Below are 144,179 nucleotides of genomic sequence, written 5' to 3' on the forward strand. Positions count from 1 at the left end.
CCTTTCATATTGAAGATATGGATTTTTTTCCCCAAAAGACCTAATTTTTTTTGGTGTTTTGGGAAAAAAATCCATATCTTCAATACGAAAGGTCACAATTTTCAATTGATCGTCGGCTTTTCATCCCACCTACATACACTTTAAGTATAAATCATCAGATTTATAAAGTTTACTTCAAGTACTGTTAAATATCAAAAATATCAATTTTAATGATTTGCCATAAAATGTGTATTAAATTGCGAATTTCAAAAATCTAAATTATTTGATATCAGAATGACATTCTTCGTATTCAGAATGCAATTCGATATGTCTGATGTGCTCTAATGTCCCAAAATAAATACTGTCCAAACCATGAAACGTTCATACCCCTTCCCTTAATTGAATGGATGGGCAAAATAATTTTTTTTGGAATAGTCAAATGACCGAATCTATAGGCTTAAATGGGAACTGATTTCCCTTGCAATCAGTCTCTCAAGCCCCACTTCTTGGGAAATTTTTAGATCCCAACTTCAGATTGGCTCAGGATATATCCCTGGTTTCAAGTGTATGTACTCATAGAAATGACTTGTTCGCCTTGTTGGCGCAATTCAAAAGGAGTAAGTTTGGACAACTCAAAAATAGTGTAAAAGTTGCCAAAACAAAATTCATTTTAGTTATCCGAACTATGCTGAAAAAGCTCAAAAAGTTCCGTCAACTAATCAACTTTGTTGGCATTACTTAAAAAGTTGATGTAAGTCGTTGCGTCAACTTTTTAAGTAATGCCAACTTCTGAATTCAAGTTCAGGGAACGTAGAAAAATAAACAAGGTTCAAAGAACCAATTAGTTGAGTTATTGTAACTCAACATGTAAGTTGATGTAACTCGTTCATTTTAAGTTACTGGTACTTATTGTTTTGAGTTATTCCAATTGGTACTTTGTTACTTAATTCACGTAATTGTATCATTTTCTGCACAATTAGCAGTATTCAAATATTTATTTTTGTAATCAGTGCAAAATTTGGTATACTATAGCACACCTCTAGATAATTATGCTAACCTAGTTTCATTTTCTGAGTTGTAACAACTCAATAAAGTAAGTGCAAATGAGTGCGACCAACATAATGATATCGAGTCAACGTTACTCAAAATTGTACGCGTTGGCATTACTCGGAAAGTTGACTCAACGACTTACATCAACTTACTGAGTAATGCCAACGAACAATTTCTATGAGTGTGGTTATCATGTCGTTTAGGTTTTGTGATTAAGGCTTGGAACCGAGTTATAAAGTGCTGAATACCTTTAATAACCAGTAAAAGTTAAGTGACAAAAACACACTTTGCTCCAAAAAGAGTTATAGCCCTCTCATCATAACAGAGTCAAATTTCAAAATGATCAAATTTTCTTCAAAATGACATCAAAGTATTGTGGAGTCCAAAATGCGACCTTTGACCTTTTTGCTTATAACTCGAAAACCATACATCTCAGATAGGTCAAACCATACATTTTCTGAATCATTATGATCAGAGCAATACTTTAGCGTGGTCATAAACAAGATCTGATGAAATTTGACCCCTGTATGACCTTAACTCTTTTCTGAGCAATTAAGGTGCATATTTGCCACCCAAGTTTTTCCTATTCTTCTAGGCTAGGTCAGATTATGATAGGAAACTGATTCTGGACCTTAATCACAACAATTGCACGGGATTTCCCTTGCTCTTACCATTTTCGTCCCGACAACAATAGCCGAGTTCCCCAAGTACACTAGGCCTACCAATACATCCTATTATGGTAATAGCTCAATAGGGGCGTGTCGTTTAATTTATGCTTCTTATCCCGTGCTTTCGTTAATCCATGATTGCGCGTGCGCTTCCTTCATAATATCAGAACGCCTACAACATTAAAGAATATAAAAAGGGTCAGGCCTAGATGATAGATATATGCTTTTCGACTTGCTGCATAGTTACATGCTGTTTGCTCTTTGAGTTACTGGTAATTCTGGACTCAGATTGTGCGTGCTGACCACACATTTATCCGATCAAGAATTCTTCACTTTTCAACTGCGAGGTAAGAAAGTTAGTATTCATTTAAAATAAGAGGAGTTTTGCAATTTTTTAAAAATATAATTCTTGTGAATCTGAATTGAAAGATATTATTTGTGGTGTTCCTCAAGAATATTAGGCCCATCACTTTGTATACTCTATGCATAATGTAAGTGATATATTGAATGTATTCGAATTATGTAAAAAAAGGTGCAGTGATTTATAGTTCGCTACGCACAGGCACAACGCCTAGACGTTGATCCACAAGCCTCAGCACACAATACAGGTAATTGACTTAATTTCATTTGCTGATGACACTACTACATGCCTGCTTAACACTGCTAAAACAGTGTTTAGCATTTATAATATTCTTGCCTTCGCTTTGTAAAAGTGTTTGATGTTTAGAATATTGATGTATAATATTTAGCAATTGACATTGTTGTTTAGAAATTTGGAAACAAGGTCTTTCCTTTTTTTCAAGAGCCTAAAATACATCTGACATAATTACATGTATGCCTATCTTTTGTTTTGAAATAATACTCCTGCATTGCTCTTTTTATTTTAATTTAATTAGGCAAAATTAGAAATCTATTTGAACGTTTCAATGGTGATATATTTTAATGAAATTTGGTTAGTATTTATCCTCATGAGTAATGTGTACTTCAGTGCAATATCAACGTCATTGTTATAACAAAGTTGTAATATTTCATTGCAAAGTAACACAATGTCTTTTTGAAAGACAGTTCTTGTAAGGTGTTCAAAGGATCCACATGTAATAGACCAGCTGGAGAGCGGCACAGCAGGGCCGATATTTGATTTTGAATGAAAAAAAAATCCTATGAACCATGGGGGAAGTCAAAGGCACTATTATAACTATTGTATAAAACGTCAATTTTGTCTATTCAATGCCCCGATAAAGTTTTAGGGCCCATGATAAGTGCATATAAATTTATATATACATGCATAGTATTGAACGATGTACCCTATTATTAGACCTGGTAATATGATCTTCATATATGGCGTTGTAATTTTTAAAGACAGTTCTTGTTTAAACTTAGCCTGAGTCACTCGGCCTCAGCGGAACAAACTAGCCATGCGTAGCTGTTGAAGAAGTAGTGGATTCGATTATATCATGGCAATTTCTGACACGAAGCACACAGTAGACGCCGTCCACAAAGTGGTTTTAGAATCCCTATAGAAAAATATTAATTTTAATGCCAATTTATTGCACATGCTAAGGAAACCTGGTTCCCTTTTGAAATAGCCGAGTGGCAGGGGTTTCAATGAAATATCTTTTGTGTAAAAACTGAATTAAGCATCCTATGCATAAAAGAATATATGAATATCAGTGTACATCATATATAACGATTCGTGATACCTAAGCGTGCTACAGGAGTGCTGTGATTTAGGAGGCAGATAATTTTATTTTAATTTATATACGACAAAATATTTTTTTTTGGAATTTAGTGAAACGAAGACTAAAAAGATGGTGAAAATTCTATGTAAAATGTAGTGTAGGCCTATTGTATACATTTTATTCAGCTGCTATTCAACTGTAGAAATAACGGGTGTACTTCGAGATGGAATAAACATTTGTTAAAAATTTATACCTCCATTATTTATATAGAAATTATTATTTTTAGATGAGTTGTTGGCTTATTATTTCACTCACACTTTATCAATGCAAATTCATGAAACATGACCTTCAACTGTCGTGTTGTATTTTTTTTTAATTTTAAAGAAGCTTGAAGACAGCTAGGCCTATTGTTTCCAATAATATCTTAAAAAATACACCGTCCCAGCAAACACAAAAACGTTTTAAAAACGTTTTAAATAAGTTATATTTTGGCTTTTGGTTTAGCTAAAACGTTTTAATAACATTAAAATGTCGGGTTATATAAAGGTCATGATAACGTTTTAAAACGTTTTGTATGAAAACACAATACAACAATATTTTGAAATGTTTTAAAAAAATGTTATTGTAAACTATTTTGGCAAACATTTTGCCAAATATTGTGTCAATACTTAAATAACATTATGTTAAAATATTTGAACCCAGCAAACACAGAAATGTTCTTAAAATGTTTTTTCAAATCCTTTTAATAACATTTAAATGTAGGGTTATATAAAGGTCATGAAAACGTTTTTAAAACGTTATTGAAAATATTTTGGGCAAACATTTTTCGCAAAATATTTTTTCAACCCTAAAATAACATTCTGTTTAGAATGTTTTATATCAAGTTTTCAAGAATGTTTTTGGAATGTTATTAAAACATTTTTATACCCTTTATATAACCAGACATTTAAACGTTTTCTGTAAAACATTTTTGTTTGTTGAGCAGTAGATTATCAAAAATGTTTTTTAAGGTTATGAAAACGTTTTATACTCTTAATATACCCTTTATATAACCCGACATTTAAACGTTTTCTGACAACCTTTTATAACCTTTTGCGAATGATGTCGAAAACGTTTTGTGTTTGCTGGGGTGTTAGTTAGTTAATTGAATACATAAATAGTGTGAAATGAATAGACTCTGGATCGTGACGGTTTGAGTTCGAGCCGCACTGTCATAATTATGATTCTTGTGGAAAAAATGACCTATAGTTTGGTCATCTTGTAATCGGCGCACACCGACATCGCCTGGTTAATAATTTCATTGTACAGCAGAGACACTAAAATCAATACCCGAGATCGATACACGTGAATATACTATGCACGATTTGATATTCAGACGATAAATCTTTGGGTACCGGGGTAGAAAATGATGAATATCTCCCGTAATTTTTTTTATTCTAAAGAAGCCATATTTTTTTGCTTGCACTTGAATATATGTGTTGAAAGGATATGATAGTCGTTAGCTTGCGTATTGAGAAAGAACCGTCGTTCTACTTTTTGGCGTAGTGATAAAAGCCTAAAATTCCCACCGCTTACGAGCTGGTCAAAGTATAGCTTGAAATTTCCTGGACAAGGAACTTACTGCTATTTTTGTAACTCGGGAGCTGCAGCTGATCCTGACTGCGATGATTGTTCTATATGAAGATCTGAGCGCAAGAAGACCGTAAGTCCACCAGGCCCCTCAACATGTATACACTTCAAGTTGCGTATAGTTTCGTATAGTTTGGTAATGTTTTATACATGTTCAGGGGCCAAAACAAATCTTTCCCAACCTTTCATAATGTTTTCACCCTGGAACATGTATTAAACATTATAAAACCCTAAGAAACTATACGTAACTTTAGTGTATACATGTTGAGGGGCCAAGTGGACTTACGGTCTTCTTGCGCTCAGGTCTTCATGGAAGCTGATTATAGGGCCTTGCGCCTATATTACGCATCATCCCTGAATGACAATTTATATAGGTTGCTGGCCAAGGCGGTCAGCTACTCGGGAAAGCACAATGATCTTATGTAATTGTTGCTTTTTATTTTAATTTTTTAGATCATCATGGCCAAGACAATCTTTGTAGCACTTTTGATTTGTTTAGTGATGATTCCCGAACCTGGATGGTCGTGCCTAACAAATACAGGTCGGATTGGAGTGGACACTGGCCCAAATAGCGAATTACGCCCTACTTTTGACCCGAGTGGCCCGAGTGTTGGAGTGGAATGGGAGTAAGTACTTACTTGTCTTCACAAAGGCGCTGCAGCTAACATTATTGCCATCATTATCGTTGAATAGCAAATGAAATGGCAATTTACTATTGTATATTTTCCATTACAATTTTCATGCAACTTAGAGCTTTCTCAATTCAAATTTGCATGCGGGTATTAATGCCGCTATTATTCTACAGAATAGCACCCCGTTGTGCAATAAAGTCAGAATAAGAAATAATAATAATAACAAAACAACAACAGCAACAACAATTCACAAAAAAACCAAAAACACACACAAAAAAACCACCCCACACAAAACAAAAACAAAAAACAAAAGAAAAAACACCAAACAAACAAACCAAACAAAATACACCTCTATGTAGTTGGCATCTGACATAGGCCTATGAATATTTACCTCCAATCGAAATGTTCATTACTTCCGGATTTATAAGGGATTGTGCTATTATGATTGGCTAAAATAACAACACATGATAAGTTACCTCCAATCGAAATGTACGTTACTTCCGCATTTATAAGCGGTGATTGACTGGTGGAAGAGCAGATTGGTTAGTTTCGCCTAACTAGACATGCTAGAGCGATACTGGGCGGTGCCTTTGTTAGCTACGCCTACGCGACTAACCAATCACGGGCCGCGTGGAATTTGATTGATAGGATCGCCAGACGCGAATTAGTTTTTTCAGACTTTCATCGTGTTTATGCAATTTTATTTCAGATGGTACATGTTGTATAATAGCTTTCCTTCCTCATGATCGGCACAATCCAATCCAATGAACGGTCGTAAAGAGTTAAATAAAATCTCTAAAATCACAAAACATTTCTTTGAATAACATAATTTTGTTGATTTGAAAAATTAAAAAGTCATAGGGTTTAGGGTGAGAGTTTGGGTTAGGGTAAAAGTTAGGGATAGGTACTAGCAAACTTTTTGGACTATTCGCCTATTGCACGGTTCCGCCATATGCGAGGAGAGCCTCGAACTAGCAATAGACATGAAAGAAAGTATTACGTAACTTTACGCAATGTTATAATTTATGACTGGTTCAATTCCCATTCATACATCCTGCCAGATCGAGGCTCTTCTCGCATATGGCGGAACCGTGCAATGGGTGAATAGCACACATTGGGACTCGGAGTAGCGCACCTTAGTACTGCTGCTAGCTGACCATAAAAATTAGAAACATACACGTACCTTATGACATACTGACATAGCATTTCACACATGTTAGGCTATAGCCTGGTTAAATAGTTGCATCCTAGGTAATATTTACACCTAAAACATTATTGAAATACCCGGGTTGAAGAGCCCCTTAAAAGTTACTCGTCGAAGGTAAATAAACCATTGATAGTAAGTTACCATCTGAACATTATAGCTTTAAGGTAAATAGCGCCATCATTGTTCAACTTTTCTTTAAAATGACACAGTTTTACATGCCATCAAACAACCGGGCTAAACAAAATAGCTTTTAACATATCTTTATCTAATCTGACTTAATGATGAAACCGTGGTAACACTTCTTTACAGATACAGATGGAGACGTGAGGCTGCACAGGCTCCAACGCGGGCTCCAACGTCTCTTACACAGAAGAAAGCGTTTACTCTTCTGGATTTAGATAAGAATAAGCAGATACAATTGGAGGAATGGGTAGCTACTGGCGGTGAAATTGACAACTTTGATGAGTTGCTCAAGGCTAAAGATACCAATGGTAAGATACAGTGGTCAAGTAAGTAATAGCAGGGATTAGCCGGTCTTCAGACTATAGTGTCAGAGGGGATATGGCATGGTTTTTCATTTTTTCTTCCTATTGGATGGAAAATAGGTCGGCTTTGGAGCAAAGCTAAGAAGAAGTTCATTTTTTTTCATTAACTTTAGTTTCAAAGCAAATAATATTAAAAATGTTATCATTTACAAATGCATCAAGCTACTTTGTCAAAAGTTGGGTTTTTTTTTAAAAAAGATTTTCGTGGTCTGCCATAGACACTCCTGTGTTATTTTGCCTGGCTTGAAACAGCAGAGGGCGTTCTAAATGTAAACATGTGACACCACAGATCAATTCATCGTATTTAGCCTATGGTATATACCGAAAGTTCATCATTATAGTCGAACTGTTGGTTTGTTCCCTTACGGAACAATCAGTGTTAATATACAAACGCATACATAAACGTACATCCTCTATAGTCATGATAGTCAGTACAATACAAAGCGACAGTACTCTCCAAATGTAAAAGAGTGAAAAAAATCACTCCCCAAAAGAGTGATTCACTTATAAAACCACTCAAAAAAAGAGTGTAATGTGTTTTTAACTTTAAAACTACTCAAAAAGGAGTTTTTAGAGTTTTTAGAGTTGTCCTTCATTTAACTCCTTGAAAGAGTTCAAATTCACTCTTTTAGAGCGGTTTTTACTCTTTTTAGAGTGGTTTTAAAATTAAAAAACACATTTCTTTTTTTCAACGGTCTTATAAGTCAGTGAATCACTCTTTTGGGGAGTGAGTTTTTCACTCTTTTACATTTAGAGAGTAGGCTTACTCCATAGGCGTAGATCCTGGGGGGGGGGGGGATTTATCCCCCAATATTTTGCCAGGGGGATGATCCATACAATCATCTCCCCCCCCCAATGTTGACGCCTGTATATGGGTTTCCAATCAAATTAACCCCATATTTGGCCATTTCAACCTAAAAAGTGCTAAATTTTGTACAATATTTCACCAGTTTAGCTTTAATATTGCAAAATTTTTCGCGCGCTACGCGCGCATGTGTTCCATAACCTTCTTTTTTCGCCAAAAGGTGCTGACTTCAAGAAATTTTTTCTAACCCCATCCCCCCCAATGGCGAAAAGAAATCTACGCCACTGGCTTACTCATAAATGTGTATTATGAATACGCTACAATAATAGAGTTTGTTATTAACAGACAGAAGAGTGCTCATAACAGACAGTGTTCAATACTTCTAACAACTAGAGCTAAATGATACAATATTTGGTTTAGTGCACTACTTTATGTTGTGCTACTCTGAGTCATCTTCAGGCCTGATGATCGCCAGCGTGAGCTAATGGGTGAAACTCAGAGTAGCACAACAGAAACGAAGTAGTGCACTAAAGAAAATATTGTATAATGAATACGTAATATACATTAATACAAAATGTGGGTTTTTTTTGTTCTTTTATTTCAGGGGATGCGATGATTTCTTGGGAAGAGTTTCCACCAGTACATGTAAAAGCTGAATAATACACACAGCATGCACACCTTTTCCCAAATTATGGAGAACAGGGTTAGATTTTTTTCGCACAGTGCGGATCAGTTTGCTACTTGGAAAAGCTTGCAAAGGGATTTTTACGAGATTTGATTTCAGGATATGCTGTGAATTCTAACCATGGAGAAAATTTGGGAAAAGTGTGGAGAGGACATGTGGAGTGTGTCATGCAGTAAAACTACAGCTAATTTAGTGTGATTTATATAATTGCTTTTTATTGTTTTAAGTATACATGCACTTTAAACACAAGTGTTAATATACGGATAACACGTTTTTAACGCTTCAACACGTTTATATGGGTTTACATCTCTACACGTAAAATATAGAAGTTGCTTTATATACGATTAACACCACAATACGTTTACAGGGCATATACCGCTAACAATTAACACTACAACATGTTAATATTACTGATGTAAGCATGTTTTGGTGTTAATATTTTTTGTAGAAAATACCCCTGTAAACATGCTATGTTAAAAGGGCATTTCGTGATCCACAGCCTCATCCCCCCACTTTTCTCAAAAAAAAGTTTAGATTTTTATATCACTGGAAAAATCTGGCTACATAATGTTTATGTAGAAAATAATTCTTGCAGATTAATTCGTTTAGCAAAGATATCGTGAAATTTGAATTCCGTTCTGGTGCACCAGAACGAAATTACAACGTATTGTCTATGGAGCAGTGTAATACACATAATCATGCATAACTCGCAAACGCAATATCGGAATCAACTGAAATTTTGGGAATATGCTTTATTCGTGGATATGTACTGAAAAATGTCATAAAAAGAGGATGCTAGGATCACGAAATACTCCTTTAATCACTAGCGACGCCACCTATTCTCGTACGGGTAAGCGCAAATCTAAACGTGTTGAAGTGTTAAAAAAGTGTTATCCGTATTGACACCTGTGTTTAGAGTGTATCCGAAAGCTACATTGTTTATATTTTGTTTTGTTTTACTCCATGTACTCAGCAGGGGTAACGGCTGCGTTCTGTTATCCCGTCGCTCCGTCAACACTTGCATTAGCACTCGAATGCTTTCCGCCAAATTTGGTATTAAACAAGCATGCTTGCCTGTAATGTCACCACACATGACAAGGCAATTGTGGGGTCAAAGGTCACATAAGTGTCATAGTTTACGCGGGACAGTGAGGTCACGTGCACATAATGCATATTTAGCCCGTATCTACGGGGTGTTCACAGATTTGGAGTCAAAGGTCATTAAGAGGTCGTTTTCGAAGTGAGACTGAATACAAAATGCCTCTTCTCAAAAAAATAGCTTAGCACGGTGATGCCACTTGCACGCATGCATATTTGACAGTAACCAACTGTTTCTATTCATGTTTACATGGATCAAAGATCGCATGATTGACCGGCTGTGTTCGTGTTCTGTGATCAAAGTATGTCTGTAATCAAATTAAGTATTCCTTGGTCAAACTGGAACACTGTGAACGCTAGTGGCTTCGCGATAAACACGCGCGTACATAGCGTGGTACAGAAGAAAGTATACACGCGTCTTACACTGCGTACACGCTTAGTACACTACATGGACGCAACGCGCATGTTCCAGTTTGGCCAAGAAATACTTAATTTGATTATAGTTGTTGTTTGCTTATAATTTTTCCATCCATTTTAATAAGATCATGAAAAGATATGAAGTGATATAATGCATCGTATAAGAACTTGTCCTAAGGCTGCGTTCACATAGAAGTATACTATTCGGGTATACGGTGCACGTTTTACAGGTGCATGCGTATATAGTTAAATCGAGCAAGGCAATTTCATAGTACCGGGTCACATAAGGCTACGATCGCATAGAAGTATACTATTCGGGTATACGATGCACGTTTTGAAGGTGCACGCGTATAGATTAAATCGAGCAAGGTAATTTCATAGTACCGGGTCACATAAGAGCTATTCGAAAAGGCCGTATACCTGCGTATAGTATAGTATAGTGGGAATCGCGCATGTTCGATTTTTAGTGCAGCGTATACCGTCCAAATTTTAAAAACCTAAACCATATGTGGGCAAATTCATTTCCTAATTGATGCACTATCTAATTCTGCACATTATGACACCTCATTGAATGCAATGTGACCTCAAGAAGTAAAGTTACAAGCATTTGATAAGACGAAGAAAATGGGTAAACTGACATACTCGATATTCGCTATACGAAATACGCTCATTCGATCAGGCTGAGTTCACATAGTATACTCCTATATGAACTCAGCCTGAACGAATGAGCGTATTTCGTATAGCGAATACCGAATACCGTATACTTCTATGTGAACGCAGCCTAAAGCTATTGGTCAAACTATAGAGAACATAACATTTTTTGACATTTTCTTCAAGAACCTGACCTACCGAATTGTTAATGACTTGAAGACAACAGGAATTCGGAAAAATATCCTGTAACCATTTGTGCATTCGAGATCATAATCATCAAAATTGTTTAAGGGCCGCTACGGACTTTTTAGCGGATGTATAGATTATTCGATGCATGCAACAAATGTTTGATGGCGTAAAATATATTTCTAGTTCCACAAGACATTCAACGTAACATATTATTGATTTTACGTCATCAAACATGCGTTAGAAGTTAAACATTACTGGAAGTCGAATGGCAATATATTAAATAACGAAGACATGTTGCACTGAATATTCTGGGTTCTTTGTGTACAAAGATGCGGCTTTTACATATGGGTCACTTTATAAACACCAAAAGAGCACCTGAACACTTAAAGAACATGTTTATGTGTCAAAACATCCATGTTTCTAAATTATATAGCATTAATAGTGAATTAAGTATGTAATATTTCCTATATTTCCTGCTCACAATATTCTAGAATGTTAAGGTTTGCATATTGGGCTCCCAAAGGGGACAAGCGGGGTTAACAGAATGAGGGGGTCTGCGAATCTTTAGCAAGCTGAGAGGGAGGGAGGAAGCAATATGACCCTATGGAAAGTTTACCCTCCCGGGGATCATAATTTTTGCACCCCTCCCCTTATACTGGGCCCTATTTACCCCTCATGTCACTCTGGTCCCGATATTATGCATACACGCATACACCCTCATGTCTGCTATTAAATTTAAAAAATCATTATTGAACCATAACAGACAATCATTTTTGGGACGCAACCCCGGGACGCACCATTAGAAAGGTCAGGATGTGACATGCACACAAGACTTTTTAAATATGCCTTTTAATATTGATATCATCATGTAGCATTAGCAATAATTGTTTAATATACACGTTCAATAATGAGTGTTAATAAAATAAGTCAAACAAACTATATTGTCCTTCCTTGGCTCATTTTCGACTCCTTGCAATACAGGGTTTAGGCATTGTGGGACCCACAATGTGGGTTTATTCATTCCTTCATTCATTAACCCTATTACCCCCTACGATTTTTTATCTGTCATAAAAACACGCACACGTTTACGCCCAAACGACCTGAGCTAATCGTAGATATCCATCCTTTGCGCTCATTTTAGGACCGGCCATCGGATCACCATATAGGCCTAGGCATGCTAGGGGGAGGCCCATTTCGCTCTTGTGACATTATTCCAAGAGCTACTGACTTTTTACTTGTTAGGTGAAAATAGTCATTTCCTTTTATATTTAAGAGAAAATCCGGTGAAAATCGCATTTTTGTAGAATTTGTAGCCGAAAATCAATTTTGCTTATACTTATGTACATAGCAAGAATTTCCCAAATGTGCATGGGCGCCCTCACATTATGACGTCATAGCGACATTATGTGGGCAATGTTTGTACTTATTTTGGTATCACTGGATAAAAGAGACCCATATAGCTATACATTAATAAACGGTATATGACGTTTATAATTGAAAAATAGGGTGGGGTAGTCCATGTTAGTCCCCAACGTAGTCCGTGTTACAAAATATGGCTCAGTAGTTCTAGGGTTAAAGGTTTATTAAACAATTGTCATAGCTGTAACTGATATGCAACAATTCTACAATAACAAGCATATTATATAAAAATTTCAAAAACCCGCTAAAAATGAAAATATCATTCAAAAGAGCAGACTCTGAACATTTAAATATAAAAAGGAATTTTAATTCCTTAATTTTAAAGCTTAATTACTTAAAAGTAATTAAGCTTCCGTACACATCCGCCATCTGATATCAAATAATTTTGATTTTTGGGTGGGTGCGGCGTGCCGCACCCACCCTGTATTCTCTGACTATTGACCTACTTTTTCACATGCCGCAGTGTTGAGAAAATATTCGTGCCGGTTATATCCCAAACACCCACAGAGGTGATAGTTTACGGCGAGTTTTGTAATTATTACTTGATTTTGATATGTAAGTAATACGATAAAGTCGTCATAGGCAGTAATGTGTTTGTATTAAAAGAAATAACAAAAATAATTATTTAAGTAATAGAAATACTATTTGGAAATTGCAGCAAGATTTGCAGATGTTTTTATTTGAACAGTACCAGTTCACCAGTTTTGCTAGTTTTCCTAATCTTTGGGCTAAATTAATAGCATCGTGAAGGTCATATATATCATTTTATACTGACAGCTTCGGCATGTACTTAAATACAGCTTGTATGTGCATTGTGTTCAGTGTGTACATAGGCTATTTACTTTTCAAATCTTGTGACAAATAGTGCTTGTTGATGCTTGTATAAGGTATTATAGACAAATTATTAGAATGCATGTCCACCAGTAGAAATGGCCCAGGTTGAATAAAATAAATAAACATATGAATGAATATTTTATTCCCTGGATTATTTTTGTTGGGACAAAATAATGATATAGTTTGACGCTTTGAAATACAGTTATGTTAATCATAATAAAGTTACAAAGTTAAAAAATAATATCGAAATATTGTAAAATCAAACAATTCCCCTCATAAGTTGCAATACAACATATTGAGGAAATTGATATGACAGATTTTTAAACGTTGATATGGAAAGATACCCCAGCCCTGTTGTCTCACCAGAGAAGATGAGCAGAAGTCTTTCTATCTGATGATAAAAAAAAACCTCTAGGTATGATTACGAAAATGTTTTAAATAACTATTATCTACAAAAGTTTTATAACCATGTTTTATATAAAAATAATGTTAACATAAAACGTCTTGTGTTATGATGTGAAGGGTTAATATAAAAACAGGGAAAATCTGTTCCAACTGACCAGCAGAGAACAAAGGATAAGCAATAGATCAGATTAAAATCAGGGAAAATATGACACAACCTCCAATGGGGGAATAACAAACGTATAAACGTATAAAGTTGAAAACTCTTTTAACTTTGTTTATACGTTTTGTGTTATTCCCCTATTGGAAATCGATGTTGTGTCATATTTTCCCTGTTTTTAATTGTGAACTTGACTTACTCATTCTTTCATTTCTCTTGACAATTTTTCATTTGCCCACCCTATTCCTTTTAAAGGAATTTTTATTTGAAATTTGCGATATAATACAAATTTTATAACAAATAATCAAAAAAATTAACAGTCCTCAAAGTAAATTGTATGTACTTAAAGTGTGTGTAGCTGGGAGGAAAAGCCGTCCATCATATGAAAATGTTGACCTTTTTTAATTGACGATTTAGATTTTTGGGGAAAAATATCTTCAATATGAAAACTCAAAATTGTCAATTGATTGTCGGCTTTTCATCTCAGCTACATACACTTTAAGTACATATCATTAGATTAGAAAGTTAATCTAAAGTTTACTTTGAGGACTGTTAAATGTCCAAAATTTCATTTTTTAATCATTTGCCCTAAAAGTTTTATTGTATCGCGAATTTCAATAAATTAGAATTATTTGATATTAGACATAATATCCTAGGCTACAATCAACGAAAAATGTCTTGGAACGCTTGCGTGTAAATAACGGAAAACTGTCACCCCCTCTCCCCCGTGCAATGTTGAGAAATACCAAAGTCTTCAGGGGTTTCCCAAAGTGTTCCAACATTGATTGATGGGGAGAGGGGAAGGGTAAATCATTGTTGTAGATGTCATGCTTGTTCCCAGGCAAAATATACGTCATTTCAATGATCATATAAAATTCTGCACGACATTTCGACAGAGTGTACCAAGCGTTCCAAGGACTTTTTTCGTAGATTGTCTCTGCCGAATGCAAAATATTTCATCTAAATTTCGTTTTTGTCTCATAACTCAAAAACGGAATGTCGTATGAGCTTCTCATTGCACACGATTTGAGAGTGGATTATATGCTTTGGAATCATAACAAAATTGTTGATAAAGAAATGGGTTTCTTTAGGAAGTGGTCACTGCAATCACCCCCTATGCTAAAATACACACATTCGCAATTATAGCTCTAAACTGCTCTAAAATGTCGTTTTTGTCCCATAACTCAAAAACAGAATGTTGTATGATCTTCATATTTCACAGGATTTGGAAGTAGACCATGTACTTAGGAATCATAATACAATTGTTGATAAAGAAATTGATTGGTTCAGGGAGTGGACACTGAAACACTCCATACCCTAATATACACGCATTTAATGAAATTTTTATGCTATATCTTAAAACCGAGAAATCGTATCACGGCTCTAAGCTGCATGATTCCGAGTTGTTTAATTTATTTTTGAAATTAATATTTAAAGTTAATAAACAAATATTTTCACCGGGTTCACCGTCGCAAATAATAAATGAAACATAAAAAGTAATACCGCCTGGGAATCGAACCCAGGACCTCATGTTTACAAGACCTATGCCTTAACCACTCGGCCACGTGAGCTTCATGATTAAGCTGCTTGCAATTTGAACCTATAAACGGTCACTTCGAACTTTTTCCACGTTCATGTTTTTATTTATTTCAAATGTCTTTCGTTCATTCATTCATTCATTCATTCATTCATTCATTCATTCATTCATTCATTTATTCATTTATTTTCCTTTCCTTCTTTCTTTCTTTTTTCTTTCTTTCCTTTTTTCTTTCTTTCTTTCTTTCTTTCTTTCTTTCTTTCTTTCTTTCTTTCTTTCTTTCTTTCTTTCTTTCTTTCTTTCTTTCTTTCTTTATTTTTAATACAAAGAAAGAAAAAAGAAGCATTGAAAATAATGAATGCATAATTTAGCAATGATTCACGCAATTAAAACACGAATAGTCAAAGGGTGTAAAGTGTAAACCCATAATGGTAATCTGTAATGGTAAACTGCTGCATTGAATAGCGTGCATACAGAGCAGTTTGCCCTGCATTGATATTAATATATACGTATAGATATTTATTTCAATTCCAAATGGCAAACTGTTAACAAATGTCATAAATGCGATCAATTTGTCATTCCTTTTGTATTCAAACATTCTCAATTGGTATAGCCAAGGTAAACGAACGTCACGCTCCATGAGATGCGGCCTAAAAACCATAAAATGTCGATTTTGGACCATTTTGTCATTATGGTAAACTGATCCACTTTGCCATTTGCACTATGCAGCTTTACACTTTCCCCGATACCTGACTACTATAAAAGACCAAAACTGATTACTTCGATTGCGAAATGGCAGCGTGGCGCAACGGCTTAGTCCTTCGACTGGTAATCTTTTGACTATTGATTGATGCGAATGGTTCGAGTCCCCGTGGGGTCGATTTTTTTTCTTTAAGTGTATTCAATTGTTGTTTTTTTTTTCTTTTTTTCTCACCGCAAAAGCGTATTTTATTATAAATAATATTCAGAAATGAGTTGTTTCAAATTGTTACATCACAATCTTTCTGATTCGTTCGGATAAGCCTATACTCAGCAAACGCAAGTTTTACAGAAAACATTTACATGTTGGGTTATATTATAAGGGTACAGAACGTTTTAATAAAATTCAAAAACATTTTGGAAAACATGCTGCAAAACATTGTAATATTTTTTTAAAAACTATATTTGTAGTGTTTTTGAATTATGAGAGAAAAACGAGATTTTAGTCATAATTACGAAATGTGTGTAATTTAGCATAGGAGGTGTTTTCAGTGACCATTCCTAAATAATCCAACATCTTTATCAACAATTTTATTGTGATTCAAAGGATATTATATACTTCCAAATCGTGTGCAATATGAAGCTCATACAACATTTTGTTTTTTTTAAGTTATGGGACAAAAATGACATTTTAGAGCAGTTTAGAGCCATAATTACGAAACGTGTGTTGTTTAGCATAGGGATAGTTTCAGTGACCACTCCTAAATAAACCAATTTCTTTATTAACAATTTTGTTATGATTTCAAAGAATATAATCCACTCCCTAATAGTGTGCAATATGAAGCTCATACGACATTCCGTTTTTTAGTTATGACACAAAAACGAAATTTAGATGAAATATTTTGCATTCGGTAGAGACATGTCTCTGCCGAATGCAAAATATTTCATCTTTCAAAAAGAATGTCATATGATTTGAGAGTGGATTATATGCTTTGGAATCATAACAAAATTGTTGATAAAGAAATTGGTTTCTTTAGGAAGTGGTCACTGCAATCACCCCTATGCTAAAAAACATTCGCAATTATAGCTCTAAACTGCTCTAAAATGTCGTTTTTGTCCCATAACTCAAAAACAGAATGTTGTATGATCTTCATATTTCACAGGATTTGGAAGTAGACCATGTACTTAGGAATCATAATACAATTGTTGATAAAGAAATTGATTGGTTCAGGGAGTGGACACTGAAACACTCCATACCCTAATATACACGCATTTAATGAAATTTTTATGCTATATCTTAAAACCGAGAAATCGTATCACGGCTCTAAGCTGCATGATTCCGAGTTGTTTAATTTATTTTTGAAATTAATATTTAAAGTTCACCTTCATAGCACTTGTCAGATAGGTGAACGAGCGTTACAAAACAGAAAAATGAGTTTTAATTAAATACTAAAACCGCATGTACGTTAAGATTGTAAGGAAGTCAATAATAAACTACGACTATCTTCAGTAGATAGCATTAACTTGTTTTTGACATGATGTAACAACTATCTTCAGCAGATTTGTGCTTCACATTTTTTTTTTTTGTTTGTGTGTATAATGTGGGGGTGTGTGCGTGCGAGGTGTTGGGCGTGGGATGTATGTGGGGTAGGGGGGAGGAGGGTTGTAGGACTATTATAAGATAACATTTAAATGGGAAAGTATTTCAGTTGGGGAGTTTTGGGAAAGAAAGAAAGAAATAATTAAATTAATTAATCAAACATAGAGAAAGAAAGGAAGAAATAAAGACAGAAAAATAAATCAAAATGTATACTTCATGTATTTATAATAAACAAATATTTTCACCGGGTTCACCGTCGCAAATAATAAATGAAACATAAAAAGTAATAGAGGGTATTCATTACTACGTCATTGGTGTGATTGCTCATGCATACAATTCCTCCACATAGGCTGTTTAGCTTATTCATGAAAGTGGCCTCTTGACATGATATAACAGTAACCTTTATGTCATTAGTGAGGCCCACTTACAATGTTCAACACAAAGTGAACAATGCTATAACTTGGAGGACAAACAAACGAACACCGCCAAATTCGACTGACGTGTGTACAACGTGGGAAGCTATGGGGAAATTGAAGACTCGCTCTCTGATCATGCATGTGTTTATGGTTCGGTTAGCGGTTACTTAGCAACTCTCGTTCCGCTTGGGTTTATTGCATACACTCTATACCGCCTGGGAATCGAACCCAGGACCTCATGTTTACAAGACCTATGCCTTAACCACTCGGCCACGTGAGCTTCATGATTAAGCTGCTTGCAATTTGAACCTATAAACGGTCACTTCGAACTTTTTCCACGTTCATGTTTTTATTTATTTCAAATGTCTTTCGTTCATTCATTCATTCATTCATTCATTCATTCATTCATTCATTCATTTATTCATTTATTTTCCTTTCCTTCTTTCTTTCTTTTTTCTTTCTTTCCTTTTTTCTTTCTTTCTTTCTTTCTTTCTTTCTTTCTTTCTTTCTTTCTTTCTTTCTTTCTTTCTTTATTTTTAATACAAAGAAAGAAAAAAATGAAGCATTGAAAATAATGAATGCATAATTTAGCAATGATTCACGCAATTAAAACACGAATAGTCAAAGGGTGTAAAGTGTAAACCCATAATGGTAATCTGTAATGGTAAACTGCTGCATTGAATAGCGTGCATACAGAGCAGTTTGCCCTGCATTGATATTAATATATACGTATAGATATTTATTTCAATTCCAAATGGCAAACTGTTAACAAATGTCATAAATGCGATCAATTTGTCATTCCTTTTGTATTCAAACATTCTCAATTGGTATAGCCAAGGTAAACGAACGTCACGCTCCATGAGATGCGGCCTAAAAACCATAAAATGTCGATTTTGGACCATTTTGTCATTATGGTAAACTGATCCACTTTGCCATTTGCACTATGCAGCTTTACACTTTCCCCGATACCTGACTACTATAAAAGACCAAAACTGATTACTTCGATTGCGAAATGGCAGCGTGGCGCAACGGCTTAGTCCTTCGACTGGTAATCTTTTGACTATTGATTGATGCGAATGGTTCGAGTCCCCGTGGGGTCGATTTTTTTCTTTAAGTGTATTCAATTGTTGTTTTTTTTTCTTTTTTTTTTTTCTCACCGCAAAAGCGTATTTTATTATAAATAATATTCAGAAATGAGTTGTTTCAAATTGTTACATCACAATCTTTCTGATTCGTTCGGATAAGCCTATACTCAGCAAACGCAAGTTTTACAGAAAACATTTACATGTTGGGTTATATTATAAGGGTACAGAACGTTTTAATAAAATTCAAAAACATTTTGGAAAACATGCTGCAAAACATTGTAATATTTTTTTAAAAACTATATTTGTAGTGTTTTTGAATTATGAGAGAAAAACGAGATTTTAGTCATAATTACGAAATGTGTGTAATTTAGCATAGGAGGTGTTTTCAGTGACCATTCCCTCAATAATCCAACATCTTTATCAACAATTTTATTGTGATTCAAAGGGATATTATATACTTCCAAATCGTGTGTAATATGAAGCTCATACAACATTTTGTTTTTTAAGTTATGGGACAAAATGACATTTTAGAGCATGAATATTTTTAGAGACATAATTACGAAACAAAATGTTGTTTAGCATAAATTTAGTTTTTGTCTCATAACTAAATAAACGGAATGTCGTATGAACTTTCATTATGATTTGAGAGTGATTATATGCTCTGGAATCATAACAAAATCGCTGACAAAGAAATTGGTTTCCTTAGGAAGTGGTCACTGCAATCACCCCCTATGCTAAAATACACACATTCGCAATTATAGCTCTAAACTGTCTCGAATAAAATGTCGTTTTTGTCCCATAACTCAAAAACAGAATGTTGTATGATCTTATTTCACAGGATTTGGAAGTAGACCATGTACTTAGGAATCATAATACAATTGTTGATAAAGAAATTGATTGGTTCAGGTAGTGGACACTGCAACACTCCATACCCTAATATACACGCATTTAATGAAATTTTTATGCTATATCTTAAAACCGAGAAATCGTATCACGGCTCTAAGCTGCATGATTCCGAGTTGTTTAATTTATTTTTGAAATTAATATTTAAAGTTAATAAACAAATATTTTCACCGGGTTCACCGTCGCAAATAATAAATGAAACATAAAAAGTAATACCGCCTGGGAATCGAACCCAGGACCTCATGTTTACAAGACCTATGCCTTAACCACTCGGCCACGTGAGCTTCATGATTAAGCTGCTTGCAATTTGAACCTATAAACGGTCACTTGAACTTTTTCCACGTTCATGTTTTTATTTATTTCAAATGTCTTTCGTTCATTCATTCATTCATTCATTCATTCATTCATTCATTCATTCATTCATTCATTTATTCATTCTATCATATTTGTTTCTTTTCTTTCTTTCCTTTTTTTCTTTCTTTCTTTCTTTCTTTCTTTCTTTCTTTCTTTCTTTCTTTCTTTCTTTCTTTCTTTCTTTATTTTTAATACAAAGAAAGAAAAAAGAAGCATTGAAAATAATGAATGCATAATTTAGCAATGATTCACGCAATTAAAACACGAATAGTCAAAGGGTGTAAAGTGTAAACCCATAATGGTAATCTGTAATGGTAAACTGCTGCATTGAATAGCGTGCATACAGAGCAGTTTGCCCTGCATTGATATTAATATATACGTATAGATATTTATTTCAATTCCAAATGGCAAACTGTTAACAAATGTCATAAATGCGATCAATTTGTCATTCCTTTTGTATTCAAACATTCTCAATTGGTATAGCCAAGGTAAACGAACGTCACGCTCCATGAGATGCGGCCTAAAAACCATAAAATGTCGATTTTGGACCATTTTGTCATTATGGTAAACTGATCCACTTTGCCATTTGCACTATGCAGCTTTACACTTTCCCCGATACCTGACTACTATAAAAGACCAAAACTGATTACTTCGATTGCGAAATGGCAGCGTGGCGCAACGGCTTAGTCCTTCGACTGGTAATCTTTTGACTATTGATTGATGCGAATGGTTCGAGTCCCCGTGGGGTCGATTTTTTTTCTTTAAGTGTATTCAATTGTTGTTTTTTTTTCTTTTTTTTCTCACCGCAAAAGCGTATTTTATTATAAATAATATTCAGAAATGAGTTGTTTCAAATTGTTACATCACAATCTTTCTGATTCGTTCGGATAAGCCTATACTCAGCAAACGCAAGTTTTACAGAAAACATTTACATGTTGGGTTATATTATAAGGGTACAGAACGTTTTAATAAAATTCAAAAACATTTTGGAAAACATGCTGCAAAACATTGTAATATTTTTTAAAACTATATTTGTAGTGTTTTTGAATTATGAGAGAAAAACGAGATTTTAGTCATAATTACGAAATGTGTGTAATTTAGCATAGGAGGTGTTTTCAGTGACCATTCCCTAAATAATCCAACATCTTTATCAACAATTTTATTGTGATTCAAAGGATATTATATACTTCAAATCGTGTGCAATATGAAGCTCATACAACATTTTGTTTTTAAGTTATGGGACAAAATGACATTTTAGAGCAGTTTAGAGCCATAATTACGAAACGTGTGTTGTTTAGCATAGGGATAGTTTCAGTGACCATCCTAAATAAACCAATTTAAAATTTTTATTAACAATGTTTGCCGAATGCAAAATATTTCATCTAAATTTCGTTTTTGTCTCATAACTCAAAAACGGAATGTCGTATGAGCTTCTCTTTGCACTCGTTTTGAGAGTGGATTATATGCTTTGGAATCATAACAAAATTGTTGATAAAGAAATTGGTTTCTTTAGGAAGTGGTCACTGCAATCACCCCCTATGCTAAAATACACACATTCGCAATTATAGCTCTAAACTGTTTCTAAAATGTCGTTTTTGTCCCATAACTCAAAAACAGAATGTTGTATGATCTTCATATTTCACAGGATTTGGAAGTAGACCATGTACTTAGGAATCATAATACAATTGTTGATAAAGAAATTGATTGGTTCAGGGAGTGGACACTGAAACACTCCATACCCTAATATACACGCATTTAATGAAATTTTTATGCTATATCTTAAAACCGAGAAATCGTATCACGGCTCTAAGCTGCATGATTCCGAGTTGTTTAATTTATTTTTGAAATTAATATTTAAAGTTCACCTTCATAGCACTTGTCAGATAGGTGAACGAGCGTTACAAAACAGAAAAATGAGTTTTAATTAAATACTAAAACCGCATGTACGTTAAGATTGTAAGGAAGTCAATAATAAACTACGACTATCTTCAGTAGATAGCATTAACTTGTTTTTGACATGATGTAACAACTATCTTCAGCAGATTTGTGCTTCACATTTTAGTGTATAAATGTGTGTATAATGTGGGGGTGTGTGCGTGCGAGGTGTTGGGCGTGGGATGTATGTGGGGTAGGGCGGAGGGGTTTGTAGGACTATTATAAGATCACATTTAAATCGGAAAGTATTTCATTTGGGGGCTTTTGGGAAAGAAAGAAAGAAATAATTAAATTAATTAATCAAACATAGAGAAAGAAAGGAAGAAATAAAGACAGAAAAAAAAAATCAAAAATGTATACTTCATGTATTTATAATAAACAAATATTTTCACCGGGTTCACCGTCGCAAATAATAAATGAAACATAAAAAGTAATAGAGGGTATTCATTACTACGTCATTGGTGTGATTGCTCATGCATACAATTCCTCCACATAGGCTGTTTAGCTTATTCATGAAAGTGGCCTCTTGACATGATATAACAGTAACCTTTATGTCATTAGTGAGGCCCACTTACAATGTTCAACACAAAGTGAACAATGCTATAACTTGGAGGACAAACAAACGAACACCGCCAAATTCGACTGACGTGTACAACGTGGGAAGCTATGGGGAAATTGAAGACTCGCTCTCTGATCATGCATGTGTTTATGGTTCGGTTAGCGGTTACTTAGCAACTCTCGTTCCGCTTGGGTTTATTGCATACACTCTATACCGCCTGGGAATCGAACCCAGGACCTCATGTTTACAAGACCTATGCCTTAACCACTCGGCCACGTGAGCTTCATGATTAAGCTGCTTGCAATTTGAACCTATAAACGGTCACTTCAAACTTTTTCCACGTTCATGTTTTTATTTATTTCAAATGTCTTTCGTTCATTCATTCATTCATTCATTCATTCATTCATTCATTCATTCATTTATTCATTTATTTTCCTTTCCTTCTTTCTTTCTTTTTCTTTCTTTCCTTTTTTTTTCTTTCTTTCTTTCTTTCTTTCTTTCTTTCTTTTCTTTCTTTCTTTCTTTCTTTCTTTATTTTTAATACAAAGAAAGAAAAAAGAAGCATTGAAAATAATGAATGCATAATTTAGCAATGATTCACGCAATTAAAACACGAATAGTCAAAGGGTGTAAAGTGTAAACCCATAATGGTAATCTGTAATGGTAAACTGCTGCATTGAATAGCGTGCATACAGAGCAGTTTGCCCTGCATTGATATTAATATATACGTATAGATATTTATTTCAATTCCAAATGGCAAACTGTTAACAAATGTCATAAATGCGATCAATTTGTCATTCCTTTTGTATTCAAACATTCTCAATTGGTATAGCCAAGGTAAACGAACGTCACGCTCCATGAGATGCGGCCTAAAAACCATAAAATGTCGATTTTGGACCATTTTGTCATTATGGTAAACTGATCCACTTTGCCATTTGCACTATGCAGCTTTACACTTTCCCCGATACCTGACTACTATAAAAGACCAAAACTGATTACTTCGATTGCGAAATGGCAGCGTGGCGCAACGGCTTAGTCCTTCGACTGGTAATCTTTTGACTATTGATTGATGCGAATGGTTCGAGTCCCCGTGGGGTCGATTTTTTTTCTTTAAGTGTATTCAATTGTTGTTTTCTTTTTTCTTTTTTTTTCTCACCGCAAAAGCGTATTTTATTATAAATAATATTCAGAAATGAGTTGTTTCAAATTGTTACATCACAATCTTTCTGATTCGTTCGGATAAGCCTATACTCAGCAAACGCAAGTTTTACAGAAAACATTTACATGTTGGGTTATATTATAAGGGTACAGAACGTTTTAATAAAATTCAAAAACATTTTGGAAAACATGCTGCAAAACATTGTAATATTTTTTTAAAACTATATTTGTAGTGTTTTTGAATTATGAGAGAAAAACGAGATTTTAGTCATAATTACGAAATGTGTGTAATTTAGCATAGGAGGTGTTTTCAGTGACCATTCCTAAATAATCCAACATCTTTATCAACAATTTTATTGTGATTCAAAGGATATATATACTTCCAAATCGTGTGCAATATGAAGCTCATACAACATTTTGTTTTTAAGTTATGGGACAAAAATGACATTTTAGAGCAGTTTAGAGCCATAATTACGAAACGTGTGTTGTTTAGCATAGGGGATGGTTTCAGTGACCACTCCCTAAATAAACCAATTTCTTTATTAACAATTTTGTTATGATTTCAAAGCATATAATCCACTCTCTAATCGTGTGCAATATGAAGCTCATACGACATTCCGTTTTTTAGTTATGACACAAAAACGAAATTTAGATGAAATATTTTGCATTCGGTAGAGACAATCAACGAAAAATGTCTTGGAACGCTTGCGTGTAAATAACGGAAAACTGTCACCCCCTCTCCCCCGTGCAATGTTGAGAAATACCAAAGTCTTCAGGGTTTCCCAAAGTGTTCCAACATTGATTGATGGGGAGAGGGAAGGTAAATCATTGTTGTAGATGTCATGCTTGTTCCCAGGCAAAATATACGTCATTTCAATGATCATATAAAATTCTGCACGACATTTCGACAGAGTGTACCAAGCGTTCCAAGGACTTTTTTCATAGATTGTCTCTGCCGAATGCAAAATATTTCATCTAAATTTCGTTTTTGTCTCATAACTCAAAAACGGAATGTCGTATGAGCTTCTCATTGCACACGATTTGAGAGTGGATTATATGCTTTGGAATCATAACAAAATTGTTGATAAAGAAATTGGTTTCTTTAGGAAGTGGTCACTGCAATCACCCCTATGCTAAAATACACACATTCGCAATTATAGCTCTAAACTTTCTAAAATGTCGTTTTTGTCCCATAACTCAAAAACAGAATGTTGTATGATCTTCATATTTCACAGGATTTGGAAGTAGACCATGTACTTAGGAATCATAATACAATTGTTGATAAAGAAATTGATTGGTTCAGGGAGTGGACACTGAAACACTCCATACCCTAATATACACGCATTTAATGAAATTTTTATGCTATATCTTAAAACCGAGAAATCGTATCACGGCTCTAAGCTGCATGATTCCGAGTTGTTTAATTTATTTTTGAAATTAATATTTAAAGTTCACCTTCATAGCACTTGTCAGATAGGTGAACGAGCGTTACAAAACAGAAAAATGAGTTTTAATTAAATACTAAAACCGCATGTACGTTAAGATTGTAAGGAAGTCAATAATAAACTACGACTATCTTCAGTAGATAGCATTAACTTGTTTTTGACATGATGTAACAACTATCTTCAGCAGATTTGTGCTTCACATTTTAGTGTATGGGGTGTGTGTATAATGTGGGGGTGTGTGCGTGCGAGGTGTTGGGCGTGGGATGTATGTGGGGTAGGGCGGAGGGGGTTTGTAGGACTATTATAAGATCACATTTAAATCGGAAAGTATTTCATTTGGGGGCTTTTGGGAAAGAAAGAAAGAAATAATTAAATTAATTAATCAAACATAGAGAAAGAAAGGAAGAAATAAAGACAGAAAAAATAAATCAAAAATGTATACTTCATGTATTTATAATAAACAAATATTTTCACCGGGTTCACCGTCGCAAATAATAAATGAAACATAAAAAGTAATAGAGGGTATTCATTACTACGTCATTGGTGTGATTGCTCATGCATACAATTCCTCCACATAGGCTGTTTAGCTTATTCATGAAAGTGGCCTCTTGACATGATATAACAGTAACCTTTATGTCATTAGTGAGGCCCACTTACAATGTTCAACACAAAGTGAACAATGCTATAACTTGGAGGACAAACAAACGAACACCGCCAAATTCGACTGACGTGTGTACAACGTGGGAAGCTATGGGGAAATTGAAGACTCGCTCTCTGATCATGCATGTGTTTATGGTTCGGTTAGCGGTTACTTAGCAACTCTCGTTCCGCTTGGGTTTATTGCATACACTCTATACCGCCTGGGAATCGAACCCAGGACCTCATGTTTACAAGACCTATGCCTTAACCACTCGGCCACGTGAGCTTCATGATTAAGCTGCTTGCAATTTGAACCTATAAACGGTCACTTCGAACTTTTTCCACGTTCATGTTTTTATTTATTTCAAATGTCTTTCGTTCATTCATTCATTCATTCATTCATTCATTCATTCATTCATTCATTCATTCATTCATTCATTTATTCATTTATTTTCCTTTCCTTCTTTCTTTCTTTTTTTTCTTTCTTTCCTTTTTCTTTCTTTCTTTCTTTCTTTCTTTCTTTCTTTCTTTCTTTCTTTCTTTCTTTCTTTCTTTCTTTATTTTTAATACAAAGAAAGAAAAAAGAAGCATTGAAAATAATGAATGCATAATTTAGCAATGATTCACGCAATTAAAACACGAATAGTCAAAGGGTGTAAAGTGTAAACCCATAATGGTAATCTGTAATGGTAAACTGCTGCATTGAATAGCGTGCATACAGAGCAGTTTGCCCTGCATTGATATTAATATATACGTATAGATATTTATTTCAATTCCAAATGGCAAACTGTTAACAAATGTCATAAATGCGATCAATTTGTCATTCCTTTTGTATTCAAACATTCTCAATTGGTATAGCCAAGGTAAACGAACGTCACGCTCCATGAGATGCGGCCTAAAAACCATAAAATGTCGATTTTGGACCATTTTGTCATTATGGTAAACTGATCCACTTTGCCATTTGCACTATGCAGCTTTACACTTTCCCCGATACCTGACTACTATAAAAGACCAAAACTGATTACTTCGATTGCGAAATGGCAGCGTGGCGCAACGGCTTAGTCCTTCGACTGGTAATCTTTTGACTATTGATTGATGCGAATGGTTCGAGTCCCCGTGGGGTCGATTTTTTTTCTTTAAGTGTATTCAATTGTTGTTTTTTTTTCTTTTTTTTTCTCACCGCAAAAGCGTATTTTATTATAAATAATATTCAGAAATGAGTTGTTTCAAATTGTTACATCACAATCTTTCTGATTCGTTCGGATAAGCCTATACTCAGCAAACGCAAGTTTTACAGAAAACATTTACATGTTGGGTTATATTATAAAGGGTACAGAACGTTTTAATAAAATTCAAAACATTTTGGAAAACATGCTGCAAAACATTGTAATATTTTTTAAAACTATATTTGTAGTGTTTTTGAATTATGAGAGAAAAACGAGATTTTAGTCATAATTACGAAATGTGTGTAATTTAGCATAGGAGGTGTTTTCAGTGACCATTCCCTAAATAATCCAACATCTTTATCAACAATTTTATTGTGATTCAAAGGGATATTATATACTTCCAAATCGTGTGCAATATGAAGCTCATACAACATTTTGTTTTTAAGTTATGGGACAAAAATGACATTTTAGAGCAGTTTAGAGCCATAATTACGAAACGTGTGTTGTTTAGCATAGGGGATGGTTTCAGTGACCTCTCCCTATATAAACCAATTTCTTTATTAACAATTTTGTTATGATTTCAAAGCATATAATCCACTCTCTAATCGTGTGCAATATGAAGCTCATACGACATTCCGTTTTTTAGTTATGACACAAAAACGAAATTTAGATGAAATATTTTGCATTCGGTAGAGACAATCAACGAAAAATGTCTTGGAACGCTTGCGTGTAAATAACGGAAAACTGTCACCCCTCTCCCCGTGCAATGTTGAGAAATACCAAAGTCTTCAGGGGTTTCCCAAAGTGTTCCAACATTGATTGATGGGGAGAGGGAAGGTAAATCATTGTTGTAGATGTCATGCTTGTTCCCAGGCAAAATATACGTCATTTCAATGATCATATAAAATTCTGCACGACATTTCGACAGAGTGTACCAAGCGTTCCAAGGACTTTTTTCGTAGATTGTCTCTGCCGAATGCAAAATATTTCATCTAAATTTCGTTTTTGTCTCATAACTCAAAAACGGAATGTCGTATGAGCTTCTCATTGCACACGATTTGAGAGTGGATTATATGCTTTGGAATCATAACAAAATTGTTGATAAAGAAATTGGTTTCTTTAGGAAGTGGTCACTGCAATCACCCCCTATGCTAAAATACACACATTCGCAATTATAGCTATAAACTGCTCTAAAATGTCGTTTTTGTCCCATAACTCAAAAACAGAATGTTGTATGATCTTCATATTTCACAGGATTTGGAAGTAGACCATGTACTTAGGAATCATAATACAATTGTTGATAAAGAAATTGATTGGTTCAGGAGTGGACACTGAAACACTCCATACCCTAATATACACGCATTTAATGAAATTTTTATGCTATATCTTAAAACCGAGAAATCGTATCACGGCTCTAAGCTGCATGATTCCGAGTTGTTTAATTTATTTTTGAAATTAATATTTAAAGTTCACCTTCATAGCACTTGTCAGATAGGTGAACGAGCGTTACAAAACAGAAAAATGAGTTTTAATTAAATACTAAAACCGCATGTACGTTAAGATTGTAAGGAAGTCAATAATAAACTACGACTATCTTCAGTAGATAGCATTAACTTGTTTTTGACATGATGTAACAACTATCTTCAGCAGATTTGTGCTTCACATTTTAGTGTATGGGGTGTGTGTATAATGTGGGGTGTGTGCGTGCGAGGTGTTGGGCGTGGGATGTATGTGGGGTAGGGAGGAGTGGGTTTGTAGGACTATTATAAGATCACATTTAAATCGGAAAGTATTTCATTTGGGGGCTTTTGGGAAAGAAAGAAAGAAATAATTAAATTAATTAATCAAACATAGAGAAAGAAAGGAAGAAATAAAGACAGAAAAAATAAATCAAAAATGTATACTTCATGTATTTATAATAAACAAATATTTTCACCGGGTTCACCGTCGCAAATAATAAATGAAACATAAAAAGTAATAGAGGGTATTCATTACTACGTCATTGGTGTGATTGCTCATGCATACAATTCCTCCACATAGGCTGTTTAGCTTATTCATGAAAGTGGCCTCTTGACATGATATAACAGTAACCTTTATGTCATTAGTGAGGCCCACTTACAATGTTCAACACAAAGTGAACAATGCTATAACTTGGAGGACAAACAAACGAACACCGCCAAATTCGACTGACGTGTGTACAACGTGGGAAGCTATGGGGAAATTGAAGACTCGCTCTCTGATCATGCATGTGTTTATGGTTCGGTTAGCGGTTACTTAGCAACTCTCGTTCCGCTTGGGTTTATTGCATACACTCTATACCGCCTGGGAATCGAACCCAGGACCTCATGTTTACAAGACCTATGCCTTAACCACTCGGCCACGTGAGCTTCATGATTAAGCTGCTTGCAATTTGAACCTATAAACGGTCACTTCGAACTTTTTCCACGTTCATGTTTTTATTTATTTCAAATGTCTTTCGTTCATTCATTCATTCATTCATTCATTCATTCATTCATTCATTCATTTATTCATTTATTTTCCTTTCCTTCTTTCTTTCTTTTTTCTTTCTTTCCTTTCTTTTTTCTTTCTTTCTTTCTTTCTTTCTTTCTTTCTTTCTTTCTTTCTTTCTTTCTTTCTTTATTTTTAATACAAAGAAAAAAAAAGAAGCATTGAAAATAATGAATGCATAATTTAGCAATGATACACGCAATTAAAACACGAATAGTCAAAGGGTGTAAAGTGTAAACCCATAATGGTAATCTGTAATGGTAAACTGCTGCATTGAATAGCGTGCATACAGAGCAGTTTGCCCTGCATTGATATTAATATATACGTATAGATATTTATTTCAATTCCAAATGGCAAACTGTTAACAAATGTCATAAATGCGATCAATTTGTCATTCCTTTTGTATTCAAACATTCTCAATTGGTATAGCCAAGGTAAACGAACGTCACGCTCCATGAGATGCGGCCTAAAAACCATAAAATGTCGATTTTGGACCATTTTGTCATTATGGTAAACTGATCCACTTTGCCATTTGCACTATGCAGCTTTACACTTTCCCCGATACCTGACTACTATAAAAGACCAAAACTGATTACTTCGATTGCGAAATGGCAGCGTGGCGCAACGGCTTAGTCCTTCGACTGGTAATCTTTTGACTATTGATTGATGCGAATGGTTCGAGTCCCCGTGGGGTCGATTTTTTTTTCTTTAAGTGTATTCAATTGTTGTTTTCTTTTTTTCTTTTTTTCTCACCGCAAAAGCGTATTTTATTATAAATAATATTCAGAAATGAGTTGTTTCAAATTGTTACATCACAATCTTTCTGATTCGTTCGGATAAGCCTATACTCAGCAAACGCAAGTTTTACAGAAAACATTTACATGTTGGGTTATATTATAAGGGTACAGAACGTTTTAATAAAATTCAAAAACATTTTGGAAAACATGCTGCAAAACATTGTAATATTTTTTAAAAACTATATTTGTAGTGTTTTTGAATTATGAGAGAAAAACGAGATTTTAGTCATAATTACGAAATGTGTGTAATTTAGCATAGGAGGTGTTTTCAGTGACCATTCCCTAAATAATCCAACATCTTTATCAACAATTTTATTGTGATTCAAAGGATATTATATACTTCCAAATCGTGTGCAATATGAAGCTCATACAACATTTTGTTTTTAAGTTATGGGACAAAATGACATTTTAGAGCAGTTTAGAGCCATAATTACGAAACGTGTGTTGTTTAGCATAGGGATGGTTTCAGTGACCACTCCCTAAATAAACCAATTTCTTTATTAACAATTTTGTTATGATTTCAAAGCATATAATCCACTCTCTAATCGTGTGCAATATGAAGCTCATACGACATTCCATTTTTTAGTTATGACACAAAAACGAAATTTAGATGAAATATTTTGCATTCGGTAGAGACAATCAACGAAAAATGTCTTGGAACGCTTGCGTGTAAATAACGGAAAACTGTCACCCCCTCTCCCCCGTGCAATGTTGAGAAATACCAAAGTCTTCAGGGGTTTCCCAAAGTGTTCCAACATTGATTGATGGGGAGAGGGGAAGGGTAAATCATTGTTGTAGATGTCATGCTTGTTCCCAGGCAAAATATACGTCATTTCAATGATCATATAAAATTCTGCACGACATTTCGACAGAGTGTACCAAGCGTTCCAAGGACTTTTTTCGTAGATTGTCTCTGCCGAATGCAAAATATTTCATCTAAATTTCGTTTTTGTCTCATAACTCAAAAACGGAATGTCGTATGAGCTTCTCATTGCACACGATTTGAGAGTGGATTATATGCTTTGGAATCATAACAAAATTGTTGATAAAGAAATTGGTTTCTTTAGGAAGTGGTCACTGCAATCACCCCTATGCTAAAATACACACATTCGCAATTATAGCTCTAAACTGCTCTAAAATGTCGTTTTTGTCCCATAACTCAAAAACAGAATGTTGTATGATCTTCATATTTCACAGGATTTGGAAGTAGACCATGTACTTAGGAATCATAATACAATTGTTGATAAAGAAATTGATTGGTTCAGGGAGTGGACACTGAAACACTCCATACCCTAATATACACGCATTTAATGAAATTTTATGCTATATCTTAAAACCGAGAAATCGTATCACGGCTCTAAGCTGCATGATTCCGAGTTGTTTAATTTATTTTGAAATTAATATTTAAAGTTCACCTTCATAGCACTTGTCAGATAGGTGAACGAGCGTTACAAAACAGAAAAATGAGTTTTAATTAAATACTAAAACCGCATGTACGTTAAGATTGTAAGGAAGTCAATAATAAACTACGACTATCTTCAGTAGATAGCATTAACTTGTTTTTGACATGATGTAACAACTATCTTCAGCAGATTTGTGCTTCACATTTTAGTGTATGGGGTGTGTGTATAATGTGGGGGTGTGTGCGTGCGAGGTGTTGGGCGTGGGATGTATGTGGGGTAGGGCGGAGGGGGTTTGTAGGACTATTATAAGATCACATTTAAATCGGAAAGTATTTCATTTGGGGCTTTTGGGAAAGAAAGAAAGAAATAATTAAATTAATTAATCAAACATAGAGAAAGAAAGGAAGAAATAAAGACAGAAAAAATAAATCAAAATGTATACTTCATGTATTTATAATAAACAAATATTTTCACCGGGTTCACCGTCGCAAATAATAAATGAAACATAAAAAGTAATAGAGGGTATTCATTACTACGTCATTGGTGTGATTGCTCATGCATACAATTCCTCCACATAGGCTGTTTAGCTTATTCATGAAAGTGGCCTCTTGACATGATATAACAGTAACCTTTATGTCATTAGTGAGGCCCACTTACAATGTTCAACACAAAGTGAACAATGCTATAACTTGGAGGACAAACAAACGAACACCGCCAAATTCGACTGACGTGTGTACAACGTGGGAAGCTATGGGGAAATTGAAGACTCGCTCTCTGATCATGCATGTGTTTATGGTTCGGTTAGCGGTTACTTAGCAACTCTCGTTCCGCTTGGGTTTATTGCATACACTCTATACCGCCTGGGAATCGAACCCAGGACCTCATGTTTACAAGACCTATGCCTTAACCACTCGGCCACGTGAGCTTCATGATTAAGCTGCTTGCAATTTGAACCTATAAACGGTCACTTCGAACTTTTTCCACGTTCATGTTTTTATTTATTTCAAATGTCTTTCGTTCATTCATTCATTCATTCATTCATTCATTCATTCATTCATTCATTCATTCATTCATTCATTTATTCATTTATTTTCCTTTCCTTCTTTCTTTCTTTTTTTTCTTTCTTTCCTTTTTCTTTCTTTCTTTCTTTCTTTCTTTCTTTCTTTCTTTCTTTCTTTCTTTCTTTCTTTCTTTCTTTATTTTTAATACAAAGAAAGAAAAAAGAAGCATTGAAAATAATGAATGCATAATTTAGCAATGATTCACGCAATTAAAACACGAATAGTCAAAGGGTGTAAAGTGTAAACCCATAATGGTAATCTGTAATGGTAAACTGCTGCATTGAATAGCGTGCATACAGAGCAGTTTGCCCTGCATTGATATTAATATATACGTATAGATATTTATTTCAATTCCAAATGGCAAACTGTTAACAAATGTCATAAATGCGATCAATTTGTCATTCCTTTTGTATTCAAACATTCTCAATTGGTATAGCCAAGGTAAACGAACGTCACGCTCCATGAGATGCGGCCTAAAAACCATAAAATGTCGATTTTGGACCATTTTGTCATTATGGTAAACTGATCCACTTTGCCATTTGCACTATGCAGCTTTACACTTTCCCCGATACCTGACTACTATAAAAGACCAAAACTGATTACTTCGATTGCGAAATGGCAGCGTGGCGCAACGGCTTAGTCCTTCGACTGGTAATCTTTTGACTATTGATTGATGCGAATGGTTCGAGTCCCCGTGGGGTCGATTTTTTTTCTTTAAGTGTATTCAATTGTTGTTTTTTTTTCTTTTTTTTTCTCACCGCAAAAGCGTATTTTATTATAAATAATATTCAGAAATGAGTTGTTTCAAATTGTTACATCACAATCTTTCTGATTCGTTCGGATAAGCCTATACTCAGCAAACGCAAGTTTTACAGAAAACATTTACATGTTGGGTTATATTATAAGGGTACAGAACGTTTTAATAAAATTCAAAAACATTTTGGAAAACATGCTGCAAAACATTGTAATATTTTTTAAAAACTATATTTGTAGTGTTTTTGAATTATGAGAGAAAAACGAGATTTTAGTCATAATTACGAAATGTGTGTAATTTAGCATAGGAGGTGTTTTCAGTGACCATTCCCTAATAATCCAACATCTTTATCCACTATTTTATTGTGATTCAAAGGGATATTATATACTTCCAAATCGTGTGCAATATGAAGCTCATACAACATTTTGTTTTTAAGTTATGGGACAAAAATGACATTTTAGAGCAGTTTAGAGCCATAATTACGAAACGTGCGTTGTTTAGCATAGAGGATGGTTTCAGTGACCACTCCCTAAATAAACCAATTTCTTTATTAACAATTTTGTTATGATTTCAAAGCATATAATCCACTCTCTAATCGTGTGCAATATGAAGCTCATACGACATTCCGTTTTTTAGTTATGACACAAAAACGAAATTTAGATGAAATATTTTGCATTCGGTAGAGACAATCAACGAAAAATGTCTTGGAACGCTTGCGTGTAAATAACGGAAAACTGTCACCCCTCTCCCCGTGCAATGTTGAGAAATACCAAAGTCTTCAGGGGTTTCCCAAAGTGTTCCAACATTGATTGATGGGGAGAGGGGAAGGGTAAATCATTGTTGTAGATGTCATGCTTGTTCCCAGGCAAAATATACGTCATTTCAATGATCATATAAAATTCTGCACGACATTTCGACAGAGTGTACCAAGCGTTCCAAGGACTTTTTTCGTAGATTGTCTCTGCCGAATGCAAAATATTTCATCTAAATTTCGTTTTTGTCTCATAACTCAAAAACGGAATGTCGTATGAGCTTCTCATTGCACACGATTTGAGAGTGGATTATATGCTTTGGAATCATAACAAAATTGTTGATAAAGAAATTGGTTTCTTTAGGAAGTGGTCACTGCAATCACCCCCTATGCTAAAATACACACATTCGCAATTATAGCTCTAAACTGCTCTAAAATGTCGTTTTTGTCCCATAACTCAAAAACAGAATGTTGTATGATCTTCATATTTCACAGGATTTGGAAGTAGACCATGTACTTAGGAATCATAATACAATTGTTGATAAAGAAATTGATTGGTTCAGGGAGTGGACACTGAAACACTCCATACCCTAATATACACGCATTTAATGAAATTTTTATGCTATATCTTAAAACCGAGAAATCGTATCACGGCTCTAAGCTGCATGATTCCGAGTTGTTTAATTTATTTTTGAAATTAATATTTAAAGTTCACCTTCATAGCACTTGTCAGATAGGTGAACGAGCGTTACAAAACAGAAAAATGAGTTTTAATTAAATACTAAAACCGCATGTACGTTAAGATTGTAAGGAAGTCAATAATAAACTACGACTATCTTCAGTAGATAGCATTAACTTGTTTTTGACATGATGTAACAACTATCTTCAGCAGATTTGTGCTTCACATTTTAGTGTATGGGGTGTGTGTATAATGTGGGGTGTGTGCGTGCGAGGTGTTGGGCGTGGGATGTATGTGGGGTAGGGCGGAGGGGTTTGTAGGACTATTATAAGATCACATTTAAATCGGAAAGTATTTCATTTGGGGGCTTTTGGGAAAGAAAGAAAGAAATAATTAAATTAATTAATCAAACAAAGAGAAAGAAAGGAAGAAATAAAGACAGAAAAAAAAATCAAAAATGTATACTTCATGTATTTATAATAAACAAATATTTTCACCGGGTTCACCGTCGCAAATAATAAATGAAACATAAAAAGTAATAGAGGGTATTCATTACTACGTCATTGGTGTGATTGCTCATGCATACAATTCCTCCACATAGGCTGTTTAGCTTATTCATGAAAGTGGCCTCTTGACATGATATAACAGTAACCTTTATGTCATTAGTGAGGCCCACTTACAATGTTCAACACAAAGTGAACAATGCTATAACTTGGAGGACAAACAAACGAACACCGCCAAATTCGACTGACGTGTGTACAACGTGGGAAGCTATGGGGAAATTGAAGACTCGCTCTCTGATCATGCATGTGTTTATGGTTCGGTTAGCGGTTACTTAGCAACTCTCGTTCCGCTTGGGTTTATTGCATACACTCTATACCGCCTGGGAATCGAACCCAGGACCTCATGTTTACAAGACCTATGCCTTAACCACTCGGCCACGTGAGCTTCATGATTAAGCTGCTTGCAATTTGAACCTATAAACGGTCACTTCGAACTTTTTCCACGTTCATGTTTTTATTTATTTCAAATGTCTTTCGTTCATTCATTCATTCATTCATTCATTCATTCATTCATTCATTCATTCATTCATTCATTCATTTATTCATTTATTTTCCTTTCCTTCTTTCTTTCTTTTTCTTTCTTTCCTTTTTCTTTCTTTCTTTCTTTCTTTCTTTCTTTCTTTCTTTCTTTCTTTCTTTCTTTCTTTCTTTATTTTTAATACAAAGAAAGAAAAAGAAGCATTGAAAATAATGAATGCATAATTTAGCAATGATTCACGCAATTAAAACACGAATAGTCAAAGGGTGTAAAGTGTAAACCCATAATGGTAATCTGTAATGGTAAACTGCTGCATTGAATAGCGTGCATACAGAGCAGTTTGCCCTGCATTGATATTAATATATACGTATAGATATTTATTTCAATTCCAAATGGCAAACTGTTAACAAATGTCATAAATGCGATCAATTTGTCATTCCTTTTGTATTCAAACATTCTCAATTGGTATAGCCAAGGTAAACGAACGTCACGCTCCATGAGATGCGGCCTAAAAACCATAAAATGTCGATTTTGGACCATTTTGTCATTATGGTAAACTGATCCACTTTGCCATTTGCACTATGCAGCTTTACACTTTCCCCGATACCTGACTACTATAAAAGACCAAAACTGATTACTTCGATTGCGAAATGGCAGCGTGGCGCAACGGCTTAGTCCTTCGACTGGTAATCTTTTGACTATTGATTGATGCGAATGGTTCGAGTCCCCGTGGGGTCGATTTTTTTTCTTTAAGTGTATTCAATTGTTGTTTTCTTTTTTCTTTTTTTCTCACCGCAAAAGCGTATTTTATTATAAATAATATTCAGAAATGAGTTGTTTCAAATTGTTACATCACAATCTTTCTGATTCGTTCGGATAAGCCTATACTCAGCAAACGCAAGTTTTACAGAAAACATTTACATGTTGGGTTATATTATAAGGGTACAGAACGTTTTAATAAAATTCAAAAACATTTTGGAAAACATGCTGCAAAACATTGTAATATTTTTTTAAAACTATATTTGTAGTGTTTTTGAATTATGAGAGAAAAACGAGATTTTAGTCATAATTACGAAATGTGTGTAATTTAGCATAGGAGGTGTTTTCAGTGACCATTCCCTAAATAATCCAACATCTTTATCAACAATTTTATTGTGATTCAAAGGGATATTATATACTTCCAAATCGTGTGCAATATGAAGCTCATACAACATTTTGTTTTTAAGTTATGGGACAAAATGACATTTTAGAGCAGTTTAGAGCCATAATTACGAAACGTGTGTTGTTTAGCATAGGGGATGGTTTCAGTGACCACTCCCTAAATAAACCAATTTCTTTATTAACAATTTTGTTATGATTTCAAAGCATATAATCCACTCTCTAATCGTGTGCAATATGAAGCTCATACGACATTCCGTTTTAGTTATGACACAAAAACGAAATTTAGATGAAATATTTTGCATTCGGTAGAGAAAAAAAAAAAAAAATGTCTTGGAACGCTTGCGTGTAAATAACGGAAAACTGTCACCCCTCTCCCCGTGCAATGTTGAGAAATACCAAAGTCTTCAGGGGTTTCCCAAAGTGTTCCAACATTGATTGATGGGGAGAGGGGAAGGGTAAATCATTGTTGTAGATGTCATGCTTGTTCCCAGGCAAAATATACGTCATTTCAATGATCATATAAAATTCTGCACGACATTTCGACAGAGTGTACCAAGCGTTCCAAGGACTTTTTTCGTAGATTGTAGGTGTAATTTCAGACTAGAAAAATGTATAGCAAAGGTAAAAATTATGATAATCTACAGTTTAATAATATTAATAGTATGTTACAAAAGCCAATTTCCTTTTTAATTTTCCATTGCCATTGTTTTTGGCTCGTTTTTCAAAAATTAGTAAAATAGTGAACTTTTTTTAAATCTCAAAATAGCGAATTTCCTTTTTCCTTTTCGATTCGGTTCAAAAATTAGTAAGAGTGAACTCTATAAATCCAGGGTATCTAAACACAATGAATGCCGAAAATGCATGTTTTTGGCTCGTTTTTCAAAAATTAGTAAAATAGTAAACTTTTTTTTATGTCAAAAAAGCGAATTTCCTTTTTCATTTTCGATACGGTTTCATATTAGCTAGGCCTTTTGTCAGAAAACCGGGATCAGAACGCGCCATAATCTTGATAGTAGTTTATTGTTGAAATCCATACACAAACGGATATGGTTTTGTTCATAGATCTGGGTATAAATGACAAACTCATGTTTCAAAATAGAAATATTTTTTGAATTGGCATGAGATATATTTCATTTTACATTAATAAAAGAAAACTTTTATTTTTGTAAATCGATTGTCAGAAAACATGCCGAAAATGCATGTTATTGGCTCTTTTTCAAAAATTAGTATTAGTAAGAGTGAACTCTATAAATCCAGGGTATATCTAAGCACAATGCATGCCGAAAATGCATGTTTTTGGCTCGTTTTTCAAAAATTAGTAACATAGCGAACTTTTTTTTTCATCTCCAGTTTAGTATGGTACTAAATGAATGATTAGGATTGAGCTATGTTTTATTTGGCAGAACTTGATAATATTTCTTTAATCCCCCAAAATGAGTGCTGTATTTTTCTGGAATGGGAAGCAGGTCCGCTAGACCTAAGGTTCACTATTCCGTTTGCTAGTGCACCACCCTAACCCCCCAAATCCAGCCCTAGCCCTGAACATAACCCTAATTTCCGTGACCCAATACATTTTTTACATAAGACGGAAACCTAAATCTGACAAACTGTATTAGATTGTATTTCCTGATTTGTGTTTAGATACCGGTACCCTGGATTTCGAGCGTTCACTAAAACTATAACTATAAGTGTGCACGTATCGGTGCCAAGTTTGACATTTTTCATATGAGATGGAAAACTAAATTTTACATAATGTTTACTTGATGTGATTGTTTTTAGAACCCCGGGATTTCTAGAGCTCACTACATAAACGGAAATTCTTCAATAATTGAAACTTGAATAATCTTTTAGACAATAAGAGGCCTAGTTCCTTGTTCAATCAAATGAAGGTTTCATATTCGTTATGATCACGACGTGCAACACTTTTTATTCTTAAAGAACCATTTTAGACATAAAAAAGGTTGTATGAAGGCCAGAGTACGAGAACCATTTTGGGGTTTATGCAATTATAATATAGATAGCAATATTTAAATAATAATTTAATACAGTAGATTGCTACTGTAGAAACCATATTTAAATATTGCTATCTACTGTAGATAGCATAATTAAATCTTGCTTTCTACCGTAGATGTAATATTTTTAAAAATTTTGGTATTTACTGAAGATCGCAAGGCAAATACGCATGAAAACAAAAGGTCTTAGTTTAAAATATATTTTTATTAGCACCAGATTCATTGTTGCCCGCTTGTCTGGTACACTTTATATAGACGAATCCATTTTCACGCATTCCTACACCTCAATGGTAGCCATTACTGGGTACCCCCTTTGGTTTATTCCACCTAAACTGTGAAATGACGTGGCCTTGGCGGGGATATTAAACTGCATTCCATTACCCGTGTTACACGTAGACAAAAGAATGATGAAAGTTTACAACACAATACAATTCAACATCGATTTTTAAGCGGATTTAACCCTTCCAATTGGGCAGTAACAACATCAGTTTGGTGCAGACGGGACCCAGTAATGGCCGACTGAATTATGACCATCACTTGGCTCGTTGGATTCGTCTATATGCTCTGCATCTAAAAAGATGAAGCAATATTTATGCTAAAATTTTCTTTGTAAAGGTTCTCTGAAACGCATAGAGCCTATAAGTTAACGAACTAAAACAGTACCTACAAAATATCTTCAGCAAGTGCAATATTCTTCTACCCCAACCCTGTACTATACAATGTACCACCAACAACAAAGAAGTATTTCTGATACTCCCTAACTGACCATTTCACTCATGTCATGACCAGTTTGCGAAACTAGAGACATTTTTATATTATACGCGTACATCCGTATATACCATAAATGTTATATGTTTTAGTGCAGTAATCATGTAATTCTCAACGGAATTGCACTTCTATCAATCCAAGAGTGACAAAGTAGTCGTAATTGGATAGTTGATACCGTGACTTTGATAGGACAGGATAACATCATGAGGATAAAACTGAAGAGGATTTTGCTAACTATAGTATTTTTCTACGTTGTTTTTCTTGTGACACTCCTCATCCATGTTGATGGATATTTTTCCAAGTACCTGGATTTTTTTAATGGTTTAGAGGGTACCACTAGTATAAAAGAGAAACCTGCAGTTCGTTTAATAGTAAGTACCAGGATCGGGACTACACCAAAATTAACCGGTCATGTTATTGTTTTACCGCTTCAAATACCAAGAAGGACTAACTCTGTATCAGTTGAGAAAAATGAAATAACACCAAAGGAACAATTCATGGTGCAAAAAGACAGCCAAAACTATAACAGAGATAACATTAATCAATCTAAATATCTATTAAAGAAATGTCTCAATTCACACACAGAAATTGTAATTTTTGTGCAATCTAAGTATAGCCGTGTTCGCCAACGTGAAACCATACGACAAACTTGGGCGAAGGAAATAAATGCCAACGGTTCTTTGAATGCCCATATCACTATTTTATTTCTTATCGGAAAAGGAACTTCAGATTTTCTTAGTCGTGACGTTGAAGCAGAACTCCAGGACCACCAGGACATACTTATAGGCGAGTTTGAAGATGATGATAACCACACGGGTCCATCTAAAAATGATATCTTAAAAACTCTTCTCGGAGTTGCCTGGCTTGTTGAACATCATTGCTATCATTCAAATCTCGTTGTACTTACAGCTTTTGACGATTTCTACGTCAATCTCACATTACTGCATCAAAAACTCCAACCCATAGTACTAAATACTACAATTCTAGACAAATTTTGGATTGGAAACGTCAGAAAGGGATTAAAACCAGTAAGAGTAGGCGACAGTCCATGGTTTATGTCTGTCAAAGATTATCCTGCACTCGAGCTTCCTACATTTTGTACCATGGAATCTGGGTTTGTGTTCTCATTTGGAGCAGCCAAAGATTTACTTGAGCGATTTAGGGCTAAGAATTACCGAGTTCTTCCACTTTTGGATATTTTTGTAGGGGTTATTGCAAGGGATGGCAACTGGGACATATTTCAGGATCAGTCGGTCATTCCAGAATGGTCACAATCTGGCGATATCTGCGCGGCAAGACATCAGACAATCACAAGGGGTTTGAGTTCGCCTCAACTTCTTACTGATATTTTTTCCAATCATTCAACTTCAAGAAAGCGCATTCAACCACTCTGTCGAGATCCGGAATTAGATGCGGTTTTACAAGCAAATGTTTCAAACACAAGACTGTTTAATGCTGTTTTGAAATTGTCTACAAACCCCAAGGACGCGTGGAGAATTAATGTACACGAGGAGCCCAAACAGAGTGTTTTCTTGGTTATGTTGATCAGTTCAAAACCGGAGCATTTCGTTCGCCGATCTGCAATACGTGAAACTTATGGGAAAGAGAAAATAATACAAAATAAGCATGTTCAGCTGCTTTTTGTGCTTGGTTTATCACAAAGTAAATCAGTCAATAACGCGGCACTATATGAAGCTAACACTTACAAAGATATGATAATATTTGGATTTTACGAATCACATTTCAATTTGACTTTGAAAGTTATTGGTGGATTGAAATGGGTGACAGAAAATTGTCAAGAAGCAAAGTTCATGTACAAAGGAGATGACGATGTGTTCGTTAATATTGACCTCATCGTTGCTCATTTAGGCTTCGCAGATAACAACTCCAAATTAGGATTTGTTGAAAAGCGCGTCGAGAGGCAAGGGCCGTATGGCAATATCTCTATAGACACAAAAGTTAATGCAAATGGAACTATACAAGCGTTTCGCAGTGATGCCTTAATGACAGAAAAGAACAATAACACGACTTCCATGATACGAAGAACTTATGTCAATGGCACTATCATTCAAAAAGTTTACATAAACCAAACATTTAGCATACCAAAAGAAAGACTATATCTAGGATCTATAAATCTTGGGCCAGTAATTAGAGATAAACATTCCAAATTTTATGTATCAGAAAAAGACTATAAAGGAAAATTTTTTCCACCATTTTTATCTGGTGGAAGCTACGTCATTTCTGGTGACGTCATTCCCGCTCTGTACAATGCTAGTTTTTCTGTGCCGTTAATCAATAATGATGACGTATATCAAGGTATTTTGGCCAAAAAGATTGGGATGAGACCAATACATCATGATGGGTTTAGAAATTACCATACCGAGACATCAGGATGGCGTACTCGTGTCGACGTATGTCAGCTGCGCGAATATACTTGGACATTGCACGGTTTCTCAGATGAAAATTTGAAAATATTATGGTACATGTTCTTAACTTCACCTGACAGACCTTGTACCTCGTCAACGTCATGGTGGTCGGTCCAATTCCAGATTCTTTTTATCTTCGTTGTAAGCTTTGTAGGAGTTTTGTGTTATTTCTTCTTTTGCCTGGGTTAATCATTCAGTGGATGTTTTAACATGTTTAATTAAGGCCCCGGCAGTGGCGTAGCCAGCACTTTTAAGAGGGTGGAGAAGGGGGGGTTAAGCCAACTTTTAAGGGGTGGGGAGTACAAAAAAGGGCTAAAAATCTTATATACATATCAGGGCGACCACTAGCATCCCATTGGGTGGGAGCAGGGGGCAAGACTTCTCAAAGGGGGCAGCTGCCCCCTTTGCCCCTGGTTATACCGCTGGGCTCGGGTTTTAAGGTATCTGTTCTTTTATTAATTTAACAAAATATTTAAATATATACATAGAATACATAATCAATGGGCAAATTAACATATCAAAATATTTCCGAAAATACAAACGAAATACGGTATAGTGCATTAAAGTCATATACTGTGATTAAATATCAAACTAAGAATTAAAATAATTATTTGCAAGCAAAACCAAACAAAACTTGCGGGATAAAAATTTTTCAATTTTTTTAAAATTCTGTAAACAAAATGATACGAGCCAAAATACAAACATAAGGCTGTGTTTCCAAACAATAATTATTAAACAGTTAAATATGAAATATAAACGGTTGTATAAAAGAACAATGTCTCGTCTGACAGCTTATGCACTGCCAACATAACATTTTTATCTCATGACATATTGTCTCCCTTTTTGGTATCCTTCTTCTTTGTCCTCTCTGAATTTGATTATTTTTTCATTTTATTTCAAATTTCGCCCACCCCCATTTTTTCGGGCCCATCTGTCTGTAGGATAAATTTAAAACTGCATCAGACAGTGTCCGCTGGCGTCCCTGCGGTGCATGAACCACCGTGACGCCGTACAAACCTGTCAATTTCAACGTCCACCGTGCCACACCGACATCGCCTGGCTAATAATTATTTGGTGCAGCAGAGACATTAAAATGAATACACGGGATCGATACACGTGAATATTGCTATGCACGATTTTGATATCAGACGAAAATCTTCGGATACTGAGTTAGAAAATGATGAATATCTCCCGTAAATGAATGTTTCTCAAGATACCAGATGTTGTCTCATACACTTGAAAATACGTGTTGAACAGATATTATAGTCGTTAGCGTGCGCTTTGAAAATTGGCCGTGCGCTTTGAACTCAAAATTTGACGAAAACTCTCAATTTTATATTGCGTTGGTCCTGTAAGCCTATGGACTACAGCGCGCAGCAGGCTATAGCGGTACTCACTCAAGTGGAGACAGTATATTAACCATTGACCGCAATGTCGTATACAATCTTGCTGACACAGCGAGAAATCAATTACCCCGTCTATTGTCATAGCCTTAGTCAGGTCACTTCGCTAATAATATGCATCTCATAAGGTCCGAAAAAAATAGCCATGTGTGGCTGTGGATTCAACCTACCATGGCGATTTCTACTATGAAGATATCGGGGCGATGTCACTGTGCGCGTGCGTGACTTCGTGCGTTTATATCAAAGATGCAAATCGCAATCTCTTTTTTATACAGCCAATCTCACACGCATTTCAATGAGTAATCTGGAAGTATGAAGTCTAATTTTCACACCTCACCATATTGTAAAATTGACTAATTTTGTGCATTTTCTACGTTGTCCGCACGTTAATTTCATACGTGCAAAATCTTCAAAATAAGCGACCTCGCTCCGTCACAGGAGAGTGAGTTTGAGTATAGACACGCCCCGATTTTTTTCCAAGTGATAAGTCCCCCCTTAAAAATCATAACAGAAGAATGTGTTTTGGGCCCCAAAAGGGTACAAATACAAATTGCGCGCTTCTCCCGCACTGACGGTATAAAATAGCAGACAGAACACACCTCTCTCTCTGTGTCAGGTGGCGCTGTGTAGCGCTGCTGTGGTCTTCACAAGAGTACGCCATCTCACTCGATCCGATGCCAAGTGTGTTGCACCTTGCATTCCCTGGTTAGAAACCAGCTTCACGTCATTAGTCCAAGATGTTGGTGGACGTCCTCTTCCTCGTTTGCCTTCCATGGCCCCTTGCAAAATCTGTTTTCTACACCTCCATGTTTCCTGACAATATGGCCAAAGTACTTCAGCTTTCTCTCCATTATGCCGCTTCTGATGGTTAGACTTGTACCAATCTTGTCAAGGATCCAGGAATTTGTTCTCCTGTCTTTCCATGTCACTCGTAGAAGCCTCCTGTAACACCACATCTCAAAAGCATCTACTCTTTTCCTATCATTCTTGGTCATAGCCCAAGACTCGCATCCATAAGTGGCAATGGAAAACACAGTTGCACGAAGTAGGCGTACCTTGAGGTCAATGGATAGGCCTCTGCTTTTCCATATGCTTGACATGCCCTGCACAGTTGTCCTTGCAATAGCCAGTCTTCTCTTAATAGCTTAAGAACACACCTCATAGCTCCTCATTTGGGGCTAAAATGTTCTAAAATTCAATTTCTAGTGAGCTTATGCTACCGCCGCTAGACCCTGGAATTCTGGTTATGGTTAATCCATTGCGTATGCGTTTGGAAGAAAATGTTGATAAAAAAACCCATTTCTAGTTTTCTGAAAAGTTACGACCAAATGTATACCGAATAACCTGAATGGGCACCCCAGATCTGCCGCACATTTCCACTAAGAACACCCCCGGGATCTAGGACTATCCTTTCATTGAACCGATTTTTCTTGCAAGCAAACAATGTTAGTTCCTAGTTTCAGTTCACAAGTTCCATCTTCCCTATAACGACGACACCAAAATTCGAGCTCCCCTAGAAGGGGCGTGTCTTTCTTATTTCTTGCTTAAAGGGGCATTTCGTGATCCACAGCCTCATCACCCACCTTTCTAAAAAAACCTGCCATTTTTATACCATAGAAAACCTCTGGCTACATAATGTTTATTATGTCAAAGTTTTTCTTGCAGATTCATTCGCTTGGCAAAAATATCATCAAATTTGTATTCCGTTCTGGTTAACAGAACGAAATTACAACACAGTGAGTACTATGAAGCAGTCGAATCATGCATAACTTACATACGCAAAATCGCAATCAACTGAACATTTTGGAATAATTTTTTTCGTGGATATCTACTGAAAAATGTCATGAAAAGAGGAAGCTAAAAGAATAACAAAATACTCCTTTAATTCATGTAGCTTTCTGTTTTCGTCAATCCATAGACCCAGGAATTCCGGGTTCAATCCATTGCGCATGCGTGCGCTTTGGTGTGTTTAGGCAAAAATATGTTGTGTTGCCCTCAAGTGAAAAAAAAAATGGGAAGGTTGGGTCGGTCGGTCGTTTTTTAAAATATCAAATAATGTTTCTTCCATGAGGGACATTAGGCAATTTTGACTACTGACTAATATTGTTATAATCAATTTAAGACTAGTATTAAAAATTCATTTTAAGTGGAAAACATTGAGATTTTGAACATATTTGTGAAAATCGTCATTTAATTTTTTTTCAGGAATTAAGTTCGGTTGTTGAGAGCAACACAACAATTTTTTGGCCTTATCCCGGGGGCCTTATTAACATGATTAATGCATCATATACTAGACAGCTTACAACATTAAAAAAATTTTGCTGACCACACCTATATGCGTACAAGAATTCTGCTCCTGTGTCGACACTTTGCAATTTTTACGGATAACTGCAAGGTAAGAAATTATACTTTTTTTTCCCTGTAAATGATCATTTCTCGACTTTGCATTGGGCAGTGATGTACGGCTGGGACACCGAAAACTTTCCCCGAAAATGTACTAAATTTACCGAAAAAGAAACCGAAAATTATACAACCGTGATATTTGTTAAAATCTTCGCAAATTTTGGTATAAATAATGAAAAAGTAACTATGCAATTATTATAATCTGATCTACTGGACGTTTTTGTGAATGATAATCTTCATAATCGTAATGAAAAAGTAACACTTTTTCAGGTTTGTAGAATTTTTTTTTTGAATAAGCACTTTTTGCTAATCCGTGCATTTTTTTTAAAATTTCCACCGTGAATCTAAACCTAAGAGTCAGAAAATGCATCCCGAATCTGGCTGCACGTCCAATACCCACACAGAGGCGTACGCGGCCCGTAAAAACAAAGCGGGGGGGCAAATAAACATTTCGCGGGCAAAGACGCCAACAAAAAAATCACGGTTGCAGCATCTTTTCTGCGTTTTTTACTTCCCGTAAAAAATATGAGATTGTGCCCACACCCCAACCCTCTTGTATATAAAAGCATCGTGAAATGGAGGAGGGGAATGTGCAGTTTTTGCCCCATGCAAAGAGTGGGTCTTTGGAGTGATTACTTTCGTTCTGACTAGGGCGAAACTATTATAGAGGGGCCAAAGCCCACGTTGGCGGATGCCCCAAAGACCTCTCGTTGTGGTCACTGTTCAGAGTCAACCAGTCAATTGGTCATTAGCAGTAGTTACCTATAGTGCCATTCACTCATTCGTCAAGGTAAATAGTTACTTTGTTTAAAGAAATAGAGCTGAAATAATTTAATTTCTCGGTGGCACTTGTCGTATTGCGTAAGATAGTATTATAATAAAACGTATCGATGCATGAGGAAGTAGAAGTTTATAATAACTTAAATAGTTTTTTTTAAATAAGACCCCGGGAATGAGAACGAACTGGATATGAAAGTGAAACCCGGTAAAATCATGTTGGCTTGTTGAATTCATATCAGATTGTCTTATCGTTTGCAGATAGAGCTTTAACAAATAGTAATTTAATTATCATGATCAATGAAAACCTCGAATTTATAACGATTGCGCTATAATTGGATGACATTCGTTTTAACAAATAAATTTAACAGATACAATAAAGGATGGTGTCTTACAAAAACAATATACAGTTTAAACATCTCTTTTCTCGGTCTAACTTACACTGAATGGTCAGAATTTTAACATAACATGTGTTGTCTGTGAAAGTTCTTGCTGCAAATATATTGGAGTTAGCATTTTGCATTTATGAGATCAGATGATGTGGGGAAAATGGGATAACTGTCCTCAAATTCAAATCCCATATGCATGAGCTTTACAAAACTACCGTATTCGTGGTATTTAAAAACAGCGCACTCTTAAAACGACGTGGTCAAAACCCCTTTACGTGGTCACTTTTATTTGACGCTATTCGCGGTTGAAATCAAGCACTTTGACGGTAATTTCCTGTTAGTATGCATCATATTAAAATGACGCCTTAAAATGGTCATTTAAAATGACCCTGAGTGTAGTTATTTTTGCATCCCCATTAATCATACTTGAACCATCGAAAAGGTTCATGAAAATTCAAGAACCCTTTAGAGAACCATTACAGGTTATGCAGCCTCTTTAAAGAACCAGAACAGTGTCTCATAGTGATCAAAAGCCTTATTGTTCCTTTTAAGAACCATCAAGGCTTCTTCTGAGAGGAGAGTAAAATACCCTTTTGGCACTTTGTTCTGTTTTTTCTAAAGAGAGGGCGTAAGTCATGAATTCATGGGTTCGGCACGCAACTCAGGAAGTCCGTCCTGAACCCGGGTCCTGTTCGGCACTTAAAAAAATGAAATAACTAAAAGATTTTAGTCACAAGTCAGAAACCCATGAATCTCAAGACATACCAAAACTCAAGCAGTTCTTCAGTTGATCTCGACAAATCGCCTAATATCACCAAAAAAAAGAAGACAAAAAAAAAAGCGTCTCCGGGACCGTCTCCATTCATATCGTCATGGTAAGTGCATACTTACGAATAGAGGACAATCATAAACTGTCCTCATCCGTACCCCTTTGTGACAGTTGAATTTACGCCTACTTTCCCACTTAAATACCACATACTTGGGCGGTATTGGGCGTGTTCGAATAATTTTAAAATAATAAAGAGACCGAATGTATGCTGACTGATAGAATTGGTGGCAATCTGTTATTTACGAATTATATTTAACACTCCGAGATACCACACACGGTCGTCTTCGATAGGATGGCATCCTATCGAGGAAGGATGGTAGTGTGATGGAGTAGTGCACACCCATCATGACAGTCATGTAGCACCTGTAAGACAGTCCGTCACCCATGTTGCGTCGAATTATTGTTTTTCTTCGGCAATCACTTGCCGATATCGGCAAGAAGTTACTGCCCAATTGCCGCTAGGGAATATCGGCAGGAGCCTCTTGCCGACGAGAACAACGGCCGTGACGTTGACATTGTAGCATGATTACTGTTTTAAAAGTAATTGTTATTTGATTGTTATTTGTTTTTTAAAAGCTCTTGTACATGTACAGCTCGGATGTACATACAAGTCTATAGAAAAATTGGTTTCTTGGAATTGGTTTCTTTTTAATGGTAAAAAATGTTAAAATAAAATAATTTCAGCTCAGGAGAGTGCTTCGTCGATTCCCCATACATACAGTAATTTAGATGTATGGCTTATAACTTATTTGTTTGAATCACATTTTTATGCTTATTTCTAAAAAATACCCTTAAAAGGGAAGAACCCGCGTACCGGAAAATTCTGTTGAAAGGTGCTTTAGATGATTTGGTTACCAGAATTTGTTACTGTATAAACTTTTGCAGAATAATACAGCCTGTCTCAAAAACCAGTTGTGCAAGTAAAAGCTCCCTCTTTGGCAATTAGAAAATATTGATGCTTACATCAATGTCAAGGGCGTAATCTTAGCTTTCAAGTCCTGTTTGTTCTGTTCAATTTCATTGTTTTAATCTCGAGATATGTTTAGTTAACAACGAAAGGGTTAAATCACAATTGTGCCACTTTTACCATAGGGAAGAGGGCTGTACATCTAAATCAATGATATACATCAAGTTTGTCAAGATTTCCCTCGTGAAATCAAAAGAAGGCATCGCTTACACAACTATACAAAATTGTTTTACTGTTTTTACTGTTTTCTCATAATACAGGTATAATAATTCTCCTTTTCCACTTGAAAGATTAAAAGATAAATAAATATTTCACATTCTGCTGTAAAATGAAATACATGTACATGTCAATGATTTTATCATGGTACATACTGCTGTCTTTGTTACTCAAGACATGTTAAAAAGATAAACAAATATTGCCCACTCTAAAATCATGTCAATGAAATAGTACATATCATATACGTTTGAAATTGTTACATAATCATTTCAAATCCTTCAAATGAATGTTCTTTTATTAATTACCGTTATTTGGATAACATTCTATTCAATTTTCTAAAAAGTGGCAAAAGTTTTAGCGTATTATGGACATTTTATTAAACTGCTTAGAACACATGGAAGCACTAAAATGGGACTGTGTATAACACGGTTATTATTAATTTTATAGAGATGAATTTTTTCAGATGAGCTTAGCACTTAGATAGCTGGCTTAATATTCCACTCACAAAATATATTACCAGCATTCCGCTTAATGCCTTGCACTTAAATTAATGCAAATATGGAACACGTTCTTCATCTGTAGCGTTGTCTTTTTGACTTGACAAGTCTGTAAAATGTAGTTGATTGTTTTTGGAAAACATACATAATTAAGACGTTTGCCCGTTTTCCCAAACATTGGCCAAAAATTAAAGTTTTATTCTGCTTTCTTTACAAGATCCTAAATAGTGCTGTATTAATTTTATATATAGCGATAGCCGGACAATTTTGCCACTGTCCTTTAAAAAGGGTCCAACGAAAAATCAAGTAAATACATTCTATATAAAATGACTACATTCATTTCTTCTTCTATATTGTTATTCCTGTTTCAGATACCCACACTCGAAATGGAATTCAGATTTCTTCCGCGCATCGTGTTCGTGATTATGTTATTGAATGTCCAGACTACTCGTTGTCAAGTTGTTCCTGCTTCTGATCCAGACCTGAACTGCAACTCCTGCTGTCAAGGATCTGCTGGAATCAATGGCATTCCAGGTTCGGCTGGAATCCCGGGGTCAAATGGTAACAACGGATCGCCAGGAAGAGATGGAAGAGACGGAATCAACGGAAGAGATGGCTTGAAGGGTGATCTTGGCAGTAAAGGAGACAAAGGAGAAGTGGGAGTTGGAGAAAGAGGTCCATTGGGACCTGAGGGTCCAACAGGAGAACGCGGTGAAGCTGGACTGAGAGGCCTTCCTGGCAAGGTCGGTCCAAGCGGTCCAATCGGCCTTGCTGGCCGCGTGGGCCCTGCTGGACCCATTGGACTTGTCGGCCCTTTGGGCCCCCCAGGCTTGACAGGTGACATTGGAATGAAGGGAGAAAAAGGCTTAAACGGAAGCAAAGGAGATTCTGGACGGATGAGAGAATCTGCGTTTGCTGTGTATAAAACGGGAACCCAAACATCTGCAGCTAGTAATGAAATAATCACTTTCGATGCAGCTCGTGTCAACATTGGCGGACATTTTGACCTGAATTCAAATCGGTTTACTTGTCAGATAGCAGGAACATATTTCTTCTCGTATAGCGCTCACGTCATCGGATCAAATAATCCTGATATTCATTTGATAAAGGACGGTACCAGCATCGCACATGCTAGAACAACGGATGCTAACGTTAACATTCAAATCAGCAGCAGTACAATGCTTGAATTGGAGATAGGAAACCAAGTCTGGCTGCAGTTTGTGAATGTAGCAGAAGGCATTGCAGGGGGAGATAACCAATGCCAATTCACTGGTTTCCTGCTTTATGAACATTAAATTATTATCACTTTCATCATTATAGCATTATAATTAACGGATTTAAAAATGACAGGTATAATTAAGGAGGTGAAGCTTGCTGAACATAAGGCCACATGAAATTAAAATTCGTTTCGCGTCCCCACGTTTTTGGAAAATGAAAGTGTTTTTGTTGATGATACAAAATTGACATTGATACAGCAGTTTTCAAGTAAAATTGACATTGCTAGCAGTTTACAGTATCTTCGTTAAAAACTACGAGGCCCCATTTTATTTTAAGACAATGAGGGTTAGAGTTCCACAAACACTGGAAAGAAGCATTAAAACTTAAATTTATACACGTGAAAATTACAATATAAATTTTGTTATGAATTGATTCCAAAAAATCAAATGAAACGAATGAATTTATATGTGGCCTAGTAATTAAAAAATGTTTGTAGATAATGTAACCACAACAAGTAGTTTGAATAATTTATATTACAGACTTGACATTTAATATGGAATATTTTTCGCAAAATTTCAAGACTGGTCTGGATAGACCGCACGGGCTAAATATTAATTGGGGTGTGTCGGGAGATGGTGTAAAATAATTGTTTGATAGAAAGTGTGCTTTCCATATGTTTACATTACGGTTCTCATAATACAACTACTGCACTGAAAATTCAGCAACTCAAAGCAAGTAGTTATTAATTTATTGATCAAATATTGGTTTTCCCTCATATTTGACTGTAACTCCACAACTGTTGTCTGTGTACGTGTTGAAATAAAATTTCCAGTGCAATAGGCCTAGTTGTAGTCCTTGCCTTTATAATATAAATATCTTACTTGTCACCAATGCGCTATATTTTTGAGAAAAATGCAAAAATAGGCAACAAATTGACCAGGGGTGTAGTACCCCCTTAAGGCCAAGATACAGTTCAACGTTTAAACATGTGTTTATCCGCTGCGACAATCGCAACAGCAATTTTTCCAAATATATTGCCGCAGCGAATTTGAGAAATAGATCAGAGCCTCGAACAAAAACATTTCAGGGGAAAATCGCAGTCAAAATCCCAAAATCATTAAGGGGAACCAAAAATCACGGCAAAGAAACAAAACGAAGCGTAGCAACCGAAAATAAAAAGCACCAGTAAAACAGGTCTGTATACTGGCCTTTAGGTATTTGGGTAGCTATGACATGTTATATTTAAAATACAAACTTGACATTTAATATGGAATATTTCTTCGCAAAATTCCAAGACGGGTCTGGAGGTAGTCTGCAAAACCGCACGGGCTAAATATCAATTGGGGTGTCGGGAGATGGTGTAAAATAGTTGTTTGATAGAAAAAGTGCTTTCAATAAGTTTACATTATGGTGCTCTTCATGTAGCGAATTTGCCTAAAATGGCGGATTTAAGGAGACTTTGTGGGGGACACAATTTCGGACTTTATGCAACATTGTGCATTTATTATCAAATTTATAGGGATTTGAGGTGATATTTCTTACACTTTGTCAGCAATTGGCATTCATCACAGCTGAAATACGCTTGTAATGTACCAATTTTTTTGAACATGGGAAGAGCTTAAAAATAGGGCTCTTAAGATTGGTACGTACTCAGAAAGTTTGAATGGACACACGGGGTCAAATGTTATAAACTTACGGTACAAAAACAACCACACGGAGTCCTCTGAGTGCGTACCACTTTTAAGAGCCATATTTTTTGAAGCTCCTCCCACTTTCAAAACTGATAGAATACAAGACATATTAGTGCATTTCAGTTCTGACGAACACTTAGTGGTATTTAGGATCAGTAAATATCGCCTCAAACCTAAATAAATTTAATATTATCAGAATAATGTTGCTCAAATTCAGAAATTTTACCCCCACAAAAACCAAATTCAGTCTCCTTAAATCCGCCATTTTAGGCTAATTCACTACATCATAAGCGCCATCCAATTGAAAGAAAAAATGAAAAAACCATGCCATATGCCCTCTGACACTATAGTAAAGACCGGCTGTCAAAGCCAACCTATTTTCCATCCAATTGAAAGAAAAAATGAAAAAACCATGCCATATGCCCTCTGACACTATAGTAAAGACCGGCTGTAGCTGGCGCGTCGGTCACTGGACTTTCGCGGTTGGTGTGTGGGGTAGACCAATATCTCAGGTAGACAGTGATCTATAAGTGGTCCTACTTTACTTGTTGGTGACTTATAGTGAAGCTTGCCTTCGGCAAGCTCTGTACAAATACATGTACTGCTGGGTGATGCATGGGAGTGGTATTAATTTTTTACAGAATGGATTGGCCTATATACATTTTCTTTACTAATACTAGTCACTTGCTTGGGTTTATTTTACTTGGGGATCTCTGGATCTTCTAAGGTACTGCGAGGGCTCTGCGCGTCGGTCACTGGACTTTCGCGGTTGGTGTGTGGGGTAGACCAATATCTCAGGTAGACAGTGATCTATAAGTGGTCCTACTTTACTTGTTGGTGACTTATAGTGAAGCTTGCCTTCGGCAAGCTCTGTACAAATACATGTACTGCTGGGTGATGCATGGGAGTGGTATTAATTTTTTACAGAATGGATTGGCCTATATACATTTTCTTTACTAATACTAGTCACTTGCTTGGGTTTATTTTACTTGGGGATCTCTGGATCTTCTAAGGTACTGCGAGGGCTCTGATCAAGAGCTAACCCCTTCCAGACCAGTCTTGGAATTTTGCGAAAAAATATTCCATATTAAATGTCAAGTCTGTATATGCCCCTGCAATTCTCTTCCAGAAGTATGGTACACTGCTCGGTCTGAACAGTAAAAATAGGTCATTCATAGGTGAACGTAAGCCCCTTGCCGTTGAAATTTGTACCGCAAACTGATTTTTTTAACGTCATGATCACACAAAGTACCGGTATATACCAAGCTTGACTTTTGGAATAAAACATTATTTTAACTAAATTCAATCACTAATTTTCAACAACATGTGGTGTGTTTTACCCAAACAAAATAAGATTTCTAATAATTGGTGTTTTAATAAATAAATAAATAAATAGATAAATTAAATAAATATTTTCCAACTCAAATTTTACACAATAAAAGTGAAAAATTGCTCTACCAAATGGTTTCAATTATTGGGCCTTAATTTTGAATAATCTTCCAAAATTTGCGTGGGAGCAAACAACACTCTGCGTATGGACACCCATAATACGAGCAATAATAACAATAAAACTGATATATTTTTCAAACTCAAAGGAGTGGAATACAGCGCCATTCGTACAGTCTCACGAATGGCGCGCAATTCTCGCTATTCGCAATAAGGGCGCCGCCAGCGGTTTGCGATGTAATCGTGATGTATCATGGGAAAAGGTCGACATCCAAGTCCACGCAATACGAATATTACCATGCTATTACATAGGAACACGTGACAATATTTTTTAGTTTGTCAAAATAAAGGTGTTACACGCGAATCGATACTCAATAATACTTAATAATGTGATTTGAAATGTGCACAATTAATTTTTCTCTATCGATTTGCGTGTAATACCGTTATATTGACAAACTAAAAATATTGTCACGTGTTCCTATGTAATAGCATGGTAATATTCGTATTGCGCGGACTTGATGTCGACCTTTTCCCATGACACATCACGATTTGCCCATGATACATCACGATTACATCGCAAACCGCTGGCGGCGCCCTTATTGCGAATAGCGAGAATTCCCAACATTCGTGTATAAATAGCGTAGTATTCCAACCATCACTCCATTTGTGCAAAATAATGTAACGATAAAACAATAGCGTGACGTCACATGTGTGTGTTGATTTTTGTTCACTATTAATAATTGATTTGCACTTATTGAGACCTTGCTTTTAATTGACTTGTACTAACTGCTCACCATTCTTTCGAATAGACGATGACAAAGAGTTCGAGGAAATTGTCATGCGAAGTAATAAAATAGGCCTAGATATCGTTCAAACAAAAGATTCAATAAATTGCTTTTAACATCGGGACTTTTATCACAATAAGTGCAGCTGTTTTAGAATAATTTTGTGTAAGTGATTTTTTAACCCAAGTTTTCTAATATATAAGACATAATGTTGTGATTACCGTACACTTTAATAGCTTTGTACGCATGCGACGCGTCTGTACGTCTTTTAAACCCACCAATAAGTATGTTTATGCATGCAAAGCACAATTATTTGTATTATTCAACATAATTTAATTTTTAGGTATATTGTATACCAATACTTAATGTTCTGGATAATTAACGTTTCCTATAATCACACAATGCCTGACTCAATGATACATGTCAAAGTTACATGACCAGATTCCTATTGCTGCCGACCCCAGAAATAAGCTGATGCCAAGCTACTGTTTGGCTACTCTAGAGTACCAGTGCAGTACCAATCCAGTCAGTGTGTATCCTGCACTTCGAGAGCTAAGAGCCGGGGGGGTACTCAGTACAAATGACCATACGGGGACGTGCCGCAAACATGGGTAGCATTTTCGGCCTTCTGGTATATCAATGACCCCTTTTTCAAAGCCTATTTTGGTATATGAATGAGTCCTTTTTTCAAAATTTTCTCAATTTGTTCGAAAAACTTGACAGCCCATTTTTTCCTTAATCTAGCAAAAAATTTCAAAATTTTCCCAAAATTTTGGGAAAATTTGTAAAAACTAAGACAATTTTGGTTAAATTCTGCCGAAAATTTTGACTTTTGGTATATCAATGGGTCCAAATTTCTTGAAAAATTGGTATATTTATGGGTCCACTTCCAAAATCGCAACGGCACGTCCCTACCAAAACCAAACTTGAGTACCCCCCCCCCCCGGAGTTAAGAGCCAGAAAGCCTTAACACACAAAGGATTCCTTTGTGCGAATGCTTTCTGGTTCTCAACCCTCGACCATGTCGACGTGTGATTCCTAATGTATTACTCAAGAGTACCAATGAAGTAGCTGGGCAGCAGTGTACCTCTGGGGTAGCAGCAAGAGGCTTCTGGTCGTGTACCTACCACATCTAATAATTTTATAAACGTATATTATTATCAAACTATTACGAGGTCCGCAAAGCATACATGAATATTAGGATATTTTTATGGGACGGATAAGCTATACTAATAGTACGCGTAAGAGAAACTTACAGTCATCCAACATCCGTATATAGTTGTTAATTTACGAAACCTCGTATTACACGTAGTGCTGAAAAGAATTCCCGTTCAAACACGGTAAGTCTTTTTGATTGTTTCATTTTTTCTAAGAGTCTTGAGTTCCTGGGTTAGTCATGCAAATCAGTAAATCCGTCTTGAAGTATTTAAACGTTTATAATCACAAGTCAGGAACTCGCTCGTGAAACTCTTTAAATTCTAAAAAATCAAGCGGTTCTTCAGTTGGATCTAGACAAACCGATCGATTTCACAAAATATCCCGACTTTCATGTGTTCCTGACTTTGTACACTTACATAATCACAGCCGCACAGTGTCATCGCCCCGATATCTTCATGGCAGAAAATTGGTAGGGTGAATCCACAGCCACGAATGGCCATTGTGTTCCCACCTGTTTAATAGCTTTTAAAGACATATTAGGCTGAAGGACATCCGACTAAGGCTAATGACATTAGCCTGTGACTGACCTCTGTACGGTCAGCGAGCATACATACGCCATTGTCATATGCTTTTAACTGCATGCCTTTACGATAGTCTCCTACACAGTCAGTTTGTGTCAGTCGGTCTGACACTCGTCGGTCCTGTATGTTCGTGATAGCCACATACAGTCTGGCCCGAGACTACCCCCACGAGGGCCTACGCTGCGCTATATAAAATGTGATGATTTTGGTCACTTTTTCAGCTCAAGACGCACGCTAGTTTTTCAAAGCGCAACCTAACGACGATAATATATGTTGAACATAAGTTCAAGTGCAAGGACCCACATCTGGTTTCTTTATACGAAATCATTTACGGGAGATATTCATCATTTTCCACCCCGGTATCAAAAGATTTATCGTCTGAATATCAATCGTGCATAGCACATTTACGTGTATCGATCCCGTGTATTCATTTCAGTGTCCCTGGCTGTACTAATGTAATTATTAACCGGGCGATGTCGTTGTAAGCCGTCCGATTTTTGTCACAAGTTCCTATACGTTGTTAGTAACAACTCGTGAACTCAGGATGACTTCCTAATTTGTTAGAAGTTGTACTCGGGAACTCGGGATTTAAAAAACGTTTAAAGGGGGGGGTCGAAAAGGTTTTGTATACAAGTTGCCCCAAGTATTTCTAAACAATTCCTTATTTAATTATTGTGTGCAGCTCAGCTAAGTGAGTCCTTTTGGTGGTGACCGATTTACATGAAATGATTAAAACCGTCTCCGGCCATTCAAGTCGTCCTGATAATAAATGCACACCGATGGGATAAGCGACTATTACAGTCATGGACAAAAGTTTGGAATATTTTTATTTTCTAGCATAACCCTGTTTTTAAGTGCAGATTTCTTACCATCAATGACCCGTCAGCCATTCAAAATGGATCACGGGTGTCTGTCAAGGTCATAGGTACCATTCCATATCACACAATACCTAATGTAGGACAATGGCTTGTTATGCTTGACCAATGAACTATCGGGAGTCCTTTTCGCAATTATTTTAGCGATATGATTCATAAGGTTACATTGGCTTTTGCATTACGGTTTGAAGAAACCAGTTTTACTTTGTTGCATCTGTCTGTTGTATACGATATTTCTGATCATGGGGTACGAGTTGAGCGCAGATTTATACGCCTGCATCATTGACTTACGTAATCGCGGCTACAAACGGAAGTATATTGGTGCCGCATTAGGAATTACATACCAGCAAACACAAAAACGTTTTAAAAACGTTTTAAATAAGTTATATTTTGGCTTTTGGTTTAGGTAAAAACGTTTTAATAACATTAAAATGTCGGGTTATATAAAGGTCATGGTAACGTTTTAAAACGTTTTGTACGAAAACACACTACAACAATATTTTTAAATGTTTTCAAAAAATGTTATTGTAAACTATTTTTGCAAACATTTTTGCCAAATATTATGTCAATACTTAAATAACATTATGTTAAAATATTTGAACCCAGCAAACACAGAAATGTTCTTAAAATGTTTTTTCAAAACCTTTTAATAACATTTAAATGTCGGGTTATATAAAGGTCATGAAAACGTTTTTAAAACGTTATTGAAAATATTTTGGGCAAACATTTTTCGCAAAATATTTTTTCAACTCCCAAAATAACATTCTGTTTAGAATGTTTTGTATCAAGTTTTCAAGAATGTTTTTGGAATGTTATTAAAACGTTTTTATACCCTTTATATAACCCGACATTTAAACGTTTTCTGTAAAACATTTTTGTTTGCTGAGCAGTAGATTATCAAAAATGTTTTTAAAGGTTATGAAAACGTTTTATAGTCTTAATATACCCTTTATATAACCCGACATTTAAACGTTTTCTGACAACCTTTTATAACCTTTTGCGAATGATGTCGAAAACGTTTTGTGTTTGCTGGGTAAGGTGCAGTCTCTTAATTTTTGAAGAGACGTCGAAAGACCGGAACTACTACACCTAGACCAAGGCCAGGTCGGCCCCGACAGGGAAGACCGATCTTTCCTGAGACTTTGCCGCAATGGCGGCACGAAGTCTGCATCTCGGCTACGAACAGATTGGCTGAGGTCCATAAACGCACCTGTTACCAGGAAAGTTGTGAACAATAGACTGGTTAGTGCAGGTTGTCGCGCAAGATGACCGATAAGAAAGCCGATACTTCTGCAAAGACATCGGCATGCGCGTTTGCTTTGGTCACAGAGATATAGGGATTTGACAGTAGGCCACTGGCGTAACGTGATCTTCAGTGACGAAGCCCGGTACCTTCTCTACAGACAAGATGGCCGATTCAAGGTCCGAATACAGGTTGGTCAAGCCCTGCTTGAGGATTGTATCCTTCCTAGAGTCCAGGGAGATGGTGGTGGAATCAAAGTATGGGGAGCATTTCACAGTAGGTCGAAATCACACCTCTATATGCTAGAAGGACACATCAACCAGAACCAATACCTGTATGTTCTTGATACAGTTATGCTTCCGTTTGCAAGAAGAGACTTCGGGAACGATTTCGTGATCCAAGATGACAACACCACGCCGCACAGAGCCTTACGCGTGAGGGAGTTCCTTGAAAATGAGAATGTCGAACACCTGGACTGGTCGGCCTTGAGCCCGGATATGAACCCTATAGAGACCTTATGGGCAGAAGTATCCTGCAGGATAGGTAACATGCACAACCAACCAATCACCCTGCAGGAACTTAGATACGCCCTCATTGCTTGCTGGCGAGATATTCCACAAGGGACCTTGGCAGAATGTCATGTCGTGGTAGCCTGTATATCAGGCCATCGAAGAGATGTTTTTTATCAAGCAAGACTTATCTGAACATGTCACAGTGACATTTTAAGTTTTTGTTTAAACAATAAAGTTTGCTAGTCTTTTTATTCTCATTTTGTGATACAAAGAGACCACCAAAAAGTGTTGCGGTTGTGTGATCCTTCCATTGTAATGCGCTTCCTCAGGTAATTCTTTGTTTAATAGACAAACTGTGTGATGTAAACATCAAAGGACATTCATATTTTTCAATTAAATTCAACTGAGCACTACTCCAGAACAATAAATCTGTTCCTATTATGATTGAAAACTGCATTTGATACAGAAATAAAAAATATTCCAAACTTTTGTCCATGACTGTATTAGTTATCCTGTTTTTTAAATAAATATATATTTTTTTAAATCTAGAGCTATTGTTTATAAGTTATTTCCTACCCTTGAAAGTCAGTACTCTATTATTTTTGGATGCGATAAGTGGACTCAAGTGGATCAGCGAAAGAAAGTGACATTAATTTTTATACACCTTTCTTCATGTTGTTCTGTTGTTATTCCTGTTTCAGATACCAACACTCGCCATGGAATTCAGATTTCTTCCACACATCCTGTTCGTGATTATGTTATGGAATGTCCAGACTAATCTTTGTCAAGTTCCTAGTTCTGATCCAGATCCGGATTGCAACCCCTCAGCCATTGGAATGAAGGGTGAAGAGGGCTCAAGCGGAAGCACAGGAGAGCGTGGTCGGATGAGAGAGTCTGCGTTTGCTGTGTATAAAACATGTAAAACGGGACTCCAAATATCTGGAGCCATGTATGAAACTATCACCTTCGACGCAGCCCACGTTAACATCGGCGGACATTTTGACCTGAATTCAAATCGGTTTACTTGTCAGAAAGCAGGAACATATTTCTTCTCATATAGCGCTTATGTATTCGGATCAAATCGCGCTGATATTAGTTTGATGAAGGACGGTAGCCGAATAGTGTGGGCAAGGGCTGAACGTGATATGAAAATTCAAATTGGCAGTAGCACGATGCTTGAGTTGGAGATAGGAAATCAGGTATGGTTGGAGTTTTATGATCAAGGAGAAGGTATCGATGGAGGAGGTGGCAGGTGCCAATTCTCTGGATTTCTGCTGTATGAACATTAGGGCCTAATCAGTAAGTTACTAAAGAATGGATTTCTGCTGTATGAACATTAGGGCCTAATCAATAAGTTACTAAAGAATGTTTATATCTGTGTTTACAACAATGTGGCCTAACAATGTATTGGCGTGGCGAAGCTGCTATTATTCAAAGAGTTCCGCTGCCACTGCAAGAACTTAGCTTTAAACTTGCATTACATAAATTAGACCTTTTAAAGTGTTTCGAATTGTATAACAATAGTTTCAGTATCTGTTTTCTATGTTTGGTATAGACGTAAAGCTACTTTACTGGAAACTTAGAACAATCCACCTACAAATGATGGCAAAGGTTATTGATACGTTTTACAGATTTTTGAGCTTACCTAAGATCGTAACCAAGATTTTGTACGGCCTACGTATAGTGTAATGGCCGATTCATACTCCATAGACAACATGGAATATTCACGCATCAAGTATTCGTTATTCAATTATTTTTAGGTTCTAACGAATGCTTATTGACGAAAAACCAACTACGGTTGTTTCCAACGAATCTGAACACCTATTATCTAGTTTCGGCTGAGCTCTAACTTGAACACTCGCTTGACGATAAGTATCGTTGATTTCCTCGGCTACCGATTCCAAACCCCCATTCTCCAAACTTTCGCACAATTTCTGTATCGTGGCATCTTTTCCGCACATACGGTACCATTCCATTAACCCGTTGTATATCTGTTCCTTTAAATCATTCGGGTATTTGACTTCGATAGAACTAATCTCTGCGTCGACATCCATAGAACTGCCTAACATCAAAGTGCGTAGTATTGGTTTCCACTGATTCGCTGTAAGCTTGTTACTCAGAGCTATGAACGTTTCCCTGAAGCCAGCATCCATTTCTTTTCCTGTACCTGTAACAATAGAAGAAAAGGGCACAATCAAGAGATCAAAAATAAAAACAAAATATCAATAAATAATAATGAAAATAAACAATACAAATAAATAAAAGATATACCGAAGTTGAAAAGTGTACGGAAGCAAACATGTGGTCATCCAAAAGGTAACTGTTGGCCTTTATCATGTTTATGTGCACGGGCGACCTTAGGCCCCTATGCTATGCTTTTACCCCGTTCCTACAACTTGTCGGCGGACCTGTCTGCCTGTCCTTGAGGCGGGTAAGGGGTTGGGGGAGAGTAAGTATCGTGTGTGTTATGGATGGAATCCCGATCAAGATTGACGGCAATGTCAATGGTGGTCACGTTGGTGCAGGATTTCTGCTTGAAGTTCACATGGGTCTCAAGGCAATTAGTTGACTTATCTCCGGAGCCATACGATCGACGAGGTCCATGATGCAGTCATGTCTACAGTAGAATTTACCGCGTCCTTTGCAGGACTCAAACCCCATTAAAAGCTATTAAACCAAGATAACACTCATTGAAAACAGCTCAACTGATTAAATCAGATCTTCTCTGGTTGTGCACATGTGTCTGTTTTATATGTGCGGTATCGCAATGAGCTGGTATTTATAGCTTCAGTTGGGTAACCGATTATAAAGGAAACGCAAGGAAACAATGGTATGTGGACGAATATTTCCAAACATCTAAATTAGCTAAATATTTAGGACATGTTACAAAACTATATTTTTAGAATAGAATTTTAGAAGAGTACTTTTAATATTGGCCGGTTATTTTTCACACAGCGACGTTAACTAGGCAATGTACTATTACCTATAACATACACTAAAACACCAAAGTACGCATATTTCCAAACATCTAAATTAGCTAAAAATTTAGAGCATGTTACAAAACTATATTTTCTAGAATTTTAGAAGAGTACTTTTAATATCGGCCGGTTATTTTTCACACAGCGACGTTAACTAGGTAAATCCCCACACTTATAACGTACGCTATTTGTAGAGGTCACGCGTCAATGGTAAGAGCACTGTGTATTGTGTATAGGAAAACGGACAGTAACTGCAGTATGCTAAGGGTAAACGTTGTGAAGTGTGGCATAAGGTCGGAATGATGACAACGGACAAGTTGATCCAAGGACACAATCTGTAATAAAATATATAATAAAATAATAGCATGCACAGCTAACAGATTTATTGCTATAGTTTTTTTCCTTCATGTATCATGATATTGATAAGTAATGATCTCGCAATCTCTCCAAATGACTTGAAAAATAGGACATTACATAAAAACGTAATTCATTGAATGTACTTTACTATCTCGTCATTAAATAGAAATAAAAACCAACAATTATGGGTTTTTTTTCGTGTACTGCGACCTTTTGTTTCGTCCCGTCTTTTGTCCCATATGATTCGAGCTTTGCTCCTTAGTTTACCCGCCATGTAATGTATTTTTATTCTCATTCTCATTCTCATTTTTATTGCATCATCAAGCATATTGAAATAAACGAAACTCGCAATATCAAAACAAAAACCCAACTTTAACGTACATGGGTTGCTTTGTGAATTCATCTATCTCCCACCGCCAATTTTCGCCCATGTCTATCAAGGAAACATGCAGTTCTTTGTCATGCTTTGCATCGATTATCAGAGGCTTGAGTGACGTACGGTGTATAGCTAGACGCTCATTTGAATCTACTTTCCGTTAGAAATCCTTAATACTATCAAGGAGATAGCAATGAAGATCAACTCTTCTTTCAGCATTCAGACGAATTTCATGAATGTATACAACCGCTTCGAAGGACAACTCGCATATCTACCACAACCCGAACAGGTGTATTTCGAAAAATGTGGTGTTGTTATGTAAACGTATTTCGTATCGACTGTGAACTGCACATCTAACAGGCGAGAGAAGTTTGCTGGAGTAGCGTTCTGCATATCTCGTCTTGCGTTCTGACAAGACGACTTCACAACACGCCAACCGGTACCGCGATCTCCTGCAAGTAAAGAGTCATCAGTGTAGTGAACTAAGAATTGCCAGTCGGGTCTAAGATGCGCACGATGGGGTAACTTGATGGTGACATCTTTCTTGAATATTTTCAAACCAGGCGACTCACAGTCCACTAGAGGCGATAAGAACAATCCTCCCTTTTCAACCTCTACGGAGAAGATACTTGGTGTCAGGCTGACCTTGACGGTAATCAATTGCCGCGGGTGAGATGCAGGAATGGCTCCTGGTGGAACCTCAAGTACAACATCAGACTGGTCACAACTAAGAGTACCACCTTGAGGACCAAAGTAACCGGACATCTTGATCCAATATGGGTTGATACCAGGTTTCATCGTAACTTGCGGATCGTAAATCTGGGGTTGGAGGAGGCTGATTGCATCAACACATACTTGTGATTGGATCATAGGATTTGCAGGTACGTACTGGTTGAGATTATTCTCTTTTATACCGTTTGGGCTTATATCTGGTGCTACAATGGCTTCGGTAATACTGTAGTTGTGTTTGTACGAAACGGCAGGCTGGAATCTTCTTCTGTGGTTGAATCTGAATTACTGGCCGTCCCAAAATTTGGTTATGATTTGTAAAGGAAACCTTTCGTTTCGTTTCCAAGATTTTGTGAAGACTGTAACCGATTGTTTTGATCGTCCTGTAATGTATAAAGAGTATTGAAAGAAAGACAGCTAGCCATAAACATAGAAAATGACTTGATAATGGGTACCATAATTGATACTTATTAAACAAACAGAAGACTTTTAAGCCGGGAGTAAGATTTGAATATCCGAGTGTTAGTAGTTGCACTTGAAATGGGTCATCCATGTATTGCCTACTGTCTTTGTTTCCCATTACGATTCACTACCTGGAGAGAATTGATTGAATTCCCTCCTGAGGTTGGTATCTGTCAATGAGTTGACCAGCTCACAAGGATGTCATTATAGCTAGAGGCAGTATATAACACAAATGGGTCAATGAGTTACATCAAAATGACATTGTGTGTTTATTTAGTTCCCACAAAGTGAGTTTTGCCTGAGGAAATTTGTGGTTAAATGTTGATCCCTCACTACAAAAATGTATTACCGTCGATTTGGTTGACAAAGGAGGTGAGACATGGTCAAATCTCTCCAGGTAACAAAACGTAATCAGTGGCGTACCGTGGCCGCCCCAACCCCGGGGGGCTGAAGTAAATTAAATTTTGCCGCCCCTTCCTCAACAGCCCGAAAAGGTTCACCCAATTTTTTTCTCGGTCGTTTGAAAAAGTGAAGAGAAACAAAAAAGGGTTTCAGGCGCTAGCGTCCTAAAAGCAGCACATTTTGATGTATAGTACCATGTTTATGCTTTATCAAAATTTGCCGCCCTTTTTTATTTACTAATTCTTTTTGCAGCCCCTTCTTTTTTGCCGCCCTGTTTTTGCCGCCCCTTCTTCTTCTGCCGCCCCTTCATTTTGGCCGCCCCCTGCTTTTACCCCGGGTGGCTGGCGCGCCCAAAAGCCCCCCCCAAATACGCGCATGAGTAATGTTTTAATGTCTATATTTGCCCAGGTTGTCACTCACATAGTCGCAAGCTAATGTTAGCGCGCCGTGAATGCCTTGTCAAAACAACGTTTGACGTTCTACCAGGATTAATTTTTTCCTCATACTGTCATACAGTGTACTTCGGGTATATATATATAAATGCGCTTTTATAAATACGCACGTGACCAGATGGCCAGTGCCACATTTGCATTACTTCATTGAAACTCATTATCAATCACTGAAATGGCGACCATTAAGGGAGTGGATACAGTTGTCACCTTGTTTTGTGGCTAGCACTGGCATCGGCTGGAGGTTCGGCGCTATTTATTTATTTATTTATTTATTTTATTTATTTATTTATTAAATATTATTTGTTCACCTATTCGGCTGGCCAAAATTCACCCCTCCCCCTTTACACTCATTTTTTTTTTTGCACAGTCCATCCTGTAATATTAAACTTTATAAGCCGTTTGAACCAAACTGACCCAAATTGACGTATACAATTATAATATATAATGCCACACTGGCCGAATAAACCATGCATCACATACGTGAAATGTACGTCAAATTGTCATATAACGCGTGAGCGTGATATATAATATTCATCTTCCTCAAAATCTTCCAGCCCAGCTGGGATGATTAGATCATGTACAGTCATCCACGTGTTTATACTCTAAGTTGTACGTCAAAGTGTGTACAGATGACCGATATAGCGTGCGGCGACACAAAAAGGTGCTTAATTTTGTCAATTTTCTTACTTAATTGAATGTGAGCGAGCGAATGAGTAAGTTAGGGTTGAGGGTTGGGCGGGGACAGCTAGCCTATTAGTCCGAGAGGGTCATTATTCCGAAAAGGGTTTAAGTTATAGTTTCGTCAATTTACGTTAAAATTAGAGTTAAAATTAGGGTCAGGGTTATGTTCAGTGGCGGCAAATAAATAAATTCATGACCCACTCCTTCGGAAGAAAATGACAGCCCCCTAAGTTCCCTGTCCTCACGTGCAAAAATGATCAAATAACATCATCTGCAGCTACACACTTCTGACCTTAATGCCCGTAAGAATCTCATTACGTCATCGATATGGCTAAGTGGCATGCCCATTTAGCACAAAACAATGAAATTATAAGTTTTTATATCGGCTATATCTAGCTTTTCCGTCGTTAATGTTTTTTCCATATGGAAAACGCATTATACAGAGTTCATCTTCCGGGTTACCGTAAAACCCCGTCTATCTACAAGCATATATAGTGTTTTTTATAAAAGCTTAATTAATTCGAAGCAAGCGTTAATTGATCGGTCTTAAAATAATACTTGTTTGTATATGCTTGGATCCGTAATTTATTTGCTTAAACTCCATAATGGCGACTGGATTAATGTAGCTTTCACCAGAAGCACACTATATATGCTTGTAGACGGGGTTTTACGGTATATTCAATTATTTTACCCTTGGCACTAAATGCCACTATTTTGCTGGGACAATTTTCCTTGCGACCTATCATTTTCGCCTATGCTTTTGCATGTGGAGTTTGTGTATATCCGGGTACCTTACATCGTTGACAATAGTATGGTGACTTGTAGATGTCACGTGCGTATTTATAAGAGCGCATTGATAAATATACCCGAAGTACACTGTCATACAACGACCGTTAATTCAATGAAATTCATGAGTGCCCCGGATCCACCCCTGGCCACTGCCAATAATTATGTTACTACAATCACAATTATTGTAACTGTACGAACACTTCTAAGGCTTATATGTCATGTCATTTTTAGATACAATTAAGGGATGTGGAATGAGCGTTTGGAAAGAATTTTTTGTAGGAGATGAGAGCACACCAGAGATATCGAATTGCATTCTGAATACGAAGAATGTCCTTCTGATTAGATTTTTTGAAATTTGCAATGTAATACACATTTTATGGTAAATAATTAAAACTTGATATTTTTGATATTTAACAGTCCTCGAAGTAAGTTTTATAAGTCTGATGATATGTATTTAAAGTGTATGTAGCTGGGAAGAAAAGCCTACGATCAATTGAAAATTTTGACCTTTCGTATTGAAGATATGGATTTTTTCCCCCAAAACACCCAAAAAAATTAGGTCTTTTCGGAAAAAAAATGTATATTTTCAAGATGAAAGGTCAAAATTTTCAATTGATCGTCGGCTTTTCCTCCCAGCTACATACACTTTAAGTACATATCATTAGATTTATAAAATTCACTTTGAGGGTATATCAAAAATTTAAAAATATCAAATTTTAATAATTTGTCATAAAATTTGTATTATATCGCGAATTTCAAAAATGTAAATTATTTGACATCAGAAGGACTTTCTTCGTATTCAGAATGCAGTTCGATATGTCTGATGTGCTCTCATGTCCCACAAAAAATACTGTCGAAACGCTCATTCCACATCTCTTAATACCAACTTGCACTAAAAATATTCAAAAGTCCAGGCAAATGTCTGACTAAATTCTGTGCGTTCTCAGTCATGTCAGTAATTTTAAAGAAACGGATATTTATCAGCGTAAACACACATTACCATACGGTAAATGCTTCCCTGAATGACCCCTGTTTTTGGACCACGATCCCCGAAGGACATCAGCATTTGACCAAAATGCTGAATGACCCTCGATTTTAGTCATTTCAGCTATAAAAGACCCCTTCATTGCTCATTCTTCACATTCTGGGTATTTTGTCAGGCAATTCTCAACCAGAGAGCAAAAAAGACTCTTGATTTTGACCGTTCGCAGCTCTGAAAGACCCCTTTTACCGGTACGCCGTCAAGTGGGTTTGGTAATTTTTTCAAACCTGATTTTCTGGCATATTTGTAATGTTTACACATGTCACAACTTGCACCTAATTGGATTCAGCCAATTGTGGTTTTAGGACTACAGAGCAAGTTTGAATTAAAGTCATAATTATGACTTTAAATCCATCATAGAACACCACCGTTAAAGGAGTATTTCGTGATCCTAGCATCCTCTTTTTATGACATTTTTCAGTACATATCCACGAAAAAAGCATATTCCCAAAATTTCACTTGATTCCGATATTGCGTTTGCGAGTTATGCATGATTATGTGTATTACACTGCCCCCCTCTGCTGCTCCATAGACAATACGTTGTAATTTCGTTCTGGTGCACCAGAACGAAATTCAAATTTCACGATATCTTTGCTAAACGAATCAATCTGCAAGAAATATTTTGTACATAAACATTATGTAGCCAGAGGTTTCCAGTGATATAAAAATCTCATCTTTTTTTGAGAAAAGTGGGGGGATGAGGCAGTGGATCACGAAATGCCCTTGATAGAGCGAGTTCTGTCTCATTGTACCTCATTAGTTTGCCTTAAAATGTCCAGAAACCTATCCTGATATTTATTACTAATGAAGAAGGAAGTGGCCTATATGCTTCGCCCTAGCAGGGCGTAAGACAATGCGAAACACAAATTAATATATGCGAGGATCGGAAATAAACGATGCAAGCCCGAGAAATTATAATTTAAATGGCGTGATTGGGGCTCGAGCAAACTGGCATATGAAAATATTGAGAGAGAAAAAATCAGGACTCAGCGGGGATTGAACCCCGGTCGCTGGATTACCGGTCCAGACAGAGCTTTACCACTGTACAACCTGAGTTCACAGTCGGTACTCGGGCAATCTCAACTTAAGTCCCCATGATAACTCTCTCATTGTGTCTCAAGCGGCCAATTATATATTAAATAATGAAGAAGGAAGTGGCCTATATGCTTCGCCCTAGCAGGGCGTAAGACAATGCGAAACACAAATTAATATATGCGAGGATCGGTGATATTTATTACTAATAATATATTAATTTGATAATATTTGACAAAGAATGACCAAAATTAAAATTTGACGGAAATTATATTAAGGCTGTAAGTGAACTTGGAGTGTCACACTGGATACACAACTGAACAAACACAATGGTATGCAAATGAAGAAGTGCCAAGGCCTTGGCAGAAAGGCTGAACATAATAGCGGCTAACCGAGTCCCAAGAGGTGTTGATTAACCTGATATTGGTGAACAGTAGTGATTATACTTTTGAAAAGTAAAATATTTACATCATCAAATTTAACATACTTTTGATTATATCCGATTTATGCAACATTATCGTCAAAAGAGAGGAAGAAATACCAGCTCTGAGTAGGTTTTATAGGCTGACATCCAGGGTGAGTAACAACATCCGGTTACATATGTGAAAATAGTTTAATCTTTGGTAGTATTGTAAGCATGGTGTGGGGGTAATAAATTACTTTTACAATGGCTAATTTCCAATGGAACCCCCTTTTTTTTTAATATAAATATCTATTGTTCCATTTCGCTGGCGCGGCTTATTTCTATGCATATTCCATTTTGTATCCGTTTTGTCGTGTTTCTTATTTTTTATTAAAGGACCCCATTGGAAATAAGCCTGAAAGATCGGCTTTCATAAGTTATCCATGCATGTTTTACTTTTAATTGTATTATACCAAATGTAATTTATATGTGTTTTCTTATTATGTTCATTTATATTAAATTTGTTTAATGCAATGTTTTGTATTAATTAGAACTAGCCTAAATTGGCCACAATAACGAGCTAACCAGCCCGGATTTTCAGACCCTTTTTAGGACATATTTTTGTGGCTTTTTTAGTTTGACCGAGCAGTAGCTACGGGGCTCAGTACTCTGTACCATGATGACAATCCAACTCTCAACTCCACCGAAATTACCCCCAACAAAATTGGTTATTGCGTATGAAAGAACATTATAATCCTTTCCTACTTCATGTGTGTGTAAAAGATATATGTCATGGTTCGGTCTGGCTGAAAAAGGTGAAATTATAAACGGCATGCACAGTAAGTGGTGTATTCTCGGATACTGTGAACCCGGGACTGTGAAAATCCTCTTTGAATCGAACCAGTCATATAACATTGACGGTGTAAAGTTACAATAATTCTTCCTTTCATGTCTATTGTCACTTCGAGGGTCTCCTTGCATGGTTCCTTGCATTACGACCGTACAATCGCGCGGGGAATCGGCGAATATGCCAGTCCTGTACACAGTAGCCACTGGCGATTACAGGTCCAGCTTATGACCATCTATCCTTAAAGGGGAAAAAGGACCCACAGAAAATAAATGTGTTCTGCATACCACAGTACATATAATAACGATTTTGCCAATTTTCCGTGGTTTTAAGGGATGGGGTATGAACGTTTGGACAGTATTTATTGTGGGACATTAGAGCACATCAGACATATCGAATTGCATTCTGAATACGAAGAATGTCTTTCTGATATCAAATAATTTTGATTTTTGAAATTCGCAATGTAATACATTTTATGGCAAATTATTGAAAATTGATATTTTTGATATTTAACAGTCCTCGAAGTAAACTTTATAAATCTGATGATTTATACTTAAAGTGTATGTAGGTGGGATGAAAAGCCGACGATCAATTGAAAATTTTGACCTTTCGTATTGAAGATATGGATTTTTCCCCAAAACACCAAAAAAAGTTAGGTCTTTTGGGGGAAAATCTTCAATATGAAAGGTCAAGAATTTCAATTGATCGTCGGCTTTTCCTCCCAGCTACATACACTTTAAGAATATATCATTAGATTTATACAATTTACTTTGAGGACTGTTATATCATAAATTTGAAAAATATCAAATTGTAATAATTTGTCATAAAATTTGTATTATATCGTGAATTTCAAAACATGAAAATTATTTGATATCAGAAAGGCATTCTTCGTATTCAGAATGCAATTCGATACGTCTGATGTGCTCTCATGTCCCACAAAAAATACTGTCGAAACGCTCAGTCATTCCAGATCCCTTAAATTCTTAATTTTTTTGAGTTTTTGGTGTCATATCGGAGCATAATGAAAATTTCTGCTAAATCTAAAAAATACCATGCATATATAATTTATAGAAAACTGACCAGGCTAAGGTCATGTCACTCATGTGTGTAATTCGGTATAGTCTCACTGGTCTCGTGTTGTTGTTCCTAAAACCAATGACCGTGAAACAAGGACAGGACGGGACAGGGAGGTGAATAAAGACAAAGGTACAAGCATATATTAATTGAACTGAAAAAAAACCCCAATCTTTTGTCCCTATTTATTCAAAATTGACAGCTAAAACAGTACCGTACCATAGTTGTAGGTGATGTGTAGTGTTATTACAGTGACAAATTTGAGCTTGGAGAGTTATATAACCCTGCTCCACTTCCTTGAATAACGGTTTCGTTAATCCCTGTCTGTTTATAGTGGCTGTATACGGAATGAATATACTGCAATATTTTTATACGCTAAATACCGGATAATCCAGGCGGCATAGGAAGCGCAACACGTGACGTACGAGGCTGGCGAAGATACAGGGCTGATAGCCCCATTCAAAATACACGGTTAGCAATTACAAATGGAAAATTAACATACTTGCAGTGTGGTACATTGTCGTACCCCGACAGTTTTAGAGTAAGATAATTTTGCTTTGACACCACATAACAAATTTAGAATTGTTTGTGAAGATTTCATGATTATGTGTTAATCCAATGGCGACCTCAAAATTGGCCATATCGCTTTCATCACCGCCTGGGATAATCTGGCTCACTATAAGCACGCTCAACGGTCGTCGACAATATATACGCACCCTTAAATGTTTGCAACTAATGCAAATTAATGGAAACCCGTTGATTATTGTAAATATATTGGAAGAGCTTGCTTCCAACCATGTTATTCCACAACCACATGTTCCTCATTTACTTGTGTGACACACTCACAATTACTTTGACAAGTTTGACATTAGCGACAATATGAGTTTTACCATCAACACGCCATTATTTACCACAAGAATGCTGCTTTAACAATATACAGACTATTGTTCTTATTTGGGAATCAAAGCCCTCCAGCGTCACACAGTATTGTTACTGTGCATCCAGAGGATGTTTAAAGACATTCCCACAACCCAATGGGGTTTCTGACCTTGTATGTCTGGCTTTTGTACACATATGGTACAGTTGATCATACCTTGCATTGGGATTGTGTGCAAATATCTGGTGTTTTCATCCTATTATTTAACATTCAAAACATCGAGACTTAGGAATAAAATTAATGCAGTGGGACAATATGAATGTTTCCTGTAAGAAAATCAAATATCAATCCTAAGTCTCAACTATTAGCTTGTTGGCGGCAGTTTTAAAATCACCATTTTGTGTGTGTGGCAATGGGGACTTTGCCTTTAAAATTAGGTTATATTGATCAAATTTCCCAATCATAGTGCATTGTAGGAATGCCTTTAAGCCTCCTGTCTGCTGTGCATCCATCCACTGTTTGTTTTGTAATGGTGCATCCAATTGAAATTACTATACCTATATAGCATCACAACCCCTTTTCAACATCGCACAGGTAAATCAGAAACATTTGTTTGTGGACTTAAGGGGTGGGGTATGAACGTTTGGAGAGTATTTATTGTGGGACACTAGAGCACATCAGACATATCGAATTGCATTAATGTCCTTCCGATATCAAATAATTTAGATTTTTTGAAATTCGCAATGTAATACATATTTTATGGCAATGATTAAAAATTGATATCAAATTTTAATAATTTTTCATAAAATTTATATTATATCGTAAATTTCAAAAATTGATAATTATTTGATATCAGAAAGATATTCTTCGTATTCAGAATGCAATTCGATAAGTCTGATGTGCTCTCATGTCCCACAAAAAACACTGTCGAAACGCTCAAAACGCTCATTCCAGATCCCTTAAAAAAGTTTGGAAACAAGCTCTTCGTTTATTGGTGGATATTTTCGAAAACGATTATGTAAAGTTTGTTATGTATTAAAAATCATTTTGAGGAGAAAAAGCCTACAAAATATACATTTATCAGACGGATGTTTTGTACAAACGTAATCGAGTATTGTTACCCCTCCCCCAAACGAAACCATGTTTCGTTTATAGGACGTCATCGATCATTTGGTTCCCTTACATACATGTACACCAAAAAGCTATAATAAGGTATGATGTTAGCTACTAACATCAAGTTTAAGAAACAAAAACAACTAGACAGTGTCACCCGTGTAAGATACAGTCGACACTACCTACTGTGCACTTTTGGTGCGCAAGTACGCGGTAGTACCGATGCAAAGCTAAATAGTTTATAGCTTGGTATACAGAATCATACGGTTTGTAGCGTATACTTTTCTGGCCGGTACCGTGTTGCCGGTGATGACGAATAAAATTACAAAAACGACTGCAAATGAAGTCTGAGTGACCGATGGGAAACCGCGAATCATGAACAGGGTTTTCGATACGAACATTGTTTATTGTTTCATTTGGAACTTTGGGCTAAATAGAGAAAGCCTATTTTCATGATTTATTCACTACTTTACTGCCGTATAATGCATAATTTTTTGATTGTGTGGTGGTGTGATTTTCGGTGTCACAAAAACTCACAACTGACTGAACTGTCATGTCCATGTGTAAAATGTTTTTACATACATGTTTAAGCTTACCCGGTCAATGCCGGTACCATGTACATGTAGCCTATGTAGTATGTTGTCTACACTGAGTGATGACCAGCTGACACTCATGCACTAGCTGCACTGCCGATGCGATGATATGGTGCGGCAGCTTCCAGGGTAAGTTCTACTTCTAAAATTGTATCCAAATATCGGCGATCTTTTCTTTTAGACCACCCGAACTATATAAGGTTAAAACTGCGAATTTATCAAATTAAACTTTCGCATCAAGGTTAAACATGTTCTTAGCTATACAAACATACCTTTTATTTCGTCGAACAAGCTTTATTTTGTTCCAAAATCCATGTTTTTATTGCAATTTTTGACGTAAAAGAGCTGAATATAAAACCGGTGATACAAACTCCAAAACTTTCAGCGTAGCACGAGCGCTTGTTGTACGCTTTCGTTCTGGACGATGATTTACGCCGCGTATCAAGCATTTTCAAGCGCGTTTGACAGTATTTTACTGCATGACGCAATTTTGCATTTATTCAAGATGGCGAATTTCTCCAAAACACGATGTATTTTTCTTTTAAAAATCCTCATTTCACAAATTCTTTGCATTTTTCCACTCATCTGATCATCTTTTATGTGACGGAAGTTATGCTGATTTTATGAAGGTATGTTTCTTGTTTTTCCGATAATTTTAAATTGTTTTTTGAGACAAAAACTTCCTAGCAGAATAGCCTTTTTCACTTGCTTTCAAAAAGTTGTTTTAACCTTGTTTTTTACCCCATAATTTCCCTCATTTATCGAAGCCCTGCCCTCCTTCCAATACATTAAACCTTGACTTCAAAGTGTTTGGCAACTGTTTAACCTTGATGCAAAATTAAACCTTGATGCAAAAGTAATAATTTAGTCCCTATATAGCGAGGGTGGTCTAAAGGAAAAGATCGCCCAAATATCAATCATTCTCATTGCTCCACATTTGTTGGTCATGTCATGCGTCACTCATAATCATGATAATACATGTAATTAATGCAGTGGCAGTGATGGTCGACGTCATTGCTCGAGAAGTCTAGCCAAGAATTTGCTCACCGATAGCTTCACATTCTATCTTAGCTCGTTCACGTAGCGTTTTCGTTGTCCCACTGGCCTACTAACGTAGATTGCCTGGCGATCGGAGTGTTATCGTCAGAGCACCTCGGACTAATTCTAGATAGGTATGCTAGGTGAATTCAAATTTGCCATCAAACTGCATCATTTTATATATCAAATTAAAGCCCTTGAGTAAACAAAGCCAAAATTGAAAACCTTTTTTTCTTAGCACTTTCCGTAGCAAAGTTACATCTTGTCAAAGATTGACTTTCATCAAACAATGTCAGCTAAAAATTCCCCAGCTTTCGGGGGTGTTTCTAGATCTTAGTCTCATTATGATAGCAGCTTTTTTTAATGGAACTGCTATCAAAATCCCTCTAAAATTCCTTGTGCGATAGTCTTATCACCATAAAAAATCATATATTTGGGTCAAGTGAAGTATAGAAAACATATTTATGTAGGTTTCTTTCTTCGGCCAGTTGTTTTAAATTTCTATGTAAAAATGCATTGACATTGTCGGCGAATTTGGCTGACTAGCAAATATGTTTGCCTGGCATACCTAAATTCTATTTAGGCTAGAAACCATTGCATTCAAAATCTAGTTGGATTTGCTGAAGCATGACACCGTGTACTGGTACTTTAGAAGTAAACACAGTCACAGCCGATCATGACAGACGATCGCATCAAAACAATTTTAAACTGTCCAAAATAGGCAAATCTTGCTTGATACAGTTGACTCATCAAAACAACTTTCATCCAAATTTCAACAAAACAGAATAAATAACCTCCGGTGCAAAAAAGTGCACCGGGGGCTGTCTGACCGAAAAACGATAGCAACATATATACAACTCTAGCATCGAATGTGTAACTATCGTGTGCAAATTCGGAGCTGGTCATGTATCATGTGTCTTAGGCCGTATAAAATTAATGTTTTGGTTCTCGTCCAGAGGATTTTCATGAATTGATGAGGGAGGGAGGTGTTTTTTTTTTTTTTTTTTTTTTTTTTTCAATGTAAAATTAGCATTGTCAGTAGTTTTCGGTCTTCTCCAACAGTGCTCGAGGAAACGATGAGGCTTTTTTTTTTTTTTTTTCAAATGTGAGATTCTGAGGATAAACCCCTAGAGTACCACAAAAGACTTGGAAGTGATGCTTGTTCTCTAATAAACTTATTTATATGTATGAAGATTTCATAAATCATTCCAAAGTCTAAAAAATTGAAAAATCTAAAAAATCAAAAAAATCTGACAAATCCCAGAAATTGAGGAGGGAGGGGACGAGAACCAAAATATTAATTTTACACGGCCTTATGGTGGGACCCCAAAATACCTGGTGATGTTACATTTTTCTCGCCTCTTTCTAATTTTAACTTGTTCTCACAGGGCTATTCTTGGACCCAATTGCATCAAGTTTGGGCTCATTTATACAGCCTGATTATTCTAATTCTTTGTCTGACCGAAAAACGATAGCAACATAATGAACATATACATGTAGTACAACTCTAGCATCGAATGCGTAAACTATCGTGTGCAAATTCGGAGCTGGTCATGTATACTGTGTCTTATGGTGGGACCCAAAAATACCTGGTGATGTTATATTTTTCTCGCCTCTTTCTAATTTAACTTGTTCTCACAGGGCTATTCTTGGTCCAATTGCATCAAGTTTGGGCTCAATAATATACAGCCTGATTATTCTAATTTTCAAATATGTTTCTCAATTTGGAATGCCAATTTGAATAGTGAAAAATACCAAAATGTTAACGAAGATAAACCTGGTGGATAAGTGGTGGAGGATAAACGGTGGAGGAGACGAGGAGTATGCACATTCTCTATGGGAGACATGGCATCTTTATGGCCGTGTGTCGTGAACTGGTGTACTCAATAGGGTGGTGTTGTTTCATATTTTAGTAAAAAATGACCTATTTGTAATAAGTAAGCACCTTTAATCATTTCCAATGCCATCAAATTTGCATTCATTTTAAAGGCTATAGGCCTAGTGTACTCCTAGTTATAGTCCTTAATTTGAGACCAAACTTAATATTCTGAGGTTTTTAATTAAAAAGTTGTAAGTAATTAAGTAAACGAAGACGCAGGGTGGTGCAATTGGGATACAGAATTGGGATACGGCACCATGTAAAGTCTATGGGAGAAATGAGCACTCTGCTCATCAAGGTTTTTCTATATTACAACAATGAATAAAGTCTTTAAATAAGATACTGCTTGGCCTAGAATGTTCTCTCTAATTTAGTACCAAATTTGATGTTCTGAGAAAAAAAAAAAAAAGATGTAATTAATTTTAAAGTAAACAAAGACGCCGGGTGGTGCAAACTTGGGATACGGCACCATGTAAAGTCTATGGGAGAAATGAGCACTCATCAGTTCATCATGGTTTTCTACATTACAACAGTGAATGAAGTCTTTAAAGCTCTACTTTTATACTAAAGATCTATTTGTTTTGTGATAATTTAATTAATTAATTAATTAATTAATTAATTTCAAATTAACACGGATCTTGGGACACCGAAATCTGAAGACAACCATCTCAGGGGTATTTTTAACTGCCATAAATCAATTGTAATTGATTTTAACAGGCCTGTATTAAATACCCATTAAATTAATTTAATAAATTAATTATTAATTAATTATCTAATTAATTAATTAATTATTTATTAATTAATTAATATTAAATAAATAAATAATAAATAGATAATAGCTAATTAATTAAGTAATTAATATTACATGTAAATAAATAAATAAATAAATAGGGCCTACAGACCAAAATGTAATATTTGCTCAGCCTCATACATGTAATATTGGGATTTTAAAATTGGACATTTAAAATAATACCCACACATTTATAAATGATTATATTATAATTGCTCACTGCATGTCAGCAATTGCTGACGAAACCTCATTGGATAATATAAAAGCAACAGAGCCCAAAAGTATTGCTAGGAAGAATATGAAGTGAGTTAAACTTGTAGTTAATAGGGCCTACCTGTATTTTTTACATGTTTGAAGTCAACACAAGAGGAGGTTCTTTTAATTTTTCTAAATTGAACAAAATTTATGTCTTTTATGTCGGCATGTTTCGGTGTACCGTGACATCACACCACAGAAAGTACCCTATTTAGGTGTAACCTTATCAAAGTAAACATTTTTAGGATGGTTGTTGCTTGCACTTTACAAATGAATTAATGTTTTTAAGAATACACCAAGATTTTAGTAAGAGGCCCTTTTAGCAATTCAAGTATTAATTTTGTATTTTCCTCAAATTTTGATGGAAAATTTTGTAACATGTCATTCCGTGTATCAAAAAAGTACAAGTAGGGGTTACTTTATCAAAGTATACATTTTTGGGTGGGCTATTGCCTCTACTTTGCACCAATAAGGTTGTTTTTTTAGATAGGTGCTATGGTTTGGATGTTACATGTTTTTGAGGAGGTGCTACTTTTTGACAACTTTTTCATGCATATTTGGATTTTTACCTGCATTTAGACTTAGGGCCTACCCCTACTGAAAATTAGATTTCATTTTTGGAAAGATTGGACTTTTTCCATCCAGAAAATGTTTACTTTTGCTATGATAGGATCTATAATTTGGAAGTTATAAAGGTTTCAATGCAAAATGATGTGCGATCCAAGAAATTTACTAACGAAACGCAAAGGAACACCACTTCAAGACACACGGCCTTTTGAATTTTAAATTATATCATTGCCAAATTGTGTGCTATACTTGCAAATCATACCTCAAATGAAAGCTTGATCATTCATTATTGGTCATTTTCACGGTAAAGGGTGTAACTTTTGATTTTTAGGGTCAAAATTTCAAACCACTTAAATATGTTTCTGTTTACTGTAATCATGCATAGAAGCAACTTAAATTCCAGTAAAATAGTGTTTCAAGGCTTAAACCTTTTGATTTCTGATAAAAAATTTGACATTTCCATAACATTTTGGTTAAAATCTAAGAAAAATGTATTTTACATAAGCTCAGAAAATTATGACATGAAAGCTGGAATACATGTGAAATCCCATTCCAAAGTAAGTCAACAGATATAAGTTAAATTTTATACCATGTTTTGCTATGTTTGTAATTGCAATTTTGAAAATTTTTAACATCAATGGTCATTTGCAATGGAAATTTCCCAACCTTAAACATATTTTTTAAGTTTTAATTGGGTTCCTAAAATAATTTAAATGTCTAACTTCATGTACAAATACTACTTGATGAAAGGAACCTCCCAGCCAAGTTTCACAGAAATTGGAGTTATTTTTTAGAATTGGCAATTCAAGCGATTTGTGTTTCGGAGGCTTCAGTTAACAACACAGGTGATCATAAAAGTAAAATATTTGGCTAACTACTACAAGTTGACATGAAAAAATAGGTAAAAAATATCACAATTACCAATTTTCATGCTTTGCTTCTAAGTATTGAATTTCAGTTGTGACAAAAATTAAATTATCACAGCAAGTCATTTTTTTTTTGTTTCGAGGCTTCATGTTTACAATGGTTAAACATGGCAGAAGTAGTTTTTTTTGAAAACAACACTGTTGGGATCATCTAAGCTGTTATTTTCTTGTGTGTATTGAATCAATGATTCTATGCGGCAGATATTGCAGATTTATAACATGATAATTTTTTCACCCATTTGTTAAGTATGGTGTTATTTGCATGTGAAGCCTCCGAAACGGGCTTTCTTGGATATCAGTATATTTTTCAAGCATTAACCATAATATCAATTTTTTCTTAAATTTATGACATTCTGCACATATCATGCAACAATTACAATGCAGATATCAATATGGAACATACCAATTTAGATATGCATAGATGATAATTAAGTTTACTGTTGTTTCGGAGGCTTCATTTGTTTCGAGCTTCAATTGTTAACGGAAAGTTTGTATTGGGTCCCATTTTCAAACGGTGATATATATCTCCATGATTTAAAAACAAGTGACTTGAGGATCTACTTTGCTACATTTTGATAAATAGATTGGATGAGCTCTTTTATTTATATTTGCCCAAGCTTGCTGAACAGTTTGTTTCGAGGCTTCAAAAAAGTTAACGGAAAATCGGCTCTTTGAAGTCAAGATTTTATAAAAATTTTAAAAGCTTGCAAATCAACTAATTTTTGTTACCCATTTCAAGTTAAGATATCAACTGTTATGAATCAAGAAGAAGTGAAGAAATAACCAAGAATTATGAACCAAAGCTATACCCACAAAGTTTGTTAACAATTGTTAACGGAAAATGAAACCTCAAACGACAAATATCAAGTCCGGTTCTCAAAAATACAGGGCTGTTCACAATTAAATCTAATGTGGCAGTGTTTACTGAACATATGACCGCACTTTCAGGATAAGAAAAATTATCCATGAACTAACTGAAGAAAACACAGGGTTTTACAAAAATGTTACTGTTTTTTACAGTTTTTCAAAATGGCAATATTAGGTACATTTAAGCCTGCTAAAACTGAACGCAGTAACTCCCGAAGATGATTATGCTACCCAAGGTAGCTGCTAACTAGATGACTTATGTGGCCAAAAATCATGGAATTCTGTGGCTTTATTAGAAAACTACGGATCAAAATGTTAAAAATCCAAAGTTACACCCTTTACCGTGAAAATGACCTATCTTATTCAGCTATAAATTTGATCTAATCGTGTTTACAAGTATTCACTGAGAACCGAAAGTCACAAGAACCTCAATTTTTCCTATTCACTTACACACAAATGTCAAGATTTTCAGTCACAACATGCGTTTTGGCTTTCAATTGTTGTATCTTAAGAATTATACACCCTAAGATAGGAAATGTATACATTTTTGGAAAGCTTTTTACCCCAGAAATCCAAATATGCAGTTAAAAAAATAAATGTAGGATACACTCTAAAGAAAATATTTTCAAAAATGTAATCAACATTTTGTGTGTGAAGTTAGGCCTATGTATATTTTCACACCCTGTACAATGTATCACCACTTTGGTCATTCATAACATAGCAAAAGCAAAAGTATTAATTTTATTCAAGCTCATAGTGTTGCCTGCCACAAAATTAGATTACATTTGAGGTATTCCATATCAGTAGCAAATGCAATAAATTATGAATTTACTAGTAAATTTTTTTTTTTCATGATATTACCCATATATTTTCTTACACACCCTGTATACGAACTTCATTTTTGCATAGTTGGATTCCTTGGAACATAAGCTTTCCACAAATGTATAGTTTTGTTGGTGTGAGATGTATAGTTTTAGACATGTAACAATTTAAGTGAAAAGGAGGACAAATGATCAAAATCAGTGCTTGTAACGCAAATGTGCCCCACCATATGGTCATGTGTCCTATACAGGGTGTGAAAATGTACATAACTTTACGCACCAAGTATTGATTACATTTTTGAAAATATTTTCTTTAGAGTGTATCCTACATTTATTTTAAAACTGCATATTTGGTTTCCTGGGGTAAAATGCTTTCCAAAAATGTATACTTTTCCTATCTTAGGGTGAATAGTTCTCAAGATACAACAAAAGCCAAAACGTGTGTTGTGACTGAAAATGTAGGCATTTGTGTGTAGAGAATAGGGAAAAATTGTGGGTCTTGTGACTTACGGTTCTCAGTGAGTACTTGTAAACATGAAATCTATCAAATTAATAGTTGAATATGAATAATGAATGAACAAGCTTTGATTTGAGATATGATTTGCATGTATAGCACAGAATTTGGCAATGATAAAATCTAAAATTCATTAAGATATCATGTTTCCACAACATTTCTCATAGAGATTACACCGCTCCTCCACCGATTATCCTCCACCACATATCCTCCAGGTTTATCCTCGTTAACATTTTAATATTTTTCACTAATTAAACAAATGATAATTTCAAATTGTGAAACAAACTTGAAAAGTAGAATAATCAAGCTGTATAATGAGCCCAAACTTTATGCAATTGGACAAAGAATAGCTCTGTACAAACAAGTTAAATCTGAAAGAGGAGAGAAAAATGTAACGCCTCCCACTATTTTGGGGTCCCACCATATAACACATGACCATTATGACACATATGACCAGCTATCTAGACTAGAGTTCTCGAGTAAGGTCGACACTGTCGACCATGACTAAGTCTACATGTATGTCAGAAGTGTATAAAATGATCATTCATCATGTCATGATCATGAATTCATAATCATGAATGACATGATGCATGTTCATACATTTGTGCTATATATCGGCGCGCGTGATTGGTCGAGAGCCGGGCATAAACAACGTTCATGCCCGGCTACTTCAGCGTGACGATTTCGGTATGGCTCTGGGTTTTTTAACATGTATCAAAAGGCTAAATGACACTTTGGGAGATCCCAGCAGAAACACATGACCTATTTCCGGATAACTTTTTATATTTTTATGTAGTGTAGACCTAGGCCAATCTCCTATAGCTTAACAAAATTTGTCCCAGTTTTCTTTCTTTGCTTGTGACAAGACCAAATGTCCAATTGTTAACGGAAATTTGTCAACCTAACAAAAGTGACTAATTTGTTTTGTTTACAAAATAAAACCAGATCAGCTCTGAGTATTCTGTTCAATATTTTATGAACACATGTTAGTACAAGATCCAAGAAATCCAAGATTTACCTAAATAATTTCTAACATGAAAAAATTTTGAGCACTTGAAAATTATGTTTCGGATGTTACATTTTCCGTTAACAATCTTGCTCTATTTTTTAACATGGTCTAAGTGATTGTTTTATCATGTAAAACATACACAAATACTTTAAATGTTTGCCTCGGGGCAATATAAATAATTTTAAGTGCAAATTTTGTATCGGTTGAATGTTTTCAAATTATGGTGAAGCATTACTTAAATGGGTCTCATTTTCCGTTAACAGTTTTGTAACATGCGAAAGAATACATATTGTCTTATAATTATGTGAAGAACAATACTAGCTTTGAATTTCCATTATTAAGTTGAAGTAGACATGTCAACAAGTATCTAAATGAAAAATGATTTCACTTCCTCTTGACTTTATGTAAAATTTTGGCCACACAACATTTCCGTTAACAATGGTAACATCCGAATCAAATGTAACATCCGAGACAGAAAGACTGACATTTTGTTGAAGAAATTTAATTAGAGGGGAAATAAAAAGGTCAAATGGATTGGAAATCATGGGAAGGCCATAGTAGAAATATTTTTTACCAAACCCAGGTTTGTTCTTTGAGTGTGCAAACCGTTAACATGTCAAGTTTGTTTCGGATGTTACAAGGCAAAATGTTAACAGAGGCCAATAACAGGGCATTGTAAGAAGATTGTAGAATATACACTTAAATGAATGTGAATTTCTAGTAAATATGGTGTACATCCTCATTTCCATTTCACCTTTGTAAACCTTGCTAGTGGAAAAAATTACAAGTTGTTAGCTCTACAATATCTATTGTCTCTATGTATAACACATAAGATAAAAAGCAACATAATTAATTTGGTTCACTCCTTTCAAATTAATTTCATTACTGACATGTACACATGTCCTAAGAAATTTATTTTAAATTTGAAAAGCAACTTACACTGAATATTTCTCCATTACACTAGCAAAATAGTTTGATTTAAAATGTGTTTCGGATGTTACCCATTTTGTTAACAAGTCCAAAATGAAGTTGTAATTTCAATAACCTTTATAATATTTTAGCATTAGATGATATCTAAAACTTATTGAAAATAATTAAAGGGGCATTTTGTGATCCACAGCCTCATCCCCCCCACTTTTCTCAAAAAAAGTTGAGATTTTTATATCACTGGAAACCTCTGGCTACATAATTAATGTTTATGTACAAAATATTTCTTGCAGATTAATTCGTTTAGCAAAGATATCGTGAAATTTGAATTTCGTTCTGGTGCACCAGAACGAAATTACAACGCTTTGTCTATGGAGCAGTGTAATACACATAATCATGTATAACTCGCGAACGCAAAATCGGAATCAACTGAAATTTTGGGAATGGGTTTTTTTCAGGGTTCGGTTTTTGCCGGCAAAAACCTGTTTTTGCCGGCAAAGTGGCAAAAACCTGGCAAAAACAGTTTTTACCAGTTTTTGCCTGGTTTAAACCGCAAAATGGCAAAAACTGGCAAAACTCACATATAGTCACTCAAATATTAAAAAGTGACACAGAAAGCTCATAAACAGTAACACACAACTTTTAACGAATCATTCAACATATTTTTTGTCTCATTAAGTCCTTAAAATGAAAAAGTTTTGAATTTGATACATGCCACATTTTGGTTAACTGCACTTGAGCAATGAAAACGCATGCCTTTAATTTCTTAATATATTGCCTATAATTACAAAATCTGGCCTTGTTACACTCGGGAACTTATTTTTGTAACTTCATTATTTGTTTCGAGATGAAAAAACTGAACTATAAATCACTTTTTTAGTTTTTGCCGGCAAAAACTGGCAAAAACTGTTTTTGCCAAGTGGTTAAAACCGTGGTTAAAACCGCGGTTTTTTCCACCTGCGGCAAAAACCTGCGAACCCTGGTTTTTTTCATAGATATGTAATGAAAATGACATAAATAGAGGATGCTAGGATCACGAAATACTCCTTTAAGTAGCAATTTTGTCATAATAATTTAAATTTCAAAATTAAAAAAAGCTGCACTTTCATAAAAAAGTGATTATTTTAACATAAAATATATAAGTATGTAAATGTATTATTTTGCTTCCGAGCGTAGTTACTCTGGCAGTGGATTTTCTGCGCCCCGAGCGCAGCAATGATCCACCGCTACATACATCCACTACCGTACCGGAAGTTCTGCGGAGGGGTGCAGGAGCTCCACTGGTGGAACACATACATGAACATTAACCATAATATCAACACTTTTTTAGATTTATGACATTCTGCACATATCAAGTAACAATTACAACGCAGATCAGTATGAAACACACCAATTTAGATGTGCAAAGATGATAATCAACCTTGTTGTTGTTTCGGAGACTTCATTTGTTTCGGAGGCTTCAATTGTTAACGGAAAGTTTGTATTGGGTCCCATTTTAGAACGGTGATATATATATATCCACTGTTTAAAACAAGTGACTTGAAGATCTACATGTGCTTTGCTACATTTTGATAAATAGATTGTATGAGCTCTTTTATTTATATTTGCCCAAGCTAGCTGAACAGTTTGTTTCGGAGGCTTCAAAAGAGTTAACGGAAAATTGACTATATATGAAGTCAAGATTTTATTAAAAAATTTAAAAGCTTGCAAAATCGGCTAATTTTTGTTACCCATTTCAAGTTAAGTTATCAACTGTTATGAATCAAGAAGAAATAAATAAATAACAAACAATTATGAACCAGAGCTATACCTACAAAGTTTGTTAACAATTGTTAACGGACAATGAAGCCTCCGAAACAACAAATATTGAAGTCAGGTTCTCAAAAATGCAGGGCCGTTCACAATTAAAACTAATGTGGCAGTTTTTACTGAGCATATGACTACACTTTCTGCATAAGAAAAATTATCTATGAACTAACTGAAGAAAACACGGCTTCACAAAAATGTTACTGTTTTTTAGTACCGGTACATCAAAAAGGCCATATTTATGGACATTTTAGCCTACCAAAACCGAACGCAGTAACTCCCAAAGATTATGCTACCCAAGGTAGCTGCTAACTAGATGACTTATGTGGCCCAAAATCGTGGAATTCTGTAGCTTTATTACACCACTACGGATCAAAATGTTAAAAATCCAAAGTTACACTCTTTACCGTGAAAATGACCATATAGGAGCTTGACTTTCTGGGACTGACAGACTCTCTGACTGGGTAGAAGAATTGGGTTTAATATTTAGTGGCCAAATATTTTCACTCAGCATACATTGGTACATGTACCTGTACATCCAAAATAAGTTGGTGTGAGGGACGGACATGTCGGTCCCTTAATTAATTAAAGACTAATAACTCTTCTAAGATTTAAAAATTGGTAATTTCAGTTTCTATATCTCTAGTGAGGTGAGCACTAATATTGATAGATAGGGATAGGGTCCCGGTGTTGTCACTTCCTATTCAAAGGTGTAATGCATGATCGTTCCCAAAGTAAAAAAATACCCCCTATTTTGCATGGTTTCAAGAATATTTTCAGCATATATGTTACCCATATTTTACACAAAAACGGGTACAAATTAGCCTTAAAAATTACACCTATTTTTTGCATTTCAATACACTTTTATAAAAGCATCCCCTTTTTTACATTTCAAGAACACACCAAACACAGTGGCAACTGGCAAGCATGGTAGGCCTAAGTCCCTAGTGATATCACCGGGGATAGGGTATGCTATTTTAATTCCTTGAAATATTTCTCAGAGAAACAACTTTTTGGATTTTTATGTGTGAGAACGGACAAAATTTCTAGCGTTCACCTTCCATGACCTCCAACTCTCTTCTGAAAGACATCTAATTAAAAATCTCATTGATATTTCATGTGGCAGGGGTTGCACTAATACATATGTATGTAAACAAAAATATGTTCACTCAAACATACATTGGTACCGGTACCTGTACATCCAAAATAAGTTAGTGTGAGGGAGGCAAATGTCCGTCCCTAACATTAATTAAGGACTAATAACTCCTAATTTAAAGATTAGGAATTTTAGTTTCTTTATCTCTAGTAAGGTGAGCATTAATATTGATAGATCGGGTATAATATGCTACACTCCTCAAAAGAATTTTAAAGGATCAGTTGAATATAATCAGCATTTTTGAAAACATTGGATATGATGATAATATAATTGATAAAATTGCTTGATCTTTCATTACATAACTTGTTCCCTAAGTTGTAAACAATATTCACTCATTACAAATATCCGCTATCACCCACATCTTTCGGGGAGGGGGAAAATGGACGCTAAAATTTCGATTTTGAAGCCATTTTTCAAACGTCACCACGGTCAAGGTCAAGTCACATATTGAGATGGGTTGTGTGTTGTATATGTATGTGATGTGTGTTTGGGTCTATACGTCACATTATACGATGCCCTCAATGTATCCTCGGGGTGGGGATAGTCATTAATGTAACCGCACAAAAGATGATATCCCGGCCCTCCTCACATATCTGAGGGTAGGGGTCATAATCAGTGATCAATTTTCGAATATTTCTTTGTGTAGCAAAAAATGCTACTCACTTTCAGATTTGAGTAGCAATTCCAAAATTGTGAGTAGCATTTTGCAATTTCAGTTGCATTTCATCCTGATGATTCCACTCACTCCCCACTTGGTTAACAGGTTGCCTGGTGTCATCAGCCAGCTTTCATCAAGTTATGTCTTTACACTAGTCAAATGTGCTTCTACATAGCCACTGACAGGTTCTGTATCTTTTTTGTCTTGCAGCATTTTTTCTACCTGAGAAGTTTCATGAGTTTGGGGTCGAAGAACTGCACCGACTGCAACATTGGCATCTGCCATCTGCAGGAGCTTTGCTGCTTGTGGTATCCCGTAACCATTCACTGTGAATGATCATTAGCTTGAACGATCTCCGAATTCCTGGTGAGATAGTCTCTTTAACTTTTATATTTTCAGCTCTTTAGGCTTAGAGTCCCCAAATTTCAGCTTTGCATTCCAAGATTTCCCTCCTTTTTTGAACTACCTTTTTCCACCCATGGCCAAGACCATATTGCATGTACATGTATCAATGAAGAAACTAAAGTTGAAATTAAACTTACCGGTATATGATGGATAATCAGTAACTGGGCTTTCATCTATACCTAAACTGAAGTCCCCACAAGGTATTTACAAATGTATTAAAATCGAGGCTTGTCATTGGTCAATGGCCATGCTAATTAGGGCAATCAATATCTAGGTATTCATGTTTTCAAGATGAAAATCAATATATTTTATTAAGAGGGACACATTCATAAAAAAGAAAAGAAAAACAATGTACCTTGAATAGCCTCATAGTATGCATACAATACAAAAAAAGAATTTTACAAAACTACCTCCTTTTCAGTCTGTTCCACGGAGTCAATCTATCAATGACAACAGATGCATCATCAGCACGCAGTGATTAGGCCATCTTGATTTGATAGTTTGCCTCAAAGCCCTTCCCAATTAAAAAATTAATTAAATATCTGTGGCAAGAATAGACCACCTTTTCATCTCTCATGGAGGTTGCACTGTGGCTAAGATGAAGCATTTTGATTGAGATTTACGCTTTAGGCTATTTTGAGGTCTGACGATGTCAGACGTGAAATTTTTGTGTGGTGGATCAGAAAAAAATAAAACAGCAGAAAGAAATTTACTCAATCCAGCAGGAATAACACAAACAACGGGCCAATTTACTAATGTGCGCGGGGGCTTTGAGATGAATTATTATCACGCTGAATATAGATCGATACATCGATTGATATTTGAATCCGTGGAAACATAAACTTTATAAAAAAAGAGTGAAATGAGATCCAAACATATGCTAACTAATGTATGGTAAAGAAGGTGTTTGTCTTGATGGGTGACACTTGAGTCAACCATGAGAGACCAAAAGAAAGTCTCAAACCCAGATATTTAAATTGTGAACAAGCTCAATCATAGTATTATCAAATGTTGATGGTACATTGTAATTGAACTGTTAGGAAAAAAGTTTGTGTTTGTTCAAAGCATGATTTTTTCCAAGCATTGAGAATGCATTTATTATCTGTCACCATTTAGCTAATTAAAGCATTTACTTTGGTTAAATTTGAAAACATCTGGTAAATAATGTAGCCTAAAATTGGGCTACTTTGCATTGCAAGAGTCAGTTCGCGGCAGTAATGTGACTTTATTGTCCTTTCAATTCAACCGAATTTTGAAGATTTTAGTCTCTGAAGCTCCAAAATGGAATGACAATGGGTTTTTGTGACCATTGATTGTTTGGCAGTGGCGTAGCCAGGATAATGGGCGCAAAACACTAAATTTTTATGTATATTTCACAATTTTCATCATTTTTTTACAAACTTTCAAGTTATTGGGTAAAAATTTCTATTGTTAACCCAATTTTTTTCACCAAAAAAGCCTTTCGTCTACCGACGGCCTTACATGAACCGACGGCCATGACAAGCGGGGGGCCGCCCCTGATCCCCACTGGCTACGCCACTGTTTGGTCGGTAACTTCCCATGAACCGTATGTCTTTAAGTGAATTGCTTTTCCGCTCAATTGGGTGATTTACATTCTAAATCCGGGTGAATTGCCCATATATCTGATATTGGGCACTTATGTTGGAATCTTAAAATTGGGCTCCTTGAGAGTCATTCCTTGCAGCCTGGCAAACCAATTCGCTACGCTTTGACACAGCAAAATTTTTGGCAACACTGCTTTCTTAGATTCATCCAAAGTTCCCTACTTGTCAGTTGCTACTGCTTTAGTTTGTTTTTAAGCTCTTATAAAACAGAAGTTCAATTTATGTTCTCATATTTTAACATTCTCAATTTTCAGCCCAGTCATAATTGGAGGAAATGAAGTGTGATGTAATTGGAGATAAGCCATACCCTAAGAGGAGACAGGTCATTCCAGGTAGACAGCAAGAGCATCATTGTGTATTATAGGTCGGGAAAGAGGAGATCTTGAAGCAGGACAAAAAGAAAAAGGTGGCTGATGGATTCGTCATCACATTTGACACACGTAAGGTGGTTGTGTCGAGTATACAAGAAAAAAGCTCCCATCTTTAAATTCTTTGGATTGGAAAATGGATTGTTGTCCCTAAAGCTGAGATGTGCAGATGCTCACTAATTATAGCTCAACATGGCCAAAATATTGCAAAAACAGTGAATTAAGACTATCAAATGGAAGTTTGTCAGGGAAACACTGGACAATTGCTTTAAGCATCAATTGGAGTACATTTGTACAAATGTTACTTGTGTAGCAAATTTCATAAATTTGACCTCATGTACATGTACAAACCCCAATACTGTACGTTTGAATGTTTACTAAAACTCATTGCAAAGTTTTAAAAATGTCTGGCCAATATAAGGCCTATCTATGGGCGGCCGTGAGGGCCAAAAGGGTCTCAAAACCACACAAGGGTCTCAAAAGTACAATAAGGTCTCAAAACACACAAAGGTCTCAGAAATAAACACACTGAAGGTCTCAAAAGTATATAATAAGGTCTTAAAAACACAGAAAGCTCTCAGAAACAAACACACAGTAATGTCGCAACAGCCCAATACGGTCTCAAAAACAGAGAAAGGTCTCAGAAACAAACACACAACAATGTCTCAATAGTAAATAAGGTCTCAAAAACAGGGAAAGGTCTCAAATACAGAGAAATGTCTCAAATACAGAGAAAGGTCTCAAAAACAGAGAAAGGTCTCAAAAACAGAAAGGTCTCAAAAATGGAAAAGGTCTCAAAAATAGAAAGGTCTCAAAAACAGAGAAAGGTCTTAAAAACAGAGCAAGGTCTCAAAAACAGAGAAATGTCTCAATACAGAGAAAGGTCTCAGAGAAAGGTCCTTAACAAAGAGAAAGGTCTCAAAAACAGAAAAAGGTCTCAAAAACATGTTATTGTCTCAAAAACACGTTATGGTCTCAAAAACATGTTATGGTCTCAAAAACACGTCAAGGTCTCAAACCAGGTATTACAACCGACCGTTATATGTGCAGTACCGCATGCAGTACTGCACACATCCGCTTGCAGTTCAGCATGCGAAACTGCACATTCCGTCACGCACACCCGCATGCAGAACTACACATCCCAACTTGCATTTCCACATGCGGTGATGCACATCGGGATGTGCAGTTTCATATGGGGAACTGCAACATTTTGGTGCATTTCCGCTTTTTTTTTTTGCATGCGGCAATGCCACAAACAAATTGCAGTTCCCCCATGTGGAAATATGCCAAAATAATTGCAGTTCCCCATGCGAAAATACACCAAACATATTGCAGTTCCCCATGTGGAAATACACCAAAAATATTGCAGTTCACCAGCGGAAATACACCAAAAATATTGCAATTCCCCATGCGGAAATGCACCAAAAATATTGCAGTTCCCCATACGGAACTGCGCATCCCGACCTGCATCACCGCATGTGGAAATGCAAGTTGGGATATGTAGTTCCTCATGCGGAAGTGTGTGACGGAATGTGTAGTTTCGCATGCGAAACTGCAAGCTGATGTGTGCAGTACTGCACATATAACGGTCGGTTGTAATACCTGGTTTGAGACCTTGACGTATTTTTGAGACCATAAAGTGTTTTTGAGACCATAACATGTTTTTGAGACCATAACGTGTTTTTGAGACAATAACATGTTTTTGAGACCATAACGTGTGTTTTTGAGACGTGTTTTTGAGACCATAACATGTTTTTGAGACCTTTTTCTGTTTTTGAGACCTTTCTCTGTGTTTGAGACCTTTCTCTGTTTTTGAGACCTTTCTCTGTTTTTGAGACCTTTCTCTGTATTTGAGACCATATTATACTATTGAGATATTGAGACATTGTTGTGTGTTTGCTTCTGAGACCTTTCTCTGTTGGTATTTTGCTAGTGAGATATTAATGTGTGTTTGTTTCTGAGAGCTTTCTGTGTTTTTGAGACCTTATTATACTTTTGAGACCTTGTTGTGTGTTTATTTCTGAGACCTTTTTGTGTTTTTGAGACCTTATTGTACTTTTGAGACCCTTGTGTGGTTTTGAGACCCTTTTGGCCCTCACGGCCGCCCATAGCTATCTACTACAGTCTATGATTATGACCAATAAGCTAATAGTCCTTTGGCTTCGAGAAAGTGATATCAGTGTGTGCATACATGTGGTATTAAATCGTGCATACAGTGACTCAAAGAAATACGTGTTTACAGGTGCAATCACTAAAGGTGGTACATCTGTGCTCGCTGTTCGCATGATGTAAATTTTACTCCAACAAAGTTCTGACATCACTCTCTCTCAAGGAAGCCAAATAGACTATTAGAGTAATAAACATTTTCTATGTGTCTTTGTATTTAATTCAGGCCCATTCAGTGATTCCAGCATATGTGTAAAAAAATTATAACTATTCATAATTTGCCTAAATGTGGAAGGATAAGTAATTCAATTTTTGAAATGAAAAATTGGGCAAAAAAACAAGAAAACAGCAGTATTGACAAAGTTGAAGCTGGGAAGCCCCATTTAAATACATGCAGCTATTTTCTCTACTGAAGTAGAGAAATTACAGATTTGTGTAAAATGTCTTCTTTTGTCTTTATTACATGGCTATGTTAGCACATGACACTGACAAAGGTGCCAAAACCTGAATGATGATGATTTTTATGATCCTCCCGATGAAAGAATCACTGAATGAGCCTTTACAGGCACCTTTAGGATTTGGGTATTTTTGAACAAGAATACATGATAATATATTGTACAAAGTGCAAACATGAAACAATCTCATAAAGGGAGGATGCAGCAGTTAAAATTAACGAAGTTAGCGTACTTTGTCCGTATGGACTTTCACTCTCATGTGGCAAGCCAGGGGGATGGGTTGGGGTAGTGGGCAGTGTTGTAGTCAAGACCTCTATGTCCGAGACCAAGACCTGCCCATCCGAGACCGAGACCAAACCTTCCGAGATCAAGACCACCCCTTCCGAGACCTTTAAGTTCCGAGACCAAGACCTTGGTTTAATTCCGGTGATACTCAAGTTTGGTTGGGGTAAGGATTTGTCGCTGAGAATTTGAAAGGGGACTCATCAATGTACCAAGTTTTTGATAAATTTGGACCCAAATTTAACACAATTTGTCTTAATTTTTATAATCTTCCTTTTAAATTTTGGGAAAATTTCAAATTTGGCCTAGAAAAAGGGGTCATCGATATACCAAAAGGCTAAAAATGCTACCCATGTTTGCGGCACATCCCCCATAGGGTAAGGAATAAGTAATGAACAACAACAGAAAATCATATCTTTTTCTTCATGTTCTTCTTGTCTCGAACTAAAAAACGTTCGAGACCGAGACTTTTGAGGTCCGAGACCGAGAGTTTTAAGTTCCGAGACCGAAACACTGCAAAACCAGGTCTTGAGATGGTCTCGAGACCGAGATCTGGTATCGAGACCTACAACACTGGGAGGGGGTGTGTTTAGTGGAAAGGTGGGTAGATGTGCAGCAGATTTAGGGTGCATTTTCAGGCTTTTGGGTATAACTTTGGGCTGCAATTTTCAGAAAACTGGTTTAGAGATGTGCTTTTTATTCTTAATTTCCCTAAAAACTGAAAAAGGGCAAATTCTTCAGCACTATCTGTGAAGTATTTGCGCTTCTTAAAGCCATAATGTACGATTAATGTCAAATTTTAATTTTGTTATTCTTGAACCAAAACACTGTTATTAAAAATAATGCTAATAATACCTGTCAGAAAGATCTTCTGTCCATTTTATGCTGAAATAACAAGGTAAAGTGAAAGAAACCACACTGGCTATTTTGGCCGTTTAACATGGATTTATATATAGGGGAATTAAAGTTGTAATATGACTCAAATTGTTCACATTGACCTACAAACACTGCCCACAACAAATTTGGCTGATTCAATTAAGGTGTAAGTTGGGACATGTGTAAATGTTACAAATAATGCCAAAATATCTGGTTTCAAAAACATGGCTTTTTTACAAATTAGTTTTTAATAGTATTATAAATTTATGGATGTGTTAGAGCATGGAGCAATTTGTAACCCCTCTTTAGGGATTTCCATCCACCATGTTTTTCTATTGGCAAAGGTCCACAGCTATCATAATGTGTTTGTTTGCCATTAATCTGGTGATTGGTATAGTGTAGAGGTCGCTCAAAGGTCAACGCAGGGGTCAAATTTCTAAATTTTGTTAAAAACCGTACTAGTATTCCTCTCATGTGAAGGATTCAGAAAAAAGTTTGACCTGTCTGCAACATACCATTCTAGAGTTACAAACAGAAAAGTCAAAGCCAGTATAATTATGGTCAGTTATTTTGGCCACAAACTATACAAAATGTAAAAGTGCTCTGATTTCAACAAAAATTATCCCAAATTGGTTTGTAGTTCTTACCATTTAGGATGTTTTGATACGTACATGTAGCAAACATTACAAAATAGGTCATGTTCAATAGGCCCTATACAGGGTTGATCAAATCATAAATTTAGGCAGTAAAAACAAAGCATTCTAGACAAAGCGAACTATTCCTTATTTGACTTTATTTTACATGACAACTAATTTGAGACCATGCATTTTTGTTGAAATCTGGACACTTGATCACCATGTTGACCTTTGACTGACCTATGCCTATACCCATCACCCGATTAATGGCAAACAAGCACAAGCCGATTATGATAGCTGAGATAACTGAAAACATGGTGAAGGAAAATCCAAAAGCGGGAAGGGGTGTTTGGTGGCCCACAGTCATTCAATGATGGCACATACACATGATTGTTGCCAAAAGATCGAAAGGACCTCATTATTTCAGTCAATTTCAAGAACAATTTGCTCAATTTTAGCCCCATAATGATGACAAAATGGCTTAAAGAGACATTTGTAATACACATCCTCCCAACTTACTCCAAAAGAGAAATCTGGGACTCCATCATAATTTGTGTGCATAAGTTTTCTTGCAGATTGGATTGTTTGATGACATCGCCCAATTTGTATATCCGGACAGCCCCAAATTACAACACATATAGTCTATGGTGCACTGTAATACATGTAATTATGCATAACGTGTCAAATTCTCATGCAGTCTGCATCAACTGAAATCTGCTTTTTTGTGGATATCTGTTGAACTGTACCCTAAAAAGAGGATGCCAAAATCACAAAATACCCCTTTAAATGACTACTCCCATTTTGAGGCAATCAAGGATGATTAAATGCCCATTCAGTGATTTGCTCATCAGGACAATCTTAAAAATCATCAAAATTCTGATCTTGGTACCATTGTCATTGTCATAGATGTGCTAACGTAGCATGCTAGTAGTTCAGCCAAAAGCTGTCTATTTGAAACAAAATAAGACATTTACACGAATCTGTAATTTTTTTACTGACAGTATATAAATTAGCTATCATGTATTTGAATGGAACTTTGTCAATACTGCCGTTTTCTTCGTTTTTGCCAAATTTTTCATTTCAAAAATACCAAATGACAATTTTATCGACTTATCCTTCACTTTCAAATAAATTTATTAACAATTTTAGTTTTTTTTTACACTTTTGCTGGGATTAGTGTTAAAGTCAAAACATATCAAGACAACAGGGATAACACTAACCAATTACTTGACTTTAAAAAAAGAAGCACCCTATTTTAAAGGGGTTTTATTTTGGGTTTTGGTCAAAATGTTTTGAATAACATGTCACGTTTTATAAAGGACATGAAAACGTTTTAAAATGTGTGTATGAAAAAATACTACAATATCATAAATGTCAAAATGTTTGCAACATTTAAATAACATTATGTTAGAATGTTTTGCAGTAAGTTTTCGAAACGTTTGTGAATGTTAATATGAAAACGTTTTATAGCCTTTATATAACCCGGCAACAACATTTCAACATTGTCGCAACCTTTTCTAACCATATAACCTTAAACGAATATGTAGAAACATTGTGTTTGTTGGGATTGTATATTTAAAAAAAGCGCAGAGATTTATAGGGCGCTACGCACAGGCACAAGGCCTAGACGTTGATGCCCAAACTTTGGCACACTTTACATTAAGAAATAAAGTTGAATGTTTATACAGTGGTAATGTGTATTTCAATATTTCATGTTGTTGAAAAATAGCACAAATATAAAAAGAGTGATTGTTTTGATTTGATGTGATTTGTGAAAAGCCTTTGTATGTTGCATTATCCTATTTTGTTTTATAAAGGTAATAAAGGCTAAATCTTTTTTTCAATCCTTTGCTCATAACCTTTGACATTGAAATCACAGGTACAAAATGAAAAAGTTCTAAAACGAGATCTATATTTCCATGTTTTTTGTGTACAAAATGCAAAATGTTGCCATGTGAAGGGTTTTCACAGATTACATCACATAATATTATCATGATATTCTGTAGTTCTATATCATTCCCGTTTTAACTGGTTATAAATTACATGTTTATAAAATGTAGTGTCGGGTATTGGTACATAAACAGAATATGATGATTGTTTTTAAAGGGCTGACCCTGATTTTGGCCAATTTTGGGTCGGTTGGTGGATGGAGGACAAGTAAATCAAACTATTTTTTTGTTGCTTAAGGTGGCACTATACCCCTTGATAAATTTGTGACTATTTTTTGCATTTTTTCTCTAAAAATAATAACACACTGGTAACAAAAGTTATATATACTTTAGGGCAAGGAATCCAGTTACTACACTGGAATTTCAGTGACTCGAGACAAGCGGTACGTTATTTATGATAAGAAAAGAGGTACCGCTAGAATGTACCTCATTTCTTAACATATATAATGAACCACTTGTATTGAATCACTGAAATTTCAGTGAAGTACCGGTAATTGGATTCCTTTCCCCTATAATATACATAACTTTTGTTAACAGTGTAAAGTTATTTTTGAGAAAAATGCAAAATTAGTCACAAAATTTATCAGGGGGTGTAGTACCACCTTAAGGTAATGTGTTTGCCCATACTTTATAGTGTTCCTAATCATACCTCATTTAAAGTTTCATTTAAATAAAACATACTCATTTTGCATAAGTTATTAGTACAAACTTTACGTAGAACCTGTACTTATTATAAGTTTGGTTCAAACATTTTGAAATTAAGCCTAAGAAGTATTATACTCAACATATTTGTATGCCCCTTGTGGGTTTTTAAGAACAAAATAAAGAAGGGAATATAATGCAAACTTGTATCTGCTTACATTCTACTATTTGTAGTGTCACTTCTAAACAGGTCTTTCATTTTAAGGTCCTGGGTCCCGTTGCCAGTATCTGTGTGAAAGTTTTCTTAATCACCGCATCGTCTTTCTGTGTTTTACAATAATTTCTCTTTATAAAAATCCACAACAGTCCACATTTTTCAATGAAATGGTCCAAAACTGGGAAAAAAAGTTTGATAATTTTAGTGGGGTTTAAGTCCCAATTTTTACAAGCGCACTTTTAATTCAAAGATCCGCAGCCTCTTTGGAAGTACCACATCCACACCCAAACTAAATCCAGCGTATGGGCCTGAAGCTATACATAATTACATACTTGTATGTGAATGACACAATTGACTTTCTCCCTCCTGACACCCACTATCAAAGTTAAGATTCTGGTATCAGAAAAATTTCGGCGGCCAGCATCCAGGGAGCAGGGAGGCTAGTTCCCCTCTATTCCCCTGGCTATGCCACTGAGTCTTGTCAATAATAGCAAAAACTCACATACAATAGTAACATTACAAATCACAGACAAAATAAAAAATCATTGATATTATGTTTAGGGGCTGTGCAATAATGATGGGTGTTTTCAAAAGGTGTGCCAAAAATTGCTGCCAAAAATACTTTCTCCCCTCTCGGCCTGCCAAAAAATCTTTGCCCCCCCCCCCTTTATAATTGCAGAAATATTTTAATGGTCAAAAAATGAATAATGAGAGGATGACATTTTGCATCTAAATCAATGTTTTTGTACGCCCCCCCAATTTAAAAGGTGATCCGTTAATTAATGTATGCCCAAAAAGGCCCCCCCCCCCCAAACAAAAAATTAAACCCTCCCCAGGGTTCATAATAATTAGTATTCCCGTTATCTCACCCGTGCATGTTCAAAATCAATTATGCGAATGCTGGAGTGTTTGACAAGACCATCCCTTAAAAAACCTTTTTCTTTAATTATTACTACAGTAAGAGGATATTATATTTTATGGGAAGCAACATGTGATTTATAAGAGCAGGCACTAAAACATTTACATGGTCATAAGGGGTTGTAGGCTACAAATTGCATTTTTGTGTATCATCACTGAACCAGATGGATTGAGAGCAATTGTGTGTGTGTGTGGGGGGGGAGGGTCCCCCAGTCATAAGTCATTGTCCCTAATGCCCCCTCGAAATAAAAGTGAACACTATTATAAGGGTATTATTTATGGGAAGCGAGATGTCCAAATAAGAAAAGGTGTTAAAACTTTAACATGGTTATAGCGTGCTTTAGGCTCAAAATGCATCATGGTCATCATCACCGAACAGGGGGGGGGCTGAGACGAATTCGTCTCAGGTGGGGGTCCCCTTCAGAAGTAATTTCCCTAATGCCCTTCTAAATAAATTAAACATATAAAAGCGGACATTATAATTTATGGGAAGCAAGATGTGATTATAAGAGCAAGCGCTAAAAGATTTACATGGTCATAATGGGGTTTAGGCTACAAATTGCATTTTTGTGTATCATCACTGAACCAGATGGATTGAAAGCAATTGTGTGTGTGTGTGTGTGGCGGTGGGGGGGGGGGGGGCAGTGTTTACTCAGAGGCTGTATGTCTCAAATTTGGCCCAGTGAAAATTATATTTGGCCCACAACAATTTGCAATGCTGTATTACAATTAGTCAATTTGAGGAATTACTGAGACAAAATTGAGTCAATTTTGGGGAGAAATGCTTCATTTGGCGCACTCAATTTCCAGAGAGAGTAAACACTGGGGGGGTCACCCAGTCATTAGTCATTGTCCCTAATGCCCCCTCGAAATAAATGTGAACAGTGTACTTTATGGGAAGCGAGATGTTCAAATATGATACAGACGCTAAAACTTTAACATGGTTATAGCGTGCTTCAGGCTCAAAATGCAGTTTTTTGTATCATCACCGAACAACTGGGGTGTGTGTGTGTGGGGGGGGGGGATGGGTGTGTGTGTGTGTGTGGGGGGGGTCCCTATTTAGAAGTCATTTCCCCTAATGCCCCTTCCAAATAAATTAAACATGTAAAAGCAGACATTATAATTTATGGGAAGCAACATGTCCAAATAAGAGCTACAAAATTAACCATCCCAGGGCTTATAATAATTGCGCGGCATTCCCATTATCCCACCCGTGCATGTTCAAAAATCAATAAAAAAAATAAAAAAAATTTCGTAGCTGGAGTGTTTAACAAGACCATCCCTTAAAAAACTTTTTTCTGCAATCTGCTACATAGAGAACCGCGTCACGTCTATCATTGACACGCTTACATGCAATAGAACTGCGTATTTGGCGATGATAATATACGAGGCCTAACGAGGGCGCTCTTATCTTTTATAGCCCGGTTGCCCTATACGTATAGCTGTGTTCAAACAGGGATGAACTAAAAAGTATTATAAAAGAAAACATTCCATCATCACTGAACCAGATGGATTGAGAGCAATTGTGTGTGTGTGGGTGAGGGGGGGGGGGTCCCAGTCAGAAGTCATTGCCCCTAGTGCCCCTTCGAAATAAAAGTGAACACTATAATTTATGGGAAGTGAAGTGTCCAAATAAGAGAAGGCGCTAAGACTTTAATGCAGTTTTTTGTATCATATCACCGAACTAGATGGGCTGAGAGCAATTGTGTGTGTGTGCGGGGGGGGGGGGAGGTCCCCAGCCAGAAGTCTTTCCCCTAATACCCCTTCCAAATATATTAAACATGTAAAAGGGGACATTATATTTTATGGGAAGCAACATGTGATTTATAAGAGCAGGCACTAAAACATTTACATGGTCATAAGGGGTTGTAGGCTACAAATTGCATTTTTGTTTATCATTACTGAACCAGATGGATTGAGAGCAATTGTGTGTGTGGGGGGAGGGTCCCCAGTCATAAGTCATTGTCCCTAATGCCCCCTCGAAATAAAAGTGAACACTATTATAAGGGTATTATTTATGGGAAGCGAGATGTCCAAATAAGAAAAGGTGTTAAAACTTTAACATGGTTATAATAGCGTGCTTTAGGCTCAAAATGCATCATGGTCATCATCACCGAACGGGGGTTGGGGGTGTGTGTGTGGGGGGGGGCTGAGACGAATTCGTCTCAGGTGGGGGTCCCCTTCAGAAGTAATTTCCCTAATGCCCCTTCTAAATAAATTAAGCATATAAAAGCGGACATTATAATTTATGGGAAGCAAGATGTGATTATAAGAGCAAGCGCTAAAAGATTTACATGGTCATAATGGGGTTTAGGCTACAAATTGCATTTTTGTGTATCATCACTGAACCAGATGGATTGAAAGCAATTGTGTGTGTGTGTGTGGCGGTGGGGGGGGGGGGTCACCCAGTCATTAGTCATTGTCCCTAATGCCCCCTCGAAATAAATGTGAACAGTGTAATTTATGGGAAGCGAGATGTTCAAATAGGAGAAGACGCTAAAACTTTAACATGGTTATAGCGTGCTTCAGGCTCAAAATGCAGTTTTTTGTATCATCACCGAACAACTGGGGTGTGTGTGGGGGGGGGGGATGGGTGTGTGTGTGGGGGGGTCCCTATTTAGAAATCATTTCCCCTAAGCCCCTTCCAAATAAATTAAACATGTAAAAGCAGACATTATAATTTATGGGAAGCAACATGTCCAAATAAGAGCTACAAAAATTAACCATCCCCAGGGCTTATAATAATTGCGCGGCATTCCCATTATCCCACCCGTGCATGTTCAAAAATCAATTTAGGGCATGCAAAAAATTTCGTAGCTGGAGTGTTTAACAAGACCATCCCTTAAAAAAACTTTTTTCTGCAATCTGCTACATAGAGAACCGCGTCACGTCTATCATTGACACGCTTACATGCAATAGAACTGCGTATTTGGCGATGATAATATACGAGGCCTAACGAGGGCGCTCTTATCTTTTATAGCCCGGTTGCCCTATACGTATAGCTGTGTTCAAACAGGGATGAACTAAAAAGTATTATAAAAGAAAACATTCCATCATCACTGAACCAGATGGATTGAGAGCAATTGTGTGTGTGTGTGTGAGGGGGGTGGTCCCAGTCAGAAGTCATTGCCCCTAGTGCCCCTTCCAAATATATTAAACATGTAAAAGCGGACATTATAATTTATGGGAAGCAAGATGTGATTATAAGAGCAGGCACTAAAACATATATATGGTCATAACGGGTTTTAGGCTACAACTTCCACTTTTTTGTAGGCTTATCATCACTGAACCAGATGGATTGCCTCGAGCAATTGTGTGTGGGGGAGGGGTCCCCCAGTCAGAAATCATTGTCCCTTAATGCCCCCTCAAAATAAAAGTGAACACTATTTATGGGAAGCGATATATCCAAATAAGAGAAGGCGCTAAAACTTTAACATGGTTATAGCGTGCTTTAGGCTCAAAATGCAGTTTTTGTATCATCATCGAACTAGATTGAGAGCAATTTTGTGTGTGTGTGTGTGTGGGGGGGTCCCTAGTTAGAAGTCACTTCCCCTAATGTCCCTTCTAAATAAATTAAACATGTAAAAGTGGACATTATAATATACAATTTATGGGAAGCAACATGTCCAAATAAGAGCAAGCGCTAAAACATTTACATGGTCATAAGGGGCTTTAGGCTACAAATTGCATTTTTTTGGTATCATCACTGATCTAGATGAATTGAAAGCAATTGTGTGTGTGGGGGCATCCCCCCTCTGAGTCATTGTCCGTAATGCCCCCTCGAAAAAAAGTAAACACTATAATCTATGGGAAGCGAGATGTCCAAATAAGAGAAGGCGCTAAAACTTTAACATGGTTATCATGGTTATGGCGTACTAGGCTCAAAAATCAAAATGCAGTGTTTTATATCACCATCAAACTAGATGGATTGAGAGCAATTGTGTGTGGGTGGGGGTGGGTGGGTGTGTGTGTGTGAGGTGCGGGGGGGGGGGGTCCCCAGTCAGAATTCTTTTCCCCTAATGCCCCTTACAAATAAATTAAGCATGTAAAAGTGGACATTTAATAGGCCTATGGGAAGCAACATGTGATTATAAGAGTAGGCACTAAAACATTTACATGGTCATAACGGGATTTAGGCTACAACTTCCATTTTTTTGTTTCATCACTGAACCAGATGGATTGACTCGAGATGATTTTTTTAGGCTACAAATTGCATTTTTTTGGTATCATCACTGATCTAGATGAATTGAGAGCAATTGTGTGTGTGGGGGAGGGGACCCCCCCCCCCCCTTGAGTCATTGTCCCTAAGCCCCATCGAAAAAAAAAAAAGTAAACACTATAGGCCTAATCTATGGGAAGCGAGATGTCCAAATAAGAGAAGGCTCTAAAACTTTAACATGGTTATCATGGTTATAGCGTACTTTAGGCTCAAAATGCAGTGTTTTGTATCACCATCAAACTAGATGGATTGAGAGCAATGTGTGTGTGTGTGTGGGGGGGTGAGGTGCAGGGGGTGGTGGGTGAGGTGCGGGGGTCCCAGTCACTAAGTCTTTTCCCCTAATGCCCTTCACAAATAAATTAAACATGTAAAAGTGGACATTGGGCCTCATGGGAAGCAACATGTGATTACAAGAGCAGGCACTAAGACATTTACATGGTCATAACGGGATTTAGGCTACAACTTCCATGTTTTTGTTTCATCACTGAACCAGATGGATTGACTCGAGCAATTGTGTGTGGGGGAGGGGCCTCCCAGTCAGAAGTCATTCTCCCTAATGCCCCATCGAAATAAAAGTGAACACTATAATTTATGGGAAGCGATATGTCCAAATAAGAGAAGACGCTAAAACTTTAACATGGATAGCGTGCTTTAGGCTCATTATCGAACAAGATGGATTGAGAGCAATTGTAATTTGTATGGGGGTGGGGGTCCCAATCAGAAAGCTTTTCCCGAATGCCCCTTCCAAATATATTAAACATGTAAAAGCGGATATCATATATAATTTATGGGAAGCAAGGTGTGATTATAAGAGTAGGCACTAAAACATTTACATGGTCATAACGGGTTTTAGGCTACAACTAGCTTCTATTTTTTTGTATCATCACTGAACCAGATTGGGGGGGTACCGACCATGATTTGGAGGGGGGGCAAAGGATCTAATGGGGGGGGGGGCAGCAAATTCGCCATGGGATTTTTTTAAATTCCAGATCGATGGGGGGGGGGGGCACGGTGCCCCCGTGTCCCTATAACACTATTTATGGGAGCAGCTTTCCTAAATTATCACTGCTGAGCTGAAGCAGCTGGGTCGAGAGCAAGGAAGGTGGGGTCATAAGTCATCCGCAGCGGCCCCTTCCAAATAAAAACATGTATCAAACAGTACAACATACAACTTACCTTCAGTGGGGTGGGGTTGGGGTGGGGTTGACGGTGGACAGTTGTCCCAAGCCAGGAGAAAGAAAGAACTTATCCATTCACCCCTTCACGTAATGTAGGCTTACTTTGAACTGCTTATCACTTCCTATACTGCTCAATGACCCCCATTTACTCACTCACCTATTAAATCACCTACTTAACCAATCAACCTACCTATAGCGATCAATAGATCAAGCAATCGATGAATGGATTAATCCAATCAACTAATCCGAATCAACTTGATAATTCACCAACCTTACTCTCCCCCTCTCTGAATCTATCCATCTCTCTCACTCACTCACATAATCAATCAATCAATCAATCAATCAATCAAACAATCAATCAATCGATTAATCGATCGAAATCAAACTAAACTAAATTAACGAATAAGTAAATAGATAAATAAATGAATATATAAATAAGTAAAAATTTATAAATAAATAGATAAATTAATCAATAAATGAGTGGATGAGTGAAAACAAAATATTTAAAAAAATCAAATGAATAAATCCAATCAGCTTATCAATCAACTTGATACTTCACCCTACTCACAAACTCTCTTTCTGACTCACACAATCAATCAATATATTAATCAATTAATTAATTAAATAAATAAATAAATATATCAATAAATTTATTTAATCAATACATGAAACGAATAAATAAAAATGATAAATAGATACACATTTAGTAATCAATAAATCAATTAATATAACAATCAAAATACTATTGTTTAGATCAAAATAAGTGATTAATTGAGTGACTAAATAAAATAAATAAATAATAAAATAAATGAATAAATGTAAATAAATAAATAAATGAATTTATTCATTTATTAATTTATTAATTTATTTATACATTTATTAATCAATAATAATTATGCCTAATCGATAAATAATACTCTTTATTCATATTTATTTATTTATTTATCAGTCTATAATAATAAATCGATAAATAGGCCTAATAATTGCCATTCTATGTTATTCTATACTAGCGGGATACCCGCGCTTCGCGCGGGTCCCCGCTAGATGAGTAAATGGGAGCGATCACTAAAACAGGAGGAATTACTGAAAAGGTAGAATCATTGAAAAGGTAAATTTTATTTTTCTAAACCTGTTCCTTCTTGCATTTCCATTTAGCTTCTTTCTTTCTTTCTTTTCAGTTTCTTCTACATGGGTCTAGTTTGTTCCCATTAAAAAATTGCTATTTAGCTTGGCATTTTCCGTTTCCATGTTATTTATTTATTTAGGCCTATAACCGCATTCCCATTATTTTCTAAATCTGTCCTTTCTTACGTTTCCCTTTTAGCTTCTTTTTTATGCTGCTTAACTGGTGATTTCCCGTTTCCATGTTATTTATTTAATTCTGTTTTCATTATTTTGGCTTCATTTTTCTAATATTTTCTGATTAGTTTCTTTCTTTCCTTCTTTATTTTGCTCCCGTTTCATTTAGTAACCCGTATAATACCCGTATCTTTTTTGTCTTCCCTTTCTATTCTTTTTTATTCTTTCTTTCTTTTCAGTTTCTTCTACATAAATCTATTTTGTTCCAATAGATATATGCTGCTTAGCTTGTGATTTTCCGTTCCCATGTTATTTATTATTGAACCCCGTTCCCATGCATTATTTTATAAATCTACCCTTACTTACCATGCTTACATTTTTTTTTCCTATTATTTTGTTCCCATTTTTCATATTTCCTGCTTATTAAGTTATAGCTTGTGATTTCCCGTTTGTATTTAATTCTGTTCTCATTATTTTAGCTTCCTTTTTTCATGAATTATTTATTTATTTATTTATTCTTTCATTTTTTAGGTTCCTTCCTTCCTCCCGTATCCTTACGATTTTTATCATCTTGGTAATCTCTTAACCAAACCCAGTACCCCTTTTTGTCCTACTTTCTGTTCTTTTCTGGCACGGAAAGTTGGCCTATGCATATGCGTCTTCCTTTTATTTATATAGATTTATTTATTTATTTACTCTAATCCACAACCCTGTACCCATAACCCATCCATAGTAGGCCTACCTTTTCAGTTTTGTCCTACTTTCTTTTCTTTTCTCTGGCACGGAAAGTTGGCCTATGCATATGCGCCCCGTGCGTGCGAGTCACATCCCTTGTACGCCAACGCACTAACACCAACGCGCTGCCAGTTAGTTACGGTACGCGCTACCACTGAGTTTTGACAATAAAAAGGCCCGGGAAAAAAATCCCGGTTTTAACCATATTTGTTGACCGTTTTCAACCAAATAAAGTGCAATGCATTTCCCGTATAGCCTATATTCCTCAATCTCAAGACGATTCATAGGCCTAGAATAAATAATGAAATTGTACACTGACTGTCTGCACCCCGGGTCTCCACGCAGGCACTATCACCACTCTAGACTATTATAATACCAGACTACTGTTTCCTACGTTACCTTAGTGATGACGCAAAGACCTGATTCACGAGTCGTAGCCTTAATTTCTTGGCTGCCAACCTTGATGCAGTGGCGGTAAATGGGGCGCGTAGATCTGCGTAGGGACGAAAAGCTCGTAAGATCATTATTAAATTATGCGCTGTTGTGCATCTAGATAGCCTGAATCATTTCTTGGCCACCTCGCAGTTGGCAGAAAACGGGGCAATGTTGCTCTGCGTATGGTTTTTAATGGAAATATTATTACGCGGTTCACACTGTCCTTATTACCCACAATGCCACTGCGATCGATTTTGCATAGCAACACGACAGTTTTTTATGTTATTCTCTTAGTTACCACCAATTTTTGCAAAAACGAATGTCCGATAATTCGTCCTGCATGTCTTGATAATTCGTATGGACCCTGTACATAGGCGTAGATCCGGGGGGGTTGCTAGGGGGATGTTCCATACACTCATCCCCCCAATGTTGACACATGTATGTGTGTTTCTGACCAAATTAACCTCATATTATTTGGCCGTTTTAGCCCCCAAAGTGCTAAATTATTCGCGCTTCGCGCGAATTCATTGCACTTTAGAACTATAATTCAACAGTTTTACTTCAATATGTTATTTTACTTCAATTTTGTCGCCAAAATGTGCCGGATTCACACTATTTCAAGAAAAAAATTACAACCCCCCCCCCCCAATATCAACAAGAAATCTACGCCACTGACCCTGTATGAGACTGCATGGGCACCCCGACACTGCCCGGTGAGCCCCACTCATTAAAGGGAATTTTCGATCCGGTTATCCGGTCTTTTGTCCGTTCGCGTATCAAAACAAAGACACGGTATTTACATACAGGTAGACCTATATACACACATACCCGTCGTTTATTAAAATAGGCCTACGGATAAAATAAAAGCTATTAGGCCTAATATAGGGCCTACGCAAAATATTATTAGGCCTATAGTGGCGGCTTGAAACCAAATTTTGTTGCGATCAAGGTACCCCGGGATGCAAGTTCGCCAGAGCCAAGCCAAATCACTGTCAAGCCAACCGTGCAATAAATACGCGTTTAAAATTTAAAATTGTCTAAAAGACCAGTCGTTCTGAGCTGCTCTGCTTTAAAACTAATTCATCGGATCATAAAGAACAGTGCACTCGATCAATTAGGCAACGGACAGTGCAACGGCATATAGGCATAGCAACAACGGGTCCAGCACACGGAAGTACCCGTGTGCTTCTATACCAGACTACGCAAAGTACTAGCTTGGCATCAGTATTACTGTGTGCTTCTGGGTACAAATCACTCAGTATATACTGATACTTCTGTATGATACTGGTGCACCGTTAATAGAGTTTAATAGAACACCCATCTAGCCGTTCTGAGGAAATTACCCCAATGACCTTTGACCCCTAATTGGAATTTAACTTTTGTGCATCAGCTAAGGTCAATGCATACGCAAGTCGCAACTCTGTACTACTTAATTTGTAAGAGAGTTAGCATTTTTAATTTTTTTTTTTGGATTGGGGGCGGGGGGGGGCTTGAACCAGGCCAAAATTTGGAGACCCCCAGCATGTTCAAAGCCCTTAAGGCGAGATGCGAGCGGTGCGCAGTGCGAGCTTTTCGGAGTGTGGTGCAGGAGCCCACCTAAGGTCCCCTGGTGGGGTCCAGGGAGAAGCCCCGGACGCTGTTGGCATTTACAGAAGCTAAGATGCAGATATATGGCGCCAAAATTTGACCCATACTGTAATAGGAATTGCAATTAAAGGCCCATTCAGTGATTTGCTCATCCGGACGATCGTAAAAATCATCAAAATTCAGATTTTGGTACCTTTGTAATTGGCATAGATGTGCTAACATAGCCTGCTAGTGGTTCGGTCGAAAGCCGTGTATTTTAGACAAAATAAAGCATTTGCATGATTCTGGACTTTTGATACTGACAGTACAAAAAGTCCGACTCGAGATCGAAAGAAGCTCACTCTCCACGTACCAACACGCGTTGCGTATTGTTTCTACTACTTATTACATCAGTAGCTACTATTTTAAACAAAATACACAATTTTAACTGTTTTTCATATTTGAATTGACCGTTAGTTTGCCTCGGTGACCTTTAATTGCTTATTTTGTTTTCTACTACAAAAATTAAGCGTCTGTTTTAAATCAATTTAGACTCTACTTCCCCGTGTTAGAAACACTGGACTAGGAAGTTTTTCCAGTCGATTGGTGGCGCACTGTACGAAAATCTCGATTTTCTCGAGTCGATCTGAGTTGAAGTAGAAAACCTTTCTAAAACTTCTGTTTTTGACTAATTTGTCGATGTATTCAGGGAAAAGTGGTTTAATGAAATTCTGTAGACTTATTCTTTATTTCTAAGCAACTCTGACAAATTTCCATTTTTTTAATGTTCCTGTGAAATCACTGAAAGGGCCTTTAAATACAACATATTTTTGGCAAAAATTATTTGTTTATGTTCAAGCATTTCAATATTAAGAATGAAAAAGAAAATACCTTTATTTTAGACCCTCAAAATAGGAGGGGGCTGGGCCCCGGGCCCATCTGACCCAATGGTAAATCCGGCCCTGCTCTCTCTTTACGCATGACAGACGTTGTGGAGGCCAAATTTTAAGCTTGATTATCCCACGGATCATTTCTCCCATACTCTGCAGGCATTTGGAAAGCCGGCAGGTATAACTTGAAATCAGGATCATTGGTAGCGCATCAAGCTGAAGGCTAATTGGCTAACTTGGCACTAACCTGTCAGTGCTAGCGTTATCTAAAATTTAGATACTAGTAGTTAACTCAATAATACTGTTAATGCCTAAATTGTTTGTCACCCAAATTTTGAGAGAACAATTTGACAATGTTATCTAATGGCTATCCAACAAAATAAGATAAAAAACAAAGATATAATAAACATACATGGTGGCCTACTCACTCAACAACATCTTTGACCAACTCATCACGCCCTCTACGGTGCATCCTGTTGCCTATAAAAGCAAGCAGTCAGATGTGATGAGTTGCCAGTCTGATGAAGCCACTAGTGTAGTGGTGAAACGTCACTAAAAACGTGAGTAAACCAAATTTCGTTTTTACTTGGAATTGTTCAAAATGAACAAAATTCACAGTTGATATCAACATTCCTAATGAACTTGTTCAAAGATATATAATTTATACTTTTACCATTATATGAATATCAGATCGTTAAAAAGAATCCATTGAGTTTTTTAAAAAGTTCATATAGTAAAAGTTCTATTCTGGCTTTGGAGTTCATAAAGATGATTTTTTTCCATTGCTGTTTTACGGATGAAGTTATACCCTCTGGTCGTCAGTTGTATACGGTGAAATCCGAACGAAAAATCCAAACCAAAGAAAAAAAGGTGGCACTGTATTGAGGACAAACAGAAAGAGAAAAACGACAATATTTGTCCACAGTCCACAAGCACACCATGCAAAACAAATTTATTTAAATTAATAAGATATGATTTCAAAAGCATGAAGACAAATTTTATTTCGATGCTATAAAATTTCACATGTCCAAATATCCCAAAATCTAAAATGCAAAAACATAATTCAAATATCATATAGAAAACACCCATAATTATATGCATTTAACCATGATAAACAACGCACAATTCATTCATGACAAATGATAAAATTTTGGGTGTGGCACACGTTTTTAATGCACCAAATTTTTCATGAAGAAAATACGACAGTGATTTATTTCCAAATGACAATCACACAATCAAATATTTTGGCCTACTTAAACACTCTATATACATTACATTTACCACCTAAATAAAACTAGCACACATTTGTATGCCACAATGCCAAAATGCCCTATAATAAACTTCAATTCCAATTATGATTTTATGAAAACAAGCATTTGCGAGAATATCAATATTACAGAAATAAATAAATTAATGTACTTGCAATGTGTTGCAAAAACTACATCTCAAGTCACTGGCGATTCACTTCAATTCAGTGGCAACAGTAGTGGTCGAGGAATCCCTCACCGACAAACCAAAATAACTGATGTCCAGTCCTACGCAACATGGACGCCACTGTATTTTCCAAGCCATCAGCAGTACCAATTATTGCCAGAATTATATTTTTAAAATCTGGCCCAAATGACTGGTCATGTCGATAAACTAGTAGACATCAACCGAAGTCGAAATGATGCTAAATGACCAATAGACCACCAGGCCTATTTCACAAATATGTGATGCGATCAAGCAAAATCAGTCGGAACTCGGAAATATTGATTTTGAGATATAGCCAAACAAAGGAACTATTTCCTTTTGATTCCTATTGTTTTGGAAACTCTTTAATCGCTCATATCTTTGGAACTGGTTGTTCAATTTCAATGGGGTTTTCTGCAAAATCCAGCTTTGTAAATGCTTTTTACTATCCTATCAGAAACTCAAAATTTGATATTTCCGAGTTCCGACTGATTTTGCTTGATCGCATCACATTATGCCTATCCCTTTGTCTATTATTCCTGATCCACCCCACAACTCCCTGAGATCAAAATTCACATAAAATGCTATAGTCCATATGTGAATTTGAAAGGGCCATAGATCAAAAACTATAGGTCACAGACATTCACCATCATTAACTTTTTTGTTCAGAATAACTAGGTTGACATAATGACATATTTTTTAAATCAATAAAATATGTATTTATTTTTTCCCCATGCAAAAATTACATTTTTAGCTCAAAAATTGCCAAAATAGAACAAAAATATGGTTTTTGCCATTTTTTTATATTTTAGATTTGTGCTGTGACATTTTTATTCACCAGTGTTAGACATCCATGTGATATGTAACATCTACAATAGAAATGAAATATCTACTCAATTTATTTTGAAAGTTACAGCTATTTTAATATTTGACATTTTTGGGCAAAAGTGGAAAAAAATCACGAAAAACACATTTTTAACCCCAAATAACTCCTAAATGAGTAAAGTAAAACGTGGGAACTTTTTGGATATCAATTCAGACATATCTTAACTCTTGATTTGTTGTGTTTTCATGTTCTGCCCAAGAGTGGACAACGAAAGTGGAAAACTAAGGGCCGTAGAGACGCATGGCTTATAGTCTATTAATACACATTAATGTTTTTAAACAAATAAAATTCCAAAATATGGTACGTTTTCTGTCTTTGCTTGTCACGTGGTATGTTGAAGTAATGAAGTTGCGATTATATGTTTAAATTTTCACGATGACAACCAGAAGTCCTTGTGGTCGAGCGGTAAGGAGCTCTAAGGCGCTGGTGATGATGTCGATAATGTATAGACCTACCTATAGCGGCGCAGTGCAGCGTGGGTTCGAGCCCCGCCGGCGCCTCTGCCGAACTAAATTTCCTTTTTTTAAAATTTAATATGTTAGGGAAATGTGGCTGGGAGAATGTATGTATGGCGAAGAGTGGTGTGGTGACTACACAAGACCTGATGCGGTCTATTATAATCTTTAGGCAACAAGAAATGCTTTTAAAAAGAAGCGATGACGCGCAATTATATCAAACTCAAATGAAATTACTAAATTAATTACTAGCCTACAATTCTAATGTGACATTGTTCATATTTAAACGTTTTCCTGTTTTGTAATACCGAAAAGGTTCACCAGACACTTGTCAAAATTAGCCCCCACCCTTAAAATAATATACCCCATATAAATGCGCATTGTTATTATCACATCCTAATGTGTGTGAATTAATCCATTTCATCCTTTTGAATCATTAAACTTGGTCCTTTTTTAACAAGATTTAGGTTGATATTTTGTCTCTGATCATTGCAGGAAGCAAAGTTTGGAGATAGTGAATGTGTGTGCTCTCTTATGTGTACAATAATTGGGAGCTAAATGGATCAGAGTGTCTACTATCAGGTACGTCTGAGTCGGTAGGGGGTTAGGGCAGGACCGCGACACTCCGGAGGACAGCAGAGGACAGAAAAAATGTGACTCTCGTGCTAGTCTCCTACACAACCAGTTAATTATGTGGTTGTTCATACCGCATACAGTCTGGCCCGCGACCGAGACTAGCACGAGAGTCACATTTTCTGTCCTCACGTCGGTATAGGCCGTCTGCACGTTAATTGTACGGACTGTCGCTTCTCTATCTTTATTTTCTCTGGTTAGGGTATAGAGCTGTTCTGGAATATTTTGTGCAAAATCTGAAAGAACTACCTTAACAAAATATGCTCTTACTTATTCCATATAGTTTGATTATCAATATGCCATGATAATTAATGAGGGTGACAAATATACAAAACTTTCTACGTTTTTTTAAAAGCCCAAACCCTAAAGTTTTTTTCGTCCTGTTTTTATTCTACACTAGCGATATGCCCCGCGGAAGCGCGGGCACCCGCTAGATGAGTACATGGGAGCGATATCAGTAACATGTGAATAATCACATGATCACAGAAAAAAGTAAACATGAAATGAAAGTGTTACATTAAATTTGTTCCTGGAAAACGGCGATACAAAAAAAAAAAAAAAAAAGAAGCATAGCGGAACATTAAACGATATCCATTAATTATGTGATTTGGGTTGTTCCATTTTTTATTTAAGTTAGTTGTGAATGTCAATTTCCTTCTCTTGTTCTTTCTGATTTCTCTGATTTCTCCTCTTCTTTTCCTTCTTGAACTTTTTCTTCCCCTTTTTCTTCGGCCCTCATTTCTTCGGCCCTCATTTCTTCGGTGAAGTTGTTCATCAGGCTTTCACAAAGCATTAACGGAGCACATAAAAATAACAGATGTGGAAACAGGAGTATCTGACCAGTAGATTACCAGTTGTAGTCCTACTGTATATGGCATATTGGATGGCCTAGGGGAAAATTAGCCTATTTGCAAGAATATCCATGCCTTCAAGGTGAAACAAACCTACTCATGTTACCCGCTGGCCATGGGCTGGCCTGGTGTCAGATCTTACCCAGGGAAAGATGACATTCCAATATGCGCCTGTAAGGGGGTATAATACCCTGATTTTCATCAGTACCCCTCTTCTTTTTTTGTGTGCAAATTTATGAAGTATATAAATCACCTCAGGTCCTGAACTAATAAAATATCTCTACATACAAAGTGCTTTTAAACCATTTTAGAAAATCATTTTAGCCCTATATATTTTTTGTTTACTATATCCTAGTAACTCAGATGTGTGTTTCATAACAAACCATAATTTATTCTATTCAACATGTTCAAGTAGAGTACATGAATAGAATACATTAAATCCTTTGTTATACTATCTATAGAAATGTACTCACTGATTATAACACTGAATAAATTAGATAAGCTCTTCCACATAGACAATTTAATACTACACCATGTATGTATCTTCTATAATGTGTTGTTAGGAAATACCTTGGGATGTAAATGGTGAGTACAATTGCCTAGTTTAGATTGCCTAGTTGAGATGGATTGGGCAAATGAATATAAAATAGTTACCAAAATCACAAAAATGAAGCTTACGGAAAACTACCTAATATGGTGGTATAGGTGACAAAAAATACAATCTTTTTCAACATTGCTGCAGTGTGGTTGTGGTAACCTGTTACCTATGGCTTATTAAGTTTCAGTGAAATAATGTCGCAAGTTAAAAATACAAAATATAGCTCAACATTGAAAATAGAAGCATTTTAACCGGTTCGTTTTTTGATAGTTGTGATGGAGCACCAAGTTCATGAATTCATAAAAGGAATCAGGAACCACTTATTCCCATTTTACATGTCAACATTATTTCCCTAATGTGCTAGCAACACATATCCAAAATTTTAACGAAATCCGTTGATAGTAAGCTTTCCAAAATGAAGTGAATTTAAAACACCAGTGATGTACCAGCTTTTGGCTACCATTAGAAGCATGTACGCTTCATTGATACCGATGCCACCAATTGAACGAGAAGATTTGCCCCTTCATTTTGCATACCACTTTGTCCATTTTTTCATTTCTTCACAAAATGCAAAAGAAAAAAAATCACATTCCACGTGCCTACTTTGAGTGTGATATTGTTGAAATGTTTACTTCTTTTTCTTCTTCTTATCCTCCTACTTATTATTTTGAAATTATCCCGGGGAAATTATATTGTTTTGTTTGTTTGTTTGTTTACCCATGTTTGTTCGCAACTCAGGACTCGTAAGCAACTCACGCTTTGTTCCATAAAAAATCCATGGTCCAGACCTACCTGTGCCAAATGCACAAGCCTGCAAAATGCAAATTCATATCCCGTGCCCTGATGTCTGTTGGCGTATATGTGAATGTCTGTCTCTTTCTCTCTCTTGCTCTTTCTCCCACTCACTATCCCTTTTCAACTCCTGGACAGAATACCGTCAATCCTGGCGTCTTTATTGGGCCCGAAGCCAAACGACAAAAACGCCAAACATTAGCACATGTGCCTTTTTGGAGGACCACTATGTTGGGTGGGGAAATTATTTTTAAAAACTAAAAATGAGGCCTTGAATTTTCATCGGGTTCGGGCCCTGCATGTGGCCTGCAACCGGCTCTACCACGTCTCTTCTTTTTTCTATTGCAATTTCACTATGAGCTAAAATGATTTGGGTGTTCATTTTTTCATTGATTCCTTTCAGAATTGGTGGCTAGGAGATGGCGTCAATCGAGTACCACTGACGAGTATCTCCAATGACCGGAAGCCACGTACAAGCCGCGGAATGGTCGTGTGTTTTGCAGTTTCCATGATAGCCGTTGTGCTAGTGCTGGCTGGAATCGGGATTACTATTAGCCTTACTCTTCAAGGTAAGATGGATGTAACGCTTTTAATGCTTTTTATTAAAACATGATCATGTTGATTAATATATTGGTGGATATTCTGAGAGACTCACAGTAGACAAAGAATCCTAAATACAACCAGGGGCGTAGTCAGCTTTTTTGGTGGGGGGGCAAAATAAAATTTTATGGCACAGACGAAAAAAATATAGAGGAGAGCGTGGCCTAGCGGTTAAGGCATAGGACTGTGAACCCAAGGGTCAAGGGTTCGAATCCCAGGTCCGGCTCTTTGTGTCCTTGAGCAAGACACTTCACTCTACTTGCTTAGTGCTTCGGAGGGCACTTTAAGCTGTCGGTCCCGTGTACATGCATATTTTCTCACATTAATGTAGTGTGCACGTTAAAGAACGTCACAGGCTATTCGAAAAGAGCAGGGGCTCATCCCGGTCATGTTGACTGTACTTCAAAATACACTCATCTACTCTAGGTTCCAGAGTAAAAAATAAGTACAGCTTGTCTGTACGCAGTGCGACAATACTCATACATATGAGGGAGGCACTTATAGAGACAAAAGGATTATCAGGATAGAAAGGCCGTAACCTTTGTAATAGGCCTATGCGCGCGTAGTGCGGAAAAATTGTGTATTTTCGGGCAGAATTTCGATAGAAAAGGGCTCCTTGCCCCTTTTCTTTTCCTTTGCCTTCCTGATTTTCCCTTTTATTTTTTGTCAGAGGGCACTTTTTTCTTTCATTTTTTGTCGGGGGGGTAGAACCCTATCAAAAAGGTTCCTGGTTGAATCTTCGAGTTTGTCCCCATATGTGGCATACTGTGGTTCTTCAAAGATCCTTTGCAATATGGTTCTTTGAAGCATGGTGACACGTACTCTAGTAATTATCCTTAAAGGTACGGTCGTAAGGGTGAACAGGCAGAAAATTATATGTATTTGATTGAAAATATAAAATCCGTGGTGTTTAATAGCGTTTGCCCTGCGTTATAGAAGTATGCATGAGGAACCCTTTTCAAGTTAAATAGGGGTTCGTTGTGGAACCCTTAAGCTGTGAAGAACCTTAATTATTTTCACTGCGAGAACCCCATTGAGACCTCTAGCGAACCTTTGAAGGTTCTTCTAGCGCACATGGTTCGTGAACGAGCCATATATTACTTTGAAGAACCCTTTTTTGCTAAGAGTGAAGTACTCTTCTAAGTTTGTTCATGACTTTACATCCCAGGAGCGACGAACATATAGGTCTAATGCTACCGCCATCTTATCATGCGTAGCTGGGCGCTCTGAAACTATACAAATGTTCTTCAGGACCAATACTCTGCTGAGACAACTACCCGACTTGCCCTTAGAATTCCTAGAATTACATCAGTTTCTCATTGGTTGCAATAAAGCAAAGGACAGCCTTTAAGGCAGCTGTGTACTCTAGACATTGTTTCTTTCGCAAAATTGAGTTTTTTTGATATGTTTGTACTTTGTTATGTTTTTTTTAAATAAATACAAGGAATGAAAATCCAGATTGCAATATTTTAAGGATTTTATTTCACGAGGCTGTGTACTCTCAGACATGCATGTAGTAAAAGTGCCATAACTTTGCAATTATTCACGCAAGACATATAAAAGGATACATTTTTATAAGGCAAGACATCAATGAATCTCAATATAAATACAGATTTGGTGTAAAAACAACAACTATGAAGAAAATCACAAAAAAGTGAACTTTTGGCAATTTTTGTTCGGTACATCATAACAAAAAAACAATCTTTCCAAAAATTTTTGTTTTGATTTTTTTCTTAATCTTGAGGCACCATTCCAAAAACTATTTTTTTAGTTTTTAGATATTGGCCTTATTTTTTGAGATATTGACCATATAAGGCATCAAAATGAACTTTTAAAAATTCACAAACGCCTATTTGCACAAAATGATGCCTAAAATCGGAAATAGAACAAAATATATAAAAAAAATGAGAAAACCGTTTCTTCAGTCGATCATGCTTTTTATGATGAGCACAATTGCTTACCTATAATAGATCCTGTATTTATTGAGTTATCGTGTACCTAAATCTTCATTTTACCAAGAAAATGAACATTGAAATAAAGGTCGTTGAAGTTTAAAGTGGTCACATTTTGTACTTTGATCGAAGCTCACAGGAGAATGCGGCATTGCTCGTTTTTCTACCATACATTGCGTGAACATCGGGTAAATCCACATCCCCTTGAGAAGTTTGGGCGTAATCTATTCATATCTTGATGTTTAAATCGGGGGAAAGAACTTGAAAAATTTCACATTTTATTAGCTAAAACGGAGCCATTTGACCGCTAGATATTTGTGAAATCAGTGCTTCCGCGGTGCTTCCATAAGATGCGCCGCGCATGCAGATAAGCGTTGCGTGTGCGTAGCGTATCTGTGCGTTAACAAATTGCGCGACGACAAAACGCGATGCGTTGTTTCGCGCATGTACGCTGATGGTACAACAAAGATTTTCTATCCATTTAAATTGTGGAAACGAGTGAAATAAAATCCTTAAAATAGAGTTAACAAATCTGGATTTTCTTTCCTTGTATTTATAAAAAACATAACAAAGTAAATACATTTCAAAAAAGCTCAATTTCGCGAAAGAAACAATGTCTACAGTACACAGCCACGTTAATGTTATGATTAGTTTAAACGCTTTTCCACTCTATAAACTTTTTTCTTGCTTTGTGCTTTTTATTTATTTTGTTTTGTAAGATCGTCCTGACTAGACTATTGGAGATCCGTTCATAGTGATTTGGTTCGCTTTGGGGGATCCCATGGGAGTCGGGTTTGATGCTTTATGGTTTGATGTTTTTTTTTGTACATTTTAATATATTTTGATTGTGTGTTGTTGTCTGGATTATCAATAAATCGAATCCAAATCAAATGGAATCATTCACCACCTAGAATCTTGGTATCATCTGGCTGCCAATTGAAAGCAACATTCCAGTGTCCATTCCTTCACATCTACATTCCGTCTGTCAACCTGCGTTCCGGACACGACAGAACTTTCACAGCTCAAGGGGATCGCGCTTTCACAAATGCCGCCCCAATGTTATGGAACACTTTACCAAATGTCATCAGAAACTCTATCACAGTTGCTTCTTTCAAGAGCCAAACAAAAATTATTCCCGGACTAATTCTTCCACCTTATTTCATGCTGCTTTGTTTTATTTTGTTATTTAGTAATGTAAGATGTGTAGTTTAAGATATTTTTTGTAAAGCGCCGAGGTCGTGGTTGCTCATGTTACGGCGCTATATGATAGCTGCTTGTTGTTGTTGTTGTTGTCCACTCCTCAATAAAGTTCTATGGTGCGATAAATGTCTTTTGGCAGCACAATATACATTTATTTATAACATTTATCCAATTTTGACACCCACATTACCACATAAAATTGTCTTAAAATATTCTTGTACTTTTTTATTATGTTTTAACAGGTGAACCGGCAGAAGATACTCTACCAGGTACAATAATCTTTGTCACCCATGTTAATAGTGGATAAGTTGGTCGTTCACCATTCACATTGTGCGATTTTGTTTTAAATAATATGCATATCTGCTTATAAGTTTGAATGAAAGGCGCACAATAAAGCAAGTATACCGCATTGAATACTCATCCTAAAATCTACACCAGGCACAAAAAGAAACTCGTCAGTTATATTCATCCTTGCTGTTCAATAATTTGATAATTTTGGATTATTCTGAAATATACATTTTGTTAATTGGACTTTGCTTTCTCATTTGACACCCTGTTCGTCGAACAAGAATTGACCAAGATATGCGCCTCCAAAGCCTCAAACCTCAAAATCAAAAGTTGCATTTTCAACGATTTTCAATGGGAACGCATCGTTGTATTGCACACATTCACCACGGGCCAATCAATAAAGCACACAGTGTAACAGGCACAATTGAATCGTAAATATGGCAACTTTTCATTTTGGGGTTTGAGAGTTTGGAGGCGCATATCTTGGTCAATTCTTGCTCAATATTCACGAGCAGGGTGTCAAATGAGAAAGAAAAGTCCAATTAACAAAATGTATATTTCAGAATAATCCAAAATTATCAAGTTATTGAACAGAAAGGATGAATATAACTGACGAGTTTCTTTTTGTGCCTGGTGTATACCGAATACGGCGTCTAATGGGCTACTGCAACTTTGAAACCCGACCCTTAAGGGATGAGCCTATAGGAATAACGACCAAACAAAGACATTCTTGTTTATGCCGTAATATTGTAGTCTTTCAACCCGTTCACAACTTCAGCTGTGTAACTTACAAAATTTCCCGCTAAAAAGTAATTCTTTTAATTTTAGAAAATACATTAATAATCGCATTGGACTTTTCGTACTGATCGTACTATAGTGACCACCAGCCTATAATGTTCTAATCACACTATAGACTGGGATTACATGTGACGTCATTGCCAGGCAATTGGTCTCTATTGTTCCTTGCCCGGAAATATGCCCACGCATTCAGGGACAGTGCTTTTAAAACGCCCGCCAGGTCACAATAAGGCCATTGAACTGTGTATAGTGGCCATACGTACTCGCTGGAGTATAACGGCAGCACGTTCCCTTACCGACTCATTATTAATGTGTGGAAAGGGGTCAGGGACGACATTCTGATCATTCTAATCCTTTCTTTTGAGGTCAATAGATAAAAGAAAGGCCTTGAACACAGGTGCGGGGTTGTAGATAATATTTGATCATCAAAGCTGCTGGCATAAGAAATTTCGAGGAGGCAGCGCTTATTATTTCTTGTAAACACAATCTAAATGTGGTACTCACTACATGTAGAAGGCCGGGCGGGTCTGCAAATTAGTGCATGAAGCTAGTAAAGATATAGCTTCATGTTCAGTTTGATCAATTAAAATACTATGGCTGGATATCAAAAAAATCGCGAGGCATTCTTTCTTGTTATGGACGACAAGTATTAATTTCTATATTATTATGACAAAATCTAATCCCTTCTCAATTGAATACTAGCTCCGAGATTACACTTTCCTTTCCAAAAATAAATTATACTAGATTTCGCGGTTCTCGGGTTACCCATAGGCCTATTATAGCTGCCCTGACCTATTAAACTACTATATGCCTCGCCGTCTCTCAATGATCAAGATCCAACTTGACACAACTCTGTTTTGTAGCTGTGACGCTTACTTTGGTACCATAATCTGGAAACCCATCGTTCGCCTCTTCCAATCTCTGAGTGTCCTGCTACTACGTTGGAAGACCCCGAAAATACCCCGAAATTAGTATCTAGATTGGATGTAGGCCGTTACTAAAGTAATGAAATCAATCGGGAGAAATGTCAACCCAATAAGGCCTAATATTACGGGTTATATGCCTTACCTGATTATTTTATTAACAGATTATTTTTATCATAATGTTAACCATTCTGGAGGACCTCGGGAATAGTCATGTTCTGCTGAAATAGGCCAATGCACGCGTTCCGTATTGAAATATGTGTTGAAAGTAGGCCTAATGCTTTCCGATGTACGCACTGCTCCCGCCGGCACTCCGCGTTGGTACTACGCGATAGCGCCCCGCGAACACGCGATTGTGCACCGCGCGAACGCGAACCGCGCGAACGCGATAGCGAGCGGACAGAGAGACGGACGGACGGACGGACATAGCCTGAATCCTTCCAGACCCAGAATTGCGGCGCCTTTTATTACCCACAATCCTTCACGTTGCCTTATCAGCACAACCCGATGACCGTGCGTAGATGTTGAAGGACTTGGAGGATTTAGTCTAGGACGGACACGCCATAATTAGTATTATGATGGCCTAGAGGACATGATATAGGCCTAATCTAAACCCATATTCGGTATCCAGAAACCTTCACAGTCCGAGCGGCGCTTGCACTCGCATCGCATTAAACTAGACAAAGTTCGCTAAACTCAGGCCTGCTTCAATTGCCAACCTTTATCGAGGGGCGAGTTTGAGGTTTCATAGTCATCTATTACCTATACCATTTTTCACCCCGATGTGGCAGTGATGTCAACGTGTTGTGAACAGCTGTTTCGCTCGCGCATCTATGCGTTGTCTTTAAGCGCGTGCGTATGTACACCAGCGCCATCGAACTCCAGCGAGTGATACTGCGCCTAATAAAATTCGTATAATGCCCCCAGCACACTTTCCTGCCGCTTGCCGTAAGTTTCCTTTTCAAAGGAAATATCTGGTTGAACAGGTGAAACTGACTGCCTGAACCGGGTAAAAGAGGAATAGAAGAACACTGCACAGCTAGACGTGGACCAAAAATAAAGAAATAAAAAGGACCAAAATTGGACCATTACCGTTTACTTACGGTTTCACAATGGGAATATATTGGCAATATTATATTGGCCCAGTACAGTATTGAATAAATTGGACCTGTACTGGACCAATTTCAACCCATTTTGGCCCAGTGCTGGCAATATCTATTGGGCCAGTCGAATGCCCGTGTGCACGACCGTACCGGACCAATACATGCTGCCATTCTTGGTCCATTATAGCAGCTTTTATAGAGCCAGTATCGGGCCGATTGTATAATGTTTGCTGGGTATGAAACCAGCTTTATACTGACGTGACCCCGGATGTGACGTCACTGTCACATCGGGGTGAAATGGTATTGAACAACGCAAACCAGCCAAATTTGTCATAACTTTGAATAGCCATGAAACCGTGAATATAGTGTCAAAAAGTCTTACACATCTTAGTATAACCTTGTCGTTAGTGTGATACTGAATGCAGCGCCATTTCTGGAATATATTCATACACGGTGTGGGCAAATAGTAAATAGTAGGCCTAAATCATGAAAATCGCTTAATCTGAATAATACCAACCAGTAACGGACACTACACTGAGACAACACTACGTGTAAAGTTTGAGGTAAGTAAAGCTTTTCCTTGTTATAAAAAACAAGGAAAAGGCAGTCATTTTTTATCACAACGCGATATTTTAAAAAAGTACATTTTGAGAGGGCCTACGCTGGTTCTTTTGATTCTAGTTTAAAATCTGTTCATCACATGCAGTCCGATTTGGATTCTATGGTTTCATCAAAGTCTTGAGAACTAATTTGGATGGTATGTTGGTTAACAAAACGATACTGTTAAAAATAGTGGTATTTATGCAAGCGACGTATCTATTGTGTAAAATGCATTGAAAATTGTCGGCTAAAGAGGGCATAAATTAAAATCGCGAAGAGCAATAGCAACAATAAATATCTACATTCCAAGCGGAAACGCTTTTCAAAAACATACCACCTTTTTCGGGCAATCGCTGAAACCGAAATATGAAATTCCAGACCATCTGTAAAAAAGTGCGTGAGCAGAAATTACCATGAACTTGGGTCACCGAAACAAGTGTTTATATTGGTGTCAGGCCTTTCATAGTGATACAACAATTAGCCCCCAATAATGGCTTTCATTTGAACCGTTATTTGTTAAACTGCGATTTTTACTTTTTGAGAAATCAATGAATGTATCAAAAAACTTTTCGAAAGTCGATTTAAAATGGCCTAACCCGTTAAACCATTGAAATAGTTGGAACTTTTTTTCAACGAGATCACAGAGCAACAAATAATGCCGCAATACCCTGTTGGTTTTTAAAACATGACCAATGACGACATTTTCAATTGTAACGGTACTTTTTGTGAGCATGATTTGTTTCTCACTCAACACACTGTTATACCCTTTAATTCAAAAACCCAAAATTTTTTATCAGGATAAGATGTGCCGTACTTGGTCCATTATTGGGCCAATTGAAGACTACCTGAATATGGCATCGAGCCGGCATGTACATACTGGCCCAGTTGCGGCAGAAACTTGGTGGCCGGGCTTGTAGGCCCCGAGTACCGGCCCTGTATTGGCCCAATGTTGCATTAATGTGGGCGTGGTTTTGAAACCCTGACATTTTTTACTATCAAAATACAATATTTGATCATTATCATCTTCATTTTGAAGGGCCACATGTTATTATTATTATAAAGAAGGCAGCGAGTTTACGCTTGTTCCGAATATTTCATTTACTGCCTTGTAAAGAATCTACGTGAGCAAGGCATAATTGTTATCTTATGACACCATAGAATATATATTTCATTTATCAATGGCTCAGTTTTGTGAGCTTAGTTTGTTATCGAACTTAAAATACTTTGCACATCAGGTAATACAAATTCAATGCTGAGTGCAAGTAAGTTTCCTTTTCAAAGGAAATATCTGGTTGAACAGGTGAAACTGACTGCCTGAACCGGGTAAAAGAGGAATAGAAGAACACTGCACAGCTAGACGTGGACCAAAAATAAAGAAATAAAAAGGACCAAAATTGGACCATTACCGTTTACTTACGGTTTCACAATGGGAATATATTGGCAATATTATATTGGCCCAGTACAGTATTGAATAAATTGGACCTGTACTGGACCAATTTCAACCCATTTTGGCCCAGTGCTGGCAATATCTATTGGGCCAGTCGAATGCCCGTGTGCACGACCGTACCGGACCAATACATGCTGCCATTCTTGGTCCATTATAGCAGCTTTTATAGAGCCAGTATCGGGCCGATTGTATAATGTTTGCTGGGTATGAAACCAGGTTTATACTGACGTGACCCCGGATGTGACGTCACTGTCACATCGGGGTGAAATGGTATTGAACAACGCAAACCAGCCAAATTTGTCATAACTTTGAATAGCCATGAAACCGTGAATATAGTGTCAAAAAGTCTTACACATCTTAGTATAACCTTGTCGTTAGTGTGATACTGAATGCAGCGCCATTTCTGGAATATATTCGTACACGGTGTGGGCAAATAGTAAATAGAAGGCCTAAATCATGAAAATCGCTTAATCTGAATAATACCAACCAGTAACGGACACTACACTGAGACAACACTACGTGTAAAGTTTGAGGTAAGTAAAGCTTTTCCTTGTTATAAAAAACAAGGAAAAGGCAGTCATTTTTATCACAACGCGATATTTTAAAAAAGTACATTTTGAGAGGGCCTACGCTGGTTCTTTTGATTCTAGTTTAAAATCTGTTCATCACATGCAGTCCGATTTGGATTCTATGGTTTCATCAAAGTCTTGAGAACTAATTTGGATGGTATGTTGGTTAACAAAAACGATACTGTTAAAAATAGTGGTATTTATGCAAGCGACGTATCTATTGTGTAAAATGCATTGAAAATTGTCGGCTAAAGAGGGCATAAATTAAAATCGCGAAGAGCAATAGCAACAATAAATATCTACATTCCAAGCGGAAACGCTTTTCAAAAACATACCACCTTTTTCGGGCAATCGCTGAAACCGAAATATGAAATTCCAGACCATCTGTAAAAAAGTACGTGAGCAGAAATTACCATGAACTTGGGTCACCGAAACAAGTGTTTATATTGGTGTCAGGCCTTTCATAGTGATACAACAATTAGCCCCTAATAATGGCTTTCATTTGAACCGTTATTTGTTAAACTGCGATTTTTACTTTTTGAGAAATCAATGAATGTATCAAAAAACTTTTCGAAAGTCGATTTAAAATGGCCTAACCCGTTAAACCATTGAAATAGTTGGATTTTTTTTTCAACGAGATCACAGAGCAACAAATAATGCCGCAATACCCTGTTGGTTTTTAAAACATGACCAATGACGACATTTTCAAGTGTAACGGTACTTTTTGTGAGCATGATTTGTTTCTCACTCAACACACTGTTATACCCTTTAATTCAAAAACCCAAAATTTGTGAAAACTAAACAAACATGTAAAAATGCCTTTGCTTGATCAAAATTGTCAAGAAAGAAAGAAAGAAAGAAGTTTCTTTCGGTGCTAAATAATAACGTAAAGATTTGTAATATTTTAAACAAAATAATTCCATCACATGCGATAATCGAATATCTTCACTTCGAAAAAGCCTATCTAAGGCAAAAATGAAAAGTATGTTGCATTTTTATTTAAAGATACCGATGGAGATACAGTTGACGACATATTAGATAACTGTCCTCTTATATCGAATGGTGGCCAGGAGGATACTGATGGCGACTTGAATGGCGACGTGTGTGACAATTGCGTCAACGCCGCCAACGCCAATCAGGCCGACGCAGACGGCGACGGTTATGGAGACGTGTGTGACAATTGCGTCGTCACCGCCAACGCCGATCAGGCCGACGCAGACGGCGACGGTGATGGAGACGTGTGTGACAATTGCGTCGTCACCGCCAACGCCGATCAGGCCGACGCAGATGATGACGGCAACGGAGACGTGTGTGACAATTGCGTCAACTACCCCAACGCCAATCAGGTTAGTAGACAAAAAGGTATCGATACACGTGGGGAAAACCATCCACCACAACTGAGCCCGGATGTCTCCAGTGCCACTATTGAGATATGCTCCATTGAACTTAACAATAAACAATAGAAAACAAAGGATTTATTGACTGTTTTATTAATTTTTCACTACTTAAATGTCAAGTACTATAGACATGATATACATCACTTTAAAGCTAATTTCAAGCAGAATATTTTGGTTGAATATCTCAAAAATGATGATTGTTGACTTCAGGGCTCAGTTGTGCTGGATGGTCACATATGAGGAACAATTTGAGACCATTTTGATTACAATCGGGTCATTTTAAAGGAGGTCTGTGGAGGTCAAAATATGACATTTGGCTTTGGCTTATAATTCGAGAACCATACGTCACAGATAGGTGAGACTATACTTTTTCTGAATCCTCATGACAAGAGTAGTAGTTTAGTGTGGTTTGCAACAAGATATGAGTAATTTGTGAATGTGACCCCTGTATAAACTTTGATGACCTTTTCCCGCCATCTTTCTTTCTTTCTTTCTTTCTTGTGGAAATTCCTCCTCTTGTGTAGGAGCACCTCCGTAATCACGGAGTAAAGTTTAGTTTGGGAGTTCACAAAAACACTCTCCCGACAACATCAAAGTTTCAATCACAAGTATAATGACACTGTAGTCACAAATTTACAATAATTATATCCACAAATATATATACAAAAGTCAAAGTTCTTCTCTTGGCGGCGACAAACAAGTGCGATTTTCAGCAAATACGGCAAAACGGAGCAAAACATGCAGTTAATCTTGGTCAGGGAGTGTTACAATATATTCATTCAAGCAACCAGGGCATTCTCTCATTCCATTAGGGAGCACCTCCATAATTGCTCTACCTCCAACACTAAAGCAACTGGGGCAGTATTCAGCATTGGATACCAAACTATCAACATCACTTTCTTCAGAATCAGTCTCAGAGTCAGACGAGGGTTGATTAACTTGTAAGAATGTCACAGACTTAGTTCCAGGAGGAGTTGGCAGAGACAGAGTAGCCAGAGACTCGGACTCGGGTACGCCGATTAAGTTTTCTTCTGGGAGTGGGATGACTGGGAGAGGTACGTCGTCAGGTTCAAGTTCAAGTTTTACGTTCAAGTTCTGATGATCAGGCTGGCGGGCAGTGATTTTCAGGTACTGCCTTAACAAAGTTTGTTCAAGTTCACGGGCAGCACGACCAAGTTCAGGTCCAAACGTGGAAGTCGGGGACGAAAACGCTCCAAGAGGGATAGGCCTACCAAAGCCTGAGGCTGGGGGACAAGGTATTGTGTTCTCAAACTGTACAGACGGAGTTTCCTGCCTGTTCTCAGAAACCCCGGGAAGTTTCGCCAACGGGGTTTGTACCACACCACCAACGTTAAATTGAGCCGGTACACACGTTGATTATAGTGTACTTCGTTCACCAAAGTTTTTCCTAGCTTTCCACTGTTCAAACCTCTTCCGATCTCTTTTCTTTGTAGATGGCGATTTTTTCTTCTTTCTTAGCTTATTCCCAGTGACATCCGAGGAGTTCAATTGAGTAAGCGTGGCAGTTTCCTCACCTGTTGTACCCAGTTGAACTGACGGTTTTTGCCGCGGGTCCTCACACGTGACTGTGGTAGCGCGAATATTCAAATCCGGTTTCACTGGTGTTTTCCAAACTATATCCAAGAAAATTTTATTCTTGGTCTGTTTTACCGACCACACCGGTTCCACATTTGAAACATTCAACGCCTGCAACACCTGGTTTAATCTTCCAAGTCCTGAGAAAACTGATGAATCCATGTTTTCTCAGATGTTGTGGACGAGGAGAAAATTCCGGCACGTCCTACACAGTCGGTCATCTCATCACCATCTTGGAAAGAAAGTATTTTTGGCCCTTACTCTAGATTTGTTAAGCATATCAAGAGCTACATCTGTGCCAATTTCTGTGCTTTTCCGCGAAAAAATGCACAATATGTTTGATATGCTGCACCATTCTGCAGCACTATGGAAATAAGTTGCTTTTATACGACGTTAAAGACTGCTACTGGTATTCACAATACATTTTCCTTATGTATGTTATGTAACCTGTAACATTATTATTCAAATTTGTTTTAACTCTACTTCTGAAATTGTAATTTTTATTTATAATGCTCTTTTCCAAATAAAATCAATTAATTACAGGCCGACGCAGATGGCGACGGTGATGGAGACGTGTGTGACAACTGCATCAACGACGCCAACGCCGATCAGTCCGACGCAGATGGCGACGGTGATGGCGACGTGTGTGACAACTGCGTTAACGACGCCAACGCCGATCAGTCCGACGCAGATGGCGATGAAGATGGAGACGTGTGTGATAATTGCATCAACGACGCCAACGCCAATCAGGCCGACGCAGATGGCGATGGGGATGGCGACGTATGTGACAACTGCGTCAACGACGCCAACGCCGATCAAGTTAGTTGACAACATGTTTCTCCTACGTATGGGAAAAACAGAATTTGTCATCTTTAATTTAAAGCAACACAAATGAAGAAAGTAATTTTGGAAACATGTGTGACAGCTAGCTGCGTGAAACTCACCATTCAATGTTAATTGTTATGTTATATTTTTATTTAGCGTTTTGCATACCAATTTCAAGTTTGGTCATTAGATGAACCCCATTGGAAATAATTTACTTGTATACGACTTTCATGGGTGATTCTGGTTTTTACATCATGTTGTCGGTTGTTATGTAATCTGAAATATCATTTGCTAAAAACCGTTTGTTTACTACTTCTGGGCTTGTCAGTTAGTTTTAAAGAATATAGTTTTCGACAAGTTTTTCAGCGGTCTGCCGATTTGGCGCTGTTTATAACGTAAACATAGAAGTGGGGTTCTGATTAGCTAATTGAACCACGTCATCATCACATCGGAACCTCATTCGCCGATCAAGCTGCGTAGCAAAAAAAAAGGGTTACGGCATCACGTGACTTAGTTATTTTTGCGCGATAATCAGGAAGAGCAGTCGAACACCGCTGAAGGATCTTGCCCGTGTGGGTTAATTTTGTTATCAAGGTCCAGAATCAGCTTTGATCAATAGAAAAAACTATGATGACTATTATACCAATTCAAGGATTACGTATGACATTCTGTGCAGTATTGTAATTTTTACTTTTAATGCTCTTAGACCCTTAAATCCGAATAAAATCAATAATTAATTACAGGCCGATGCAGATGATGACGGGGACGGTGACGTGTGTGACAACTGCGTCAACGCTAACGCTGACCAGGTTAGTACACAACAAGCTTTTGCTACATGTGGGGAAAACGGGGTTCGCCAGCTTTAGCTCAGAATATTTAAAAAAACAGAAAGAAAGAAAGAAGTAAGTTTTTTAAGCGTGTGACAATGCGTGCAATTCACCATTCAATAATAATGCAATTTCGTACCTCTTAGGTGTTATATTATATTTTAATCCTGTTTTAAATATTCTTGCATGCCAATTTTATGCCAAGGTGACAAGGTGATTCTGGTTTTACCAACATCTTGTCGTTTCTTATGTAATTATTTGCTAAAAACTTCAATACAATTTGACGTTCTGTGCATCATTGAAATTTTAATTATGCGAGTAAAATCGAATTAATTACAGGCCGACGCAGATGGCGACGGTAATGGAGACGTGTGTGACAACTGCGTTAACGACGCCAACGCCGATCAGACCGATGCAGATGGCGACGGGAATGGAAACGTGTGTGACAATTGCGTGAATGCCGCCAACGCCAATCAGGCCGACACCGATGGTGACGGTAATGGAGACGTGTGTGATAATTGCGTCAACAACGCCAATGCCAACCAGGCCGACGCAGATGGTGACGGTGATGGGGACATATGTGACAATTGCGTCAACGATGCCAACGCCGACCAGGCCGACGCAGATGGCGACGGGGATGGGGACGTGTGTGACAATTGCGTCAACGACGCCAACGCCGACCAGGCCGACGCAGATGGCGACGGGGATGGGGACGTGTGTGACAATTGCGTCAACGACGCCAACGCCGACCAGGCTGACGCAGATGGCGACGGGGATGGAGACGTGTGTGACAATTGCGTCAACGACGCCAACGCCGATCAGGTTGACACAGATGGCGACGGGTATGGAGACGTGTGTGACAATTGCGTCAACGACGCTAATACTGATTCCGTTAGTAGCCAACAAGCTTTCGCTATACGTGGGGAAAACAGAATTCAAAAGGCCATGAAATCTAAAAAGACCATGAAGTCCAGCCATGACCTTGAAATAACCTCCTATGACCTTTAAGTGGCCTTGGACAAAATTGTCTTTTCGAGGAGAATGCATGCACCAAGTTTCATAGCAAAACATCTAATAACCAAATTTGACATTTCTGTGACCTTGGTGACCTTATATTGACCTCTATCATAGTTTGAATCATATATTCATTCAAATTGAACAAACTTTAAATTTTACTTCTTTTGAGACACCTCCATGTTTAAGCCAAATCTGATTACAATCCTATATGCACCGCTAGAGCCTTTTGGGAATACCTTGATGACCACTTGACAACACTTAACTTTAAGGTGATGTTTAGTAATCAGCCCTGTTTGACCCCTGCATGACCTTGAACTCCAAATCTACGAGAACCCCATAACCACCATTTAATGACACTGCATAATAATTGTTAGTATCAACTGTACACCATGTAATCTGTATAATCTGTAGAAAAAGAAATATAGACTCCATAGACCCAGGCTATACAAGCTGTATCAAAATGATTGGTACCCATCAGTTTTCATTGATAATGAATGAGTCTCACACATCATCATTCACCGTAACATGCAGATACTTTTTAACTAATAGTTGTATAACAAGTCATAAACTATATATTCTAGACATTTCAAGATTATCCTATGTTGCATTTTGAAATGGCAGGCTTTTCAATAAACACCCTGTAGCCAATGCCAATGTCCAAGAGTCATTACTCATTTACTGTACCATGTAATCTGTAGAAGAAGCATTTTTGGTAAAAATCACTCACATTTTTAGCCGAAACTACTTATAAATGTGACGTTTGACGTCATGTCAAATGTAAAGTATGGCCCAAGTTTGATATAAAATTAGATCGATTGAGCCAATATTTATTGGTCTCGCTATGAGTTTTAAAATATTGGACTCATAAAGCATCCAATTTACCACGATTATGATTTGGATGCAATATTTTCACACACTTGGATTCCAAGTGTGTAAAAATATAGGTTCCAAAACATAATAATGATAAAATTGGATGCTTTACACCCAATATTACGTTTGTTTTATTTCTTCTTTTGCCTGGGTTACTCATTCAGTGGATGTTTTAAAGTATCCTCTGTTCTTCCATAAGGCCCATGAGGCCGTCCCGTCCAATTTTTTAAAACACATAGCTCGACCAATGGGCTCAATCAATCCAATTTTATATCAAACTTGGGCAAAAGCTACACTAAATCCCAGATTTTACATTTGACATGACCCATTCGGGGTCAAAGGTCAGTATGAATTGATCCGGATAAAATAAAATAATTACAGGCTGACGCAGATGGCGACGGGATTGGAGACGTGTGCGACAACTGCGTCGACGACGTCAACGCTGACCAGGCTGACGCAGATAGCGACGATGTTGGAGACATGTGTGACAATTGCGTCGACGAAGTCAACACTGACCAGGTTAGTAAATTAAATTTCAAGATTTCTCTACACATGTGGAAAACCGAATTTGTCACCTTTGGTTGAAAATGTAATAAACATAAGTAAATTCAGAGATGTATGACAACATCGTGCAATTTTCCGTTCAATATAAATTATAGCAATGTCTTAGGCCTACCTCTGATGTGTTAGGTTTATTTTGCTTTGAATATTCATGCTTGTCAATTTCAACCTCTGGAACCAATTACCTGTAAAACTTCGTACTTTACCTAGTCTGGTCACTTTTAAATCTAATCTGAAAACCCATTTATTTCCAAGGTAAGAACTAAGTTTTTTATTTTTTATTTTTAATTAAGTTGTACATTTTATTGTAGCCTAAGATGTAGTGTATTTGATTTGTATTCTTATATAACATTATCTGCAACTTATTATTATAGTTTTAATTTAATTATCTTATCCGAATTAAATTAATCAATTACAGACTGACCAAGATAGCGACGGTGTTGGAGACGTCTGTGATAACTGCGTTAACATTGCCAACGCTGATCAGGCCGACGCAAATGACAACGGGATTGGAGACGTGTGTGAACTCCCTGGTTAAAAATAAGTACAAATAAAGTATACTTTATGTGTACTTTTTTGTACTTTTATTATACTTTTTCAGTGAAAAGTACAATAATAAAGTATACTTAGAATGTACTTTTTCTCCCCTTTGTTAAAATTTTTGTACTTTTAATATACTTTTTCTATACTTTATTTGTACTTTTCTTTGACTCTAAAGTTTTTGCCCATCATCAAGTACTTTATTTGTACTTTTCTGTACTTAATTTGTACTTTTCTTGGACTTAAACTTTTTTGGACCTCATGAAATGTACTTTTAATGTACTTTTTCAGACTCAGACATTTTTTCAACAGCACCATTGTACTTAATTTGTACTTTTCTGGGACTTAAACATTTAGGAGGTCACCAACTGTACTTTTAATATACTTTTTAGTGTACTTAATTTGTACTTTTCTTGGATTAGTCATTTGACCTCATATGCAAATTGGTCACATGACAATATTGTTGTGGATTTGAAAAATAACTGTCATTCTGTTTGGAGCTGTTTTTGACATGACATATTAAGATGGGAGCTCTCATTTTGTGGATTTTACATGGATATAATTATGCTATGACTTGGATTTCTGATTGCATTCAATGGACACAAAAGAAGGTACTATGTATTTGTTATTGTTTAAGATATTTTGTACACCAAGAAATGCCATATAATGCTGATAATTGAGTAAGCTTACACACTCATTCAGCACATTCATGAGTGCCCATGCAGGCAACATACAACACTGCTGAATTCTGCAGATGTATACATTGTTGGTGTATACCCAATATGGACCGTGACAATGGTATAATGTGCTATGTTTAGGTAATTCAATAACCTCAACGATAGACATTGACAACTCTCTGTTGCATGGCATCACAAGACTCAACTGCACAGACTAATTCAAAACATAAGTGCTGCCAGACTTGCATGCATGAACATACCTACATAAAACCACATTACACCTGTTTTTACATGACCTGCATTGGCTACTTTTGAACAAAGAATTTTGTTGTCTACAAGACTTTGTATAGACGAATCCAATTTCATGCATTCCTACACCTTAGTGGCAGCCATGGCTGGGTCCCCGCTGAGTATATTTCACCTGAAATGTGAAATGATGCGTCCTTGGCGGGAATTATAAACTGCATTCCATCACCCGTGTTACACGTATAAAGAATGATGAAAGTTTACAACACAATACAATATAACATCGATTTTTTAAGCAGCTTTAATCCATGCACCCAATTGGGCAGTCACAACACCAGCTTGGTGCGCCAGGGACCCAGTAATGGCCGACCAAATCCTGACCATGACTTGGCTCGTTGGATATTCGTCTATATATCAGCTCCAGAATAATTAATTGTGTAGAACTGTATATTCACCAGCTCATAATATCCGTTCTGCTACACAAGGACTTCTTCAAGAAACAGTTGCCAGAAACCAGTGGGTCAGCAGATCATTTCATGTTTCAGCTGCAAACATTTGGAACAATAACCTGCCATTTTCAGTTCGCTTTACCAAGAACATAATTGTGTTATTTTAAAGCAAAATTAACTTGTAAACACATTTTTCCAAAATGCCTATGCCCGGCTTGATGCATGAACATCTCAACATTGATCTGAGTTTATATGAGTTACATGTATTATAGTATTGTTTGCAGTATTGTACAATTTGTTGTTTCTGCAAAGCTCCCTGAGCATCTTTTGACGGACACAAGTGCTGTAGTATTAAGTGTACATTATTATTATTAATTAAGGAGGTGTTGCAATAATGTGCCCCGGAGGGAGGGACAAGGCATTTAACCTTGACATATGTTGTGTTACCTGGACAAGAAAGCAACCAGGATAGTTACAAAATATATTCTCTTACTAATTTCTTACAAGACAAATTTTCAAATTTAATCGTATGTTAAGTATAATTTATTAAGCCATATGTAGAGCATGGTATACTTTATTTGGCCATTTGAAAAGTATACTTTATTGGGCCATGTGAAAAGTATACTTTATTTGGCCATGTGATAAGTATACTTTTCACAAGACCAAAAAAAGTATACTTTTCATATGGCCAAATAAAGTATACTTTTCATATTGCTAAATAAAGTATACTGTACTTTTTAAACAATGTACTTTTTTGGAACGCGAAATAAGTACATTTAAAGTATTCAAAAGTATACTTTTCACACAGCCAAATAAAGTATACTTTTCCTATGGCTAAAAAGTATACTTTTTATGTACTTTTGACCTGCTGGTACTTTTACTGTACTTTTCTTGTGTAGGGGACCGTTCACAAACACTTGTTAGGGGGCTGATGCAAAAGGGGGCCCTGAATTTTTTTGACCCTCCTAAGGGGGGGGGGGGCCTGAAAAAAATGACCATGGGAAAATTGAGTTTATATGCATTTCTATGGGGTTGACCCATAATTTTCATGTCAGGGGGGGGTGAAATTTTTGAGGTCTGTAAAGGGGGGGCGAAAATTTTTGCGATGATTTTTTTTGCATCAGCCCCCACCACCCCCCCTCAGGATGTTGTTGTCAACGGTCCCTCGAATTTATGTAATACGATGTGATCGGATATGATACACCGATTTCTACTGTGTTAACAAAAACAACTTGTTTACAATGCTTTCTATCTATATTTTTAACATTTTCCCTATTAAAATAACTGCAGTTTTTTTCCGACCTTGTTCTAAAAATATACTTTTTCCGAATCCTAATAATGAGAGAAACACAACTTGATGATTCTTATCCATATTCCCCCAAATTTTGAGGATTTGAGGCCTGCATTTAATAGCAGCAATTTTAGAAATATGCAAATTATAATTTTTCTCCCTGTGCCCTTTTTGGATGTTGTTCAGGAGGGTGTTTCGAGTCACTAGCAAGCCAAAACATCAGTGTTCAGTAAAATAATTACGTAAAATCATTAACTCGTCTATAAAGCTATTTTTGGTCACATGATACTCGTTTAACCAATTAATAATTATGTAAGGTATTTCATTCTGCATCAAAATGGAAAATTTGATACGACGTACAACACTTGATTGAGTGAAAATGTAGCAATATGATATGTGACGTGTCATGTCAAAAGGAGACACTTTTGGGCAGGATCGTAAATGGAGAAATAGCCAAAAATCTGCCCGGGTGTGATTTTTTTCACAATTTGGGTTTGTTGCGAATTTGTGATGTTATTAATGTTTAAAATATTGTCTGATAGTTTCAGACCGGAATATAACTGGCATCGTTTATTTTTTGAGACATTTTTCAAGGTAATTCCTACTCTCAACATTGTCAATTAAAGGCCGATATCTCCCGGGCGATATCTCAATTTCCAATTTTATGATGCCATAACTTACGAACTCAATATCTTGCGCTTAGGAATGTCCGATTTCATTCGGGAAAACGGCGTTGTGGAGCAAATATCTCTATATTTAAAATATGTAAAAACCTTAAAATTGATAATTTGCCCAAAAGTGTTTCCTTTTGACATGACACGTCACATATAATAGTCATGATAATTACCCCGAGTTTAACTACCACGTTATCAGGGAGAGCGTGGCGCAATGGTTAGGGTACTTGCCTTTAGTGCATGAGGTCCCGGGTTCGATTCCCGGCGGTGGCGATTTGCCGGGATATTGACTTGGAAAAAAAAGTCTGAAATTAATTGGCAACTTCTGTAGATTAAATTCAGACTTCCGCTCTCCCCATGGTTCATTTAGAATCGGGTAAATGAATCATGAAAGTACCCCGTCCTTCGGAGGGGACGTTAAGCCGTCGGTCCCGTGTACAGAGAGCCATACCTGTACATGTATCTCGCAGCCAGTTTCGAAAAGAGTAGGGTGTTAACCCCTGACTGTTCCCAACCCGTCCCGGTGTTCAAATGGACCCCAATGGAAATAAGCTTCAATAGAGGTTATCCAGGGTTGTCAAAACCCGGACAAATCAAATAAAAAATATCATGGTTATTACACGATGTTGGGAAAAAACGACTGATTTACATCCTGTAAATCGTGACATTACAAAATCAAACATTAGATCAATGATCAATAAAACAGACACAAGAAAATCTCATTTTGTATTTTTATAGTATATCATTTTATTAACAACTTGACATCTTTTTTATATATCTAGGGTAAATACGCCTATTCTCGGTCACTTAAGGTGGCTGTGTACTCTCAGACATGCATGTAGTAAAAGTGCAATAACTTTGTAATTATTCGCGCAAGACATATAAAAGTATATATTTTTATGAAGGCAAGACATCAATAAATCATAATACAGATTTGGGGTAAAAACAACAATTATGAAGAAAATCACAAAAAAGTGAGTTTTGGCAATATATATTAGGTACGTCATAACAAAAAACACTCTTTCCAAAATATTTCATTTTGTTTTTAGCTCAATCTTGAGGCTCCATTCCAAAAACGTTTTTTTAAATTTTTTGATATTGGCCTTAGTTTTTGAGATATTGACCATATAAGGCATCAAAATGAACTTTTTAAAATTCACAAACGCCTATTTGCACAAAATGATGCCTAAAATCAAAATATAAAAAAATGAGAAAACCGTTTCTTGAATCGATCATGCTTTTTACGATGATCATATTTGCTTACCTATAGATGCTGTATTTATTGAGTTATCGTGTACCTAAATCGTCATTTTACCGAGAAAATGAACATTGAAATAATGGCCGTTGAAGTTTAAAGTGGTCACATTTTGCCCTTTCATCGAATCTCACAGGAGAATGCGGCAGTTTTCATTTTTCTACCTTATATTACGTGAACGTCGGGTAAATCCACAGCCCGTTGAGAAGTTTGAGCGAAATCCATTCATAACTTGATATTCAAATCGAGGGAGAGAACTTGAAAAAACCCACATTTTATCAGCTAAAACGGAGCCATTTGACCACTTGAAATTAGTGTTTCCACAGGATGCGCCACGCATGCAGATAAGCGTCGCGTATGCGTAGCGTATCTGTGCGTTAACAAATTGCGCGATACGCAGCGCGATGCGTTGTTGCCCGCGTGTACCTCGCTGATACAACAAAGATTTTCTCTCTTTTAAAATTGCAAACACGAATGAAATAGTGAAATTAAATCCATAAAATAGCGCAGTTGGAGTTTATAAATCTGGATTTTCTTTCCTTGTATTTATAAAAAACATAACAAAGTAACAAATATCAAAAAAACTCAATTTTGCGAAAGAAGCAACGTCTTGAGTACACAGCCGCGTTAAAGGAAGTGCCCGGCAATCACAACATTATGTCTTATAATTATGTTAGAAAAATAATTATCAAGCACGAATCACATGGTTTTATTTAAAACAAACATATTAATCATAAAAACGAATAAAAACAGCCATCTCCCAACCTATTCAAAATTCCCGCGTCGAAATTGTGAGTGTGAGAGTTGATCAGTCAATTTGAGAAAGTACTACGATGTAGTACGAAACGTCATTGAGGTATGTTTAACATCTTTATATACCGAAATACTTTTGGATTTGTACACCAGAACTTTTGTAAATAATGTATTATGGGCAATCCTGATGAATTTATTTACGGATCTCAGAAAGACTAGCATTTATATTGACAGCTCGAGTTCTACCATTAAGATCGATACGGTTTGAACCAGTCCTATGACATGAATGACAGTGATACCACATGAATATAATTTATCAAGTAAAAGATCATGATTTACCATACGCGTATCACATGCTTTTGTAAGATATAAGAAACTTGACCCAGTTACTTAGCCATCATTCATGTTATTTATGATTTAGGTACAATCTAAAAGAGTAGTATGAGTACCGTGGTTACAGGTTAGTCTAAACCCTGACTACTGCATGACATTCCAATCAACCAGTATAGTTGCCAAGGAATCTGAAGACTTCTTTTCCAGGTATGACTTATGGAATACTTAATATAAAAGAGAGCGTGTTTCTGCTTTTGTTTTGGCACGGGGTGGATGGGAGACAAGAAAGACAATAGAGGGTAAGGGCCTTGTCTAAGGATACAACAGGATATCACTACCGCCGGGGTTTGAATCCGCAACCCTCCGATTATGAGTCAGAGCCAACCGTGCCCTCTAACTACTTACTGCATTACATCAGACGGTAGTTTCCAATGAATGAGACTTCTTTTCTAGCTTTGATTTCGCTCTTACTTTAACACTTGCTTGATGATATACATCATTGATTTCGGCTGCAACAGATTCCAACTGTTCTTTTTGCAAACCACTGCACAATTTCTGTATAGTGACATACTTCCCACACATACGATACCACTCCATTAATCCATTGTATATCTGTTCTTTTAAATCATTGGGGTCCTTGTTTTCGATAAAACTAATCTTAGCTTCCACGTTCATGGGATAGCCTGTTGCAGTTGTCATCAAAGTACGAAATAGCGGTTTCCATTGAGTTGCCGTAAGCTTGTTACTCAGTGCTAAGAAAGCTTCCATTAGGCCCACTTCCATTTCTTCCCGTGTACCTGTAGATAATATATTAGTAATAAAATAAGAAAAATATTGATGAAATAGGTAATCAAAGACTGATGCTTTCCTCTATTGAATAATGTATCAACAAATTAAGATGTGTTTTCTTACAGGAGGGTGGTCTGATTTGGTTCGAATGCTCTTGACAGTGAGTTCATCTTAGTGGTTTTAAAATAGAAGTGATGGCACAAGACATGTATCTTTTTCTGTGTACATCTCAAGGACTGCAAAATATTTAAATTTGTTACTAGACAGTATAGTTTACCGTGTGCTTTTCCTTCAAAACGTCACTGTTCATACGTTCACCTTCCACGACTTCGGAGCAATCTGTACATAAATCGTGCACATCCTACTCTCTTTGAAGCTGACTACAATCTACATGAACATGATGAATAGGGGTCCATTTCACTAAACTTTACGAATCTTCGTAAATCTCAAAATCAATCGTAAAATCCAGTTAACTAAAAATGACTTACGATCGGTACCATTCGTAAATAATAGGGATTTACTACAAGGACCCTTCGTCAAGTTACGTCCAGTAAAGGAAATTCATAACATGCGAACGGTTTATACTTGAGTTACGAAGGGTTTTATTACAATCGGGGTTTTATACTACACTTCAAAAAAAAATTGTGGAATACACCCCAGGTAGGGTACGTGATTTAAGTATGGAACAGTAAAAACCTCTTGTTTCATGAATTGAACTCCCGTCGAGATCAATGGCAATATCAATTGTGATACCCTTGGCACGTGATTTCTGCTTGATATTCACATGAGTCTCCAGGCAGCTTGATGGGCTCTGCTGCTCTCCAATGATGCCTGAATGACGAGGTCTAAGGGTAAATGTTGTGAAATCTGGCACAAGGTCAGAGTGACAACGAACAAGGTCATCCACGTTCACAACCTGTGCATAGAGATAACAAGTACGGAATTAATGTATAAGAGACCAATATTAATATATGTAAGATGTGATGGGAATTAGCCCTAGTCAACATGTTCTTGACATGAACAGCAGCTCTTTGTTAAATATATTTTAGTTAGATAGCGCCACATTCGTCGAAGCCTATTTACTAAATCTAGTAATATGCGCAAGAAAAAAACCCAGAATGTAATAAATAACTGCTAAAATGAACTTTAAGATTAAGAGAATTTGAAACAACCTGACAAAAACATAACCAGCTTATTACCTGAGTTGCTTTGTGAATACGTTCGTCTATCTTCCACTTCCAATCTTCACCCATATCTACCAAGGAAACATCCAGTTCCTTCCCTTTCTTTGCATCGATTATCAGGGGCTTGTGAGGCGTGTGTTGTTTAAAGGTCTCATTCACATCCACTCTTCGCTGAAAATCCTTGATACTATCAAGGAGATAGCAATGAAGATCCACTCTTCTTTCAGCACTCAGATGAATATCATGAATGTATACAACCGCTTCGAAGGACAACTCGCGTATTTTACCACAACCCGAACAAGTGTATTTCGAAAAATGTGGTGTTGTGATGTAAACGTATTTGGTATCGACTGTGAACTGCACATCTAACACGCGAGAGATATTTGCTGGAGCAGCGTTCTGTATATCTCGTCTTGCGTTCTGATAAGAAGACTTCACAACTCGCCAACCAAAACCGCGATCTCCTACAACCAAAGAGTCATCAGTGTAGTGAACTAAGAATTGCCAGTCGGGTCTAAGATGCGCGCGATGGGGTAACTTGATGATGACATCTTTCTTGAACCTTTTCAAACCAGGTGACTCACAATCCACTAGAGGTGATAAGAACAACCCTCCCTTTTCAACCTCTATGGAGAAGATACTTGGTGTCAGGCTGACCTTGACGGTGATCAATTGCCGTGGATGTGATGCAGGGATAGCTCCTGGTGGAATCTCAAGTACCACATCAGACTGGTCACAACTAAGAGTACCACCTTGCGGACCAAAGTAACCGGACATTTCGATCCAATATGGGTTGTTACCAGGTTTTACCGTAACTTGCGGATCTAAAACCGACGGGTGGAGCATGTTATTCGCATCAAAGCGTAGGTGTCCTTGATCAATTGGAGCGTGTACAGGTACGTACTGGTTTAGATTACTCTCTTTGATACGATTAATGCTGATATCTGGCGTCAAAGTGGGAGGTGTTATGGGGTTGCCGTGGGTCTGAGCTGTGTTCCAAGCCGGTTTTGAGAGAATGCCGTCTGTGCTATGGTAGCTGCTGTGGGTGGTGGACGCAGTCCTCAGCGGCGTGCGGTCTTCTGGCGATACAGCGGCTATAGGTGCTACTACTTGATCTTCGAATTGGTCTGGGGTGTTTGTTTCATGTATCCGGTTATTCTGCAGGTTTTGTGATTCGCTGCAATCTGAGACAATTTTTGGTCGTCTTAAGTTTCTGTACAAGAATTAGAATGGAAGAAGGAAATGATATTTGTTATGATAATAGTTTTACGATTATCATTATTACAGTATTATATATAGTACTTGAAATATAATTATTCACTCGGGCGAATCGTAAAATGGCTTGAGAATCATACTTAATTGTAATGTTCCTTTTCCATGTTACAGAATGTAATGTGTACACAGAGTCCCAACTGTGAGCCCTTCTTTAGACTTTGAATTAAAAATACCTTTTAATCTGCACTAGAAGAATGACAGTAATCATGACGGCCATGAGGAAAATCAATAGTATGGTAGTCGCAATACAAATTGGAACCCAGCTCGGTTTAAGCGGGGGTTTAAGATCCTCCGTATGTTCACATTCATCACGTGCACGTGTTGATTCGAGTGTATGAATGCCTGAAGTAGCAACGTGGTCAGGAATAGTAGCTGAAGTAGGAACCATGTCCGTTGTTGAAACTGAAAATAAGCAATAAAGTAGCAAATTAATTTTAGTTTTAAATGTTTATTTCACAGATATATTAAATCTACTACATGGGCTGCATGCTAATGTGATGAACGTCGACCTAATGTGTTGTATGATTAGTCTATGGTTCACATCACACGGTATAGATGAGTTGACCTCAATGTTTATCAACAAAGGCAAGGGACTGATATATCGATATGCGTGAGCGAACTGCATACAACCACTACACTGTTCAATAGCCTTATTGTGATGAGGCGGTGGTTTTAAAAGCACGGGCGCTGAACAAAATATGATGCGCTTGCATACACTGGCTAAGTTATGTAATAGTTGATCTATCATAGCAATAGGTGACAACAATGCAGACATACATAGGTGATGAGTAGAGTGCATGCAACGCGATATATTTAAAATTGTTCACCTATTGCTATGGTAGTTAATCCGATTTATTACGTCACTTCGCCAGCGTATACCGCCAGGCAAAAAACCAGACGATGGTGGACTACATTATTCACTGTGGCAACAGCCAATATCGTAAACAAAACAGACAATATGACGGCAACACTGCCTGGACATTGGACGCCCCGTGCAGAGTTGTGTTTTTAGCTCTATTGGCCCCGTTACAGAAAAAAAATGCACAAAATATATTTCTCAGTGAATGTATAAATTTTCACAAAAAAATAAATATTTTTGGATTCAAAATAAATGTGAAGAAAAAAAAAATTATAGCCGGGAGTGAGCGGGACTCGATCTCGGGACCCTGTGCACCGCAGGCGAGACCCATTACCATTAGAGGGTGCATGCCACTAAATCCGCGTGTGAAGCGGTTTCCGGTAAAAGTTTATCACGACTATAGTCCCAACTTTGCATAAAAAATGTGCAAAATCGGTACAATATTAACAATTTTAGTGTTGCAAATCGTGTTTTGCTAGAACTTGTGAATGTGATCTCTACTAATTTGAACAGAAAACGCGAAAATTTGAGTGATGTTTACGATGATGAGCGCATGAACACACGAGGTCAAAACGCGGTTAGCAGTCGGACGTAAACACGGGAAAATCGGGTCTTTTTATATAGCGCTATTTTTCTCAAAAAGTAGACCTAAAATATGGTGTCATTTTCAGATATGTTATGCAGAATTTTGTTCTGATTAAGATGATATCAAATATATATTTCAAAGTAAGACGTAACTCGACTTATAGCCTAAAACGTGACCCCTATTTTGCACGTAAAGTCTATGGAAAGCTATTTTGTGGCATGTACCCTTAGGAGCAATTCCATGCGTTTTCCGCGCGTCTTTATCTATTTAAAATGCACGCGAAGAAAAGAGGAGGGACATCAACAAGCGCGTTCATGGACGCCGCCAGGTTTTTCGCTGTATGTGCGTTTGCCGCGAATAGGCCTGCTTTTATTTCCAATTTAATAAAAGTTCCGATTTTGGTAGAAGTTTGAAACCTTTTGATATGAATAAAGAAGAGTTTCAAAATATTGAAAACATTTTTGATTGGTGTTTAAATTACAAAGAAGTTTTTCAATTTCATTGTTATTTTTAACCAATTTTTTTGTCATTTAAACTCAAGTTTTGGCCTTCAATTTTAATAAAATTACATAAAATATTAGATTTAAGATATTTAAGTTTCTAGTTTGCTTTATTTATACCACTGTCCAGTATTTTAAATTGTTATAACATTCAAAGTTTAATTTATATTAATATTTAATTTCAAATAGCCATTCATTACATTTGCTTTTTGGACAAAACGGGTTAAAAGTGACGCTGAAGGGGGGGTAGGCCTACTTGATTGACATTTCTTGTCTTTTTAAATATTCTGCAGGTACTGAGAATGTTTTAATTTTGAAGTTATGCACTTGTAAAAGATGTTTAAAGAACGTTTACTTTTAACATCAATTAATATCTTCATGAAAATAGCAAATCAGCAACCATTGTGCATCAAAATGACGAAAAATGGCAATTGTCGGCTATCATGCTTGTGCTTGAAATCGACATCCTGTCTAAAGTATGAAAGAAAATAACCCAAAATTTCTTGCAATTAATTCAAAATGTAGTGAAAAAGATAACAAAATCATTTTCAAGGCCTAAAAACGATGTTTTAGCCTCTTCAAGGGTGCATGCCACTAAATCCGCGTGTGAAGCGGTTTCCGGTAAAAGTTTATCACGACTATAGTCCCAACTTTGCATAAAAATGTGCAAAATCGGTACAATATTAACAATTTTAGTGTTGCAAATCGTGTTTTGCTAGAACTTGTGAATGTGATCTCTACTAATTTGAACAGAAAACGCGAAAATTTGAGTGATGTTTACGATGATGAGCGCATGAACACACGAGGTCAAAACGCGGTTAGCAGTCGGACGTAAACACGGGAAAATCGGGTCTTTTTATATAGCGCTATTTTTCTCAAAAAGTAGACCTAAAATATGGTGTCATTTTCAGATATGTTATGCAGAATTTTGTTCTGATTAAGATGATATCAAATATATATTTCAAAGTAAGACGTAACTCGACTTATAGCCTAAAACGTGACCCCTATTTTGCACGTAAAGTCTATGGAAAGCTATTTTGTGGCATGTACCCTAGACCACGCGAACCGTGATACACAATGGGGGAAATTTTAGGTATATATCATAAACATACCGTGCGTTATTCATACAAAACATTCAAAAAACAGTACTTACAATGAGGTTCACTGGCGAACCTCAACGGATTTAGACTGATAAAATAGTGCTTAATAACATACGTACAGTTTTGGAATAATTTGAGACATTTTTGTGTTTACGTGTAAAACCAATGACAACGTCAAAATTCAGCCAATCTTGGCCGGCCCCCCCTGGCAAAAAACCAATGGAAATTATGATGATGCGCGCGCATAATGCAATGACGTCATAAGTCAACTCATCTATCCTTAAGTGATTCAAGTCACACATTATACTAATGATAAAATGCTCGAAATTAAAAAAAATGTTTGAAATTTAAAATTTCTTAATATTTCAATGGTTTAAAACCGCAAAATCATGCATTATCATTGGGTTTCTTTTCTCGGCTTTGACGTATTGAGAAATAGCTCTTTTCACTAAATTATTATCAAAATGGGTTTTTTTTATTGTTCTTGGGTTTCCGTTCAATATGCTGAAATATTTATTTATAATAATGATTATTCAAATAACCTGGCGATGAGCATGATGAGAGTGAGACATCATAAATTGAAGAATCACAGCAATGTTGACTACGGGTTGAATACATTTGTCTCGGATCAATGCAAGTTGTACCACAGACAGTGTCATTATGCGACTGACACGGGACAAGAATTCTGACTCCTTTCCCACACGTACTACATGGTCTGCAGATGTAATATCTGAAGAAGAAAAGAAAGAAAGAATAGATTAACTTTCTTATACTAAAGTAATATGATGGGAATATTATTCAGGCCTCCGTTTGTTTGATTCCATATCTAATTTCTTTCCCAAACTTATCAAGCTGTGCCTTGCCTCGCAAAGGTTGGTGGTCTTGGCTTTTGTGTTGGTGTGACATCACCCGGATTGAAGAGAAACTGCGCAAATTCCATTTTGCTTTGCAGATCATCATCAGATATAATTGGCCCAAAAATCGGGTACTTCAGTCCGTATTTTGTTCAGAATTAAAACATTTGATATTAACAATGAACTACTTACTTCATTGTTCCATTTGAGTTGACAAAACTATGAACTGCTGGCATTTCGTCCTGTTTCTCCTCGCTCATCAATTCTCTTGCTGTACTGTATTGAATAAAAGCTGCAAACTCTAGATGGTTGACACATGATAGATTCCCCCTGTCTGCTTCATGCGTTCGTTCGCTTTGTCCTGTTAACAGATCGTGCAATATGTCCTGATCCATTTT

The 144,179-nt window shown here is 36.6% G+C and overlaps 4 protein-coding genes across 7 annotated transcripts in view; 2 read left to right on the forward strand and 2 right to left on the reverse strand.

Annotated features, from left to right (window-relative positions):
• Positions 1 to 1,899: 1,899 nt before the first annotated feature.
• Positions 1,900 to 83,941, forward strand: LOC140157077 (uncharacterized). 3 transcript variants are annotated; one of them, XR_011859631.1, is made up of 5 exons: positions 1,900 to 2,044; positions 5,459 to 5,631; positions 7,154 to 7,335; positions 8,799 to 9,407; positions 83,920 to 83,941. XR_011859631.1 is itself a non-coding variant. In XM_072180141.1 (4 exons), the coding sequence occupies exons 2-4, from the start codon at positions 5,465 to 5,467 to the stop codon at positions 8,852 to 8,854; spliced, it is 405 nt and encodes a 134-aa protein (XP_072036242.1). In that variant the 5' UTR covers positions 1,900 to 2,044; positions 5,459 to 5,464; the 3' UTR covers positions 8,855 to 10,373. The 3 variants fall into 3 exon arrangements, 2 of the variants coding, with proteins under 2 accessions (XP_072036242.1, XP_072036243.1); XM_072180141.1 differs by lacking the exon at positions 83,920 to 83,941 and having other exon boundaries at positions 8,799 to 10,373; XM_072180142.1 differs by lacking the exon at positions 83,920 to 83,941 and having other exon boundaries at positions 1,902 to 2,052; positions 8,799 to 10,373.
• On the forward strand, positions 46,602 to 51,950 carry LOC140156351 (uncharacterized). Its single transcript, XM_072179321.1, has 2 exons — positions 46,602 to 46,704; positions 50,759 to 51,950. The coding sequence occupies exons 1-2, from the start codon at positions 46,645 to 46,647 to the stop codon at positions 51,680 to 51,682; spliced, it is 984 nt and encodes a 327-aa protein (XP_072035422.1). The 5' UTR covers positions 46,602 to 46,644; the 3' UTR covers positions 51,683 to 51,950.
• On the reverse strand, positions 61,660 to 64,555 carry LOC140156490 (uncharacterized). Its single transcript, XM_072179433.1, has 3 exons — positions 63,833 to 64,555; positions 62,485 to 62,563; positions 61,660 to 62,063 (listed from the first exon to the last, which is right to left on the reverse strand). Exons 1-3 carry the CDS (start codon positions 64,475 to 64,477, stop codon positions 61,660 to 61,662), a joined length of 1,128 nt encoding a protein of 375 aa, XP_072035534.1. The 5' UTR covers positions 64,478 to 64,555.
• A 51,555-nt stretch (positions 83,942 to 135,496) lies between the features above and the next one.
• LOC140157078 (uncharacterized) overlaps positions 135,497 to 144,179 on the reverse strand; it is an 11,365-nt gene continuing 2,682 nt past the window's right edge. For both annotated transcript variants that reach the window (XM_072180144.1, XM_072180143.1), the window contains 6 exons: positions 143,974 to 144,179; positions 143,470 to 143,657; positions 140,056 to 140,284; positions 138,623 to 139,820; positions 138,120 to 138,339; positions 135,497 to 137,431 (listed from right to left, as the gene is read on the reverse strand). The exon at positions 143,974 to 144,179 is cut by the window's right edge and continues 115 nt beyond it. In XM_072180144.1, coding sequence (XP_072036245.1) covers positions 137,049 to 137,431; positions 138,120 to 138,339; positions 138,623 to 139,820; positions 140,056 to 140,284; positions 143,470 to 143,657; positions 143,974 to 144,179 — 2,424 coding nt within the window. In that variant the 3' untranslated portion in view covers positions 135,497 to 137,048. The remainder of the gene's footprint in view (positions 137,432 to 138,119; positions 138,340 to 138,622; positions 139,821 to 140,055; positions 140,285 to 143,469; positions 143,658 to 143,973) is intronic.

The sequence above is a fragment of the Amphiura filiformis genome, chromosome 7 (genome assembly GCF_039555335.1).
Source record: "Amphiura filiformis chromosome 7, Afil_fr2py, whole genome shotgun sequence".
Classification (NCBI taxonomy): domain Eukaryota; kingdom Metazoa; phylum Echinodermata; class Ophiuroidea; order Amphilepidida; family Amphiuridae; genus Amphiura; species Amphiura filiformis.

Excerpts from the sequence above, each read along its gene's own strand:
- LOC140157077 (XM_072180141.1), top strand. The coding sequence starts at position 5,465 with ATGGCCAAGACAATCTTTGTAGCACTTTTGATTTGTTTAGTGATGATT. Across the intron at positions 5,632-7,153 it reads AGTGTTGGAGTGGAATGGGA|ATACAGATGGAGACGTGAGG; the intron begins GTAAGTACTTAC and ends ACTTCTTTACAG. Across the intron at positions 7,336-8,798 it reads CAAGGCTAAAGATACCAATG|GGGATGCGATGATTTCTTGG; the intron begins GTAAGATACAGT and ends CTTTTATTTCAG.
- LOC140156351 (XM_072179321.1), top strand. The coding sequence starts at position 46,645 with ATGCGTACAAGAATTCTGCTCCTGTGTCGACACTTTGCAATTTTTACG. Across the intron at positions 46,705-50,758 it reads TTTTTACGGATAACTGCAAG|ATACCCACACTCGAAATGGA; the intron begins GTAAGAAATTAT and ends TTCCTGTTTCAG.
- LOC140156490 (XM_072179433.1), bottom strand. The coding sequence starts at position 64,477 with ATGATCCAATCACAAGTATGTGTTGATGCAATCAGCCTCCTCCAACCC. Across the intron at positions 62,564-63,832 it reads TGTATACATTCATGAAATTC|CTTTTAATGGGGTTTGAGTC; the intron begins GTCTGAATGCTG and ends TTGGTTTAATAG. Across the intron at positions 62,064-62,484 it reads CATCATGGACCTCGTCGATC|GTACAGGAAAAGAAATGGAT; the intron begins GTATGGCTCCGG and ends CTATTGTTACAG.